General features: G+C 39.9%; 6 protein-coding genes across 6 annotated transcripts in view; 3 read left to right on the top strand and 3 right to left on the bottom strand.

Annotated features, from left to right (window-relative positions):
* Positions 1 to 213, bottom strand: part of LOC128735715 (uncharacterized) — a 2,848-nt gene extending 2,635 nt beyond the window's left edge. The window contains exon 1 of the mRNA XM_053830200.1: positions 1 to 213. This exon is cut by the window's left edge and continues 310 nt beyond it. Coding sequence (XP_053686175.1) covers positions 1 to 213 — 213 coding nt within the window.
* A 508-nt stretch (positions 214 to 721) lies between these two features.
* On the bottom strand, positions 722 to 1,519 carry LOC128735714 (uncharacterized). Its single transcript, XM_053830199.1, has one exon. The coding sequence runs from the start codon at positions 1,517 to 1,519 to the stop codon at positions 722 to 724; it is 798 nt and encodes a 265-aa protein (XP_053686174.1).
* A 1,561-nt stretch (positions 1,520 to 3,080) lies between these two features.
* LOC128735713 (phenoloxidase-activating factor 2-like) lies at positions 3,081 to 4,403 on the top strand. The gene is made up of 5 exons (XM_053830197.1): positions 3,081 to 3,146; positions 3,224 to 3,306; positions 3,370 to 3,539; positions 3,652 to 3,806; positions 3,876 to 4,403. The coding sequence occupies exons 1-5, from the start codon at positions 3,081 to 3,083 to the stop codon at positions 4,401 to 4,403; spliced, it is 1,002 nt and encodes a 333-aa protein (XP_053686172.1).
* Positions 4,404 to 23,981: 19,578 nt separating this feature from the next.
* On the top strand, positions 23,982 to 27,161 carry LOC128735712 (phenoloxidase-activating factor 2-like). The gene is made up of 5 exons (XM_053830196.1): positions 23,982 to 24,042; positions 24,420 to 24,586; positions 25,882 to 26,015; positions 26,141 to 26,306; positions 26,370 to 27,161. Exons 2-5 carry the CDS (start codon positions 24,428 to 24,430, stop codon positions 27,159 to 27,161), a joined length of 1,251 nt encoding a protein of 416 aa, XP_053686171.1. The 5' UTR covers positions 23,982 to 24,042; positions 24,420 to 24,427.
* Positions 27,162 to 33,597: 6,436 nt separating this feature from the next.
* LOC128734168 (uncharacterized) lies at positions 33,598 to 142,414 on the top strand. Its single transcript, XM_053828212.1, has 7 exons — positions 33,598 to 34,690; positions 92,018 to 92,460; positions 103,681 to 103,870; positions 129,228 to 129,429; positions 137,895 to 138,262; positions 138,328 to 138,838; positions 138,909 to 142,414. The coding sequence occupies exons 1-7, from the start codon at positions 34,679 to 34,681 to the stop codon at positions 141,977 to 141,979; spliced, it is 4,797 nt and encodes a 1,598-aa protein (XP_053684187.1). The 5' UTR covers positions 33,598 to 34,678; the 3' UTR covers positions 141,980 to 142,414.
* LOC128734169 (uncharacterized) lies at positions 129,510 to 130,246 on the bottom strand. Its single transcript, XM_053828213.1, has 2 exons — positions 129,930 to 130,246; positions 129,510 to 129,761 (listed from the first exon to the last, which is right to left on the bottom strand). Exons 1-2 carry the CDS (start codon positions 130,220 to 130,222, stop codon positions 129,719 to 129,721), a joined length of 336 nt encoding a protein of 111 aa, XP_053684188.1. The 5' UTR covers positions 130,223 to 130,246; the 3' UTR covers positions 129,510 to 129,718.
* Positions 142,415 to 144,179: the final 1,765 nt, after the last annotated feature.

Raw genomic sequence — 144,179 nt, 5'->3', positions numbered from 1 at the left:
TAGGCGGGTAGTATTATCGATCAGCTTGTTTCTCCGAAGATCCGCGAGCAGACCGAAGTGTTTGAGAAAATCGGCCCCGATGATCGGTGATTTCACGTCTGCAATCACAAATACCCACACGAACGATCTTCGTAGACCAAGATCAATCGTAAGGCGCTTAGTGCCGTATGTTTGTATTCGGGTACCATTCGCGGCGAACAGTTGATGTGCCATAGATACCAGAATCACAGATTTTTTCACACGCATAAATTTGGGACCCACCAATTATGTCAGTTCCTGTGAGCTCTGGTTCTACCAATGTGTCAATGATAATTAAAATACTTCATAAGCTATGTATATTACAGAAAAAATATACTATAAAAATTAAATATTGCGGAGGAAATGATAGGGTCCCAAATTTATGCGTGTGAAAAAATCTGTGAAAATGGCATCTATGGCATGTGACGACGTCGGTGAGAGGCGCTCTCTTGCCGAGGGTGGTATGACGGAGACGTCTGCGCCGGTGTCGATGAGGTATCGATTAGATGACTTCAGATCGTGTATATGGATTCGTTGAACGTTTGCGGGTTGGTTCAGGCTGCTGCTGGTTTTCCGGTGAAGTGGAGGTTCGCTATTTGTTGCGGGGTAGTTGCTGCTGTGGTGGTTTAGTTTTGTCTCGGTCGAGCGTACACCTCGACATTTCCGTCGAAAAAAATACACTTAACGTTCTGGTTGTCTCCTTTTACTTTCTCACACTTTTGTGCTTGTGCACCGTAGCGATAGTGGAACCAACAGATCCAGCGACGGGTGTCTTGCTGCGTGCTGGAGTTCCATCTCGGCGACTTAATGAGCGAGTACGAGGACGGCTATGGTGTCGGTCTCGTCCATGGAAGCTTCCAGATAGAGCTTCATCCAGACGGCGTGATAGAGCTTCAATGCGTTGCTCGAGAGATGAAATGGAAAACGTTTCGTTGCACTGTAGAGTAGAGATCTGTTCGCGGGGAGCTTCCAAAATTTTGTCTGCTACGTTTGCTTGTTCATCCAAGCTAGCAGTGGGCATAGCGGCAATGATAGAACGAGTGGTATCAGGAAGGGCACGTAACCAAAGGTTGGAGAGCACGTTGTCTGTGCAGCCTGCGCCACCCAAGCGGCGCATCTCTGACAAAAGGACACTTGGTTTTTGATCTCCTAAAGACAGCCCAGAAAGTAAGCTGGTTAGTCGTTGAGTTTCCGACGGTCGTAAGTGAGCAATTAAGACGTTTTTGAGGGTATCATATTTATCATTTGTATTCGCTTCATTGCACTTTGATATCACTGTATGCACGAATTTGGCACGTGAACCGAGGGCGACGATCACTGCGTTAAACTTGAACTTATCATTTTTGATCCCGTTGACATTGAATGCCGCTTCAAGGCAGATGAACCATGTTTCGATATCGTCTGGATCGAAATCAGGGAAGTTTATCTTCGCAACGATCGTCGGTTCTATAACGACACTTTCTTTTTTAACCGTTTCACTGCTGACTTCACCGGTAGCCATTGTGTTTTACACGAGGTTCGAGATGAGACGCGTGATCGCGGTTTTCAAAAATTTCGCGTTAGCGGTACGGTCTTTTGACGAAATTAACGTGTTTCGAATGCTTCTCGCGTGCGGGGTTACCAGTTATGGGGTATTTGCCTCGCGGTTGGGAAAGTTCTTTCGGACTGAATAAAAGGCTAGACCGTCGGGTTTGGCTATCAGATAAGAACTAAACTGTATTTACATAGTTACATTGTTATTGGATCAAGAGATGGTTTTAGATTGGTGTGCGTTACGCCACAGCACTTTAAGTTCCTTGAGAATGAAGGAAATGTCGATAATATACAAAATAAATAGAAGTGGTTCCAAAGGAGACCAGGGGGCACCAGAAGTGACTTGGACAAGGTTTTTCCGTTGAATTTAATTATTTTTAGCGATTAGTTAAATACGATTCAAGCTATTCCAAAAACGCTGGTTTAATATCAATTTTTTGCAATTCGAAAAGCAGTATTGGTATGTCAAAGCGATCAAATGCTTTGTAAAATTCCGCATAAAGTGCTTTTACTTGGATGCCATTATTCATTGCTTTCAATGGATGAATTCCATCCGTGGTTTATGAATTCTCGTAAATTTGTCGTAGTCGAGCGACCTTTGAAGAATCCGTATTGCATTTCTATAATGCTGTTTTTAAGTTAGTATTTTCATTGACAATTGCTTCCTCAAGTTTTGGAATGCAAGAAATTATAGCAATTCCATAGTAATTATGCATGTCAGATTTCCGGTGCGAATAAAATATAAGCACTAGAAATAAACATTTCCATATTTTTGGAAAGATTCCGGATTCCAGCCAAAACTAACAAGCAGTGAACTCCCTTACCAGATTTTTTAATGAATACTGAAGGGATGCCGTCCGGTGCAGGACTTTTGAGGCATCTAAATTTGTTAAAGCCTGTAAAATATCTTGAGCATAAAATCGGTTGACGACAATTTCTGTTGAGGATTATGGTTGAAATGCAAAATAGTCGCGATAGCGATCTTCTTCAGAAATTGTATAGATTTCTTGAAAAAAATTTGCAAAAAGATTATAAATCTTTTTCGAGCTATCCCCAATATTTTCAATAAGATGCGTTATGGATAGAAAATTGTGAGATTTTAATTTATGAAGTTTTTAGGACTGGGCCTAATTTCAAATTCAATTTTTGAATTGTACTTTTCAAATGCATTGCTTTTGTTCGAGAATTTTCAGATACTCATTCTGGCTGTTATAAAATATAATAAAATTGTGTCATCCTTCATCCTAAATTGGACTGGTAGTTTTTAAAAATCTGCAGGATTAACTAGAACAAATCCGAGAACTCACACTTACTTAGAACGTCTTATAAATACTTTCAACTAAATTCGCATGGATTAACCAACCCAATGATTGCGGAACGATGGGAAACTGGTTTCTGGATTCAATTTATATGCAACCAAATTGAGCTAATAAGGAATGGGTAGAAGGCAACGGTGATGATAGTTCAGCTTACAGTCTGCAAAAATCTCGCATTTGAAAAGAACGTTTCGAGCACAATCCCGATGAAAAATGTTTAAGGTTCTGATGGTTTTGGTTTTTTGGTGTACCATCTACAAAGTATCCGTCAAAGCGGGGGTATGTTAGTCAGAATTGTGTGTGACTACTTCTAATGCTCGATACATTATTTTTTTTCGTAATTTTCTACGCTGAAGTCCTGCCAAGGAACATGTGTGGCAATTGCTTGCGATAAAAATAAAGTGCTTAGTGGCGATGAATCGCCCGAGTTTAATCTTAGGTAATAAATGAGATAAAAATTACGTTGTGAATTAGAATACTAGGAAGTTTCACCATTTTACAGATTGGAAACAAATGAATGTGGTAATCTTTTCGAAGTATGTTGTCCTACAACAAGCGTTACACATTTGAATCTAGTTTCATCAATGGGTGCTGGCGAACGATGTGGGATCAGAAACGATAATGGTATCGGATTTCACATTACAGGAAACAATCAGGGCGAGTCACAATATGGTATGATATGAAATTCCTAATAGTGTTGCTATTTATGGAAGCAAAAAAATCGTTCATGTAGCGGAATTTCCCTGGACACTGATGTTATTTACCAAACTCGTTGTAATTGAAGAACCGAAAGACGTATACGAAGGTTCTGCATCACTGATTTCATCTTCAGCGGCATTGACTGCTGCCCATATTGTTAAGAAAGCTCAAGGTGATGAGCTTTTCGTACGTGCCGGTGAATGGGATTTAAATGGAGATAATGAACTGTTACCCATACAGGTTTGAACTCTTTTTATTTTTGTGAAACTTCACCCACGTATGATTTTAATTTTTTCCCTTCTTTTTCAGAATCGTCAAGTGGTTAAAACGATAGTTCATGAAAAATACAACGAGCAGCATCATAATAATATTGCCCTACTTATTCTTAAGGAACCGTTCGACTTAGACAAACATGTTCGACCAATTTGTCTGCCATCGCCTACGATTTCCTACAATCGCCAATCGTGTCTAACTGGTGGCTGGGGTGACGCCCAATTTAACGATAAAACCATGGTACACATTTTGAAGAAGGTTCAGGTGCCATTGATGGAACGCGATCAATGTGAGGTTGCCTTCAGAACAACACGACTGGGATCGAATTTCCACTTAGATCAGAGTTATGTATGCGCTGGTGGAGAGGAAAACGTTGATGTTTGTACCGGTGATGGGGGCGCTCCATTAATTTGTCCGGATTCCAATGGAATTTATTATCAGATTGGTATAGTTGCTTGGGGAATTGGCTGCGGAGAACAGGGCATTCCAGGGGCTTACACAAATGTGGCTTTTTTCAGTGATTGGATTGAAGGTCATCTGAAGTCAGTGAAAATTTTTGAATAGATAATAACAGACAGATGTTTCTAATTCTATTATATAGTTTATAGTAAATTAGTGACTGTGCGAAAAGTTGAACACAGACCGTGAATTTTTGTCAAAAAAAAATTAAATGAATTTCAAGGCCTTGTTCTGCTCTGCTGGGTTTGGAATTTCCTGAAGAATCGCTAAAAAAAATTTTCGGACCGAAAAGGATATTGAAGAATCTACAGTATTGGTTTCACGGATGCTACGGATCGATTATTAATTGACGTGAATTAAAACCGGTTCGTAACCGGTCGATCTCACAGTTTAGATTTTATTCCAGACAAAAATACATCAAATCCGACTTTATTGTGTATTTCGCTCGAATATAGATATACTATCTGACCCTATATAAAATTATTTAAATAAAGCAACTGCATTTCATTATACAACTTGTTTGATGTGTTTTGCCTTTCTACTATATGAAAATATAGTATAAAGATATAGAAATCACTCGGAAAACCGAAAATCGAAAGAACGCCCAGCGGAACGAGTGTTAAGTACCATTCGACTCAGTTTCGAAAACTGAGCATTTTCTGTGTGTGTGTGTGTGTGTGTGTGTGTGTGTGTGTGTGTGTGTGTGTGTGTGTGTGTGTGTGTGTGTGTGTGTGTGTGTGTGTGTGTGTGTGTGTGTGTGTGTGTGTGTGTGTGTGTGTGTGTGTGTGTGTGTGTGTGTGTGTGTAACGCTTTCAATCTCACTCACTTTTCTCGGAGATGGCTGGACCGATTTTGATGATCTTAGTGTCAAATGAAAGGTATAGTTGTCCCATTGTTCGCTATTGAATTTCATTTTGATCGGACTTTTAGTTCAAAAGTTATGTATAAAAATACGAAAAATATGGGACTTCATAATCTCCTAGGTTCCTTAATCGATTTGAACAAAATTGATTACAAATGAAAGAGTAGCCTTTCAAAACCTTAACTTATAAATTTCATGACGAGTGGAGTTGTGGTTTGAAAGTTACATAAAGAAATCTGAAAAAAATGTATTGAAAACATATTTTTGTTACATATAAACACTAATTCAATAAGAAAGATTCTACAATTTGTTATTATTTGAAAATTACTCTTGAGATCTATCAAATGAAACCGAGTTGTTGAAAATCGGACGATTTATTCAAACTTAATCATTTAAGTACCTTATATTAAACCGTTCAAAACGTGTAAAACCAAAATATCAAGGGTCGACTGTAATCGGTGTATGTGTGTATGTCTGTATATATGACACATTCCGCCGTGACGTTACAACGTTTTGACTTTTCTTTGCACAGTATTTATGTTTTAGCTGGGAAAATCGTTGAGAAACCCCCAAATATTATTATATATTTGGAAAGAGCATAAAATTTCCTATTGAAAGTGAACAAATTAATAGCATTTGCTTTGCCCAGATTGTTTTGGAAAGCAAATATGTAGCGTGACGTTACAACGCGCCAGAAATACGTCTTCTGTCAAAAAACATGAAAATTCTGCTCTCTTTCAAATTTTATCTAAAGATTTTCTTCTATGATTTGATAAGAGATGAATACTGAACAACTTGCCGTTTTCAGAATTCTGATAGTTAGTGAAGTTAATTTTTAAACAGCTTTTACTTTTCGTGACGTTACAACGCTCTGCTTTGCACAGAGAGGGTCGTAGCTCCGTTGTAACGTCACGAAAAATCTGTTCATTTAATATTCGTTAATTATCGCTGTTGCTGCCCTCTGTACATAAGGGATAATCCAAAAATGTGTTGTTAATTTGTCTTTCACTATTTCGCCTACGTAATTGTGGGGTTGTTCACAAACTACGTCGCGCAGTGGGAGGGATGCTAAGAAAGTAAGACATAAGTAATAGCATCGAAACCTTAAGACATAGCATAATAGTTGCTTCAGAAAAGTTTCTTCATTTAAAAAGCACTTTCTAGTGGTGAAAAAATATTCGGACATTAGGGTGTCTTCAAGCAGATACAAAAAATATTTTCTCTATTTTATGTCAGAAATGATAGCTGTCTACAAAACATTTGTATAAAAGCTAATTTTAAGAAACTTTGTTGAATGCTGAAGATTTATATTTCGTACATGAAAAAAGTCTTAGAGCCAAACTCTTAGGGACACCCTTAAAAATAGTTTTTTTTTTTCTTCGATCTAGCTCTTTAATAACGCTTCGTATGGCTTGCCAATGTTCTAATAAATTGGTAACCTAATTAAATTGCACATTTTTGTCGAAAATAGTAGGCTCTATCTTTTTCCCTTTAGAAGCTATTACTGGCTTTTTTATTTTTACATGTACTCTTTAATGTACTGTATCTCAGAGAACAGCAGCTATATGCAGCTAATCTCACTTGTTTTTGTGAGTCAATTTATGCTGTATTCCACCATATACAATATAGGACAGAACACTGAGGAATATCTAAAAAAAAGGTATTATGAAGGCAACCGTAGGTGAACATGTCGAAATGAAAGAAACAAGGGATAGCTCCTAAAGGGAAAAAGATAGAGCTCTAGTATCTTCGACAAAAATGTGCAATTAAATTTGATTACCAATATATTAGAACATCTAAAAGGTGTACGAAGCGTTATTAAAGAGCTAGATCGAAACCCCTGTTTTTGAGGGTGTCCCTAAGAGTTTGGCTCTATAACTTTTTTCATGTAAGAAATAGAAATTTTCAGTATTCAATGAAGTTTCTTGAAATTAGTTTTTCTTCAAATGTTCTGTAGACAGCTATCTGACTTAAAATAGAAAAAATATTTTTTGTATCTGCTTGAAGACACCCTAATGTCCGAATATTTTTTCACCACTAGCAAGTGCTTTTTAAAGGAAGAACCTTTTCTGATGCAAATTTTATGCAGTGCCTTAAGGTTTCGATGTTATTACTTATGTCTCACTTGTTTTGAATCCGTCCGGCTGACCGCCGTGACGTTACAACGCGAGCTTCAATCAGTTGTAACTTAGGTTCTACTTTACTTATCAGCATTCATATGTATGTATGTATGTATGTATGTATGTATGTATGTATGTATGTATGTATGTATGTATGTATGTATGTATGTATGTATGTATGTATGTATGTATGTATGTATGTATGTATGTATGTATGTATGTATGTATGTATGTATGTATGTATGTATGTATGTATGTATGTATGTATGTATGTATGTATGTATGTATGTATGTATGTATGTATGTATGTATGTATGTATGTATGTATGTATGTATGTATGTATGTATGTATGTATGTATGTATGTATGTATGTATGTATGTATGTATGTATGTATGTATATATATATATATATATATATATATATATACTAGCTGACCCGACAAACTTCGTATTGCCACAAATTAACCTGTGTTGTACATAAATCATGAATCTCGGATGATCTTTGGCACTATCTCGAGTTTTGCAAGCCCCCCAGTGGGCGGCGCTTCCGACGGCGGGTCACCGGCAACACTCGCGACCGTCTCGTCCTGAATGATCTAGTGTTACTATAGATAGTTTTTGTGGTCTTGTTATTGATCAATGTTTTATGGAAGAGTCTCGAATTTCTCGAGTTGGATTAGTTTTTGAGTTTCGCAAAAATTTCTGTTTTATTTGTATGAGAGTCCATATTCCCCTACCACAGGGGTGAGAGGTCTCTAACTATCATAAAATAAATTCAAGACTCAAAAATCTCCTACATGCTAAATTTGGTTCCATTTGCTTGATTAGTACTCAAATTATAAGGAAATTTGTATTTCATTTGTATGGGAGCCCACCCTCTTAAAAGGGAAAGGGGTCGTAATACACCACAGAAAAAAAATTCTGCCATCTAAAACTCTCACATGCCAAATTTGGTTCCATTTGCTTGATTAGTTCTAAAGTTATGAGCAAATTTGTATTTCGTTTGAATGGGAGCCCCCCCCCCTCCTAAAAAGGTAAGAAGTCCTAATTCATCATGGGAAAAATGGTTGCCTCCAAAAACACCCACATGCCAAATATGGTTCCATTTGCTTGATTAGTTCTCGAATTATGAGGAAATTTGTATTTCATTTGTGTAGAAGCCCCCCCTCTTGAAGTGTGGAAGGATCCTAATTCACCGTAGAAAATATTTTTGCCTCCAAAAACCTCCACATGCCGAATTTGGTTCTATTAGCTTGATTAGTTCTCGAGTTATGGGAAAATTTGTATTTCATTTGTATTGGAGCCCCCCTCCCAATGTGGGAAGAGGTCCTAATTCATCACAGAAAAAATTCTTGCCTCCAAAAACACCTACACGCCAAATTTGGTTCCATTTGCTGGATTAGTTCTCGAGTTATGAGGAAATTTGTATTTCGTTTGTATAGGACCCCCCCTCCTAAAGTGGGGAGGGGTCCCAATTCATCATTGAAAAAAAATTGTCTCCAAAAACACACACATGCCAAATTTGGTTCAATTCGCTTGATTAGTTCTCGAGTTATGAGTAAATTTGTATTTCATTTGTACAGGAGCCCCTCCTCTTAAAGTGGGGAGGGGTCCTAATTCACCATAGAAAATTTTCTTGCTCTCGAAAACCTTCACATGCCAAATTTGGTTGCATTTGCTTGATTAGTTCTCGAGTTATGAGGAAATTTGTATGGAAGCCCCCCCCTCTTAAAGGGGAGAGGAGTTATAATTCGTCTTATAAAGAGAGGAGGGGTCTCAATTCACCATAGAATAAATTCTTGTCACCAAAAAAAAACACCCATATGCCAAATGTTGTTCTATTTGCTTGATTAGTTCTCGAGTTAGGAGGAAATTTGTATTTCATTTGTACAGGAGCCCCCCCTCTTAGAGTGGGGAGGGGTCCTAATTCACCGTAGAAAATTTTCTTGCCCTCGAAAACCTTCACATGCCAAATTTGGTTCCATTTGCTTGATTAGTTCTCGAGTTATGAGGAAATTTGTATGGAAGCCCCCCCTCTTAAAGGGGAGAGGAGTTACAATTCCCCTTATAAAGAGGGAGGGGTCTCAATTTACCACAGAATAAATTCTTGTCACCGAAAACACCCACATGCCAAATTTGGTTCTATTTGCTTGATTAGTTCTCGAGTTATGGGGAAATTTGTATTTCATTTGTATAGGAGCCCCCCCTCCTAAAGTGGGGAGAGGTTCTTGTTCATCATAGAAAAAATTCTTGCCTCCAAAAACACCTACATGCCAAATTTGGTTCCATTTGCTGGATTAGCTCTCGAGTTATAAGGAAATTTGTATTTCGTTTGTATAGGAGCCCCCCCCCCCATCTTAAAGTGGGGAGGGGTCCCAATGCATCATAGAAAAAAATTTTGTCTCCAAAAACACACACATGCCAAATTTGGTTCCATTTGCTTGATTAGTTCTCGAGTTAGGAGGAAATTGGTATTTCATTTGTACAGGAGCCCCCCCTCTTTAAGTGAGGAGGGGTCCTAATTCAACATAGAAAACTTTCTTGCCCTCGAAAACCTTCACATGCCAAATTTGGTTCCATTTGCTTGATTAGTTCTCGAGTTATGAGGAAATTTGTATGGAAACCTCCCCTCTTAAAGGGGAGAGGAGTTATAATTCCCCTTATAAAGAGGGGAGGGGTCTCAAATTACCCTAGAATACTTTCTTGTCACCGAAAACACCCACATGCCAAATTTGGTTCTATTTGCTTGATTAGTTCTCGAGTTATGCAGAAATTTGTGTTTCATTTGTATGGGAGCCCCCCCTCTTAGTGGGGGGAGGGGTCTCTAACCATCACTAAAACCTTTCCTGGCCCCAAAAATCTCTACATGCAAATTTTCACGCCGATTGGTTCAGTAGTTTTTGATTCTATAACGAACACAGGACAGACAGACAGACAGACAGACAGACAGACAGACAGACAGACAGACAGACAGACAGACAGACAGACAGACAGACAGACAGACAGACAGACAGACAGACAGACAGACAGACAGACAGACAGACAGACAGACAGACAGACAGACAGACAGACAGACAGACAGACAGACAGACAGACAGACAGACAGACAGACAGACAGACAGACAGACAGACAGACAGACAGACAGACAGACAGACAGACAGACAGACAGACAGACAGACAGACAGACAGACAGACAGACAGACAGACAGACAGACAGACAGACAGACAGACAGACAGACAGACAGACAGACAGACAGACAGACAGACAGACAGACAGACAGACAGACAGACAGACAGACAGACAGACAGACAGACAGACAGACAGACAGACAGACAGACAGACAGACAGACAGACAGACAGACAGACAGACAGACAGACAGACAGACAGACAGACAGACAGACAGACAGACAGACAGACAGACAGACAGACAGACAGACAGACAGACAGACAGACAGACAGACAGACAGACAGACAGACAGACAGACAGACAGACAGACAGACAGACAGACAGACAGACAGACAGACAGACAGACAGACAGACAGACAGACAGACAGACAGACAGACAGACAGACAGACAGACAGACAGACAGACAGACAGACAGACAGACAGACAGACAGACAGACAGACAGACAGACAGACAGACAGACAGACAGACAGACAGACAGACAGACAGACAGACAGACAGACAGACAGACAGACAGACAGACAGACAGACAGACAGACAGACAGACAGACAGACAGACAGACAGACAGACAGACAGACAGACAGACAGACAGACAGACAGACAGACAGACAGACAGACAGACAGACAGACAGACAGACAGACAGACAGACAGACAGACAGACAGACAGACAGACAGACAGACAGACAGACAGACAGACAGACAGACAGACAGACAGACAGACAGACAGACAGACAGACAGACAGACAGACAGACAGACAGACAGACAGACAGACAGACAGACAGACAGACAGACAGACAGACAGACAGACAGACAGACAGACAGACAGACAGACAGACAGACAGACAGACAGACAGACAGACAGACAGACAGACAGACAGACAGACAGACAGACAGACAGACAGACAGACAGACAGACAGACAGACAGACAGACAGACAGACAGACAGACAGACAGACAGACAGACAGACAGACAGACAGACAGACAGACAGACAGACAGACAGACAGACAGACAGACAGACAGACAGACAGACAGACAGACAGACAGACAGACAGACAGACAGACAGACAGACAGACAGACAGACAGACAGACAGACAGACAGACAGACAGACAGACAGACAGACAGACAGACAGACAGACAGACAGACAGACAGACAGACAGACAGACAGACAGACAGACAGACAGACAGACAGACAGACAGACAGACAGACAGACAGACAGACAGACAGACAGACAGACAGACAGACAGACAGACAGACAGACAGACAGACAGACAGACAGACAGACAGACAGACAGACAGACAGACAGACAGACAGACAGACAGACAGACAGACAGACAGACAGACAGACAGACAGACAGACAGACAGACAGACAGACAGACAGACAGACAGACAGACAGACAGACAGACAGACAGACAGACAGACAGACAGACAGACAGACAGACAGACAGACAGACAGACAGACAGACAGACAGACAGACAGACAGACAGACAGACAGACAGACAGACAGACAGACAGACAGACAGACAGACAGACAGACAGACAGACAGACAGACAGACAGACAGACAGACAGACAGACAGACAGACAGACAGACAGACAGACAGACAGACAGACAGACAGACAGACAGACAGACAGACAGACAGACAGACAGACAGACAGACAGACAGACAGACAGACAGACAGACAGACAGACAGACAGACAGACAGACAGACAGACAGACAGACAGACAGACAGACAGACAGACAGACAGACAGACAGACAGACAGACAGACAGACAGACAGACAGACAGACAGACAGACAGACAGACAGACAGACAGACAGACAGACAGACAGACAGACAGACAGACAGACAGACAGACAGACAGACAGACAGACAGACAGACAGACAGACAGACAGACAGACAGACAGACAGACAGACAGACAGACAGACAGACAGACAGACAGACAGACAGACAGACAGACAGACAGACAGACAGACAGACAGACAGACAGACAGACAGACAGACAGACAGACAGACAGACAGACAGACAGACAGACAGACAGACAGACAGACAGACAGACAGACAGACAGACAGACAGACAGACAGACAGACAGACAGACAGACAGACAGACAGACAGACAGACAGACAGACAGACAGACAGACAGACAGACAGACAGACAGACAGACAGACAGACAGACAGACAGACAGACAGACAGACAGACAGACAGACAGACAGACAGACAGACAGACAGACAGACAGACAGACAGACAGACAGACAGACAGACAGACAGACAGACAGACAGACAGACAGACAGACAGACAGACAGACAGACAGACAGACAGACAGACAGACAGACAGACAGACAGACAGACAGACAGACAGACAGACAGACAGACAGACAGACAGACAGACAGACAGACAGACAGACAGACAGACAGACAGACAGACAGACAGACAGACAGACAGACAGACAGACAGACAGACAGACAGACAGACAGACAGACAGACAGACAGACAGACAGACAGACAGACAGACAGACAGACAGACAGACAGACAGACAGACAGACAGACAGACAGACAGACAGACAGACAGACAGACAGACAGACAGACAGACAGACAGAAATCCTTCTTCATAGGTATAGATATATATATATATATGTATATGTCTGTATGTATGTATGTATGAATGTATGTATGTATGTATGTATGCTTATATGTGTCCATGTATTTGCAATTTTGGAACTTTGCAAATATGAAATGTCAAGAAAAGTGAGAAATATTTCATTCGTCATTTTATTCACTCGCTGTTACTCGCAATCGGACTAGACAAGCAGAAGCAAAGAAAAGCAGTTGATTTAAGCATATAGGAAACACCACTATTCCTATATGCTTAAATCAACTGCTTTTAGGGTTGAAAATGTTTATGAGTAGATTTTCCCAAATAAATTTATACAAATTTCAAACAAATTTTGCGCATGTGGGACCAACTATCGAAAAAGGCAAGCGCTGAAAAACGATAATGTTTCCCAACCTCAAGCATGCTTATGGCGTTGCTTTTACACTATTTCTTTTATCTCCTCTAGTTTCCTTAACCCTCTAACAGGCAACAACGTAAAAACGATGAGATCAAGTTCATGAAAATACATACAAAAGAAGCTCGAGTTTTGTGCAAAACTAATTATCTGAAGAAGTGCCAGCTAAGGAAAAGCCCAATTTCTCTGTTTCGTTTTTTATATCTAATGCTCTACCCAGTTATGTTTTCATCTAATGTATATTACATAATTGTAGTCAAGCATTTAAATCACTTATAGAAAAATTTTGAGGTCAATCTTTTTGTTCTAGATATCTTTTTTTCCAAACGTGAAAAAGGAAATATTCGCGCAATAATTATTTTTGTAATTATGTAGAATTCTTGTTTTTGATAGATGATAATTTTTGAGCGCATGGTCAGAAAGCTGTGATGAAAATTTCAAGTTATTTGTACACACAGTTTTCATATGAACATTACAAACATGACGCTTACAAATATTTCACACCCTAGGAAAGAAAATATAATTATTGCACGCAGTACGTTCTTGTGAATTTTACTATTAAAAGGATTTTGAGGACTAAGGAACTGATGTTTAAAAATAGAGTCAACTGAATTATAGATGTTCCTGAGAAAATAAAAAATAACAATTGTTGCAGTAGAAAGGCTAGGTCACACCGCTAGGTGGATTAATTCGGGTTTTTTTATTTCGAATGGAAACTCTAAAAATGACATTGTTTTATTTACTATGACTATTTTTTGGAAAATTGCGCCAGTGAATCGATCCAAAATTCCTATCTGTACACCTAAATCAGAACTGTAAAAGGGTCGGATCTAAAACGACAGCCAGCCATTTAATTTTTAATTTTTGATAGGTAGCCGCTGATATTCATTGAGTACATTATCAAAGTGGGTCAGAACGTAAACAACTACAACAACGGTAGAGACAAAAGTGTTTCAGAGTAGAAACTAGATCGAAATTGGGTTGCTGACGCGACTGTTTAAGTGATCTGCTACAAAAATTATGTATAAAATGGGTTATGTTTTGCAGTAACGTGATTCCTTAACGGTAATTCATGTGAGTGATTGTTGTATGAACGTCATGTCCATGCTGATGATAACATAGAATCATTTTCCATTTGTTGGTGTTACCTAACTTTACCGATAAAACTTTGTTAAGAAAACAAACATTATGCAAGGGGGGCTCTGTAGCCGCAAGGTTACCGAGTCTGCTTTGACAAGCGAATGTTCATGGGTCGAATCTTAGTAGAATCAGGCCATTCGGTGTCAAAGTGACTTTAGCATGGGTTTATTCTCAGGCTCCTCACCACCCTTACTTCATGCTGAATTCTATGTTATCCCAATATAGCCTATTGACAGTGCAAAAATGAGACCCTTATTTGCGTCAGGACTATAATTGGGGACAGCGCTGTCATGTGGAACGAGGTGAGTAAAGTAGAGAAAAGCATAGAGAAGGAAGGGTACTCAATTACATACAAGCACGCATGAAATTCAATAAGCATATCGCTCACTCAATAGGGCTTTTGCTACACACACATGCAAGACATCTGTTGGGCACACATTGCAAATTTTCCTATTCGATGCAGCAAAAACGTGCTGGATAAAATTATCGTTTTTTCTAAAATTATTCATCATTTTAAAGCAACTAATAGTCAAAGTAACCGACAAATGCTCCTTGAAATATATGCTGACTTTTGGTAACTTGGGTTTAGGTGCATTCGCGTTAATTCAGTGTCCCAAATATACTGTTTTTTGAAGCAGTATACGGCATAGGCCAAGTTGAAAGTAACGGAATATAAAATTGGTTTTAGCATAAATTGGTTTAGCATAATAATTCTTAGCCGAAAGCAACTGCTGGTTATTGATATTTATTTAGTTTTATCCCGCTAACATAGGTCATAGTTACATTTTTGATCATTGCTACCGCGTCTTAGCTTATTTGTTGAAAATAATTTTTTTATTTAGAAAACAGATATATTACCTTGCCATATGTATGAAGCAATTTGTAATTTCTGTTTTAAATAAAGAAAATAAATCATTTAAAAAATTTTGCTCTTCCCAGCCCGTATGTTTTATATGGAGCTGTCACTTTTGCCTGCCCAACAGATCTCCAATACATATGCACTCTGCAAACACCCTATAGCGATTATAGCAAGAATAAATGCAGTGCGGGTTATACAGCAAACACGCGGACGATATCACAATTGTTTAAATGATACTGGTCGCAGTGATGAGTCCATACAGGAAAAAAACATTATGCCAAATCACAATTTCAGTGAATTTTAAGCAACTTGAACATTTTTATCGGAAATATGGTTACAGTTTATGTAGAGTATTTTGGTATGGTATGTCGTTCTATGACTCTGTTGCAGTAAATGTTTCAATCAAGTTTCCTTTCAGGGAGACTGACAGAAAATGGAAAATGAAATCTTCTTTTTTTGTACTTCAGGCTTCGATTCTAAAGACTTTTTAGTATTTACCGCACTTCCCACGAAACGGAACTCCGCAGTTTAAAAGTGCGACTGGCACAGAATTGCGATAAAAGTGCTACATACCGAAATCGGTATAGTAAGAAAGAAAAAGAGAAACAACGGTAGTGGTGCTATATTGTTTCGTCATATTTTAGTGGTTCCTTACCATATTTGCAGAGTTCTGTCGATTCTTCCCGGTGACCCCATTAGTCTTCAGCTGTCCAATTTTTTGCCGGATCGGATTTTCCTCGAGATCGAATACCCAGACGCTACTAACGCTTGTGGGTCCTCCCAGGACTACTCCCTCTCTGCCTGTTTCCATTATATCGCTATTGAGGTGTTCATCAAAGAAATGCTTCCACATCTTAGACTTCGATGTGTAGTCCTTACGAGGCTGGTTCAATTTTTGATAGAAGTTTTGCCCGGATTTGTGATTAGCCCAGATTCTTCACGACCGCTCCTCCACACGCTAATGATTAACACGTTCGGAATTCGCCGATATTTGGCTTATCCTGGCGCGCTGTCCCTCAGGATTTGACCTGCAATATAATGTTCCGCCAACTAACTCGGGCCATGGCTATGCGTGCCCAATTTCTCGACTGTTCCATACTTTCCAGGTCATGCTCCACTTGGTCTAACCATCGAGTACGTTGCGCACATCTGTGTCTGGTACCAACCGGATTAGAGGCAAAAACCATTTTTGCGGGGCTGTTGTCCGCCATTTTCACATCCTGTCCCGCCCATTGTACTCTTCCAGCTTTAGCAACTTTCTGGATACTGGGTTCACCGAAGAAATACACTGTTCTCACATACACCGCTAAGATTGCGCTAAACATATGACGTTCAAAAACGGTCAGTGCTTTCAAGTCCCCGTCGACCACGTTTCGTGTCCGTAGCGGACTACCGGTCTTATTAGCATTTTGTATATGGTACATTTGGTATGGAGGTGAAGCTTACCAGACCTTCGGGTCTTGTGGAGTCCGTAGTAGGCACGACTTCCGCAAGAATACGTCAGCGAATTTCTCTGCTGCATTTATTATCCGACGTCATCAACGACCCGTACACATATAAATTCGTCCACCACGTCGAACTCTTCCCCGTCCATTACCACAGTATTGTCTGTGCGAGCTGAATCGCGCTCGGTTCCTCCTGCTAACAGGTACTTGGTTTTAGACTACTTCAATTTGATATACTGCTTAGCAACCGCTAGGAACGTCCGTTCGAGTTCCGACAATGTCCACGTCGTTAACGAAGCAGATATTTTGACTTGATTTATTGCAGATCGTGCCCTGCATATTAAAACCCGCATTTTTCACAACACCTTCTTGAGCGTTGATGAACAGGAGACAGAAAATACCATCGCTTTGTCGAAGTCACCTGCGAGTTTCAAACGGGCTTGATAACGCGCCTTGGGCTTGATCGTGGCCTTTATTAGTCCTGTCAGGTACCCGGGAAAGTCGTTTTCGTCCATAATTTTCCATAATTCATCCATAATTCAAGTGATTCTCCAGATGCCATATATGTAGCTCCATAGTAATGGATTTTTCTTATGCGTAAACGTAACTGAAGTTTTTGACTGAAGTTTTTGGAGCGCTTAGTAGAATACGAAACCTGGAATTAAATAAAAAGAAAACTAATCCAATTTAATTCTACTATGTATATTTATTCTTGACAGATACGTATTTCGCCTATGACTTGCAGGCTTCCTCAGTGTATGTTTTTATTTAATCCCACGTAAAAGTAACCAAAAACATTTTGATACACTAAAGGTACCACTAAGAAAAAATCCAAAAACCGTTGTAGTTGAATGCATTCCGCTAAAGTTCGTACAACAAGAAGTAATTTTAAATCATCATCATAAATAAGTTGACAACTATATCGGGATACTGAAGCAGATATCATTGAAATATAAGGAAAATATTAGCGGTCCAAGATTGCTCCTCTGAGGTAGACTGGACAAGCTAACGAAGCTGTATGACTCAATGCTTCCTAATTTGACACTGAGTGAACGATCCACTAGGTAAGACTTTAACTAATCAGTCAATTAAATTGAAGCTGCAAAACGTTCAATTTTAGCTAATAAAAATCGGTGTAAATAGTGACCACCACTTTCCATGTTTCTAATGCAGTAGAATGTAAACTGAGGAAAGTTTGTCATTTTTGGTCTACCAGGGTAGAAATCAAAATAAAAAATCATGCTAATGCTTGCTTCAAATAGTATTGGAACAAAAACAATTGCATGTATTTCAATTATTTATTATTGAATTCAAGATCTTTTCTTACACAAATGTAGCATTTTCTTCATACTTTTAAGAAAAAATACGGATTAAATTATTCGTCACGGTTTCGAAGGAATTCTCCAACTTTTCCTGCAATATAGCTCATTAGGCGACGCCCACTTTTTTCGTCTATCGTTTTGGCTATGTTATTCCACCAGGTCTTCATCTGATTGATGTCTTTAACAAATTTTCTCTTTGCCTTGAGTATCTTCTTCATGATTGCTCAGTATTTCTCAAAAGGGCGGAACTGGGGGCAATTGGGTGGGTTAAGGTGTTTCGGAACAAACTGGACCCCTTTCGCTGCACACCATTCTTGAACGACTTTGCTGTAATGACAGCTTGCCAAATCTGGCCAAAACATCACGGGATGGTGGTGGGATCGAATGAACGGCAAAATTCGTTTTTGGGGACACTCTTTTTGGTACAGTTCCGACGTCATTGTCTTATTTGTAACGAAAACTTTCGTTTTTCTGCCACAGCTGCAAATGCCCTGCCAAACCATAAATTTTCGTACAAATTTGTCGGCAAAAACAAATTTAAATTTGAATCATCAGAAGACACCCGTCCAATTTGATTAGCACCCGGTCGTATAGCTTTCGAGCACAAATAAATCACAGATAAAGCACAGATTTTGGCCACACTATTCTGTTTTATGGTTCGGTTTGGCTGTTTGCTCACGGTACTATGGGCAGCACCGAATTTTCTGGCCAAATCACGGTCCGACAGATTGGGATTCCTCTTGACGGTCTTCAAAATCTTACTACGCAGTTTCCGGTCAACAGTTTCACTCCGATGATTAGCTTGAGGCTTCCGAATCGTCGTCAATGTTTCCTTGTACCATTTGATAACGCGCCATACAGTATTTCCATACAGTATTTCTGGGCAATTTCAGCTGTTTAGTTAGCCTAGATGTAGACCACAATGGATTTTCCAAATAACTGTGCACATTTTTTCCCTTCTTTCGGCTTCTATGTTGTTTGTTTACAAAATACAGTCGGTTTGCGGAATGTCAAAAATACATAGGTGAAGCTAACAAAATTTCCGACACGTGGGCGCCAAGAACTTCCAGATCCGTCCACCAAGAGAGCCACAATATGAGCAAAAGTTTGTTCCAATTCTAAATGAAGCAAGCTTTACTTTGCTTTGATTTATCACATTTCTGGGAACGTTACGAACAGCATTTCTCAGCCGAGGATAGTGCCTATTGGAGAACAGTGAGATTGAATGACACCGTCACTTTTCCCTCCTAATTTTAATAGGTATCATGTTTCTTAAGACTAATATTCTCTTATTCAGGAAGCTTGATCAAAATAAAAAAAAATCTTCATGTGGTTAGCTTTTGGTGCATTCCATGGTACAGGACTAGAACATGGGCGTAGCGACGGGGGAGGGGGTTTGGGGGTTCAAACCCCCCCCCCCCCCAGGAGAAAATTTGTTATACACTTTCAAGCTTGAAATTTCACAGCCAGCTGTTGTTTAAAGTACAGGAAAATGTACGGGGCTGATTGTACGATCTCCGTCGGCGTCGTGAACTTAGAGCCGTAGTGGTTTGTGCTGTTTTAAGCCCCATTTAATGCGACCTTGGGTTACTCGTCGCCCATTTTCCAGGTATCTCTGAAGTCGCAGTTTTTTACTTAAAAAATAAAAAATGTCGCTTTAGACCTGGACGAGCCATCTCGCACGTTGAGTCGCTATGTGCCGGTGTCGGTGGGGTTGTTGTATAGAACCCTTTTCCTTACGACGTGACTGGTTCACTGTACTTTACTGACTTTCGCCAAATGTACGTTGGTAATCTTTCCGAGCAGTGTATGTTACCCTTGATTCATACACCTCCGCTACTCTTCGCTTTCAGCTTGTACTTCGTCAAATGTCGTCCGCAAAGGCGCGTAAGTCTTCCGTGAGCATGGTCTGTCGGTCTAATAGGGGGTTTGTGCATTGTCAGGTTCCTAAGGTGGCTTATGCCTCTTAATCGCAGCGTTTGGCGAAGCTCAAAGTAGGCCCGTTGTCCTGCTTGAATATGCCACTGGATCTCCTTATTTGTGTTGTTATCCGCGGCTACCAGCGATCCCACATACATGAGCTCATCTACGACTTCTGGTTCGTCACCGTCAACGATTACTGTCCGCGAAAAAAGCACGTTCGTCTCATTTGGTCCGCATTCAATCAGACCAGACTAAACCGCAAAATTTAAAAGAATGAGTTAATGACGAATTAAAGAATTTTCTGAGCTACATTTTACTCTAATAAGACTACATAAATGTTGCAAACAGACAGTGTTATGAGATGATTTCGAACAATTGATAGCTACAAACCATACAGAACAGCAAATTTTGAACGCGTTTTTCTCGAAATAAGATTTTTGTCACTTGGCTCGGGCTGACTTAACACCGACCATTTGAGCTATTATCATTCATGTATTTGGTCTACGACGCGTTGATTTAAAGCCCAATCCTGCTAGGTTCCGCCTTCAGTCTAGCACAGATGGTCGGTGTTAAGTCAGACCGAACCAAGTGACAAAAATTTGATTTCGTGAAAAACGAAGTCAAAGTTTGCTGCTGCTGTGTAGTTTAAAGCTATCGATCGTTCGAAACCATTTCATATCTCTGGCTGTTTGCAACATTTGTTTGATCTTATTAGAGTAAAATGTAGCTTACGAAATTCTTAATCGTTTGCTGTCATTAACTTATTATTTTAAATTTTGCGACTTGGTCCGGTCTGATTTAACACCGACCAGATGGCCTTCGTCGTGGCAAAGTTTCTGTCACCTGCTTAGCCACCTGGCAAAGTCATCTGCTTAGCCAAGAAGTTTGCTACATTTACTGAGAATCAAACCTCTCTTTTTGAAATCTGATCGTCGGATCACCTTACGAGCGATGTCGAGAATCATACAGCATAAGTTGAAAACTTTATGTTTTCGGCAGGACAGTCATACGGCAAAGCAAAACGACACTTATTTATTCTATGCCCGACGTTTCGATGTATTTAACATCTTTCTCAAGGAGTTCTACAACATAAAATAACATAGTTAACATAATTTCTAAGATATAACAATAGAACGTCATACAGAACCACGTATCGTATTTTGTCTGGTGGCTTCTGTAGAAGGTTTGAACTAGTCACATTGATAAGTAATACTAGCATTAACCGAGCTTAAAATATAATAATGTTGAATACAAAATTATTATTAAATCGATTTGTGCCTAATGCATCGAACAAATTCAAAACTCACTGTATTCGAACGAAATTCTTGCGGATCGTTTTAACATACACCCTGGCTGAATCGGTACACTATTTGGTTATGGCTATTGTGATGGTTGAATATTCTGTGTAAAGGGGCGTTGTGTATTGATGCTGTTGCTTGTTATTGCGTGTGTGCGTGTTGAGTGAGAAGTTTGTTTTGCTATGTTAGTTTTGATAGTGTGTAAGATTGCAGCGTATGTGGAGCTAAGGCAGTCAACATCTGATCGCTTGTTAACTGTATGATCGGTGTTTGTTATGTGACAAACTTCCAAAATCGGCAGTGCTGTTTGGCGACGATGTTGATCAACTACTTTCGTTTCGTCTAGCGCAAAACGGTGCTGAGTGTCTATGCAGTGCGCAAGCAAAGCAGTTTTTTCTCTCATGTTGTTTAGTTCGTGAGTTACAGTTGGATTACTTCGGTTTGTTACATCGATCAGCGCTTCCATCTGTTTGATGTTCGATCGATGATTACTGATGCGTTTTTTTAGTTGATTTGAAGTTAATCCGACATAGCTGGCTTGACAATCCCCACAATAGCCATAACCAAATAGTGTACCGATTCAGCCAGGGTGTATGTTAAAACGATCCGCAAGAATTTCGTTCGAATACAGTGAGTTTTGAATTTGTTCGATGCATTAGGCACAAATCGATTTAATAATAATTTTGTATTCAACATTATTATATTTTAAGCTCGGTTAATGCTAGTATTACTTATCAATGTGACTAGTTCAAACCTTCTACAGAAGCCACCAGACAAAATACGATACGTGGTTCTGTATGACGTTCTATTGTTATATCTTAGAAATTATGTTAACTATGTTATTTTATGTTGTAGAACTCCTTGAGAAAGATGTTAAATACATCGAAACGTCGGGCATAGAATAAATAAGTGTCGTTTTGCTTTGCCGTATGACTGTCCTGCCGAAAACATAAAGTTTGGAATCATAAACAGTCGATAGCTCCACTTCGATAACAGCATAAGTTGTTCTTCAGCACACTCGCTGCGTCTTGAAGAGACTCAGTTCTATGGATTTTAACAGCCGAGATTCGAACATACAACGTACCTCAATGCCGGCTGGGAAGCCATAACTTTAACTCTGTTATTTCAATTTGATTTTTTGTCTGATGAGCAAAGCAAAGCCGTGGGATTAAACGTCCTTTCTAAGACTTGATCCCTCTTCATCGACAGACTTCGCAGTCGGCTACTACAGTACAGGACAGTTACCGGGCTAGTACAAAAATCCTACTGACTCTATCTAGCAGCACCGCCTAGCCGAGATTCGAACATGCGACGACTGGTTTGTTAGACCAGCATCGTACCTCGAAACCAACTAGGCGGCATTTGTCTGATGCAGAACACTCAATTTCAACCAGAATAGTTTTTAACTGAAAATAATACTCCATTTCCTGAATAAGCTGCTTACAGTTAGGCTATGTCAGATTTGTCTTGGTAAACCCCCCCCCCCCCCCCAAGGAACTTTTCTGGCTACGCCCATGGACTAGAATAAAATACTATTTTACTAAAAAAAACATTTCCAAATTATATATGGGCGCTGTGAGAAATGAAAAAAACATGTAAATACAATTTCAAAACGGTATATTTCAGAGCATTTTATTTAAATTTTTTGACACATAAAGTATAACGATATTTACTATGGTCTGTCAGTCTTATGGACAAATTAAAAACTAAAGAATAAAAAGTTATTAGGTATTTGAAAAATTTCTTGTTTTCACGTTTTTTTTTTGTTTTTCAGACGCTCATTGCAATGTTTCTATTAAATTATATTTTTCCTTCCGTGAGTAGGGGAAAGTATTTTTCAGTTCACTTTGTTAGATTTTTGCTTTAAATATATGCACGTTTTGTTGACGTGCATAAACTTTAAAATCAAAACCTGTTTTATAAAAATAAAACAAACGGTAAATCGTCATAAAATTACAAAGTAAACTATTGTCTCAGTCATTTGGGATTAACCTTCTGTCTGACAACAAGTAAATTGCATTTGTCCTTCGACTGGCGTCCGGCGGTGTAGCTGTAAAAATATCAATCTAAAAGATGCGAAGGCATTCACCGCTTAGCTCTCTTCTTTCGAATTGACCGAAGATTATTCTTCATCTTCACCTGCCTCGATGCCGAATACACCGAGCGATCGCGTCGGGGAGTTCCCGGCGTTTTGTTGAAAAACCGGTCGACGCCTTCAGCTGATTTGTTTTTGTTGTCGGGCTTTTCCTTTACACTGTTTCCCGCTTGTATGTATGGGGCAACGTGTGGGCGTCCATGGGTGGCGCTTGCAAATTCAATGACATTTTGATTGGAGTCAACCAACGATGACATTGCTAGGGTGTACCGTTTTGACTGATCCTAGCTTATCATTCTATAGCGTAATTTACGGTCTATCCACTACGTACATAAGTCGATGATCGTCTACTTCGTTGAGCTGCTCTCTCTCTCGCAGTCAGTACGCGATCAACTCTGGAAAAGTGAAGTTTGGAAGTCGCTTTCAGAGCATTTGTCTCTGGTCATTAGAGTTCTTGTAAGTTTTTGTTCTTGACAAAAAACAAACTTGTTTGTTTAGTATTTCTGTGTAACGCCTTGGTCTGTGGAATTACTTTAACTTTTTTTTCTACTTGGCTGGAATATGTTTGCTTATGATTATGGGAATTTCTTACCAGAATAAATTGGTTCTGATTAAATCTTCTTTTTGTTAATTCTGCCAAGCATGCCCTCTAGCTACACTAGGTCAGCAGACAATCTTTCAAAAGATTAGTCCATAAAGTTAGACGGCTCACGTAATTTAAGCTTTTCGAAGTGCTGAAGTAATGCAGTCGAGCAAGTTATTGTTTTGTGCGCCGAACCGTTCAAGGACACTCGGTTATGCTAGCTCTAATTCGTGTTTTGCCGTTTTTGCAGCAGTTAACATGAAGAGGTTTGCACTGGCTCTGGTAGCGATCGCCATCGGAGCGGTAACAGCCCAGCAACCGATCGATAAAATCTATTTTCCCGAAAATGAAACGTCGATTCTGGATTTCGCAAACAGGGCCAGTATCAACGACGTGGTCACACCGGACCCATTTGGGGTAAGTAACTCGAGATAGTCTTAAGTAAGCAGGCATGACTCGACACTTTTGGTGTCGATTTGTACTCCTCTTTGGTATGACACAGATATCAGAAACAAGTGTTGCTCATGAAAGTCAAACAGCGCTTAGTCTTTTTGCCATACGTAAATGGAGCGTTACATTTAACTTATATTCCTGTTGCTTATGAATGCTTATAATATTTAAATATTTAAAGTAAATCAATTTAGATGCAATTACGGTGTGAAGTATGCATTTAATTTCAGTTCCAGAAACCTTGCGGTCGACGTCGCCATAAAGTTCACATAGCTGTCAATGACAACTATTTGAACCTTAACAGCATTTTCTAATTGCAAACAAACACTGCACTGTGTAGTGATGATGTGTAACGACTCCTCACGATTATAAAGCATTTTTTACAAAATATTTTGTACTTACACTTGTTAATTTAGTTGCATTTTCATTCCACATCGTTTCTCTTTACAGTATTGTAATTTTGTAATTACAAACATAGAAATTTTGTACTTAACAACATTTTTTGCCATGTACCTGTATCGAAAAGTATCTACGCTATACAAAAACGTGCTAATTTTGTGCAGTTCTGCATAGAAAATATAGTTATATATATCTTTTCTGTTGGAAAAAGTCAGGGTGCTTTGTCAATGAAAAGAGTGTCAACTTAGCACCAAACAGGAGTAGTAAAGTACCATGTGGATCTCTACGGTGTAGCTGGACTGTGCCGTAAATATATTTGATAGAAAAATATGTAGTTTAGCAATTTTATAGATAATGATTAGTTTTATAAATGCTCCATACACAACATTTTCAAATTTTGCTTGGTCTAGGTTGTACAGTTAAATAAGTAAAATCGGTGCACAAAGTGCAGAACAGCGCTGTTTTACAATCAGAGAATTCCATCGACAAAATGACATTTTGTGTCTGTTTAGATATAATTGATAATTTAATATTAAATAACAATTTCCGTATGGCGAGGAAAAAGATGTTATAAAAATGATAAGGAAATATAATCAATACAATTCTGGAAGGGGAACAAATAAACAAAGCTAGGAAGAATTACCTAAAAATGCGAAAATTTTAAGACAAAACTAAGAATAATTTTGATATTTCTTCACAACTATTGAATTAAGTAGTTATCAATATAGTTATGACTCACAAAGAAATTAAAACGAATTTTGTAATGATCAAGGCTACTAGTTTTGCGCAAATTTTTAAATATTGCAACATCAAAGTAATTATTTCTACTATTCTCGGTACACATCTGATCGGAACCTGTTCAGCCCAACTCACCGACACTGTCACCAATGACGTTCATCACAGCTCAAGGCGATCAATGCACCTGTGTACCGTATTTTATGTGCAAACCGGAAGCCGAATTCGTCGAGCAGAACAAGTTTAATGAAATTGATGTCAAGTAAGTGTGAAGATCCACTCTATTTTTAGGCTGTGAATTGTTGTCGACAGCTATTGAAATAACATTCACTCAGAAAGAAAATCAATGAAAATGATGTACTGACTCTTATGTTATTAAATTCACAGTTTTAATCCCGAAACCTGTCAAGATGTGCTGGATGTATGCTGTCGCGCACAAGATTCTCTGGTTGTACCGATGAACAACACTCCCGGAACCGTATCATCCCGTCGACCAACCGGATGTGGTTTGCGAAACATTGGCGGAATTGATTTCACACTGACTGGGAATTTCGTTAGTACTCAATATTAATTCAGCACGCAACAGTCATTTAATTTGCATTATACTTATTTTTAGAACAACGAAGCGGGCTTCGGTGAATTTCCATGGACGGTGGCGATTATCAACACTGCGGATGGGTCGAGTCATTGTGGTGGTTCTTTGATACATCCCAATCTTGTTCTAACGGGTGCCCACTGTGTTCAGGGAAACCGAAGAGGAAGCTTGAAAATTCGTGCCGGTGAATGGGACACCCAGACTACCAAGGAAAGGCTACCGTATCAGGAGCGTTTGGTGACGCGTGTTAACAGTCATCCTGACTTTAATCCACGATCGTTGGCCTCAGATATCGCAATTCTGGAACTAGAAAGTCCTATAACTCTGGCAGATCATATCAATGTTGTATGTTTGCCACCGAATAATTACGACACGCGCCGGTCAGACTGTTTTGCTAGTGGCTGGGGAAAAAATCAGTTCGGTAAAGCCGGTCGATATAGTGTGATCATGAAAAAGGTTCCTCTTCCATTGATCGAATCATCTACCTGTGAACGTCAGCTGCAGAGAACTCGCTTGACGAGTCGATTTAGACTGCATCAAACTTTCATCTGTGCTGGTGGTGAATCTGGAGTTGACACCTGCGAGGGAGACGGTGGCGCTCCTTTGGTTTGCCCCGTAGGATCTGGCAACGAGAACCGATACGTTCAAATTGGTGCGGTCGCTTGGGGCATCGGATGTCATGATAAAGTACCGGCTGTGTACACGAACGTTATGAGATTTAGATCGTGGATTGATAACGTCGTACGAACATTGGGATTCGATATTACGGTATACGACTCAGTGCAATCACAATTTTCGGATTTGTTTGGGTAAAGATTTAGATATTAAAATAAAAGCTGTCCAGTTTCTTATTTGCGATTTATTTCTTATATTCTTATAATGCGATATCATGTCGCTTTCGAAAGCTCTGAAAGAATTCTTTCTAGATGGTATATAATCTTGAAATGAAAGATTTGAAATAATATTATACTAGTTCAAATTTTAGACGTCTAGACCTAAAGGGTGTCCCACATCAAATTGCACCACGGAAGAAACGCTGTAGAAAATTACCCATTGGGTATTCTCTCTTGAAATTCTGAGTATAAGTTGTTTAGAGTGTTTTGTTTACACTCTATTTTTATCGCGGTCAGTTTTTCGAAAATTGGAAAAAATGGCGTCACTCGAAAAGCAACGTCACGAATTTATTTTGCGCAAGCACCTGGAAAATCCTCAACTCTCTCATCATGAACGATGAGACTTACGTCAAGGCGAACTTCCGGAAGCTTGCGGGGCTACTGTACTTCACCGCCCAGTACAAGTTTGATGTTCCGGAGGAAGTAAGGATGCAGAAACATTCAAAGTTTGCCAAGAAATACATGATTTGGCCAAAAAATACATCATGTGGCAAATGGAGTGCACCGTTCGTGACTACCGGGATTGTAAACCGGCAGATCTACCTCAAGGAATGTTGACAGAATCATCTGCCTTCTCTGTCAAAGCAACACTAGGGCCCTACGATCTTCTGGCCGGATCTACCTTCGTGCCAATATTCCAAGGATGTGTTGGAGTGGTACGAATTTGGTACCCAAAGACATGAACGCCTCCAACGCACCGGAACTAAGACTCATCGAAAAATACTAGGCTATTAGGAAGCAAACACTACCGAAGCATCCCAAGGAGGTCAAGTCTGAGGAAGACATGGAGAAAAAGTGGATTTCCGCAAAGATAAAGCTGCAGCTAGGTTGTACAAAACTTTTTGATTTGAGTTAAGCGTAAGGTGCGAGCATACGGTTATGGTATTGAAGTTGAATGAAACAAATATGCCAAAAGCTTACTAATGGGTTATATTTTGTTGTGTGAAAGTTTGAAAAGGATCGGTCAATTAGGTAATTTTCTACAGCGTTTCTTCCGTGGTGCAATTTGATGTGGGACACCCTTTATAAGCATACTAGCTGACCCGACAAACTTCGTATTGCCACAAATTAAACTGTGTTGTACATAAATCGTGAATCTCGGATTACCTTTGTCACAATCTCGAGTTTTGCAAGTTTCTAGGGAGTTCATGGGTGTTTGAATATACAAATTTTTCTCACAGTAAAGTAGAAAACAACTCCCCCCATTGCTTAGCTTGATAAAATAAAGCAGATAGCATTTAAATATTCGCCATCATTACAAACCATTTCGCCGAATACCATTTTGAGGAACACCAATTCTCGGTTGACCATGATGCGGGATATAGAGTTTCGCAGAATACCATTTCGCGAAAAACTTTACGCGGGATGTACCATTTCACGGAAAATCTTTTCGTAGAAAGTACCATTTCGCAGGGGTGACCCAACTGAAGGAAAGTAATAGAGGTTAGTAGATCTAGCAAAATAAATAAAGCTAGATGGAGGTGATCATTACGGGGGGCTGCCCCCCGCAGTGTCCGGCGCTTCCGACGGCACGTCGCCGGCAACACTCGCGGCCTGTGGCCGTCTCACGCTGAATTATCTAATGTTACTATTGATAGTTTTTGGTGGTCTTGTTATTGATTAATGTTTTATGAAAGAGTCTAAAATTTCTCGAATTCTATTAGTTTTTGAGTTACGCAAACATTTCTGTTTTATTTGTATGATAGTGAGGGGTCTCAAACCATCTTAAAAGAATCCTGCCTCCAAAACCCCCCACATGCCAAATTTGGTTCCATTTGCTTGATTACTTTTCGACTTATGAGGAAACTTGTATTTCATTTGTATGGGAGCCCCCCCCCCCTCCTAAAAAGGGAGAAGGGTCCTAATTCATCATAGAAAAAATTCATGCCTCCAACAACACCCACATGCCAAATATGGTTCCATTTGATGAATTAGTTCTCGAGTTATGAGGAAATTTGTATTTCATTTGTATAGGAGCCCCTCCTCCTGAAGCGGGGAGAGGCTTCAATTCACCATAGAAAACATTATTGTCTCCAAAAACACCCACATGTCATATTTTGTTCCATTTACTTGATTAGTTCTCGAGTTATGAGGAAATTTGAATTTCATGTGTATGGAAGCCCCCCTCTTGAAAAGGAGAGGGTTCATTATTCCCTTCCTAAAGAGGGGAAGGGTCTCAATTCACCATGAAAAAAATTGCCTACAAAAACACCCACATGCTAAATTTGGTTCCATTTGCTTGATTAATTCTCGAGTTATGCAGAAATTTGTGTTTCATTTGTATGGGAGCCTCCCCTTTTAGTGAGAGGAGGGGTCTCTAACCATCATAAGAACCTTCCCTGGCCCCAAAAACTCCTATATGCAAATTTTCACGCCGATCGGTTCAGTAGTTTTTGATTCTATAAGGAACATTCGGGCAGACAGCAGAAATCCATGTTATAGGTATAGATTTGTATGGGAGCCCCCCCTCTTAGTGGGGAGAGGGATCTCTAACCATCATAAGGACCTTTCCTGGCACCAAAAACCCCTACATGCAAATTTTCACGCCGATCGGTTCAGTAGTTTTCGATTCTATAAGGAACATAGGGACAGACAGACAGACAGAAATCTTTTTTTATAGGTCGTATAGATTCAGTCTGTACGATTTTTGTCGAAGACGATGTTAAATAAAATAAGATAAAAAAATAAAATAAAATAAATAAAGAATGGTCGTAACTTTGAAGATCTCGTATTCGCGTATATTTTTGTAGAAGGAAGCATAGTTCTCGGTGGTAAGGATTTCGTGATATAAACGTCACAAATCTGAACAAATTCGATTTTTCCGGTTTATATTTACTAAAACCCCTCCTTGTAAAAGGTCCCACCGCCAAATCGCCATTCATAATTTTATCATTTAGTCCATTAAATTATCTCATTCTGAAACATCTAAAAATATGGAAAACCGTCAAGTTTTCACTGAGTTACAGCAGTGTGAGTTTTGGGGTCAAATTAACCCTAATGTACGGACAACGTAAGTTTTTCAATAAAATTGTCGCAAAACGTAAGTTTTCGAAATTCATTGATCAAATAACTTCTATAATAAAAGATCTCCGGTAGATACACCTAGTCGCGAAAGAAGTAGATTAATTCATTGATTTTTTATATAATATAATAAAATTTATAGCTTCTCAAACTGGTGTGGGGCAAAATTGACCCCAATGTACAGACAAAGGGTTAACTAACTATAGCTATTCCTAACAAAAGCTCGGAAGCAATCTGAAATGTTTATGCGAATCGCTTTAATAAGATAGCATTTGTTTCTGGAGGTGAGTGATAGTTCCGCTAATGGGCGCTATGCGGAAAATCTGACTCGTTTTTGCATAAATTTACCAGTAGTTCTGGAAATGACACATCCAACATAAAGTGATAACGCTAAAAACTGAGGAAAGGGAATTAACCGTTATGTGTGCGACAAAAAAAACACCTTTAGCAGGGCGACAAGGGTACCCGGGTACCCAAAATTGATATTGTCATAACATCAAAAATTTTAAACCGATTTTGATGAAATAAGTGTCATTTGATTCGTTAATTTATCTAGTTTTGAATTATTTGGCCGTTTGGCCATTAAAAGACATACGGGGCTCAAAATTCCGGAATTCCGACAGAGTGTCCGCTGTGAGGTAGAGAACTGATTGTATTGCAGGAAAATCAGTCATGCGGATATAAAAACTCTAAAAATTCATACAATGAACTATTTCATATAACGAGATGAATCAGGTTGGCCATTCCGGAGTAGGTTCCTGTGGGGTCATGGGTGGCCAGTCTAGGATTGGAGGTAAAACCTAGCAATATGGGTATCAAAGCTCTTGGAATTAGTTCGGTAGGTGATATTTTTTACATTTCGATGTATTTTGATTGGTTATTTCAAAAATGGTTTCTCGGGATGATACCGCAAGATTCAAGATAATGTTTAGCATTATCAGAACAGTTCAAAACGTAGAACCATCCGTTATACATTTGGAACCAGTTCCAAAATTATTAATCAGTACTAAACTGGCCATATCAGTTCAAAACATCTAAAAGATCCGCTAAACCAATCCTAATATTGGATTAGGCACCCAACTGGCCATCTGTAACCCTACAGGAACCCAATTCTGGAATGGCCAATGCGATTTAAAATCACCAATTTATATAATAAGATGAAAAAAGGGTCCACAATGTCAAGTTCAAAGCTAATAGCTTTGCTGAAAGCTGATATTCTTTCAAAATAAGCGGCTTCCCACGTTTTACCGGACATTGCTCCGGAATTACCGATTTTCGGGAACTACATGTCATTTTATGGCCAAATGCTTTATCCAATCAAAACTAGATAAATGTACGAATCAAATGCCACTGGTTTCATCCAAATCGGTTCAAATTAGCCAAAGTTATGAACATAGCAAATCATGGGTACCCGGGTACCCTTGTCGCCCTCCTACGTAATAAAAAAAATTCAAGTGCCTCTCATTCCTAATCCCCTTTATGGATATGCACCGAAAAACCCTTAATTACTTAAGATCAACGAGTTTTACGATGTCGCAAAATTTCAATGACGTATGTTTTAAATTAAATGGGTTATAACAATTTTAAAACTGAAAAGGTACCCGGGTACCCTGTTGCACACATAACGGTTAACGGGAAATGATCAGTTATTCACTTTTCGTCGGAAAGGCCAATTTTGGCAGCAGGTTCTGGGTACAGAACAGGGGTTCTGTATTTAAAAATGTATTTCTAATCTGAACACAGCGAATATCTTTTCATGAACAGAATTTTTGTTTCAAACAAAAAAAACTGCTTTTGAAATGTGCAAAATCAATGACGACTCATTTCACATTAAAAAAATGTTATTCAATATTAAAATTGCATTGCATTGCTGACACTATCGTTTGTCTTTTATCAAGGTTACCGAAGTTTTGTCGGTAGGTTTGGCCACTGCAAGCATTATTTTGATCTATTGTGGTACCGAAGTTACACGGTAAAATGCAAATTTAAATACCGTTAGGGCAGTATTCTTTGCTAAATGAAATACAAAATAACTGTTATTTTTATATCAATATCGAATCGAATGTCTTTTAGTCTGTGGTATTACCGAGACAGTAGGAAAATTTTATAGCATTTTTTCATTATTCGCCGGGTGCAGAAGCATGCAAAAGAAATCATAAACTAACGCTACATCTTGATTGTTTTGACTCGTGTTCTGAAAACAAAACAAAAGTGATAAGTGTCAAATGAGCTTTCATATCACTCGGCTTGTGGTGGGTCTGCGTTCGAAGCTGTAGTAGTGGCACGAAGCTCTGCAGTAGTAGTTGTAGAAACAGTGATGCCAAATATGAATAAACTTTAAACTAAGGCTTTTAATTCTTATCCACACTCTTAAATGATTCTACCTGTAAATAGGTCGGATTTAGTTAAGGCTAGGTTGAAACTACTCAAAATGCCCTTAAAGTGTACAAACTCAAACTTTGGGTAAAAATTTCAACCAATTTTGGCTACTTGCTACCGATAATTGAATTATTCTCTATGACAAATAACGCAATTTTAAGTTCCTTCTACCAATTTTTTGGTTGAAAAACTACTCAAAATCTGAGTTTGTACACTTTAAGGGCATTTTGAGTAGTTTCAACCTAACTTTAACTAAATCCGACCAATTTACAGGTAGAATCATTTAAGAGTGCAGGTTATTCAGCCATCGAAACGTTGGCTACGTTTAAATAATTTTATTGTATTGATTTTATTTCTTTATTTACATTAAATTGGACACGAAATTTTCACCACTAGTCAACAACTAATTCTCGCTTAAGTTTTCAGAAGGTCTCATAATCAACACTTTTGCATGCATTATGCGACCTTTTGAAAACATAAGCCACAATTTAACTAAAACCAGTGTTTAAGAAAACCTTTTTTTAGCGAAAATGGTTAAATTATAATGTTAATGCTTAAGTGCTGAATTAGATAAAATTTTACGAATGTATGTTTTATTGGTTACTAAATAAAAATAAGTAAGTAGTTTAGTCTTCGCTTTAGTAAAACTGGCAGTCTGTTTTTTGTGTCATAACTTGTGAGTTTTCAATACTTAATGTCATACGCGAACGCGAGTTCGGTTGCGGCACTAATGATTACTTAATGATCGTCAAAAGTTTTGCACCCATGCGATGTTCATTCGATGTTTCTAGGAACACTATCGGAGGCCCAGTTGATCTGGCATCGCTTGTACGGCCTGGGTTGGGCAGCGACGAGCTTTTCTCTCTGAAAGCTCCCGTTTTTCATGATGTTGCGCTCGTCGTTATTTTGCTTTCCGTTCCGTTCATCAGTCTGCGAGAGACCGTTGAGCGGTAAAGGTGTATTTTTTCTGCTTTGTGAGGATCGTTTTCATTTTCATTAGAACGCACGAAAGGGCAAAAAACAACAAAATAATAATTGCTTGCATTATTTCGCTCTCTGTCTGACTGTGTGCCGCTTTACTCTCTTGCTCGCGCGTGCTGCCTCTGGTCTGCATTGCATCGTCAAAGGGTGGTCGGTCGGTCAGAAGTAGTGAAAAAAAACACCGCATTTGGTTTGAGAAGGGGAGGTGAAAACTTGGTTTATCCGTCACAAACAAGCGGTGAAGGTGGTTTTTCGGGAAGAAGAAAACGAAGAAGGTTATTAAGCTAGTGTAGCCTCATCAGTGGCCGTCGCCTTCATTTGGATAAAGAGCGCGAGTGCGAGGTTCGACGAGCCGCGCCTGGAAATGAAATGAATGGGACCATGGACCACTGAGATAGAGCAAATGCCGATTTTCGACTTGCATGGTGTTAGTTATGTTATTGTGTACACATGAGCAGCCGGGCGGGCTATATGGAAATGAGTTTGACACGGCGTGTGGAGCAATAGCATAGCGAGTGAGCCGATACGATAAGTCGAATACAAAGCGCGCTATATATGCACATCATAAGCTTATGCTCGATCTATTACCATTGCGATTAATTAAAGTGTTAGTTTACTGCGAAAGAAGTGACGAAGGCAGGCAAAGCTGCAAGCACATGTTATTTTTACAATGCTAGATTGATTCGATCTCAGTACGCTGCACGATAATCGAACTAGCAGTACCTAATAGTAGTTTGACGAGTTATGCTGAGTGTGAAGCAGGAATGAAAAAAGTATATTTAAATTTATGTTGCTTGCAGTAATCTGCGATCCGGCGGAGGATCGGCTCTATAAAAAGTGTTTAGTGCTATAGCTCTTGCGTGCAGTATAGGTGGATTGCAAAGTGTAGTGCAAGCAGTAAAATAAATCAGCAAAGAGCTAGACGGCGACAATAGGAAGAGTTGTAATGCGTGGGATTTCTTGCTCTTCTCGCCCCGTTGTTCTTGGATTATTATTCATTTCTTCGCTGTCACCGTTTTAAAAAGAACATACAGTCGAGCGCAGACGGATACAATCATGGATATTAAGGTAAGTTGTTTAATAAAAGTTTTCGGTTGGTAAGAGATAAGGAAAAAGTTTTTCTAAAAATATTCGCTAACTAGATTTCATTTTAACGATTAAAATTCATTGTTTCAATTTAAAAAATTAAAACGATTATCGGATTACAAGAAAAGCTTTTTGATTTCTCATATTACGTTTATTATTCTTGGCACAACAGTGGGTTTAAAACCCCTTTCTTCCATCCTCTTTCGCTATGACCATAGCACAGCTAATATGTGTTTGGTATATGTATTGTATTTGTGACTTTGTCCTGCTGGTTGTCCTGGAAAAAGTCGAAGAATAGCAAAAAAATCAATACATCTGCAACTTTGCGGGCTTATTTTTAATATCAACGTAAATCGCCTAGCATTGGTAAGGTTAGGTATGGTAAAAATCTCTGATAAAAATACAAAATGTTTTCTGGCGATGTGATTTCGTGTTTTTATTGCGTTAACTCACGTCAACGGTTATGTTGAACATTTTAATGACAAACTTTAATCTGCCACGAATCGAATTTATTTAAAAATCTTTATTAATTTTTGTATTTTATGAAGAACTCGCTGAATGTTCGATCTTACCCGAGGTTCGTTTGTCTTGCCGTCACTTGTATATCTGTTATTATAGTTCCCATCATGCAAATGACAAAACCAATTTACCTCATTTGAACATTCCCTCTATCACTCCCTTTCTTTTCAAATCCTCCTGTTGGCTCCTAGCTGGTTGGACATCTACTATCGTCTCCCTCACCTGGTTGGGGACCATTTCCTTTTGTTATGCATGACAAGTTTATTAAAGAGTCCTCTAGGCGTTCTGAAAGGGCGGTGCATACAAGTACACATACAAACATATATCATTTTTATGTATTTTGGAGATTTGGGTAACATTTTAGGCCTTTTATAAAAAGCCATTTTCATTTTGTGTCCCAGTCATATGTTTTCATTTGAAAAATTCTCATAATGCCAAAAAAAACCTTTTTTCAAAACCTCATTTGGTCGTCCCTTCCCCACATGCCGGCTTCCCCATTTGTGTAACAACCACCTAAATATTGTTTTCTCTCCGGAAATCCCTAAAATGAAAGCGTAACAAACCTTTTTTCTGGATTCGACTGCCCCCATAACACGGGTTGCCCCCCTAATGGTCCATCTCTCTATGATCATCCCTTATTTGCAGCATTTATATCCCTTCACTCCACGTAGTGTCCGCTTTGGTCCCACGGCATCCGAAAATTGGCTATAATGGCAGACAAATAAAACCTGTTATCCTTATGTTGACCTCCCTTCCCTGTGGGTGACCCGTTACTCTTTTCAGATTGTTCCCCCCCTTTTGCCTTAACCACCAGTACAACTGCTCTTGGCCCAAATGGAAGACAAACGCGGCCCTTTTTACTTATTTGGACCCCCTGTTCCTTCTTGGATACTTATGAACAGCCAAATTTGGTGGAGAACGGTTCAGATATTCCGGAGTTATAGTGGACCATTTTTTTTAGACAAAAGAAGAACGAATTCAAAATCTTTCCTATCAATAACATTTTTTTAGACGCGTGCTAAGTTAACTTAGAGTTAAGCATGTAAATCAAAATACAAAAGATGGAGATTTTGTCGTAATGAATGTTCTATAATTTTTATGAAGTTATAACTTGTGCATGAAACAAAAAAAGTTAGTTTGCAGTTTTTGACGAAGCTAGAGCCATGCAAGCTCAGCATAAGTTTATATGTATAAGGCAATTACAAATATTTTTTAAAGTTTTTGTCCTTCAGATGCTGAGCAACCGAAGGGGGGAGAGGGGGGGGGGGGCTAAAAAAATAAAGATTTTTTTGACCACGCAAAAAAATGAGATTTTTAGCAATTTTTACTTGAAATTTAATCGTGAACCCCGAATCTAAGGCTTGTTCGCGACAAAATTTGGACACCCCTAAACACACACTTCGGAAATACTTTAACAATGAGTGAAATATTTTGCAGAGAGGTAGACGTATGTCTGTTCTTTCTGAAAATATAACACTTGTTTATATTACAAGCGCTCAGCGTAAAATGGCGTCGAAAGAAGAGCAGGTGCGAAAAGCAATTGTGTACGGTCGCAATGAAAATCCGGATCTCTCGTTAAGAAAACTTGCCAAAAAGCTTGGATTTCCTCCAAGCACTGTTCACAGTGTTTTAAAATCGTTCGATACTCGCTTGACAACAGCTAGGAAGAAGGAAAGTGGAACAAAAACGGATCTGAGGAACCACCCCAAGGATGCGAAGGTAAAACAAATGTTACGGAGGAGACCAGATCTTTCTGTACGTACCATTGCTCGTAAAATAAAAATATCGCCAACATTCCTGCACACTTCTAAGCAACGACAAGGCATGAAGTCTTTCAAGGTGAGGACTGTGCCAAACCGTAATGATGAGCAAAATACGACGAAGAAAACACGCGCTCGTAAGCTTTATCGCGAATATTTAACGAAGTTTACTTTTTCTTGCTTCCGTGCCACCGTAAGAGCACCACATCGGCATTGGACATTGGCATCGTCCTGATGATAGGCTTAGAATGCCTGAAACCGGTCGATGCGTAGGTAAAAATAATATCTATTAATTTTGTTTTGTCCTTAAATGTTGTAAGAGCAATACGTGTTTGTGTCTTATCCATCAATTTTGGTATTAACGAAGTTTCCATGCGTTATAATGGACGATGAAACGTATGTCCTAGAACAGTGGTGCCCAGGCATAGGCGTGGTGCGGGCCAAATTAGATCGCCCCATGAGTCCGCGGGCCGCAATGACCTCTGGTCATTTCTATGAATAACAAAATATTACATAGGCGGCAGCAAAAGCTGATTTTTAGGAATCACCACAAGATTTAGTCTGCTTTTGGAGTCCATATTGTACTGAAGGAGGCGAATCCACCTAACTGTCCAGAGTTACGCCCTATCGAGAGGTATTGGGCTTTTTTTTCCTGAATGGACTCATCACTGCGACCAGTAACGTTTGATTTATTGTGATATCGCCCGGGTGTTTGCTGGATAACCCGCACTGCATTTTTTTTGCTATAATCGCTATTGATTGAGCGATATGCTTATTGAATTTTTTATGCGTGCTTGCGTGTAATTGGGTACCCTGCCTTCAATGCTGTTCTCTATTTTACCCACCTCGTTCCACATGACAGCGCGCAGTCCCCAATTATAGCTATCCCTGGCGTGGCAAAACCAGTGCATTTTACTGTAAGGGTCTTATTTTTATACTGTCAATAGGCCATATAGGGATAATATAGAATTCAGCATGAAGGAAGGGTGATGAGGGGTCTGAGAATAAACCCATGCTAAAGTCACTTTGACACCGAATGGCCTGATTCTACTAAGATTCGAACCCATGACTATTCGCTTGTCAAAGCAGACTCGGTAACCTTGCGGTTACAGAGCCCCCGTATTGGGCTTTGGTGAAGAGAGAGCTGTCCCAGCATAAACAACAAGCAACAACTTTAGATAAATATCGAAAATCTTAGACAAACGCAGCTAAATTGGTTGCCAACAAGTCTGCACTGACCCTCATGGCAAAGGTAAACTCCAAAGTTCGCCAATTTTTCATGCAGGCCAAATAAGTAGTGTTAATTTGTTTGATAATTATTAACGATCTGTTTAGCGTACAGACAATTGATTTTATAAAAGAAATTGACCTAAATCCCACAAATTATTTTTTTGCCCCCGACTTTTTCAAGCCAATTTGAAAGGGGGGTGACAAAAACTTTAAAAATAATTTGCAATGGCATTATATAAAAAATACTAAAATTAACTTCCATTTAGTTGGAACCATATCGTTTTCTGATTATTTTTAAACTTGACCCTCCCATTTTTAGTATCACGGTGAAACAGTTAAAAATGCCAATGTATGTTAACATTGTCGTAACTATGATATTGTACTATTTACTTTGATTCCGTATTCAATATAGGCATATACTTTTATAAACTTTTCTGCGACGATTTCGACAAAAACTACCGATGTATCCCTCGGTTCTGACCTATCAGCCCAATTAACGTCTTTCACTAAATGGGCTAAAAGCCTAGTGCAATTAGCGAAAGTTCGTACAACACATCGTAATTATAGTAAGTAACCTGAGTCTAGACAGCTCTGATTGTTACTCATTCATTACTTGATGAATTAACAAGATTTTCGCATACATCGATCATTAATCGAAACTTGATTGCGATACATAATGAAATTAACTTCCGCAAAGTCGCTGGGCACTAGATCATGTTTTGATTTGATTTAACATTTTCTCGCAAATTCAATATAACGATAACAAAAAGCTCATCAAAATTACGCGTTCTAGTTCGTTTAACAGGCATGGTACATATAAAACTTCACTGTTCCGTAAATTTACTGTTTCATACAAAAATCACGCAAATAATGTATCAAAGTGACCGGCCATCATGATCCGGGACTCCGATATTCTGGAGAGTCGAATATATTATTGTAAATTACCACATACCGTTAGTCTACGTGCTCGGTAAAACTCAACAACTTTGCTACCACTCGAATTTAAAACTGCTTAATTGTCACGGTTTTGGAAAAAGGATGTTGTCAAAGGTTTTGCAACGAACGAGGCCTGAAAGCAAGCGATGCCGATCCCTTACATTCAAATACTCAGAGCCTGAACACCACTGACGAACACTGAGGGTAATAATTGGTTTCCAAAATGATTAGATAAATGATTGACCACTGCGAAACAGTATCAAATTTTTGGCGATTTTTATGAAGATGAAGAGAATCACACATTACTATTTGCATCACACTACCTGACAGATAAAATCAGGCACAGTGAAACCAATGAAGCATTTCTTGAAGCATATAGTGTCTAATTTGATAAGCATTTCCTTTTAATATTTTTTGAAACGATGGTTCTACAATTGATGAAGGGACGGTAGGGGAAAGTAATGAATTTTTTTTGGGAAAAGAGGGGAAAGAGTGGAAAAAGGAGGGAAGGGGGGGTAATAGGTAACTACGCTTAACAAGTTGTCATTGTGACTCATATTTTTTGTCCAATGCTGGAAGGTGCATGGGTCGAACCAAGCTATAATCATAGATTATAACCGGATTTGAACCCACAACACCCGCCAGGGCGTGTGGCTCGCTGGTATCCGTGTACCTTTGAACCATAGAGGCGCTGGACAAAAGGAGACTGCGCAACCCCGCTTATTAATGTAGCGACGTATCTGGTTTTTGGGTTATTTTTAGACACACAAATTGTGCCTCTTCCTCCGTCAACTGTAGAAACCACCGACCGAGACCGACGTCTCTATGGTTCAAAGGTACACGGATACCAGCGAGCCACACCCCCTGGCGGGTGTTGTGGGTTCAAATCCGGTTATAATTAAAGAAGTTCAAAAACAGACACTGAGAAAGCCTGTGTACGTATCTGTCAAGAATAAAATATACATAGTATAATTAAATTGGATAAGTTTTCTTTTTATTTAATTTCCAGGTTACTGTTAATAAATCAATAAATTAGTTTAGTAATAATTTATGGGGGACCCTACTCTGGAAGACCGAAAAATAATGGATCTTCGCGAATATTTTTGTATGTTGGAATCAAAGTTAACTGTTGGAATGTTTTGGTTATTTTTTGAAGTATATTTGAAAATGTATTTTGTATCTCTTGGATGCCAAAATTCTGATTATTGCACGAAACGGCTTGCATCAGTGATACCCGTTGTTATTAGAGAACCAGGATTAGCTGGGGAAATTTCTACGCAAAATTTCAATCTTTGGCCTGGATAACTAAAAAGGCGGTGTAGCGGTTAGCATCCACACCTCTTACGCCGAGGACCCGGATTTAAGTCCCAACCCCTCAGAAGTCACGAATGACCCAAGCAGTTAAAGTGACTGTAATATAAAAACCCCGATTTAATCCACCTAGTGATGAAAGCAACCTTTGTTATACCATCTTATATGTCATTTGATATGGGCATTTCCAGCTCAAACATTATTTTTGATTTGTATTTGAATTTGTAATTTTTATAAAACTGACAGAGTCTAGATTCTATACGCATCACTTTGAACTAAATTCTTATATAAACTGTTTCTTAGGCCCAGCCGTTCTCAAGTTATTCAGATGTGAAATCTAAAAATTACCTATTAGAGTCAACTCATTCATGCATGCAATCGACCTTCATGGATTTGAACGGAAATTTTGTCAGATTGTTCATTTTAGGTCAGAAAGCAAAAATCTTAAATTTGGTACCGATTGATACCCCCCACGATTAGTGGTAGTACCGTTCTGATTCAAACTTCGAATACATAAGCTATGCAGAAACTTTCTTCGAAGAAAAATGTTCGAACACATCTTTACTCTACCCTCAAATATGGTTTAATAGCATGAAAATTTATTTATTTTCATGGAAAAATTTTAAAAATGAGGATAAAATGTTAATTTACATTGAAAAACACTAAAAAATTGAAGTTCGGTTTTGATTCAAACTTCGAACACTTTCATGGTCGACATTCAAAGCTCGAATATTTCAGTCTCAGACATCGAGCACTTGTATTACTTTGATAAATATTGATGTTTTTAGTGTCATTCAACTTATATAAGTGAAATTTTATGTTTTTTCTAACCACTGTCTTTTTAAATCCACCTAACAGTGTGATTAAATTTTTTTATGCAATAATTAGTTGCCATCCATAATTCTGTAGGCAATTGCTAATATTTTCGAACTCCATGTACCACATCTAAACCAAGTTTACTTTGTACAGCTTTACAATGCAGACAATTCGATTTTCCGAAGGAAAACCCTGATATTATTCGAGACTCACTGCTCAAAACGTGATTCAAACTTCGAACACTTTAATTTATCTAATATCTTTGAAATAAAGCATGAAATGTTGTATTTCAATTATGATTTAGTACATACATATCTTGGACTTATCTAATAATCGCGAAGTAGGAAGGTAAACGTTATGAAATTGGTAAAATAATGCAAACGAAAAAACAGCTACTTTTGCACGAAACGCTAAGAGTATGCGAACCAAGTTCAAATCTGAGTTCTCACTTTTTCCAGCGCCTACTCATTTCTTACAAGGAGTCCTACAGCTCAATGTCATACCTCACCGGATAGAGGACATTCCAACAAACACGGTGGTTGACGAACATTTTATTCTGAAGTGTTCGAAGTTTGAGACTGTTCTAAGTTTGAATCAGAACGGTACCTCCTTTTAAAAAGGAAAGACCCGTTTTGTTAAACCTTTTTATTATCATTTACTACATGGATTTACATGGACTACATGGACTACATTATTTACATGGAAATATTAGGAAGTATGAATAAAAGAGTTAGAGCAAACTCTCCCATAAGATTTACACGGGAAAAGTAGAGCAAACTGTTTTATTCATACGGCCTATTAGGTTTAGAAAGATAATATTATTACATTTCAACTCCAATCGAAAATAGTTGAGTAAAATTTCTTTTTTTAGCATTTTAAGCTGAAAATGATTATATAGAAATCGACACGTCTTCGGAACTTAATTCAACTGTTTGTTAACGCTGTGCTAGTTATCATCCACATGCATCCTAGCGATGAACAATCTTCAGAGTGTATTTTAACCTACTAAATAACTTTGTAGAACATTTGAAAGTAATGAAAACATCTTGCGCAAAATTTTTGATCAGAATTGATTTTAGAGTGGTTTCTTTAAACAAATCATTAAATTTCGCAACCAGTAAGAGATAGATAGTTACTATATGCAGCAAAGTTGCTTATTTTAGTGTGGTCTACAATTTTTGTGAAGACGCTATTTTTTGGACGCGTTTAAGAAACAAAAATTTGTGTCACCCTATCGCGGATTCGGCGGATTCACGGTCACCCTAAAAGTGTAAGAACATAAAAACCCGCTATATTTTATTAATTAACTGCTCCAAAGAAACACCCGTTGAAAAATTACACATGTTTACTATATTATTCTGTTTTTGAGGTTTGGTCCCTTTAAAGGTTTGGTCATTAAAGTTTTCTTGAATAAATTTCATCAATCATTTTTAAATATCTTTTGACCAGTAGAACCAATCCTTATGAAATTTGGCAGATACATTTGCAGTATGCATTTGCATTATTACTTGTTACGTGTCTGTCAGTAGATGTGGTATGAACAGACTAACACAGCGAACTTGTATGCATAGTTAACAGACAGTTGAATTATGTTCCAAAGACGTGTCGATATCAATCTAAAATGATAAATAAGATGGTATAACAAACGTTCCTTCCTCCTTTAGGTACATTAAATCGGGTTGTTATTATGACAGCGTATAAGAATGCTACATATGCTAATATATCTGCTATTCTTGTTTTATGTCGAACTGCTCAAGTTTGCAGGTAGCGAAAATATATGAACCAACTCTTTTCCCAGTTGTTCTGTTCAGGTAACATTAACTAAGAATTAAAATATATCCAATTATATACAAGATAATTCTCAAATATCAACCTCAATCGACTCTACTCTGCCATCAGGCATGCAGCAGGTAAGCAAAAAGCCGTGGGCAGTTGAAGCAATGTTGTCTAACATACTGAAGTAATGACAAATCATCCGAAGATCGACCGGAGAAGAAAAACCTGTTCAAGTTCAAGGCTTAGCGAATGCGAACAGCTCCTCGAGCGGCCCTTATGGATGTTCATCCGAGCATGGATGGTGGAAATCAAATACATATACTAACGATAGCATACACGAATACGGGCGATCTTTTAACCCATTAAGAAGCTCTCGAATAAAACATGGGGCACGATAAAAAAGTGACCCTCGATAAAACAGGACATTACCCACGCGAATATCATAGCGATGATTTGTATAACATATCGGTACGATAATCTGTACGACTGGGGCATTCCCCAGTGAAATGCATAACACGTCAGAGGCCTATTTAAAAACACGGAGGAAAATTTCCCTAATCAGTAGAGACAAGATTGAAATCGATGGTGTCTAAGCTCCCCACACATGTACCTTCGATGCACGGAGCGGCCAGGACGGTCCGCTAGGCCAGGGGAAATGAACCGCTGCTGTGGAAGCAAGAAAAAGGGGAACAAGAAAAGCAAAAACGCAAATACGAAATTTCAGCTCTTCGACAAAGAAACGAGAAACACGTTCAACCGTAATGAAATATGTACGGGGAGCGGAGGCAAGCATGTGCGAGCAGTTTCAACCGCACGCGAGAGTGGCTCTATTTGTTTGTAACATTTTAACCGAGAACGAACATGCGATGCGGATAATGTCGGGTTGATTGTGCGATGACAGTTACAGTGCGACGTAGTTTGTAACAGCGCAAATAGAGAATCGAAAATAAAATCTATCCATTCTGAAGTTCGAACAAACGCTTCGAGTTTGTTACAACTAAATACGATATTTTTTCGGTCATAAATATTAGACCTCCATTAATAACACCCTAATAAAGTTCGTTCGAATCAAACCAACCGAAGCCAGCATACAGAGGCAAGTGAGAGCAAGAGCGAGCGAGATGGAGCGAACGTATGATGGACCTACGTGTATGTAGACATTTTTAGCACCAGTAGAGAGTTATGGGTTCGATAAGAGCAAACCGCTCGGTTCCGAGTAGCTTGCAATTTGCTTCAATTTTATTATATGTATGTACGTACTAATGAAACCAATTTTGCTCATTAACGTACCAATAGTGTTCTAAACTAATTTATTTAATTTCAAGAAAATTCTCTAATTAGACAATTTAGGTGACACCATCTTAAAATGAAAGTCCAAGTATAAAACTATACATTAAAACAAGAATGCTATTGTTATTCACATTTTATATAAGAATGTCAAAGTAAAAATCCCATTTATATGTCTTATATAAGGCCTCATGAGAATGAATTGCAACCACGTCTATTTATTCAGGTCACGTACCGCTAGAAACTTACGGGAATGATTGTTCTGAACAATGAAAACCATCCTAATTACAACATTGACCACTGAACAATCCCAAATTTCCCAAATTTCTTTGATTATGGTAAAGTCCCAATTAAATCAATTATATTAAAATTAATACCATTGTATTTGTACAGCGTTGAAAATTTATGTCTGCGGTATTTGTATGTGTACGTGTACACAGATTCTTCAATCAGATGATCAATGAATTTAAAAAAAAACAGGTACATAAACGTTCAGTCTAATTGAATCGTATAAAACCTTTCTTTTAATCGAACTAAGATTATAGCACTTTTTTTTCTTACTGGTATGCTTCAATCCCAGACCACCTGTGCGTTTTACGACCTTTGCCAGACCGATACGCTGAATTGAGAAATATTAAACAGAGTTAAAAACATGTCATGAAAGACGCATTACGCATCAATAAACGTAACAATTCGTTCACTACAAGCAAAAAACATGTAAAGAAAAAAAAAGAACAATGTCATGAACTGCACACACTCGCCCGTCGAGCGGGTGCAAATATTTTCCAGCAAAACGGAGCCCCGTTGATTCTATAAAAATTATTTCATAGTGATAAAATTTTACGACATCGCATCAATAATGATTTAACGGAACACAACCAATTAGATAAATCCCTCACGAAAGTGAAAAACGCTACTGACTGAAACTCTCGTATACGAACCGATACCCGCCCCTTTCGTCCTTCCCGGTGCACCCACCGGCCCCGGCAGCGCACCGTGCGTTGTTTGTACAGCGCAAGTCTCTCCGAAAGTGATGTGGATACGATTTCAAGTGGTATTTTTCAACCAGCAAGCTTACGTTTGCTACGCATTTGGGTAGCAAGAAAATGCGATCATTTTATGCTATTGCGCGCCAGGTAAAACGCATTTAATGGCACTGTTAGGGCGATTGATCGAGTTACCTTGATGGTATCGTAAAACGTACATGTATGGTTTCTTAGGCAGGCAGCACACATTGATTCTAAACAGCAAGATGTCGACCATGAGATCGTCGGACAGAACAAAACCACTCGGAACGGAATATAATTAAGTTCGCTGGAAAACATTGTTACCGACAGTCTATCGGCAGGCTATGTTAATCCGAGAGCGATAGATTCTTTTTTATGGGCATTCTTTTTTTTGTTTGAGTCGAAACATATGTCAGTGCGAAGGGAAGTGACTCATTGCCACAGACATCGGCCCTGTGGCACTGAATATTAATCAAAAATGCATAATTGGCAAAAATTACTACTCATAGTATTGCTTTGAGTTGACAATAAATTATCGGTCCTCTGAATGACTGTGCATTTCCGTAGACGAATGGAAATATTCAAATTGTTTTGAGATTTTTAAAAATTTAAATTGCAGTGAGCTTTTGGAAAAAGCAACCGATCGAATTCACGTAACAGCCAATCGAACCTTTTGTTATGTCAGTCTATGTTATGTTGAACTATTTCAGTGTTGTTGGTGTTGTGAACACATTTTTTCTTTCGTTCAAGTATTTAAAGATGCCCAATTTGCTTGACATTTTACATTATGGCTTTGATATAACAGCATTCTGAGCACGTGTTCAAAAGTTTTTAGTCATTATTTAAATAGGAAGAGTCAATAAAATTGCGTCGGAACTTATCTCGTAAATTTTGCTATTGCAATTCTCAATAAAAAACAGAACACAACACATGGAAAGGTTTTATGATTTGACTACAAACAGTTTACTTCCTTCATTTGAGGCAATGTTTATCATATTAGGTATTGTATTGGTTGGTTCCATTGTTTTCGTTGTTTTCATTGTTCAGCTATTTGACAATAATTTGGTTTTTATAACCAGCAGAACTTATATTGTGAAAATCAAGTTTGCCTAAAGTATCTAAAGTAAACAATATCTGCTGTCTAAATTGGTTAATATTTCTCCAAACTTTTAGCAAATTGCTTGAAAAATAGGTGACTAAACGAGACCTTATTTTCCGGGGATTACACTGCAGAGAATTGGTGAAATAAAGCCTGGCTTAGAATAACCTATAGTTCGGAAGTGGAGTGTCGCAAAAACCTATAAATGACTGGAAATGAGGTCGTTGTTTGATAATTGTGCAAAATTTTGCAATGGATTTGGAATGGTCAATTTGGAGGGTACATTTCTTTTAGCACGAAATTGACATTATTAGCTGCATACCACTCTGGCACCACTTTAGAGTAGTGACAGCTAGCTAAATTAGGCCAGAATATAGTGTTATCTTTATGTTAACGAGTGAATCACAAAGTTCGTTTTTTAAGTCATTTTTTCATGTATACACTTGATTTCATTGTTGAGGAAGTGATGAAAGGCTCAGTCTTTAGTCCACAGGTGCATATCCCTTGCCAGATCATGCCCTTCTTTACGAATTAATCAGCAAACACGAATTTATACTTGCCTGTCACCAGTGGCGACTCGTCCGCATGTTCAACCTGTTCATAGGACAGGCAACAAAATTCAGCCCGACAAAATTGTTTTCATCACTGCCATGTCGTGGTTCATGATTTCGTTTGCACCGACGTATATGCAATACGAATTTAGTTTAGTTACGAAGCTGATGAACAAAATGTCCAACACGACGTTTGAACGTTGCTTTAGGGATTAGCACCAGGAACAATGTATTGGTACGAAGGGGATTTGGAAATAGAGCGCGGTTTGCATGCATTATTTGCAAAATTTTGTGGTGTTGTGGTGTTCTGCAAAGTTATATGCCTATTTTTGTGACCCGAATGACTCTAGAGTTAAAGGGTCATAAATGTAAAAAATATGCCTGTTTGCCACCGTTCGCAGTCATCACAGTAAGGTGGTTATTCTTGAATTGGTTCAATAGGTAAATTTAACGGAAAGCTTTCGGTTTGAAGCTAAAATTCAGAGACAAGTTTGCTGGTAAATTAAACCGTCGTATGTTTGTTTGATGCTTAAAATATAGTACTGATTTGTATTTTTCGTTGGTTGAACAGGTAAGCTAAACCCCCACGAGTCGCCACTGTCTGTCACATCGCCACACCCAACTGCAATGTGAAATTTTTGACCGGGAAGTGGCTTGAAATCCATTTTCACGTAGGGTTTATTTCTAATTCCCGTCGTAGTAAGTAAAGTTACTCTAATTTTAATTATTTCATGGATGGATTTAATGAATTCTACAAAAGTTCTTGGGCTGATTTTACTCAAACACACTGCCTTCCCATCCGTGCACTTTGAATTCACTAAAAGCGGTTATCAAAGCACTTTATTGAAATTACGCAACTGACTTTATTTCTTACATTCGTTGAATCGTTTTTCAATCCGTCCATCAAAATTTTTCATTGTCCGAACTAAAAATTACAACCATAGGCCGTATGAATAAAAGAGTTGGAGCAAAATTTACTTTTAATGTTCCTATACGATTTAAACGGGAAAAGCAAAGTAAACTGATTTATTCATACGGCCTAATGTTTGTGAAATTAGCGCGCATGTATTTGTGTAGGACGGCATGACAAATGTTATTCTGCAAAAATTTCTGCTGGTCATACAAGTTTTCCCGGCTGCAGAATAACGACAATGCGTTGCGTTGAGTTGAGTCAATGTCATTTTATAAATGACGGAAATTGAAACGATTAGTCGACATTTTCTTCTTCGTCGCATGAAAAAACGTAGGAAGTTTGGCTGGTAAGAATTTTTTTAATGAAAAAAAAAAGCATTTAAATAGATCTTAGCTCACTTTGACTGATCGCGTATGATAGTCAACAAACTAAAATATCGGGGAATAACTAATTTTTCATTGTGTGTCATAGAAAACGCTGATATTTTTAATAATTTGTGTTGGATAGGACGGGAATAGGCAATTACGACGAAGCAGCAACCACAGAACAGAAGTGGAAGTTCGAACAATCGTTCGAGCAACACCTGGCATCTACGCTCTGGTCTAAAACTCTACCAATAAGTAAGAACTTTGACGAGTTTTTGTTTTGAGTGCACTTGTCATTCAAAATCTCGTCTAAACGAAATTCCTCAACTCGTCTAAATATTTCAGCTTTACTTCGCACATAGGAGTATTTGATGCAAAATGTTGGCCATAAGTTCAAAATGGAAAATGCATGATTTTATCAAAATATCGTATCTATTATCACAATAGGGCCTACTAGTCACGTTAGTATTGTTCTATGCAGGATTGATTGATTTTTTTTTTCACAGAATATGCTGTTATTTTGGATAGCAGTTTTCAAGAAGTATCCTATCGTTCGTAGGTATATAAACCTGAAAATCTGAATGAAATATTATTTGTTTAACATAAGTGAGCATTTTCTCTGTAAAGAAGGATATTTTTAAATAATTTTATCTAGCTTTTTACGAGCCGTATTGGTGAACCGTATAATCTGTGTTAGTGTGTTCGTAATATTTGGACAGTATTTTTGACATTTCGTAATTACATCGCACGTTTTCTTTGCGCACGTTCACGGTAAAATTAACGGAACGTTCGGAAAGAAAACGTGCCATGTATTTAGGAAATGTCAAAAATGCTATCCAAATATTACGAACGCCGTCCGCCGTTATGGCATGTAAAAAGCTGGATATGCATTTATATATCCATCAGCTTCTTCGAGCCATAATGGCGACTGTCATTCGACTCAGTTCGACAAGAACAAAATATATTTGTCATTATGTTTACGTATATATGTATGCACGCATGTACATATGCATATACAAGCATAGGCGTCACACACATAAAACAATTTGATGTCACATACACAAACCAGTTAGCACCGCCTAGTTAGCTTCGAGGTACGATGCTGGTCTAACAAGCCAGTCGTCGTATGTTCGAATCTCGGCTACACTGAGAAAACTTTTATGTGCCAAACAGTTATCATTTATGTGCAAGCGATAAATTAGCACATACTATTCATACGCGTATAATTTTTATGTGTATTTCTGGGAGGATTATGTTTATATGTGGCTCATGATAATCATATGGAATTTCATATTGTTGATTGCAAGGAAGATCAATGTCTAATCAATAAGTGCGCAATCGCTCTTAAAAGTGCTATTTTGGCTTAAATCGCTTCGGTCTCTTAGGTGCACTTATTGCTTGGAATGTAACGAAAAAATGCGCCGAAGATACCAAAACGATTTAATGCAGGATCGCACTTTTATGAGCGATTTCGCACTTTGGAGGGTACAATTTTCCTTGCAATCAGCAATATGGAAATTTACTATTAGTTATGTGCAGAATATTTTGAGTTTAGGTGGGGCTTGCTAGTTAGAGTCAGTAGGATCGTTGCACTGGCCACGTAATTTTCCTGTATTCTAACATCCGGCTGCAAAGTCTGTCGATAAAGAAGGGTAATGCCTAAAGACGGTATAAACCCATGACGTTGGCTTTTTACACAAACCAATTTCGATTCAATGGATTCGACCGCAATAAATTTTATGGAAAGCTCTAAGGTAACAAGTTTATATATTTTTGGATAGAGCTAAGTGTAAATTCGACTATCTGAAGAACCTTAAGCGAAACTGAAATAAACTTTTTCTCACCGAATAAGTCAACAAGAATAACATCACAGAACAGAAGTGGAAGTCCGAACGATTCGGCGATCAAAACTGGTAACAAATAGCGTTTTTGTTTTTTTAACCTGGGTTTATTCCAACCGACCACTAAATAAACAAACATTTTCGCGAGCATAAACAAATGTTTTCGGGTTGTCAGTGTATTGCTTATTGCGAGGTTCAAACTGTGAAAAAACTCAGTGTGAACCCGTCGTCTAAAAAGTGCAACCCAGAGCGAACCAACCTGAGTGAAAAAACAAACGTTTTGACAGCCGTTCGATTGGAACTAGAGCGAACCTAGATTGGACCTAAACAAAAACAAAAACGGTAAAAGTCTTTTTTGTTTTTATTTTTCTTTGGGAAGGTTTTCGTATAGAAGCGAATAACAGCAATATAAGCAGAACGCTCGCTGCCAATCGCATAGCAGCTTTCACATGCTTTTGTGTGCATTCGTATACGTTCGTGTGTTTTTGTGGAAAAAAGTGACTCGCTACCGCCAGGTTCGCTAGTATCTGTAGAAATCTGTAGCATGTACGTGTTTGGATTTTTACTTCCATTTCTGTTCTGTGATAACATATTAACCTCTCTAAGGTCTTTTCTATTTTCATAATGTCTATAGATAATGGCCATATGTCTTATGGCCCCGGAGTTATAACGGAGTTCTTTGGGGGACCGCGACATGGCTTTTTTAGATAGTTGCCAAATATTTAAAATTTGTTTGAAATCTGTTGATTTTTGTAAATGTATCATCGATTGTGGACATATAAGTTACTTTGCCGCAGTTACGAGCCATGGCGCGCACGGTCCGGATCCGGGGGGACACTATGAATCCGGAACCGGTTCCCATAAAGGGACATTTCAGCATCAGTAAAGTATGTCGTATCGCATATCAAAAAACATCAGCATTCGATAAAACAGCGATCGGCGATCAGTTCATGTCTCAAGAGAAAAATTTGTGCGCTGCCGTCCGAATACTTTTTTGGCTGATTGTTACGTGTCAAAGCGCAAATCGCGAAAGCAAATTTCTCAAAACTGTATTTCCAAAGTCGATGAGCATGATTTCTCGAAAAAACCTACACTGATCCACTTGAAACTTTTAAACAAGTTATATTTTCGTTTTGTTGATTTAATACAAGTTTTCTGGAAATATTTTCTAGAGATTAATCGAAGAGTAAAATTATTTTTTTTGGTCTGTTACCGTAACATGTATACAAATTTCCACTTTAATCAGTTAAAAGGTTTAGTCCTCTCAACTGTGTAAGGTATAACCTCTTAACCTTCAATGCATTAGAAAAAAGATTTGAGATTGCTCTCATTCTCATTTTAATTCGAATTTCGTTTTGTATTTTGAAATAATTCATTGCTGCAAGCATCAATTGATGTACCGCAAACCTCTAATCACATCAGCTTGATGAAATAAGACTAATAGAAGTAATGAAGATATTTTGGACCAACATGGCCACTTCACCGGAAAAACATCTAGTACCTGATTCGCGACACATTGTTTAAATTTTAGGATAATTCATCTTACGGCACATCAAATCATATCATCTTAATAAAATGAGACTATTGAAAGTATAATAAAGACATTTTGAAAGCAAATGACCACATCACTATCGGATCTGGAACATCCGGTACCTGGTTCAGGGAAATTCTTTGGATTTTGGGATAATGCATCATGAGGCACATCAAATCATATCGCTTTGATCAAAAGACATTGATGGAAGTACAATGGAGACATTTTGGAACCAAATAGCCGTAACCGGGTTTGGGTTCAATTGATGATTTTAGGGTATATAAGCGATTTAACTTATAATGAACCGGTTAACGGGGTAGTTCTGGTTATATTGGGGCGGTTTAAAACAAAATCCTATGGCACTGAAAACTACAATACATATATCAAACTAATAATGCGTTTTAGAAGCAACCATTACCATTGGAATAAAAACCATCTTATGTGTTGAAGGCATATCTGGTATCATAGCTTCTAAGGTATTACACATCTTTGTCCCGAATAATCCCATATGTGCTAAATCATAATCCACCCATTTAGCTTCGGGGTAAGATGCTAACCTAACAAGCCAGTCGTCGTATATTCGAATCTCGGCTAGGAGGTGCTGCTATAGAGTGAGTAGGATCGTTGCACTAGCCCCGTAATTATCCTGTACTCTAATAACCGGCTGCGAAGTCTGTCTGTCTGCCCAAGTACCGGGAAGTTCCATTAGTGTTATTTTGCTAAGCCAATGTGATTTGATGTGCCGCAAAATGAATTATCTCAAAATACAAAAATGTCCCCGGAGACAGGTGGTTGATGTTCCGGAGCCGACGCAGAAGCGGCCATTAGTACAAAATACTCCGATATTTACCTTGGGTGTCAGTTTTGGGTCATACCTTTCAAGGGAGGCAAAGAAAACGAAGTTCGGATTGAAAATGGATGAAAAAGAGCAAGCTCAAAATTTGGGTCCTTTTTGATGATGGTTTCGTTTAGATGGACCGATAATACTAATTAATTGGGGAGTCAAACGACATGCATTGTACAACGGGAGCAAATCATTTGAATTTATAAGAAGCAATAAATTGAAATAACTTACAGAAGATAACTATACAAAAACTTTTTAAATTAAAACTATCGTAAAAAAAAAGAATTCATAACTACATATTTCATCACTTTACCCACTGTCCAGGCAGATTAGACTAGACACAGGGGGATTAAAATACCCAACTTTTGTTTTTGTTTTGGTTTCACTGAGCGAACTGACAGATTCAGTTGGTTCGACTAGTTGAATTTCATAACGGAGACAACAGCTAATAATAGTAAAATTGTAATAAAAATACAGTGTTTAATTGCTTCCTGTTTAATACTTCCAACCAGCAAGTGGGAGCAAAACCAAAACTGATAAATGCTATACGGACAATATGTAGAATTTGACAGCCTCACCAGTCCCTAGTGGCGAGACTGGAGCATTTAGACGAGTTGGCAAGGATGCCAGAAAGAAAAGTGGTATGAATTTTCAAAATGTATCATCGAGACGAGAATCGAAATCAACATGCGGCTTGTGATCTTAAACAAATTTTATATTGCGAATTGCATCAAAACGTGAAATGCAAGAGACTTGCAGACATGTTACAAGTAAAAGCCCCGCAACGAGCTGTCAATTACATATGTCAATTTATTGGGATTGACACTCGCAATAAGTTGACATAAATATTTGACAACTCGCCGCTGGAATTTTACGTGCAAACTGTTTTCAAGATTTTTGCATTTCACGTTTTTAATGCAATTTGCAATATAAGAATTGTTGATGTGCGACTGTATTGGTGGTTTGTATGCATCGGGAAACACTTTGCAATGAAAAATAACTCCAGATGCAAACAAATCGCGTATACGTATACGCGGCGATGTGTGCGTAATATTCTTGTCAGCAATCTCTATGCTAAACTTCCAACGATATGCGTAACCGGTGTAACGTATAAAATGGGATTAAAATCAAAAGTCGCGTAGGTATAGATTTTGATTTTTATTATTGATCACCTGCGGTTAGCGGCAACTACATTAGCATGTTTGAGAGATGAAAAAACACCTATGCTAGTTTTGATCACACGGTGGCAACTTTGACGTTTTCGAACAAAATAGGTGAAGCCAACACATCTGGATCACTGGATCACTTTTATGCTAGTGCGCGGCTAGTTTGCGTGTAAAAAAACGATTAATACGATATTTCCGCAGCAGCAAACTTAACTTTTGTAGCGGCGTCATTTGTTTCTCGCCCGAAAAGTGAAGTTTTATGTTAGACGAATGTAAATTATTGTTACCAATGCACTGTTTTTGAGATTCCTAGAAAATTCTTCACTTCTATATAACTAAATTGATACATGCATGATTGAGTTTTTGTTGGTTTGGTCGCGTGAGCATAAAGATTATTAACACCTTTTTGCCATTTCCGTACAGGAATTCCATAGAATAGTTCTGGCAACTTTGCTTTGGGTCAGCTAGTCTAAACTTGGAAAACAGTATAGTAAATTTTCCGTGTAAAAAGCCACTTTCCACCGCCAGGTTCGCTAGTATCTGTAAAAGGTTAGAGTTACGAGTTTTGATTTTAACTTCCACTTCTGTTCTGTGCAGCAACCCTAGCTTTCGCCGACCATCAAAAAACATCCCTGGAATTTCGTCAAAACTTGCCCGTACAAACGCCTAGCACGCCGCTTGGCTACGAAATTTTGCTTCAAGTGGCACTGTAGGACCTATTGCCTTCCGAGCCTTTTTTCGAGCGAAGATATTCCGCGTAATTGATAATTGGCATCGAACGTTCCACCCATATTACGGATGGAGATATTAGACTTAAGGCACTTCAATATATTTCTCCTCAGCTCTTGATCCCCAGTTTTCTTGAAAGTTCCTTGCGCGTTTCCGCACCTAGATTTTCCTTATAATCCTTCAGAATTTTACATACTGTTGCTATTGGCATTTTTAGCACTTTAGCCAACTTTGGTCCAGATAACACTGGATTTTCCAGGTGTTTGTGCAAGATTTTTTACATCGTCCGAGTTCCATTCTGTACTGCTCCGCAATGTGGTGCAATATTTGCACGAAACTTGCCCCACTTGTTTTTTATAAATATGTAGACAAAGTTAGGACAAATGGTTCCAGCTTCTAAAGGGTGCCCACCGTAAAATTGCAAAACTTTCCAATTGCTCTAACCTTGGAATCGTTTGGTAAAATTAACGGGAAACTAGCAGTCATTAACTTTTCGTCGGAAAACCCAATTTCGGAAGCAGTTTTTCCACCCAAAAGCGGGATTCTGTTTATAAAAATGTAAATACTGCATTCTTCTTGCCAATCTGAACACAGCGAATATATTTTCATAAACAGAATTTTTGTTTCAAATAAAAAACTGCTTTTGAAATTGGCAGAATCGATGACGACTAATTTCACCTTAATTCAAATTTTGGATGGAGAAAGTTCAAAGTGCATTGTTTACACTGTGTGGGTTTTTTTTTTATCAGGTGCGCAAAGGTCTGAGAAATGGCGTCGAAAAAACGGCTCATTCGCGAAAAATTTTTGCACAAGTGCATCGAAAATAAGAATCTATCACTTTGTGCCATCGATAAAAAGTTGGGAATCCTGAATTTTACGCTTTCTTGTGTCATAAAACGGTTCGGAAAACGTCTGACGTGTAGGATGTGGAGAAAAAAGTCGTCTGTATACTGTAGAGGATCACACCCGCGTAGTTGAAGCCTTCGACGGGAAATCAAATTCCTCCGTCCGTGGTGTGGCAAAAAACTGAATTTGAGCAAAAGTTTCGTGGCCAAAACTCGAACAGGATCACGTACGTTCCGTAGGCCCTAATAGCGTCTCCAAAAGCGACTTCTTCTTCTGAAGTCTCGCAGCTATCCTGCGATGTTCTGGCCGGATTTGGCTTCATGCCATTACACAAAAGACCTGCTGGAGTGGTATAAGACAAATGATTTCGATCATAACGCCCCAAATACACCGACGCCACGGCCAATAGAGAAATACTGGACTATTAACCTTTACGTCCCCGACATAAAAAATAAAGGTACTTTCAGTTACACTTTTGGCTCTATCTCCACTGATTTTCAATCGATTTTTATGCAACTAGTCTTAAAAGCACCAAATTAGATTGGCCTTTAATGAAAAAATATGCTGGTAAATTATGGTTCCATTTTTCTGGAGATATTCCAGATCGGTGGGTTTTTTGACGTCATAAGTAACAGATGAAATAAAATTAGAAATCTGTTTTTTTTCCTTGTTGGGGACCTTGGACCACTGCGACCAGTTCTTTGATCTATTGTGGTGTGTCCTCTTTTGCTGTATGCCTTTACTTATGAACAGCTAGTATGTTGTTTAGTAATTGTTATTTTAATTGAAGGTATCATCCCAACACGGTAATATGTTGAGAATAAATTGTATTACTTACTGAGGAGAACTAGCCCATATTTCCGAAGGCTCCAACAGTCCTTTATCAAGAAATTTGCGTTTTTTATTGAATAATGCCGTGCATTCGCACAGTATATGATGAGCACTTTCACACTCTACATTGCAGAAACGACATCTATCATCATTAAGCTTTCCTATTACCTTCAGATGATATTTGCTTGGACAATGACCAGTAACCACTCCGCTAAAAGTACTCAAATCTTTTTTTGAAAGATTCAATAGCTTTTGCGTGATTGAGGCATTTGGCTTAATAAACCGTTTTGCATGACGAGCTGATAGAGTATTATTCCAGTTCAATTTGACCTGATTCTCTTCCCATTTTTTCAGTTCCATCTTGCACGTACTATTGGATACCGCACTGAAAGGTTCCGGACCTATAAATTCCATTTCAGATCCAGATCTGGCTAACTCGTCTGCTCTTTCATTACCTTCTATACCACAGTGCCCGGGAACCCAAAAGAGGTTTACCCTGTTGTGTGTAGATAGCCGTTGAAGCAGTTTTACACAGTCCCAGACTAATTTGGAAGTGCAAGCAACGGATTAGAAATCTGTTTAATTGACAGCGCAAAAGTTATCCATTTTATTTGTAGTCACTAATAAGGCTTATACAAATTTGAAGAAAAGTTTATGTCGCCCCCCCCCTTCAAAAATTTTCGAAATTTGAAGGGGCAAAAAAATAAAGTGTAATATTATTATGTTGCATTCTTTAGTGATAAGCAGATTTTTTACAGTTCAACGAGTTTATATCTGTAAATTACCCAATATGTACAAAGTTGAAGTAATTATCCGGTTAGTCTCGATCAACTTTCCTTCACCAACTAAGCTTTCTGATTCCTTACAGGTCACAGGCGACTATTGTGCTTAACCTTTAAATCCCGACGCCGAAAATTGGGGTGCTTGAAAATAGACGTTTGGCTCCATTTACTTTAATTTTTATTCCATTTGAATTCAACTTCTTTTAAAAGAACCGAATTAGATTGAGGCATCAACAAACTAAACAATATATTAGTGAAATTTGGTACCGCTTTTGACGGAGAGATTCCGAATTGCAGTTGGGTTATTTTTGGCTGTCATAGGTTACAACAAATTAGACACTCCGGAATATCACGTTTCAGTGCTTTCGGGGCTCCAATTTGTCGTTTTATTCCGTAGTATCCAAGAACTTACCCTAATTTTGGATGTTAGGGACGTAAAACTTACATTTTTACCTTGTAATACAATATTTTACCATGAATTGGATGCATGCAGAAAGGATGTCACTGAATTGTTCGAAATTTTTCTGACTATTGTCATGTTGTCATTATCATTGGGATCAATGGTGGCCCCGACCATAACATCAAATCAACTCATGTCAAGTTATATTGCTTTTTTACTGAGCTTTATCTTCTTCTGGTTTAAAAATGGAGTAATAGTATGGATTATGGAAATGTGCGAAACTGGAATTAAATTGGAATAATATTTTCATTGCTGGGCAGTCGTAACGGTTTCTCTCCAAACATTTCAATGATTCGCAAAATCCTGGAACTTTCGAAGAAAGATCTAATCATTTATACTGGTCTTATAACAGGACATTGTCCGAACCGCTTTCATCCGAAGCATAAAAAAAGACTCGAGACACCTGTTATGCCGATGTCTGGCAATTTTTAATTAAAGATCTAGGTTCTTCGACAGAGGGCTGTTAAAACCCCTGATATTTGGAGAACAACTTCCACCACAGTAGTGAACTTCATCAGAAGTGCATCACTGCATCCGAAGTGCAGCAATGACAATCGCTTCTGATAGTGTGGCGTTTGCATCTTTAATATACCAAGATAAAAACGTTATTGTTGAAAACCAGCAGAAATGGACATTTGACTAAGAGCTTGATCAAGAAACAAGCGGTTTCAAACGTGAATAGTGTAGGAGCTTTTTTTTCTCAAAAAATGTCAGTAGCACAGCACATGCAAAAAAAGCAAGGCTATGGGTATAAACCTCCTTAAGAACTAGACCTTTCTTTTATCGACAGACTTACCAGCACAGCACATTGGTTCCAAATAAAAAAAGTTGTCTTGTAGGGAACTAAATTTGTCATTTTTACAAGGTAATTAGATCTCGATACTATTTCGTGGTTACCGAGTTCTGAACTAGTAAGTGACACGGATTTGTATTATTCTAAAATACAAGGTAACTAACGGATTGACACTCAAGTTCAAAGCAAAATTCAAATGCAGGTCAAGTTACACGCGTGCGGCTCTTTAAGGTGATGCTGTAGCATTCCATTATTATCAAGCTGATTTATCTCTACCGTAATGCTTACTATATGTGCTTGAATTGAAAAATTTAAAGGTTGGCTCGGTTTGAACTCAAATTTAAGTACTGTAAAAAATTTTTGAATTAAATTTGTATTAATATGGAAAAATAAACACTGGTTTCTTTTCGTTTGTTTGGTTATTGAAGGTTCAATGTTATTATTTTTTTCTTGCCCCCCCCCTTGAACAATATTTCCAGACCAGGACATATACTTTTTTCCAAATTTGTATAAGCCTAATGACTTTTACACTATCCTGTAGAGCGCTGGCTTACGCCTCACACTCCGGAACATCCGTTGTCGGTTCTACCGGAACTTAAAAGTGGTCATTTAGTATTCTCTTCGAAAGTATGGCAAATGGGGTATCCAGGATTTTTGAACACTTGTACTTGTACTGGTACTTGTAGCTTTGAACCATAGAGGCTCTATGGTTCAAAGGTACAAGTACCAGCGAACCACATGCCCTGGCGGGTGTTGTGGGTTCGAATCCGGTTATAATCTCAGATTATAGCTTGGTTCGACCCATGCACCTTCCAGCATTGGACAAAAGGTAGGAGTCAAAATGACTACTTGTCAAGTCAAGCATAGCTACCAATACCCCCCCCCCCCCTCCCCCCTTCCTTTCCGCTCTTCCCCTTCTTCACCAAAAATTTTCATTTCTTTCCCCTACCGTCCCTTCATCAATTGTAGAACCATCGTTTCTAAAAAGAATAACGGTTGTTAGAGATCTAGACATACTCTTAGACATTTAAATGACTTTTAGGGATCATTACTCCCATATCATTGAACAGGTGAATAGGAATTTGGGATTTATTATCAGAGTTGCCAAAGGATTTACTGATCCATACTGTTTACGTGCATTGTATTTAGCCCTTGTTCGTTCCATACTGGAAGCTTCAGCTGCAGTTTGGAGGCCATACACAGCTGTGTGGTTAAACAGGATTGAAACAAATCAATCACGATTCGGTATGCACTGAGAAGTTTACCTTGGCGAAACCCAATAGAATTACCGCAATATATTGAACGCTGCCGCTTGCTAGACATGGATAGCTTGGCTAAACGAAGAGACATTTGCGATGTGTGAAGTTTTCAATAAATGTTACGTTTACTTTGATTTTTCCATGACCAGTGTTCTGTTGGGGTTCTGTTGGATAACAAGCTCACGTTCAACCAACATTATACTACTATCATCTTCGCAGTAACTTGAGTTCATCACTTCCCGAGACTTCACAGATCCCTATTGCTTGAAGGCGTTGTACTGCGCGTCGGTACGCCCAATACTTGAGAATCCCTGTACCATCTGGAATCCTCACAATCTGTGCTGGAAAGCTAGAATAGAACGCGTTCGATGAAGGTTTGTTCGTATCGCCCTGAGATATCTACCCTGGCGTCTAACTAACAATTTTTCCCGCTACGTAGACCGATCCCAGCTTTTGAATTATGCGACATTAGAGAGTTCTCGAAGGATTCAACAAGCAACTTTTGTGACCAAACTCCTTAACAATAAAATGCCCTGGCCCGATGCCCCGACTCTGCTGTCCCGCTGCTGATTGTCGAGTTTCAGCAACATTAACCATTTGAATTCCTCCATGATTCCAGATTCGATTTTCCATTTTAAGGTCCGTTTTATGTCAAATTCAATATCACAGTTGAAATCCGATTACAAGTCTAATTTCAAGTTTCAATTTTAGGTCCCAGTTTAGGTTCAATTTCAAAGTCTAATTTAAATACAATTGAAGTCCAATTTTATGCTTAATTTTAATTAAAATTTCAAATTCATTATTAAATCCAAATTCATTAAGACATTTTTAATTCCAATTTCAAGTTTAATATCAAGTCAAATTCAATTTTAATTTCAGCTTGGATCTCTAATCCAATTTGAACCTAATTTTGAATTAAATATCATGTTCAATTTTGAGTCTAATTTGAAATAGAACGTCAAGTGCAAGTTTAAGTTCAAATTCAAATTTAAATCCGAATTTTCATCTAAAGTTAATGGGGCGCGTTTCCCGTCTTCTATACAAAATTTAATATTAAAAGATATTTATGTTGTAACTTACGGCAAGTAAATTAATTGCGCAAAAAAGATCCGCCATCTTACACGATTAGGTACTTTATAATGTTCGGTCCAAAACTGTACAATAGTTAGTTTCCCGAACGAAAATTAACTCGAACATTTGCATTTACGTTCTATCATAATCTGAAGTCGCCATTTTTTTACGTTCACTCCTAGATATATATATGAACAAATGAGAGTTGCTAGCAGTTGCTAGCAAATGATAACAAGGATTAAAAAATCGTCCTTGTATTTTACCAGCAAGTACAACCATTATTCGCATTCAATTTGGAGTGTGATAATTTATGTAAATCAATATCGGCTAGAAAATGCAAACCTTGAAAGAAAACATATTTTACCTTCTCATTCCGCAGTAATTATCCTGGAGTAAAAAGCCATGCAATGATCAGTAGTAGGTACAAATATATTTATGCTTTTCCTCTGCGTGTGTCTTTTTTTCCTTTCTGTCGTTGAAGCCACTCTTATAAAGCTGTCAGCTACATATCCCTTACGTAGACTAAACCATAGATAGGATAGCGGGCAGAACTGGTGCCACCACCTATAAAACGAATGAAACTGTGAGGGTGAACCAACAACTTTTCCGTGGCTACCGGAATGTTTCTACATAGAAAACCATTATGCTGTCGCTATTTCCGGTGGTGTTCACTGTCGTTCCTGAACGAACGACGGGAATGGTTTTCTGGTGTTTCTTGTTCAGTGCTTAAAGCTGAGCGAACTGAGCTCGATTCGCCGAGGGCAAAAATGTTAGCGAAAGAAGATCAAAATTTTATTTGAACCATTTTCTTTCATGTTTCAGTACGGTACTGCTTGCTATCAACTGCTGGGTCGCGAAAGCGAATGAATGAAAGAAAATTCCCATTTCCTGTTTCGCTTATTTTGCATAAATTCTAAACAAATAGGTGAGAGACAATGAATTGCAAACTTCTAACTTATAGCTTGCAGCAGAAAAAATTAGTCCTCAACTCACTTGTAGTGGACTTACTCTAAACAAGCCTCCGGGGCGGGGGCGATAGAACCTACAGTACAAATATATTTTAGTCTATCTAGTGAATGCTTCTTGAAGCACGACTAAGGAACATGAAGTACGTTAAAAATGTACTTTGGTGTTTTGTGCATGCTTCACCGTCAGAGATTCACGTTTTGGAAAATGCCATTTTAAGACCGGAAAAACATCCCAATCTAATCCCATCTAATGGCCACTCACGTTCTTTATCAAAAGAAAATATTTGTCCTGCCGTATACATATAAGTAATAGTCTTTTATTGTTATACTCTCTCAAAGTAAACTGCAAAAATAAAAATTCGAAAATTTCATATCCTCTTCCAACCAAATTTACACCAATTAGCGTTTACGATAGAAATGGAGAAATTCTTTTCCATCTGTTTTGACCTGTTTTATTGTTATTTGATGCCTCCGTGCCAACATACAAACTGTAGGATTGACGGTAAATAATACTATCTACCGACCGTTCATTGCTGATTACGGTGATAGTGCTTATCAGAGTAGAAACCAACAGAGGCATACGGTCTGTTTAGCTCATCGGAACGGAGAGTATGCAAAGTAGATACACGGTTGGTTATCAAACTTATAACGAGAAATAAGCAAGTGCACTGGCAGACAAAAAAAAAAATTTAAATCCATCATAAACGCAAATCGGTCGCTACAAGCGAACGGAGGAGCGCTGTTACCATACTTGATGGTTCGTATTAGTTGATTAAATGGAAGGTAATCACATTGTTCATGTAAGATATTCTGTAGCATTATAGTTAACGTCATTCAGCGTGAAAGATTATTGGGGTAATTGAGCAATATTGTTTTCACGCAACTCAAGTTTACAAAAGGCGTTTTGAAATATAAGTAAAGAAATAAAGAAACGATTGTTCTGTACAGTTTAACTGCTACAAAGCGCAAAATATTCTCACAGAATTAGAGTGGAATATTCTATGGTAGGGCACGGGAGGATATTTTCAGCCCATTAAGCGATGGCATCTATTTTTTCGGCCTATGACCTAGTTCTACTGGAAGCACAGGGGGTTTTGACGTCCTTTGAATAAAAAATAGTAGATTACTTACAGTCTTGAAAAAATAGTTATAACATATTAAAATTGTATGTCGTCAAAGTATGTTTATTGGCGAAAGAAAAGGCAAATAGACTGAATTTAGAAACTTGCTGAAAATACCCTCCCGTACCCTATCAAGTGTTTCGCACAATTGTTTACAGCTTCACACAATTGTTTACAGCTTCACACAATTCCTGAAAACGCCTTCGAGAAAATGATCAGGACAGAGATCTAATATTCTTCCGACGGTTTAATGCTTTGTTTATGCAGATTCTTGGCAATAAAAACTATTTAATTCCAATTCCCTCGGTTAATGACGCGAAAATTAAGGTAAATTATTTTTATTTGGTTAATATTCGTTAAATTTATACCTATAAAGAAGGATTTCTGTCTGTCTGTCTGTATGTTCCTTATAGAATCGAAAACTACTGAACCAACCGGCATGAAAATATGCATGTAGGGGTTTTTTGGGGCCAGGAAAGGTTTTAGTGATGGTTAGAAACCCCTCCCCCCACTAAGAGGGGGGGCTCCCATACAAATGAAACACAAATTTCTGCATAACTCGACAACTAATCAAGCAAATAGAACAAAATTTGGCATGTGGGTGTTTCCGGTGACAAGAATTTATTCTATGGTAAATTGAGACCCCTCCCCTCTTTATAAGGGGAATTATAACTCCTCTCCTCTTGAAAAGGGGGGGCTTCCATACAAATTTGCTCATAACTCGAGAACTAGTCAAGCAAATGGAACCAAATTTGGCATGTGAAGGTTTTCGAGAGCAAGAAAATTTTCTATGTTGAATTAGGACCCCTCCCCACTTTAAGAGGGGGGGCTCCTGTACCAAAGAAACACAATTTTCCTCATAACTCGAGAACTAATCAAGCAAATGGAACCAAATTTGACACGTGGGTGTTTTTGGAGACAAAAATTTTATTTCTATGATGAACTGGGACCCTTCCTCACTTTAGGAGGGGGGGCTCCTATACAAATGAAATACAAATTTCCTCATAACTCGAGAGCTAATCAAGCAAATGAAACCAAATTTGGCATGTGAAAGTTCTCGAGGGCAAGAATATTTTCTATGGTGAATTAGGACCCCTCCCAACTTTAAGAGGGGGGGCTCCTATACAAACGAAATACAAATTTCCTCATAACTCGAGAACTAATCAAGCAAATGGAACCAAATTTGGCACGTGGGTGTTTTTGGAGACAAAATTTTTTTCTATGATGAATTGGGACCCCTACCCACTTTAGGAGGGGGGGCTCCTATACAAATGAAATAGAAATTTCCTCATAACTCGAGAACTAATCAAGCAAATAGAACCAAATTTGGCATGTGGAGGTTTCTGGAGGCAAAAATATTTTCTATGGTGAATTAGGACCCCTCCCAACTTTAAGAGGGGGTGCTTCTACACAAATAAAATACAAATTTCCTCATAATTCGAGAACTAATCAAGCAAATGGAAACATATTTGGCATGTGGGTGTTTTTGGAGGCAACCATTTTTTCTATGATGAATTAGGGCCCCTTACCTTTTTAAGAGGGGGGGCTCTCATACAAACGAAATACAAATTTCCTCATAACTCTAGAACTAATCAAGCAAATGGAACCAAATTTATCATGTGGGTGTTTTTGAAGGCAAGAATATTTTCTATGGTATATTTTCTATGGATTTCCCCACTTCAAGAGGGGGGGGCTCCTATACAAATGAAAAACAAATTTCCTCATAACTCGAGAACTAATCAAGCAAATGGAACCAAATTTGACATGTAAGTGGTTTTGGACGCAAGATTTTTTTTCTATGGTGAATTGAGACCCCTCTCTTCTTTAGAAAGCGAGTTATGGCCCATCTCCCCTTTAAGAGGGTGGGCTTCAATACAAATGAAATGCAAATTTCCTTATAACTTGAGAACTAATCAAGCAAATGGAACCAAATTTGGCATGTGGGAAATTTTGGAGTCTTGAATTCATTTTACGATAGTTAGAGACCCCTCACCCCTGTATATATGGATATGGACTCTCATACAAATAAAACAGAAATTTTTGCGAAACTCAAAAACTAATCGAACTCGAGAAATTCGAGACTCCTCCATAAAACATTAGTCAATACAAGACCACAAAAACTATCTATAATAATACTAGATCATTCAGGACGAGACGGTCGCGAGTGTTGCCGGTGACCCGCCGTCGGAAGCGCCGTCCACTGGGAGGCTTGCAAAACTCGAGATTGTGACAAAGATCATCCGAGATTCATGATTTATGTACAACACAGGTTAATTTGTGGCAATACGAAGTTTGTCGGGTCAGCTAGTTCCTTATAAAAACATCTTTGCCCTAATGGAAAAAGATTATATTTAATCCAGCGGAAATCAGATGTATCAAGTTTTACTTTAAATAAAGTTTAATTCATTTGATCACAATACCAAGAAACAACCATGTTCTTGACAGAGTGTGTTTTTTCTTTCTTTAAAGTGGTATTTTTTATGTTCTCATCATCAGCACAAATCAGCTTATCTAGTTTCGTCGGAAAACTAAGTTTTAGCTGTATCTGCCACAGCTCATTATGCTTGATTGAGTCGAACACCACCTTAAAATTCACAAACAGATGATGAGTCTGACAGTTGTATTCTCGGAGTTGTCTAGTAACTAACATAGGGCAAACATCTGATTCGTCGTGAAGCGACTCACGAAAACCAGCTTGGTCTTATTCTACAGAATAGGATACGGGAAAGCACCTTATAGGTAGAATTGAGCAATGTAGTTAGTTTTTACACTCGAGTCGATGTCTTGTTTTAAAAAATATACAACAATATACAACTAATCTGCTAAAATGGCCGCCAAAACCTGGAGAAAATGGAAAAAAGGGATCTTGTAAACGACAATTAAGCAAAAATCTGTCCAAAATTTTGAACACTCCTTCATCTGAACAGTTTCCCAAAACAACGAAGATATATACAGGATAGTTATGCACAGTGTTACAAGTATAAATTTCAACCAATCATCATTTTATATGGACTTGATTGGAAAGATTCAGTATTAGCGGCTGTGCATTGCGTTAATTGCCTAGGGTACGAGAGGGTATCTTCAGCCCATTAAGCGGTATCCTGGACAATATTCAGGAATTACGTTGAAACTATATTTAACGTATGCATTGAAAAAATTGACTTTTTTCGGATGGTGATAAAACAAACTAAGGGAGCTGATTGAGTTTGATGAAATTCTCGTGGAAGGTAATTTTATTAGCCGAAACTTCCACCATGGCGGACGAAAACATGCGTGTAGGCATGTTTTTGAGTTCTTTCTTCGTTTTATTTATCAGCTCCTTCTCAGCTTTCGCGACAAAATTGCTGGAGTAGATCTTACGCTTCAGAAATTCTCGCTGGGACGCAGCTGGGGGACGTTGGGCGGGTTCGCCGACTTCGATATTCAGCTGCTCCATCTCCTCCAACGATCGCTTCGAGTATACCAGATCCGGCTTAAACATCGCATCTTCGCCTTGATTGGTATTTCTTGACGAACGACGCAACTTCCGGCAGGCACTTCGTGCTATAAATTTCCCCGTTATCGGCCAGTCCGGAGCGAAAGAAGAGCGTCTGTCAGCCACAGTAGCACCTTCTTGGGAAACTTGGTATGTGACATGAACTTCACCTCGGAACTCACTTCCTTCGTGGGGGAAGTAAAATGCGAAGTGCCCTGCTAGTCGTAGCCATCCAGAGTGAGATAGGTCTCGACGTTCATCACCACTGCCACGTCGCGATTCGCCGGGAAAATCGTCTTGACCATCTTATTCAGCCGCTGCCGCTGCGTCGTTGCCTGCAGCTCCGGGACTTCCGCTTCTTGACATGTATGTCCTTGTTCGCCAGGTACTTTTTCACTGTTTGGCCGGTTGCACCGACCTCCCGGTCAAGCGCACACAGCAATGTAGCCGCTTTTCCGTCGGTCTTACTCTTCAGCATTATTTGTAGTTTCTTGTTGCTCAGGGTCGTCTGTCGTCCGGAACCGGGCTCTCTTTCGATGATCTGATTGTTGTCCAAAAGTGCCACGATAAGGGCATATCCGGCGGTCACAAAGTACCGCACGATGTCCGCTTTCAACGCGGCAGGGTGCCGTTCTTTGAACGCGCACACTTCTGAACGGAGTAGCTTCGCTGTTTGCGCCTCTAACCTTGGGTTTGAGTTCAACTGATAGAGTTGTGGAATTTTTTTTGAAAGGAAATTTATCAAACTCAATTAGCTGTCCTAGTCTTTTTTATCACCATTCGAAAAAAGTTCATTTTTTATTGCATACCATAATTGCCACAACTAGAGCCGTCTAGTTAGCTTCGAGGTGTAATGGTCTAACAAACCAGTTGTCGTATGTTTGAATCTCGGCTAGGCAGTACTTGCTAGACAGAGTCTGTAGGATCATTGCACTGGCCTCGTTATTCCCCTGTACTCTATCAGCCGGCTGCGAAGTCTGTCGATAAAGAAGTTAATGTCTAAAGACGGTATAAACACAAGGCTTTGCTTTTAATTATCATAATTACCATAAGTCAAATAGAAGAGAACAAATCCATCTGCTATATATGGGGTATCGGAGAGTATTTTCAGCTCATTAGGCGGTAGCCCGAACAATATTCAGGAATTGCGTTGAAATTATTTTTATTCGACACAAGATTTTTATACCAATTGATAGAATAACATTTACTGAATATCTGAGTTTGAGTTATAGTCACGAGAAATGATGAAGTTGCGCGACAATTTTAGGCTCATTGACAATAAAACTGATTTTTGGCATACTGATGGCGCTTATTAAAGGCTTTTCGCCTACCAAAAAGCAGTTATATCTATTTGAAGAAACCTGTGAAATTTCAATGAGCAAAGAGTACCACCCAAATGCCTATTCGTTGGAATGCTGTACTTCAATAAAAGATCAAAAAAGTGTTAGAAGGCTTATACTGCCGTGAATCGCATATCAGTCCCATATGGAAATTCATCAATCGGAGAAAACAGTGATGAAAGCTATGCTCATGTTTATCAAGATAAGAAAAATATCGCATGACATATCGTTATTAACTTGACTCAAGAATATGTATTACAATGTTTTTAATACTTTGGTAGTACTATACAATAAAATTATAATATTTTTGTATAAAAAAACAACAATGGGACTGATATGCCTTTATTTTGCATGACAGACTGCAAAATAATTGCATATCAGTCCCGCTATGACCTAGAAACCGGGTTACGGTGTAACTGTCAAAGTCAGTGGCGACTCGTGGGGGTTTAGCTTACCTGTTCAACCAGCGAAAAATACAAATTAATACGCAACTTTTTTTATTATCGCATTTCTATATTTTAATCATGAAACAAACATTAGGGGTTTTCACCGTAGCGCTTGCCATGTTGCGTAAACGGTGTATTTCGTGTATATACTGCCGCAATTCGCATTGCAGTTCCAGTTTCTATGGAGATGGAACTGTTATGCGAGTAGCGGCAGCATAAGTATGCAATACTCCGTATTCGCAACATAGCAAGCGCTACGTGAATATCCCTATTTATTTAAATAGCAACGGAATATGACGGTTTACTTTACCAGCAAACTGGTCTCTGAATTTTAATTACAAACCGAAAACTTTTGGTTCAATTTACCTATTGAACGAAATTCAAGAATTACCACCTTACTGCGATGCGCGCACATCACACGCACCACAAGCAATATGCGTAAGTTGTTCAATGCTAAAAATGAACGAGTTAATGAGAAAATTTTGCGAATAATGCATGCCAAATCGCCAACCGCGCTCTATTTTCAAATCCCCTTCGTACCAACACATTATTCCTGGTGCTAATCTTTAAAGTAACGTTCAAACGTCATGTTGAACGTTTTGTTCATTAGCTTCCTAACTAAATAAAATATGGAATCAAAGCGCGTGCCATAGGGATATGTGGTAGTAAGTTGTTCAATGCTGAAGATGAACGAGACAATAAAGCGCCCGCGCTTTCGAGTAAAAGCTGTGTCACATTCTCTTTTTATCTCCTTCGTACCAACACATTGTTCCTGGTGCTAATTCAGTATCAAGAATCAATACCAGAGGAATAATGCGTTGGTATGCTTGTGCATTGAGATCTCGAAAGTCGAAAGAAACGTTCAAATGTCATGTTGAACTGTTTGCTCATCAGCTTCGTAACTAAACTAAATTCGTATTGCATTGCACATGCGTCGGTGCAAACAAAATTTGGTCGGGCTGAATTTTGCTTGCCTGTCCTATGAACAGGTTGAACATGCGGACGAGTCGCCACTGGTCAAAGTTGATTGTTTCGCTTAAAGTGATGTTTATTTAAAAGTTTTAATAACTCCAGAAAAATGTCCTCGTTAAGTTTTCTTAGAGCGTGTTATGCTTACGATGATAGTTCCGATGAAGATTGTGTTGGTTTTGACTCGAATGATTTTGAACGGTTTTCATGTCGCGAAACAATAATTGAAAAGTTTTGGTCATCAGTTTCAGCCGGTGAAATTGAGAAAACTGGTGCAAGTGTTGTAGCAGAAGAAAATGTCGACGAATCTTTGGGATTGGATTACGATTCGGATGACAGCTTTTTTAAAAACAAACATGTCCAGACATCGTCAAAATCAACCAGAAAGCGTACTAGAAAAGAAATTAAGAAGTTAGATAAAGCGAAAAAACGGCGTCTTGCTCATTATGCTATAAGACGAAACTAAAAAAACAATTTTGGATTGAATTATCAGAACAAAACCAGTGAACGCATATTTGATGAACGATCTGTGATGTTTGCTAACATTTTATCTATAATAAGAGTAAATATGAGTAAATAAAGTACGTAAGAGTTGATAAAATTGTGTTATCATTCATTTGAGCTTTAAAGTATGGGATATATTATATCTTCTTCCTGCGGCCACCGCTGTGGGACTGATATGCGATTACTTTTAAGATGGGACAAACTGACCTGATGTTTTTTTAAATATTTTTTGAAATGAAACTAGCTATTTTTTTCTTACAACCTAAAGAACAATGATAACTAATACTGTTTAGCGATTAAACTCAAAATTACAAAAAATACATATGGGACTGATATGCGATTCACGGCAGTATATGTCAAGTATTGCCTACATACCGGCTCATTGAAGATAACTAGTTTTGCAGTAACAACAGCTTGCTTCTGGCACTAGTAGTAGTAGTAGTAGGGGATAGCCACCATCACTTCAAGGACTTGCCAATGTGGGTGGGTAAAATTACAGTAGATCCAAATTTGATTATCAAATGAATTTCACACTAATGCTGTTACAGAAGGGCCAAAACGGATTGGGCGGACCCACAAGCAGAGGCACTTGCGCGCATTCCGGGGTTATAAGAGTCACCTTCCAGCATTAGGATCCTTCCATGTAATAATAATTTTCGCTGTACCAACTTTAACCCACGTGATGATTTGTTTGTTTTAAACTGAGAAGTGCCATATTTGCTTCTGACCTTAAGGATTCAGGTTGGCAATCCACTCCATCATCCAGTCTTCCACATTTATGATATCAATAATAATACTGTTAATAATATGATATTAAGATGAAATGTGGTATATATGGGTAAAATTAGAACAATCTCACCAGCAGTCCTTCGTATGGAATAGTGTCTTTTGAGGTTCCATAAGTGCTTCTAATAGTAAATTCAATTTTTCATTCCGGTATCCATGTGCAGTATTAAAACTCGTTTGGACCAAAGTTTTTACTATATAGCAGGAAATACTTCATAAGCTAAAACGAAAAAAATATTTAAAATAACTTATTAGGCTTACCTATTAGATAGGCCGTGTGGCTCCGCCGCCTGCCCAAAATCGCGGTTTTAAGATCAGGCAGCCGGGAACCAACCAGCATCGCACCTCCTAGCTTGGCTACTCAATAGAGCATTGCCAGGTATGACCACGTGGAGGCGCTAGGTAGGGGCTTGGGATGGTTAGAGCTATATTGGACGCTCCTGATTTGCCTTCCCCATTTCATACCCACAACAGCTTGCTTCTGGCACTAGTGTACATCAAATCGTCCATATACACTAGCCCAAAAACTAGCTATATTAATATGATACAAGAGCTCCAGGCTCATCTGCATCGCACATTTGTAGTGTTAAATAGAGCACCTCATTTTTTGTAGGCTGAAATTAACGACAAAATGCTGCAAATTGCTAGTGAAAGAACATTGACATATATTTTCATATCAAAGGGGAATTTTGGTGTTCCTCCGTGATAAAAAGAAGTAGGAGTGTTCTGTGATATCGTGTTAACAGTTCTTTAATTTCTAGAATATGTATACGTGACCATAACTGTGTGTTTTCCAAATCATCATCGAGAGCGAATTGACGTAAGCGATTGCTTCTATTTTTTCGGCCTGATTATGTGCTGGTGGAGAAACAGTGGTTTTGATGTTTATTGAATAAAAATTAACAAATTACTTACATTTTTATGAAAATAGTTATAACACATTGAAGTCTATGATTGCTACATAATAAAATATTGACATTTACAAATCATGCAGCCGATAAAAGACATTGAAACAGAAATAAGATATAATGTAATTCGATTTTTTATATAGATGTCACGCATTGCACTAAAATCAGGTTTCACGTTTTATGTACTCGCGCCCTTTCTGATATTAACAATTCAGCAAAAAGTATTTTCAGTAACATTAACCAGGCAATCAATAAGCATTACCATAGAGGCAATAAATCAAATGTTTATTGGCATTCCTGCCATTTCTACGGCGCGTTACCGTTTATTAGCTTTTGAACTGCATTACTGTTGTAAATTGGCATTCAAAATTCTATTCGACTTATTGTTTTCATTAATCAGCTGCAAATAAATATTTTCAGTCCTACCAAAAGAGGTTTTGCAGCGCAGCAGCCAAAGTAGTCATTAGTAGCCTTCAAGGCGACTTAAATGCTTATTGGCTTGTATTTGAATTGCTTTGGTACTGCTCTTTGGTTACCTGTGTAACTATTTTGGACCACGGAGTAATCAAATGGATACCGTAAAAGCACACCATATATCCTGTTAGTACCATTTAACAAATTTAAATGAATGTAACCAGAACTGCAAACACTAATCAGCCAACGAATGCGGAGCAGAGTCGCACTTGTGGCACTGGCAGTGCACGTGATGGGCAGCTATTTATAAATAATTAAGTATAATACTCGAAAGGTGGTCGCCATAGATTACGTAACATTCCAATCAGTTGTTCTATTTTTCACTTCTTAACGATACGGGAAGTTTCATTGCTATCAAATATGTTACATAATTAGTCATCAATCCAATAAAAAAAGACCGATAAAACTGAACCGTTGCAAGCAAACAAATACACAATCGATTCGATAAGACCTATTTTTCTTGCAATGCAATCGAGAAGCGACGTCGAAAAAAAAGTGATTGTCACCGCTTTAGAAAAAGCACATAGCTTTTGCAGTTCGTAGAAATCAACCGTAAACATTCCCGCCTGATAAAGGTCAGCTGTGCTGTTTGTGTGTGGAAAAACAACAACGAATAGTAAGAACAAATTTCGCAAACAAACGTCGCGTTGTCGGTCGGGTGCAAATCTGCGATGAGAACGTTTCGTTTATTTTTTTCATTGTTTGCTTGCAAGAGGGACACAAGCAACATTACCGTCGGTTGTAAAGTAATATTTTTTTCTTCTTCCTTTCACTTTGATGAAATCGAATTGCTCCTCGTGCTGTTAGATATTTTGCTGCAAATAGAATCATGCTTAACGATTCCGAGGAGGAGGTACATTTGAGGACAGCACTGTAGCACGAAGGCGGTTACGCCGTTTTTGTGCTGACAGATTTGCCAACTAATCGAAGACGGCAGTGCAAAGTGCCACGAAGATGATAAAATGGCGTACATTTTTTCCGGCACGCTAACAACGACGGCCAGCAGGGGCGATGCTGATGCCACGTTTTCACGCACGTACAGATTTTATATTTTAAAGAATGAATGACCAGTGCTGCGACACAATGTGTTACATTTTTGCTTCTAAACTGCAGTGTAATAATCGCGGAAAGATTTGCAATAAAAATTACCACCTTAACCGCTGGTTGAAACTATTGGGTTGTTCAGTATGCACCTTCCTAAAGAGAATGTAATTCCTTGCCTTTCCTAGGTCGAAATATTGATTTTTGTCTGTCCACCAAAGCACGTACACGTGAAGTAATAAATTGTCCGGTTTTCGTTCGCAGTTCAATCAGTAATCGTAACGACAAGTATACAAAGTGATGTGCATCAAATAAAAATAATGTAACAATCTGCTATTGGAATATGATTAAAATTTTACTTTGGAACTCTCGGATCTGTAGCGCACATAAATCATAAACATTCACAAACCAAATTTCTAAACGCCTGCGGGAACCCGAAAAACACCAACGGTGCATGCAGTTGAAATAGAAATCATAAACACATCGCACTCGGCAAGCAAAGCAAAGCATAATATAATTTCAATGAGATTAGAAATTCATTTACTGGCCTGGATTGGTTGGCTTCCTCTTTACCTCTTCTTCTTCTCATTCGTTAGCATGTTTCGATTAAACAATCCAAGACTTGTACGTGATTTATTTTCGCCTCGAATAGAACGGTTACCGTGACAACCCAGCGAGTTGAAGTAAATGACGTGATACGACTCGACTCGTAGTCCAATAAACCACAGGATTGCCTCGTAATACCTGGGTGCATACTAAGACTTTAGTGTCGAAAAATTTGTTTTTGCGTGAAAATAAATGAAAATTTAAATGACAAATGTAACCTGAGTGTGATTCCACGGTCGGAGTGTCCAGTGTTTCTGCGACTCGATTCGTTCGAAGCCGTGCCAAAGTTAAGGAAAATAATTAAGAACCGACCGCTAACAAGCAAGGTCAACTGGCATCAGTTTTATGAGCACGAAAATCAATGTAGCATACAATATATGCATGATGATGATGATGATGCAGGTGCTGGTCTAAAACCCCGTGTCGCCACGTTCGAGGACATAAATTTGTATGCGTGTGAGTCCGCTGCTCTGCTACTGCAGCAGAACTGGTACTGGTAGGTAGCTACTCGGTACCTACCAGAGAGACGCATGAGTAAAACTTTTCCCTAGACTTGAGGAATGTGTTTTCCACACGGATATGATTATCGATTTAAAAAGGGCATTCAGCACATGATCGCACTACTTGGTTGTGCATTGATGGTTTTAATGATCTAATCATTCGTTGAACTTTCTGAAAAAAATAAAGTTATACGGGAGTGATGGAGTCTATCACTTCGTTCAATAAAGTAGTAATAAAATAATACAGTTTCATTCATTTTTATTATGCCCGTAGATACTATTTACATTACGGTACAAAAAAAGTTTGATAATATTTATATATTAGAGAATAGCCCAATAGACGTTGTAAACGTCTTTATGGAGGTATTCGATTGTTAGAAGTCTGCATAGATAGATATGTACAAAGGTCGTAAATTCAATCGCAGAACTGTCGATAATGATGAATCAAATCATTCTAAGCATTCTCTCACATAAGAGACTCTACCGTACACATTTCCTTCCTGGATCTTTGAAGTCAATTTATTCGTAATATAATCACCATCGCAGGTCAATATAACTGCCTACCGCTTAATGACTTGCGCTATTCCATCTTTAATAATTAGAAAACTATTTTATTTTAGCGCTTTAGTAGAGTAGTATCAAACAGGAGTAGGGAAGAATAATACAAAATATTCGTTTCAGAAAATCTTGTTCAGGAATTTATTGCATTAATGTTTAATACCTGCGTAGAAAACTGTTTCTTCTTGACCCATGTTAAAGTAATTGCAAACACCATTGTGCAATTTCCGTGCAATTCTTACTTTCATGACGAACGTATCTAGCCGTGCACCCCGTGCAGATAAATTGGGGAACAAAGAAAAGTAAATCAGATTACATTATCCGTAATCGTAAAAAAATTTAAAACAAACTTGTTTATACCGTTCAGCATAATTCCACATGAATGTAATCCGGCGAAAGGCAACGCGAGCGTACTCATCGGTAGTAATCTTATCTGGAAGCCTATCGCGCGATGATAACGACGATTTATTTATTTGTTTTATTATATTAACCCAGTCGTAGACAAATATCAATTCATACATTGTTGTGTTGAGTAGTACGAATTTGTATTAATTATTATTAATGCGAATAGGTACTCACTTACTTACTTAATTGACCTAACGTCTTACGACAAGCAGGCTTCATTCTCGGTTTTTTGCTCAGTAGATGCTCATTTGACTACAGCGCCTCAACTAAACAGAATTCGAAAAAGTAGTGTAAAGGGCAATTGTAGATCTAATTATTATCTACATTATTGTTGAAGAAAGTATAGTTCTATCTTTCGTATTTACGGCAATTTCTCCATCTGTTTCGGTTCATGGCAACTGACCTCCAGTTCCGCGGGCACCCAGTGCTCGCCAGATCTCGCTCCACCTAGTCTTGCCACCTCGCTCGCTGTGCTCCTCTTCGCCTTGTTCCTACCGGATTTGATGCGAGAACCATTTTTGCAGGATAGTTCTCCGGCATTCTAGCAACATGTCCTGCCCAACGTATCCGTCCAGCTTTAACCACTTTCTGAATACTTGGTTCGCCGCAGAGACGCGCGAGCTCGTGGTTCATTCTTCGTCTCCATACACCGTTCTCTTGCACTCCGCCAAAGATGGTTCTTAACACCCGCCGTTCGAAAACTCCGAGTGCTCGTAGGTCCTCTTCTAGCAGTGTCCACGTTTCGTGCCCGTAGAGGACAACCGGTCTAATTAGCGTTTTGTACAGTGTGCACTTTGTACGGGGATCAAATTGTTCGACCTCAAGTGTTTGTGGAGTCCGTAGTAGGCCCGACTTCCGCTGATACTACGTCTTTTAATCTCACGGCTGGTATTGTTGTCCTCTGTTGCCAGTGAGCCAAGGTATACGAACTCGTCGACTACCTTGAACTTATCCTCGTCGATTACCACGGTACTGCCCAAGTGGGCCCTGTCGCGCTCGGTCACGTCCGCCAGCATATACTTCGTTTTAGACGCATTTATCTTCAGTCCAATCTTCTCTGCTTCGCGTTTTAGTCTGGTATACTGATCTTCCACCGCCTCAAATGTTCTGCCGGCAGCATCCACGTCGTCAGAAAAACAGATAAATTGACTGGATTCATTGAAAATCGTGCCCCGCATTTCGATCGCCGCTCGTCTAATAACACCTTCAAGCACAATGTTGAATACCAGGCAGGAAAGACCATCACCTTGTCGAAGTCCCCTGCGAGATTCGAATGGGTCCGACAATCCACCCGAGATTCTCACACAGCACTGGATCCCATCCATCATAGCCATGATAAGTCTAGTAAGCTTACTAGGAAAGCCGTTTTCGTCCAAAATTTTCCAGAGCTCTTGTTGGTTTACGCTATCATATGCGGCTTTGAAATCGATGAACAGGTGGTGCGTGGGGACTCGGAATTCGCGGCACTTCTGGAGGATCTACCGCAAGGTGAAGATTTAGTCTGTTGTAGACCGACCCTCCATGAAGCCGGCCTGGTAACTTCCCACAAATCTATTGACTATTGGCGATAGTCGATGGAAGATGACTTGGGACAGCACTTTGTAAGCGGCATTCGGGATCGTGATCGCTCGGTAGTTCTCACAATCCAGCTTATCACCTTTTTTGTAGATAGGGCAGATAACCCCGTCTTTCCACTCCTCCGGTAGTCGTTGCGTATCCCAAATCTTGACAATCAGTTGATGCAGACAGCCGGCCAACTTGTCCGAGCCCATTTCAATAAGTTCCGCTCCAATGCCATCCTTTCCCGCTGCTTTGTTGTTCTTCAGCCGCTGGATGGCTTCTTTAACTTCCCTTATCGATAGGTGTACACAACAATTTACTGTTAAAAAGACAAGCTATAATTGTTTTAGAGCTCGACGAATACGATCTTTTAGAACGGTTCAAAATTGATTCAAGTCAAACACGCTATAACACCGATTAAAAACGCAAGATATGCTACTGAGAGACTCAAGGTAGAATAGATGTTTAGGAGTTGTAGAATATCGGAACAATCGATGTACGATGCTAAGATGCTGGAGATAAAAGTAGCTTTGATAGAGTTGGTAAAGTTTGGTTAGAGACTTTATAATCAAATGTTACAACTGACTACTGACTACTTTTTTGTCGGCGACAATCCGCTTATCGAATTCATGCCGAATTCCAAAGACATCTCCACGATTTTCGATCTTGTGCTGCCATTTCCCAGCCGCCGCTAACGCCCGCTGCTCTAGCATCCATGTCAACAGGCCTCTGTCGAGTTCTCTGCTATACACTGTTTTCGCTGGTCTCTCATCTGGTATCCTTGTTACGTGGTCAGCCCATTGTAACCTGCCGGGTTTTAGTCGCTTCGCAATATCCGCATTTTTGACTGAAGCTTTTGGAGCGTCATAGTTTTCTTTTTATTTAATTTCCAGGATCCGCATCTTTGTATATTTGGTATATTTCATGATCTATGCGCTTGCGCCAGACTCCTTCGTCTAATATGCCACCAAGAAGGATCTTACGTTCAAAAACGCCAAGAACTCGTCCGTCGCTCTCTTTCAACTTCCGCGCTTCGTGGCTGTAGAGTGCCACTGGGAGAATTGGCGTCTTATAGAGCGCGAGTTTTGTACGGTGTTGCAGGCTACGGGGCCTCAGCTGGCTCCGTAATCCGTAGAAGGCTCTGCTGGCAGCCGCTAACCGCCTTTTTACTTCACGGCTCACATCGTTGTCACATACCACTAACATACCAAGGTAAACAAATTCGTCGACCACTTCAAAAGTATCTCCATCTATCACTACCGCAGTTGCAACACCCTAAGGGATACCACGCTCTTTATCAGCAGAAACATTCCATCAAGCAGACTGGCAACTATGCCAAAAGTCTAGAGACAGTAACAGCAATGCCCTCTGCCGAGTTAAAGTTGAACTACCAGATACTAGCAGGTGCATATTAGAATATGGATATGAAAAAACACGTAAGCAATGCATTGTCTCGTTCGCACACATCTTTTCCCACTAATACATGTACACACAGCTTCAACTTTTGTCGGGAGGGGTGCGCTCTGCTTCTGTTACTTGTCATTTGTATGGGCTCGAGCCAGAGATGCCTGTCTTCTTGATGGAATGTTTTTTTCTATCAGCCACCATATAGTTTGATTTGGTAGAATTAATGGGAAACCCTACCCTCGCATCTTCCTCCCTAAGATGTGTGTACGCTTCTCCCACAGCTCTACAGTTAACACCGATGATGTCGATGTCGTCCACAAATCCAAGGAGCATATGGGATTTCGTGATGATGCAATTCGAATAGCAGCTTTCAATGCATTGTTGAACAACAAATTCGATATTGCGTCATCTTGTTTCAAACCATTTAACGTCACAAACGAGTCAAATGTCTCGTCCGCTATCCTGACGCTTAATATTGAACCATCATATTAGCCTAATCAGCTTTGTTGGAAAACCATGTTTAAACATAATCTGCAACAGCTCATTTCGTTTAACTGAATCATACGCCGCCTTAAAGTCTAATGATGAGTCTGCAAGTTGAATTCCCGGAATATATTGAAGATTTCTCGCAAGGTGAACATTTTGTCCGTCGTGGAGCGAACCTCTCGAAAATTGCACTGGTATTCACCAACAAAGGTTTCCTGCGACGGCCTCAGTTTGACAAACGGGATGCGAGAGAGAATTTTGTATGCAGAATTGAGAAGAGTAATACATCGGTAATTGCTGTATTCGAGTCGATGGCCTATTTTAAATAGGGCATATGAAACCTTCCAACCTGTCCGTAAGTAGTTCCTCCTCAGTCCATCCACCTTTAGTATAACCTGATGGATTGCATACTACAATCGTTCCTTTCCAGCTGCTTTGCTGTTTTTTAGCTCTCTCGCTACTTTTCCAACCTGGTCCAAAGTTGAGGATTATCCAAAGTTGGTGGGTCCACAGCTTGTCCATCATTCTCAATCGTTAGGCTATTTCTGTTGACCGCTCCAGGGTCTGTTGACCGGTTCCCGATCGTATTAAAGAAGACTCTCGTATCGTGTCTCTCGAAGCAATTCTCCGTTTTCACAAGAACGCGATCCCAGTGCTGGCGTTTCTTATGACGGCAGAGTCTCTGGCATCTCGGTATCTCTCTGCTCTGAAGTGTCACAGTTGCAGCCAATATGTGACTTCTGGCTCGATTTCTCTCATTAGTCACTCGTTGGCACTTTGCATTAAACCACTCACTGGCAGTGGCTGCATCAGTAGTACCTAACACTGTACACTGTTTCACACTGGAGTACTGATCGCGTCGTGGTTGTGCCTCCGCTGTTCGTTCAGGTTCTTTCCAAGTAGTTCACCGATCCGCTTCCGAGAGTCCTTTGCAGTAACTCCTTCCGCTGATAACCGCCGAATGTTCAGTCGTTTCTTCTTCGTTGGTTTCGATTTGAGTACATTGGACAACCGAGTGCTGATACTACGAGATAGTGGTCCGAGTCGACGTATGGTTTCAGGAAGGACTGCGACATCAGAGATTTATATGATGTGATATTGCCTAAATTAGCAATGAAACAACGAATAAATGGCATGGTTCTGTAAAGAAGAAGAATATGGCATTCTTCTTGGATCTGTCTATTAAATTATCTCAAGGTTTGCTAATAATTCAACGTTTTTTTAAACTTTCGGGCCCGTTGGCGAACGAGGGGTCCACTGCTTTGAGGTATTCAAAGTGCTATGCCTATTGTTTAGCTATTTTCAACCAATCAAGTGCAATAGTTCTAATATTTGAAGACCTCGTATCAATAGTGACCGCGTTTCAGCGAGGATTACTCATATTTCATACAATTCACGTTTCTCTTTTTTGGTACATCTTTCTCTACTGTGAATATATAATTTTTTTTAGATTATAGTCACTTTAACACTTCTATGTCATTCGTGACTTCTGAGGCGTTGGGATTTGAACCCGGGACCTCGGCGGGAGAGGCGTGGATGCTAACCAAGACACCGGTACTGACCCCCCCCCCCCCCCTGTGAATATATAATGTTTTCCATAATTATTCTCATAAAATGAGATATTAAAACTACTTTCACTATGTTGTCTACCTGCGCCTTTTACAAAAAGGCTCAGCGTTAGCAGGCTTAGCATTTCAATCTCGTATGCTGCACTACTATCGTAAATTTTTCTACTTCTTTTATAATTAGTATTTCACAAACACAATTTTCATTCAGTCACAAACACAATTGTCATGTGGCGTAACGGGTGAGGTTGCCTCCAGACGGCCTTCGGTCTCCCATACTCACATTTTATTTTTAATTTTTTTGCTCTGAGTAGCGTAACTGTTTGTTTCGTTTGGCATTTTAATACTGTGGTATAGACTCACTCTACTTACGTGTGTACATGCAGTTTTATTAGTCAAATGTAAAAAGTCAATTGAATTATATCGAATATATTTCCCGCCAACCTGCAATAAAATTTATAACGATGATAATGGTGATCCAGTTTAGTTGTTCTGGAGCTGATAGCAGGGTACTAGTATCATAACGCCTGTATTATTCTCACTTGAAGGCTGCTCAGACCATTTTGAAATGGTTGTAATGACTTTTCATTTGGCGTTCATTCAATTTAATTTAATTTAATTTATTTGCAAAGATCAAATGTCGTAGATGTATTTGTTTTATAGAAATTCTTCTCCACAGTGGATAACGATACTGTATTTCAGTGCAAAACAGATTTTTATTCAACAGTTAATTCCACGAGTGCTGTTAAAGTGCAGTAAGTAGCACTAAAAATGTCAATTATTCTGTGATTGCCGGGAAATGAATGCAACCGGTCGTAATCTATCTTATCAGTTTCTACAACACTCCATTTTTCACAGTCAGTATTATTTTATTTTATTTAACCATTGACTATGAAGTTCGGTTAAATTATACGATGTAAAGTTACCTGACTTTCACTCGTGAAACTTAACCGCGCCGCGGTGTGGACTTTAACGTCAACGACATCTCAAGGCAAATTACAACACAACGATGAAGATTAACCGGGAATTTTGTGCAAATAATTCTTCTCACAAAGGGTACGAAGAAATTCTTTCAATTCGTAAAATCTATAAATGCTAAAAGACTTTATTTCCCTTAGATTCCTTTCTTTCTGTTTTCAATGGGAAAACCCCTAGTTAAATGTTTTGTTCGATGCGTTGTGCAGCTCCGCCGATATAATAACACACAAACGAGGATAAAAGCGAAATGAACCAATTTCGTTTCCATCATCGTGCACGGTTGGCTCGGGAAGCAGCAAGATTTTTATCAGAAACAACAAGTTGGCCGTGATGCCGTCGTCGGTCGGCCGGCACAGGAGATGTACTGGTTCTGGTAGAGAGAGGTGGGGAATTTGCTCGAATAGCTATGCAATACCGATGATCGAACCTACGGCAAAAACAAGGAGGAGAAAGGGTGGTCAACGGAGAGCAAGCACAGAGAGAGTGAGAGAGAGGAAGAATGAAACATGCCCTAGGTTCGATCGAAAAGCAAGCCCTGGAGATGCTGGCCTCTTGCTTGCGGGATGAGTTTTGAAAATAAAGTACTGTGGAGATTCGACCGAACTTTGTCCCGAGTTGCGGAAGGTTTTGGTTTGGTTTAATGTCGACTTGTTGTCAGTAAAAGGGAAATAATTTAATTTATTTTTAATCAAAGATTAATCTTTATGGTCTGCCATATCTAAGAATTAAAAATCGAAGTTTTCACTTTTTGTTGATTCAGTGTTTCGGAATTCATAATTCAATTTTCGACCATAAGCGTCTTGAAATCCCGTTAAATCCGTGGTGAAATAACAATTTCAGCGATTTAGCACCTCAGCAAAGTCGGAAGCGTATCACGTTGTTGGTGTTGCTGGCCATAGACCGTGCAGGCCAAAGCGGGACAGAATGAGGAATTCAGCGAGAGTGAAGCATATTTGCTCCGCGCTTGCTTGTTTCGGACGCCTGCCAGGTTGTCTTATTATGGGCAAACAGGGCACGACGGAGAATGACGCGCTCAATCTGATGTGAACGTTGTTTTTGATCGTTCGGATGTTTATTGAATAATGGAACGATTCCTTAATGCTACGATAATTACTCGGTGTGCAGTACAAGAATTAGTTGAACGATGCTTATGTATGCCAAGTGAATTGCTGCACTCAAGTGTGCCCAATTCGATTGCAATTTTGCTACTCTTCCATTCATGTGTTGATTTCTGGATTTTTTTAGATTTTACTAACAAATAGAAGCGTTTTATAGCCTGATATTAAATTAGGGTTTAATGATTTTTTTTTAAATATTAGCAGTAACTTTAAAGTTATGGACGTGCTTTTTTAACTTGGTACTAGGTATCACCGTTGAATCGTTGAAAATAGTCATCTTTTTTTTCATTTTGTCTCTACAACCTTGGCCACTCTAAATACAAACGCCGACAGTCAGTGGTAGTGGTATGCGCTTCTCACACTGAAGGAGTAGAAAGATAATTGTAATATGAATAAGGCTGCAATTGAAAAGAAGAAGCAGCAGTGGATGTCTGTCTGGTTATGTGCAGATTAATCGAAAACGGTAAAAGTTATCCAGTTTACTATAAGCATTGCTAAGCAAGTAATAAATCTAGATTTTATTGTTTAATAATGATGACGATAATAAAATCTTATGGATTTTCCTGGAACATTTTACCGTTTTTACACTATTAGAGTCATTATTTTACGTCCAAGGGGTCTGCATGCTAACATAAAAGTAAAATAAATGTTTGTTTGTTATTTCAACTCATTTATCTTTTATGTACGAGGCAATTGATTTATTTAATAATCGTTATTATTGATACTTATAAGAAATATTTTTAATGAGTTGAAATAAACCACTATGAAGAAGAAATATGCTTCATTTGTCTGCAGGGGTTGAGTTGATTTGAATACTTTTTGGTAACATTTCTTGAAAAGTGGGTAAAGTTACCCAAGCAACAATGTGAGTTTTATTGTACTTTTACGGAGGGTCTCATGACCAATTTTGGTCTTAAATGCCATCATTAGAGTGTAATAAAACTCAAATTGTTACTTGTACCACTGGATCTCCTTACTAGTATTGTTATCCGCGATCACCAACGATCCCAAACACACGAGCTCATCTACCACTTCTAGTTCGCCACCGTCAATGGTTACCGTCCGTGGAAGGCATGTTTGTTTCCTTTGAACCTCTTCCTTTTATGTATTTGGTCTTCGATTCGATACATTTATTCTTACCCCAATCCTCCTAGACTCCGCTATTAGGCTGGCCTAGAATGCGTCTGTCGTCGCAAAGTTCCTGGCTATGATATCAAAGTAATCGAAAATCGAATGTCTTAAAAAGCATCTACTGCCTTTCCTCAATTAACACGCAGTGCAACCCTTGTTCTGTCCAGATTTAGCCAGTTGCCGGTACGTGAAAGTTTCCTGTACTCGGAATTCGACAAACGCAAGTCGGTTTCAATTTGATCTAGCCATTCAGTAAGTTGGGCCCCTCTATTCCTGGGGCCGATGGGGTTCTTGAAGAGAACGGATTTCACTGCACAGACGTCCGGTATCCTTGTCACGTGGCCGGACCACCGTAGTCTCCCAACTTTCGCCAAGTGTACGATGAAAACCTCTCCAAGTAGTACCTGCAACTCATGGTTCATACACCTTCGCCACTCTCCGCTTTCAGTTTTTACTCCGCCAAAAATGTTGCGGACACTTCGTTCCAATTCGGCAAGTGCACGTAAAATCTGACTAGTAGTAAATCTGGGCACCCCTCGTGCGTTATCGGCACGCCTCTTGGTCCATTTGATCCATTTGATATTAGTTTGTTTACATAAGGCCATTGCAAATTATTTTCAAAGTTTTTGTCCCCCCGCCCTTCAAAATTGTCTTGAAAAATCGGGGGGCAAAAATAATTTGTAGGATACGAGTTAATTTTTTTTATAAAATCAATTATATGTGGGCTCTACAGCCTGAAAAACTCGAAAAATGAGTGTACGAGTTGAGTTAACGCTTCTAGCACGAAACAGACATGGAAATTCAAACAATGGAATTTCCGAAAATCGGCCAAAAACTTTTTCTCTCGTTTTTGTCTTTTTTCGTAGATTTTTGCATAGAAAATAATAACGTATATATTAAAAGTAAGAATAGATTTGGTTTTCACGTTTAAACTTTAAGTACAAATGCTTAAAACTTATGTTTTTTTTGCTCGATTAAAAAATTCTCTTTGTTTTTTTGTGTACCCCCCCCCCCCCCCCCCCCCTACCCCTTCAGTGCTCAAACACCGGAAGGACAAAAACTTTATAAATTATTTGTAATGACCTAATTATAAAGAACAACTGGTGCAAGATTCGTCAAAATATTCCACCACGTTGCGAAGCAGTACAGAATGGAACTCTAAATTGGCTAAAATGCCAAAAATGCCCAAATCAACACTGTGTAATGTTCTGAAGGTGCACCTTGGCAACCCTGGTCCGCCAGTTGGATACAAGGTATCGCTTTTCGGGAATTCGACGACGCTTGATCGAATCCAGCGGTTTAGCTGCCTCCCATCAGCATTGCTCCACCTGTTACTCCGGCAGTTAGACCACGAGGAAACTCTGTTGTCGGCACCTTATCCGATACTCCGATAGCGCCGGTCTTGAACCCCTTTGGAGCTTTCGACTCCAGGTCCAGTACAAAATCCTGCAATATAACAAATATAGATGCTGAAACGCAGATGATACCGGGAAACACCGAGTTCAGTATTATGAAAGCCATTAATCTCCCCCTTCCCCGCCGTAGTCGCGATATTCCCGCCTGCGTACATTAGTCGTCCCAGTCCTGCGTGTGGGTGTATATCAAGTATATCACGCTGAACCCCTATTTCACTGCTGATGCAGTTTACGTTTCCAGTTCTTCAACAACCGGTTCGCCGATCCCGGAAGTCCTGCCAACTGATTGCTTCCGGGCCGATGCTTCCACCAGTCTTAGTCAACCGTTCATTTCAACACACGCCGGCTTCCCGGGACGCACTGTTGTTGGCACCGTGGACGTCCCCGATCTCCCTGCCGCAGTTGAGCCATTCCAGCCAACGACCAGGTCCTGCGTGCGGGTGCAGTGAACGGGGATCCCCTGCCAGGCAAGTTCGAAATTATTGTTTCTTTCTCCACTGGTGATCCGTACTCTGTTTCCAGTCCTTTGCCTCCCAACTAACCTCCCGGAACATATTAACTACTACAGGCCGGACTCGATTATCCGGGGATTCGATTAACCGGGGATTCGATTATCCGGGGATTCGATTATCCGGGTTTTTAGACTCGATTATCCGGGTGAAAAAAAAAAATTTTTTTCACTGATTTATTTTAAACCCAAATGTTATAATTTTCAGGCTACATGATGGTTCTAACTGGACAAGCATTGATTAACCTCCCTAAAGCTACAAAATTCCTTTCTTATATCCCTTTTATCGGCGAAAAAACACAAAAATGAATCCTACGATAATGAAATCAGTTTTTTTACTTAAAAATCATCATCACCATCAACATTATTGAAAAACATAACATACAAAAAATAATATTGTACCAAAAAAATCATCAGTGGAAAAACTCGTAAGAAAGGATTTTTCTGACTTTTGGGAAGATAGATCAATAATAAATAAAACATTTCTGATACCTAAAAGTCAAAAAACTTGACATACCAAAAAAATTTTGTACCAAAAATGATGATTCGATTATCCGGGTAATTCGAATATCCGGGCTGAAAATAAAAATGAGCACCCGGATAATCGAGTCCGGGCTGTACTACCAAAATGTGGGCGGTATGAACGCGAGCACCGTCGACTATTTGCTCGCATACGCCGTTAATCCTTACAAGATAATCCTACTGACCGAAACCTGGTGCACCGCATGCTGCTGAACTACGTCCAATGATAAATGATTACATTCTCCACGAAATTAATCCCTCTCGCCTTCGACTACATGCTATCAGACGTGCGTTTACGCAGCGAAAACTGTGTCAAAAACTTGGGAATACTGCGTGACTCTAAGTCTGTTTTCAAACAGCATATCGCATTTATTGTAGACCAGGCCTGCAGGAACCTGGGATTTATCATACGGATCGAACAGAATTTCTACGACATCTATTGTCTCAAAGCTCGCTACTGCGTTCTTGTCCGTACCAGTCTTGAATACTGTGGTCCAGTGTGGAGTCCTTATTACCAAAATGTAGTTGACCAAATAGAGTCGGTGCAACGCTGATTCATCCGTTTCGCTCTTCGGAGATTTCCCTGGAACGACTCTTTCCAGCTGCCCTGCCATGAACAACGCTACAGACTCATTGATCTTGACCGCTAGAATCAGTGCTGTTAATATTCATCAGCATAACGTTCAAACTTCTAGATTATCAGTCTGCCTTGCATTGAAAATCTGCTTGCTTTGATCAAACGTACATAATAACTATATACAGCAAGCATGAACTTCATGCAGGGGAATATAGAATATCAGCGCCCTGTGATATTGTAACAAACTGATATTCACGTTTGAGCAGTGAAAATCAACAAAAAAAAATTATGTTGTTATTTAGCATCTATTGCGTTCAGCTGTTGGCCATAAGATTTTTCTTTTCATTTACTGCATTTAAAAATGTTTTTTTCCTGAAGTGAATATCATCTTCTGGGTTTGAAAATCACTTTCTCCTGTTCTATTTTCACGATATATTGAACTTGTATACTATGATGAAAATCACTGTGCAGTTGTACATACGAAACTCAGAGGCATAAAAAACAATGTATGCTAAGAAAAAAGATTTTCTGTTTTGTTTGAAATTCGGTGATAATTAAAGGCCCTGGCTAGAATACTTGTAGCGATGTCATCAGACCAATAGCTGTCGCGAGAGTAGATTGCCCATGTATACTCGCGAACCCTAACATACACGCTCAAAGTTGTGCTCTAGCGAGTAATGGTCCTCTTTTGCGCGTACCGCATCGGCTAAGGAACTACAGCAGCTTTAGCACAATCACCGGTAAACCTAGATGTGAAGAAACCTAGGTGACAAAGAACTTTTAGGAAAACAGGAACTAGGGAGCGAGAGCTGAGGACGAATATGTTGAGGTGCCTTAAGTCTAATCTTGGCATCCCCATCCGGGATATGGATATTAGGCACGATTTCAACTTACTATCAAACCACGTGAAATATCTTCGCTCAAGAAGGCCATAGGTCTTGAGTGCCGGTAGACATCCGAATCGGCACTCAAAGCACAATTTGGTAGCCAGGTAGCATGCTAGGCATGTGTACGATCCACTTTTGACGAAATTTAACGGATGTATTTTGATTGTCGATGAAGCTTACGTGAAAATGGATTTTAGGTTACAACTGGGCGTGGTGATGTGCCAGGCAAGTATAAGTTCGTGTTTGCTGATGAATTCGCAAAGAAGGTCATGGTATGGCAAGGAATATGTTTTTTTAACGAGTAGGGAAATCTGCTATCAGACACCTGAGAAGACAACTCAGGGAGTGGGGTTTGGTATCCCGATCCCCCCTACTGGGGCGTGAGGATCCAGACCCACTAAAACCCTACTCGAGTCTCCAGCCTCAATCCCCCCTGGCACCACCTTATCGGTATTACTTCAGGGAGGGGCTATTGTGCTTAACGCACACTCTTAGATAGCTACTGGACTATGGTAGTTAGGCTGTTTATTCGCCGTTGATCGGCTTTCCAGCGGTTTTGTAGCTCAAGTAAGATCTGGGTAGCAGCCGCATTGACCGCTCCCCAGACGTCCGAGCTAGAACACATCCTTTGGACTAAGTTATCCGGAGTAGTATCCTGTCCGCTCACTGCCATCATTTTGCTTTTCACGCCCGCGAAACGAGGGCATATGAAGAAAGCATGTTCTGCAGTTTCCTCAACTTCCACGCATTCGGGGCACGCGGGAGACTCCGCATGCCCAAACTTGTGCAGATACTGTCTAAAACAACCATGCCCTTTCAGAATTTGTGTCAGGTGGAAGTTGACTTCGCTGTGGCGCATGTTGACCCACCCGGATAGTTCCGGGATAAGTCGATGTGTCCATCGGCCTTTTGTGGAATTAGACCATGCCCGCTGCCATGTGGTCATCGAGGTCGATCTTGTGGTACTCCGTATGCCTCTAGTTCCACGTTGGTTGAAGCACTCTACGTCCTCGCTGATGATGATACCAATAGGCATCATACCCGCTAAGACGCAGATTGTGTCATGTGAAACTATGCGATACGCACTCACCACTCTTAAGCACATGAGACGATAGGTGCTTTCCAGCTTGGCTAGATAGCTTTTGGTACCTAACGCCGATGACCACACCGGCCTGCCATACCTGAGTATGGACTGGACCACGTCCTTCGCCATCGCTTGCTATATAGCCATATACCGCAGAGCTATTAGACATCATACGAGACAATGCCGAAATAGCTGTGGAAGCCGTCTTGCAGGCATAGTCAACGTGGCTCCCGAACTTGAGCTTGTCGTCGACCATGACTCCCAGGAGTTTTAAGGACCGCGTTGACGAAATAGTGCAGTCCCCGACGCTTTGCCTTGCCTTGCTTTAACACGGACTTTGAAATATGAAAATAATCTTTTCATGGGGTGATATGATTATCATGAGGCCATTATAAATATTTTATAAAGTTTTTGTCCTCCCGAAGTTGGGCCACTGAAGGCGGAGGGGGTCGAAAAAAAACAAAGAAATTTTTTTAATCGAGCAAAAAAAAATACAGTTGGATTTCGAATTTGGCATGCCACGATTTTGGCAACAAAAGTATTCGTTTTTGGCAACACGAGATATTTCACTTCCAAAAATATGCTTAAATATCAATCAATTTCCGCATACATGCTTTAAAAGACGAAAAAAATTATGCCCTCAGTATGTTCATGAAAAAAAGTTATGTGGTTTCGAACAATAATATTTTTATTGCCGTAGGACTACGTCTTACCGCAGGGTGCCAATAACTTATTTACAGCGGACGGATAGCTCTTGTCGAACTTTCTAAACATAAAATGGTTGCAATCGTTGATTAATGATATTTAGTCAATTTCTAAAACATTTACATTAATTTTTTTCATATCGAAAAAGAGTCTCGATTTTGGCAACATAGCTCCATTTCTGTTTCGTGCTAGAGGCGTTACCTCAACTCGTACACCTATTTTTCGAGATTTTTAGGCTGTAGAACCCACATACAATTGATTTTATAAAAAAAATAAACTCATTTCCTACAAATTATTTTTTTGCCCCCCGATTTTTCAAGCCAATTTCCAAGGGGGATGGGGAGGGGGGGGGGGGGGGTTGAAAAACTTAAAAAATAATTTGCATGGCCTAATTAACAATTATCGTATAAAATTCTTGAATATTAAATGAAAAATATTAAAAGTTCTCTCTTCAATTAAATTCTGTTGGTTTAACTCCATTCATAAATTCATTATTTTCGATGTCATAATTTCATTTTCATCATCCCGATTTTTTCTGTAGGTATAGTGCATAAAAACGTAGATACATGAAATATTTTTATCCTTCTTTGATTCTGAAACTTTGCAAAACCTATTTATTTCATAATCCTTGCAACAATTGACGCGAATAAATAGATGCTCATAATCATAATAAGATGGAAAGTTAAAAAATACAGGCTGCGTGAAAAAAAATCCGCGGTCCCTACTGTTGCTGCTATCGCCTGTGTTGTTGGCTGGCACACCAAGGTTCACTGGAGCGCAAGAATTACTGCGTCAAGTTGTTTTTTTTTCATCTTTCTGATCTTTCCGGCGCGTCTCTCGTCGTCTCGCAGGTCGCAGCCAGCGCGCAGGCAGATCGCAATCGAACCGGACGGACGGACGGACGGTCGGTCGGTTCCTCGTGTGTTCGACTACGCGACTGGCTCGACGACGACGCTCGTCGTGACGGCGAACGGTGATGACGTGGCAGCTTCGACAGAGGGGTGTAACACGAGCGAGCAGAAGCAGTTTTTAAATGCATTCGCTTTTGCCTTGAGTGTATCACATGGTTCCGCGAAGTCGTTTATGCTACGCTCGGATGTTACGTAATGATTGCAATTAGTGGCCTGTTGAATAAATCTAAGTTTTAATAAAGCTAAGAATTTTAGCTATGAAAACGGCGCCAAAAGTCAGTTTACCTGTAAATTTATTTAAGTCGTCGTCATTAGCGATGCGCTGGAATTTAAATAGTAAACTTAGTTTTGAACTCAAATCAGTTCAGGTAGACTCAGCATTTTGAAGCATAATTTAATGTATGCAGTTTAAAATAAAGACAAGTGGGGGTAAATTGCTCCTAAATATACCACCTAAAAGGTGTCTGCACCACGGGAGGTTGTCAAGCCTGTATTGATTTCAGTGTGTGGGCGGTAATTTATGTTTTCGTCGAAACCTGAATATAAATTGTGAACATGGATGCGTTGTAACTTTTACAAAACTAATCGTTCAGCAATATTGAGTTTGTAATTACAACTGAAAAACATATGTTTTTTCATGTGTTATTAGACCCTACATCCCTTTTTAGGCATATGAACTATGACACCAAGTTTAATATTTTTGTCGACTGCTTGGAAGTCGTCACGTGTTACCTGCGAATTTTAGCAAACCTCTGTTAGAGAGCGGTAGCCAGAATATTGTTCTAAATTTAACTGAATTGTCTTCAAAGATACATAAAAGTCAGCTGAATTATTACTAGTTAACGTTGAATGAGGAATTTTGCAATGATCTTGATTGAGTCTCTAACAAACATTCCCCTTCTATGATCGTTTATAGCGGGGCTAATTCTTGATTTTTTCATCGTGGTATTTTTACCATTTTTAATTAAGCATAGTAAATGAAGAAAGTGATTAATTGATTATTGTAATAAGGCCTATTCAGAGAATTTTTGACGTAAAACTAAGCTTACTTATTGTTCCGTAATGAAAAATGTCATATTCACGGTGGCTCTCTTAATAAGTTTGGGGAGAGCGAAAAGTTATCCGCAAGTCGCTGTCCCGCAGAAACTATTTTACGCCTTTCTATTACCCCGTATGTCGTTAGTTGAATATCAAACCGAGCGGTGAAGCTTCACTGCTTCAGGCATTCGAATATTTACTCATGAATCATGATACCAGAAGAACGATGATCCTCCGACGGAACCTATTTTAGCGTTGCTGGCTTTTTTTCTTTTCTGCTACGTTGCTACCAAAGGAGAACCGGCACAGTGAAGATAATGCCGAGAAGAAATGTGAACGATTTTTTTATCATCTTAACTGTGTATGTTTCAGGAACGGATGTGCCTTTTTACAGTCCTTGTTGTTTCCGAATGCAATTTATGCTCAAATTTTGTACAAATAAATTTATTAATTTTCCTTTTCTCACAAAAAAATTGTAAATGGTTAAAAACTCATGACAAAGTGCTTGTATAGTTTGTTCGATTCAGGTAATGTGAAACCGTTAGATGCTTCATGCCCACATAGGGTAAGTACACCATAAACCGCCACTCCTAACTTTTTCCCAAAAAAAATCCAAAATTAACGGATAATATGCGAGGGCGGCGAAAGTCACCGGGCGATTGATAGCATCGTTACCCTGGTTTGGTTCCGTTTCTTCAGTACCCTTCTGGCAGACGCTTTAGTTACTGCCGGTGTGATTCCGCTTTTGTTAGGGATCTAAATAGCCGTGTGCTTCACGCCACAAGTTTGAGTCGTCTAGTCTAAAGCGCCACCAAGCAGGGCAGCTCAGCATAGCACCACGAAACATGGAAACATGACGTTAGTTCCTTGGTGCCTCCAGTTTGTGATTTCTCCCCAACTCAGCTCGCTATGTATATCCTAGCAAGATTATGTACGCAAAAGGCAAAATATATAGTCGCTTTAGCAAGGGTAGACTGAGAACTGTTGATGGCTTAAATCGCATTTGAGGTTTATACGTATTTTGGAACAACCCCACCGCTGCTAGGATCGACCGGTCCCCTGAAGTAGCTATTGGGATGGAATACAAATTTTATCCTTGCTTTTGCTGCCTTTTCCACTGAAAGGAAAATGGAGTTTCATCCACGGAATAGTTTTTGCCAGAATGTGTTTGCATAAACTGTGCTGTTATTCAAGGGAATGCAAAGCAATAATCTTTTTTCCGGTACTGAACCAACCAAGTTCGAGGTTGAAGTGGTATTCAATATAGTATAATTGGCCGGCTTCGTGATACAGCTGGTCTTGTTTTATTGAGACAGTTTCGCACAGTGCAAACTGGTCCTGTGAGTAAAGTTTCGCAAAGCTCAAAGCCACCGGAAAGAGTGATAATCATTAAACAACAAAGGTCGCATCCAACTCACGATAATAATATTAATAATATTAAAATATAAACTTATTTAGAAAATATTTAAAGAATATCTACGGAATCAATTTCTAACTCGTTACGTTGAAGTAATTATTACTTACTAAGTCGTCGAAAAAATCGTTATGGTCAACTGAAAATATATTATGGATTTTTCTTTCCTCTATTTTTAGGTCGTCGGTGGAGCGTGTGGCTATCACGGCCCGTACACCTTCTACAAGGGTGTTAAAATCGCATTCGGTACTTCCGAGTCCGGTACCTCGCCGGCAGTCACGGGCGAATCCTGCTCTTCGGCGCCGTCCTGTGCATCGTCGTTAGCGCCATCTGCCGCAACGCCGCTATCATCTGCGCCGGGAACCGTGCAATCGGTGGAACCATTTAGCCAAATACAGAGCACTGCCAGTTCGAATGGCAGGAATAGTTGTGTTAGTGGTGATAGTAGTATTAGTAGTAGCAGCAGCAGCAGCAACAACAACAAAGTGCAAACCAGCGCCAGTTCCAAACCGAAACCGACGCAACGAAAATGTGTCAGTGAAAATAGCAGCAGCAACAGCAGTAGCAGCGGCAGTACAACCGGTGTAAATAATTTATGTAATGCCACGGCAACGGAAAAAGAGTACGTATCGAAACGCGGAATAAACAATTTTAGATATTATACCGGGAAAAGGGAAATTTGTGGAAAAGTCATTTGAAAGATTTTGAGTGCTTCACAACCGATCTAGATGAAAACATTGTTTTTATTATTGTTCAAATTCATTGTTCGCTAATAGTCGTGCACACTTGCAAGGAATTTATTTTCGAATTTAACGGTGCTTACTCTTGTTTGAGGATAATTGGAACTTAACTTATGTAACGATCAATTACGTAACAGGCCACGACAAACTTAGATATACTGTGCACAAGTAAAGCATCTCACTCTAGCACTGGCATTTCAGCTTGCACTGGCACTGGCTCCTAAAGCCGTGAAATTCTGTGCACAAGTGTCGAAGGTAAAAATTAACATTAAAGACAACTATTTAGAAAACTCCAGTATGTCATCTATTGTACGATTTAACGTATGAAATATGAAAACTTGTAAAAATGTAACAAACTGGTTAATAGTTTTCCAATTGCCTTGACCCGATAGGAAAAATGAATTATGTTTATAGAATTCAGCTTCCTTCCCATGGCTGCCGTAGCTTTTGGCTGTGCTTCTTGTCAGCTTGTTTTTTTAATACGATTTTGAAGACTGTACCGGACAGATTTATATCTCAGGAACCAAGCATCTTTTTTTATTAAAATTGTCATTTTTAGTTGGGCGTAGATTGTCTCTGCCGTCCCTAGGTATCTAGTGATATTGTCGAGATCGTCTGCGAAGGCTAGGAGTTGGCTACTTTTGATATATATTGTTCCTTTCGTTTCGATGCTCGCTCGCTGGATCACACCTTCAATAGCGATATTAAATAACATACAGGACAGTTCATCCTCTTATTGCAGTCCTTTGCGTGATTCGAAAGGAACAGAGAGTGTCCACGAACCGCGCACATAGCATACCATTTACTTCGCGCTAGCTTTTATCAGCCGCGTCGATTTATCCGGAAAACCGCTCTCGTACATTATCTGCAGTTAGTGTTCGCTCTCAAATCCACAAAATTTGATGTGTGATCATGTTGTATCCCGACATTTCTGGAGGATTTGACAGAGTGTGTAAATTTAATCTGTAGTAGCAAGGGGTTCTCATAAAGCCCGCCTGATACTGTCCTACTAATTAATTTACTATTGAAGATATATAGATGACGTAACGGAATCTGCGAGAGCACCTTGATGCAGCATTGATCAGCATGATGCCGTGAAAATTACAGCAATTGTGCCGATCGCCCTTTTTATAGATGTGACAAGTGTCACCTTTTATCCTGACCTTCTCCGGTAGTTTCTCTTCCCCCTAAATCCTTGAAACTTCCCAGCGAAGCTCCGTTGCTAGTAATTCTTTGCCATTTTTGTAGAGTTCTACCGGGAGTCGGTCCGTTACGGCGGCTTTGACCGATCCTTCATGGGATCTTTTCGAATTCGGAAGCCGGCACGCTGTTATCGTTTCCGTCTCCTTCTGTTTTATCGCCATTGAGATTCCCATCGAAGAATTGTTTCCACCTGTCAACCCCCACGTGCTCGCTTGTGACCAGGTTTCCCTCCTCATCCCTACACATATCAGGGTTCGGTGTGTATCCTTTACGTCTCATTAGCCCGAAATACTTGCTCTAGCTCTTCATGATCTTTGTCCTGCTTTTGGCGCTTTTTCCCTCTCAGGATCGTGGTTTACTCATTCTACGCTCGTCGATACTTGGACAAATTCTCCCTTGTGGCAATGCTTCGATAGTTTTTCCAGGCTCTGTTTTTGGCATTCCCCGTCAAACCAATCATTTCGTGCACTCGAGGTTTCTTCAATTAGTATTATGGTTGCGGCCTCATTGACGGTCCAGCGTATCCTGTACCATCCTTCACTGTGGAAGGTCTATTCACTCTCGAAATGCCGAATTGCCGAATATTTAATCGAGGAGGGTGGCTTTGTCGTGAAGTATAAACCGGCGATAGTTTTGATGGAAAATAAAGAAGAGTATCCCACATCAAATTGCATCACGGAAAAAAACTCAAGGTAAACAGCCCTAAGGCCTGTACGAAAGGGTGACGTAGTACTATATGAGATCATTAAATCAAAGACTAATGTAAACTGCATATTTGTATGGGATCCCCCCCTCTTAAAGAAGGCAGGGGTCCTACTGCACTATAGAAAAAGGATTACCTACGAATGGCCGAAACACAAATGGATGAATCACGAATGACCGAAACACAAATGGCCAAAATTACAAATGGCATAATATATCTAATGACCGAATCACAAAAGGCCGAGCGTAATATTCGGCCGCCAGTATTCATGGCCTTCAACCTGCAAAAACGTGGGGTACTTGCTGTCCTTACTCGCTTTCGCTCGTTTGGACTTAATTAAGGGATAATTCCTACTAGTCAGAAACCTAGGATGCACCTAAATAGAAGTGGTTTCTGCAGAGGGGCTGCCCCCACCGCAGTGGCCGTCGCTTCCGACGGCGGGTACGTACTATCAATCATCTGTGCTCTATAGTAAATAGTTGTGTTGCTTATTTTGTTTTTTGTTTGATTAAGCACGCTATATAACGCAGTGGCACCAGTCATCTCTGAAACTCAGCACGGCTTCATGAGGAACCGGTCAACTACCACTAATCTGATGTGCTACGTTACTACTTTATCCAGAGAAGTCGAAGCTAGACGACAAGTGGACTCGGTATACATCGACTTTGCAAAAGCTTTTGATACTGTTCCACACATTCTGGTTATCGCCAAGTTGAAGCAAATGGGTCTACCGGATTGGATTACAGAATGGCTCAGCTCATATCTGACGGACCGCACGGCATACGTGGTAGTGAATTCTGCTCGCTCTCGAACGTTTTTCATTCCCTCCGGCGTACCCCAAGGAAGCGTACTGGGGCCACTGCTGTTCAACATTTTCGTAAACGAACTGGGTACATCTATGTCATCTCCTGTACTTTCATTCGCCGATGATTTGAAAATTTTTCGAACAATACTGTCGGTTTCGGACTGCGTGGCACTGCAAGAGGACTTAAACAAACTATTAATTTGGTGCGACAGCAATGGCATGTGCGTCAACTACAAGAAATGCAAAATAGTAACATTCACTCGAAGCAATAATGCTATATACCATCAATACTCATTGGGGTTAGACATTGTAGATCGTGTTTATTCAATATGCGACTTAGGCGTCACAAATGACTCGAAAGTCAGATTCAACGAGCACATCGGAATTATCACCGCGAAGGCATTCACCACACTAGGATTCATTCGTCGTCATGCTTCCAGCTTTAGTGACATATACGCACTCAAAACGTTGTATTGCGCGTTGGTGCGTAGCATCTTGGAGTACGCGTCTGTCGTTTGGTGCCCGCATCAGGTAACGCAAACCCTTGTAATCGAACGAGTACAGAAAAAATTCTTACGTTTTGCTCGCGCAATTTGCCCTGGAACGATCCGCTCAATCTTCCTCATTATCAAGCTCGGTGTCAGCTGATCAAACTCGATCTACTATCGGGTAGGCATACCAATTAACAAAGAATGTTCGTTTTTGACCTAATGCAGGGAAAAATTGACTGTCCAGCATTATTAGAACAGGTGCCAATCAACGTACCTCCTCGTCGGTTTCGCGATACGCAGTTACTTGCAATACCTTTCCACCGGACGCATTTTGGCCAGAACAACGCTTTAAACTCATGTCTTCAAGCCTTCAACGCTGTTGGTGAAATTTTCGACTCCGACATGCCAAAATCACTTTTTAAAAAACGAATCAGTGAAATTACACCGTAAAACATAGTTTATAAGCATATTCAGTCTGTACGATTTTTTTTTATCGAGGGCGGTGTTAAATAAAATAAAAAAAAATAAAGTTATTTGTTAACTACTTGCCAATTCATGCTTGTTATTGAATAGTTATTTATGCATTCCGAAAAAATTCGGCCTTTTGTGATTCGGCCATTCGTGATTCGGCCTTTCGTGATTCGGTCTTCTGTGATTGCTGTTGAAATTCGGCCATTTGAATTTCAGCCATTCGTGATTCGGCCATTTGTGTTTCGGTCATTCAGTACCAGCTCAGGAAATTTGTATTTCATTTGTATGGGAATCACCCTCTTAGAAGGGGAAGGGGTCTCAGTATACCATAGAAAAAAATCTTGTTTTCAAATCCCCATATGCCAAATTTGTTTCCATTTGCTTGATTAGCTCAAGATATATTGAAATTTGTTTCATTTGAATGGGAGCCCCCCGCCCCTCTTAAAGGGGGAGGGGTTAGAAATTGCCATAGAAAAAAGTCATGCCTCCAAAAACTCCCACATGCAAAATTCGGTTCCATTTCCTTGATTAAAGGGTGTCCCACATCAAATTGCACCACGGAAAAAACGCTGTAGAAAATTACCCATTGGGTATTTTCTCCAGAAAATTTGAGTAGAAGTAGTTTAGAGTGTATTGTTTACACTTTCTTTTTATAACGCGGTCAGTTTTTTGAAAATTGGAAAAAATGGCGTCACCAGAAAAGCAACGTCGCGAATTTATTTTGCGCAAGCTCCTGGAAAATCTGTAACTCTCTCATCATGAATGATGAGATTTACGTCAAGGCGGAATTCCGGCAGCTTTCGGGGCTACTGTACTTCACCGCCCAGTACAAGTTTGATGTTTCAGAGGAAGCAAGGATGCAGAAACTTTCATAGTTTTGGCCAAGAAATACATGATTTGGCCAAGAAATACATCATGTAGCAAAGGGAGTGCGCCGTTCGTGATTACCGGGACTGTAAACGGGCAGATCTACCTCAACGAATATCTACAGAAGCATTTGCTTCCTCTGTCGAAGCAACACGACGGCCCTACGATCTTCTGGTCGGATCTACCTTCGTGCCAACATTCAAAGGATGCATTGGAGTGGTACAAAATCAATGGATTCACTTGTGTACCCAAGGACATGAACGTCTCCAACGCACCGGAACTAAGGTCCACCGAAAATACCAGGCTATTATGAAGCAGGCACTAAGGAAGCATCCCAAAGAGGTCAAGTCCGAGGAAGTCATGAAGAAAAAGTGGAGTTCCGTACAGATGAAGCTACAGTCAGGTTGTACAAAACTTTTTGAGTGGAGTTAAGCATAAGGTGCGAACAGACGGTTATGGTATTGCAGAATGAAACAATTATGCCAAAAGCTTACTAATGGGCTACACACTTAAAAAATAAAATTTTGAAATTTTTGCCGAAATCTCAACAGCCGAACGTTTGGTAAAAATGTCGATGGTGTATATCGACGTTTACGGATCTTTAGTGACGTTTGGCGACATAAAAAATTTTACCGAGCTCGGGGGTTTTATTTAAGTGTGTATATTTTGTTGTGTGAAAGTTTGGAAATGATCGGTCAATTAGGTAATTTTCTACAGCGCTCCTTCAGTGGTGCAATTTGATGTGGTACACCCTTTATTTCTCGCACGAAATATGAGGAAATTTATATTTCATTTGTATGGGAGCCCCCCCCCCTCCTCTTACGGGGGGAGGGGTCTATAACTACGATAAGAACCTTACCCGGCCCCAAAATCCTGATCTCCTGCAATGCTACGACACCGAACGTTCGGAGTTCTAACTGATAGAGCAGCATCCGGTCCACGAAATTTCGCCATCTGCAGTTCCACGTAACAAGCATCCATCTCATATCGTCGCCTTTGTCCATGTCAAATGTTCCGAGTCGAATTTTCTTAGAATTTTGAGATTTGGTTTGCTAGGTTGCCTTACTACTGTGTTACCTGACTCACTGCGAATATGCGTTGTATTCGCGGGATCGTGTTGGTTCGAAAAGTTTCGAAAAATATCGCCCTTGTATCGAAAATATCGTTAATTTTGATCACTAAAAATAACATACTTAAACGTTATATTTCATGTGCCAGTAGTACGCAATAATTGTATTGTGAAACTGAATTGTTATTTATGCAACTTTTTACAAATTAAATGCAATAACAAAAGCACAACTTATAAAAAGTCGTTTGTTATCGATATTAACTGCACATGCGTTATCAACGAATAAAACGTATGGTTACGTTTTATTTCAATAATACGCATATTCGCAGTGAGTCAGGTAAAACAGTAGGGCCAAACTACCGAGTGTCATGATGGGGCTGCCATCTTAAACCTCAATTACATTAAGCGAGTTTGCTGGCTGCAAGTTAGCTGGTTTGCGATTTGATGGTAAACTATCAGCCAGCAAACGCGTCTAATGTAATTTTGGTTTTAGTTCTAGTGCTGAGACAGCACATTTCTGAATTTAGCCGCCCGCGCCAGATCAGGCGCTGTCGTAAGCCGCTCCTAACCTAGAGTATAACCGCGCATTTGATAGAGGAATCGCCAAGTTACCAGGAACCGCCCATGACATGGAAGCAGACGCTTAACCCATTAAGCCCCAGACTTTTCCCAGCAGGGATAGAAAGTTGAAACTTTCAGGAAAATTCTCTTTTAGGTCAACTAAGAAAAAACCACTGACATGTATTTTTAATTTTTACCCTGTGTCCTGCAACGCTACGTTGCGAAAACGCAACGCTGAGCATTAAGGGTATACCGTTTTTGCATACCTGCATTATCTATACCTATAAAGAAGGATTTCTGTCTGTCTGTCTGTCTCTGTCTGTCTGTCCTTTGTTCCTTATAGAATCGAAAACTACTGAACCAATCGGCGTGAAAATTTGCATGTAGAGGTTTTTGGGGCCAGGAAAGGTTTTAGTGATGGTTAGAGACCCCTCCCCCCACTAAGAGGGGGGGCTCCCATACAAATGAAACAAATTTCTGCATAACTCGAGAACTAATCAAGCAAATAGAACCAAATTTGGCATGTGGGTGTTTTCGGTGACAAGAATTTATTCTAGGGTAATTTGAGACCCCTCCCCTCTTTATAAGGGGAATTATAACTCCTCTTCCCTTTAAGAGGGGGGGCTTCCATACAAATTTCCTCATAATTCGAGAACTAATCAAGCAAATGGAACCAAATTTGGCATGTTGAGGTTTTCGAGGGCAAGAAAATTTTCTATGTTGAATTAGGTCCCCTCCTCACTTTAAGAGGGGGGGCTCCTGTACAAATGAAATACCAATTTCCTCATAACTCGAGAACTAATCAAGCAAATGGAACCAAATTTGGCATGTGTGTGTTTTTGGAGACAATTTTTTTTTCTATGATGAATTGGGACCCCTCCCCACTTTAGGAGGGGGGGCTCCTATACAAACGAAATACAAATTTCCTCATAACTCGAGAGCTAATCCAGCAAATGGAACCAAATTTGGCATGTAGGTGTTTTTGGAGGCAAGAATTTTTTCTATGATGAATAAGAACCTCTCCCCACTTTAGGAGGGGGGGCTCCTATACAAATGAAATACAAATTTCCTCATAACTCGAGAACTAATCAAGCAAATAGAACCAAATTTGGCATGTGGGTGTTTTCGGTGACAAGAATTTATTCTATGGTAAATTGAGACCCCTCTCTCTTTATAAGGGGAATTATAACTCCTCTCCACTTTAAGAGGGGGGGCTTCCATACAAAGTTCCTCATAACTCGAGAACTAATCAAGCAAATGGAACCAAATTTGGCATGTGAAGGTTTTCGAGGGCAAGAAAATTTTCTGTGGTGAATTAGGACCCCTTCCCACTTTAAGAGGAGGGGCTCCTGTACAAATGAAATACAAATTTCCTCATAACTCGAGAACTAATCAAGCGAATTGAACCAAATTTGGCATGTGTGTGTTTTTGGAGACAAATTTTTTTTCAATGATGAATTGGGACCCCTCCCCACTTTATGAGGGGGGGTCCTATAAAACGAAATACAAATTTCCTCATAACTCGAGAGCTAATCAAGCAAATGGAACCAAATTTGGCGTGTAGGTGTTTTTGGAGGCAAGAATTTTTTCTGTGATGAATTAGGACCTCTTCCCACTTTAGGAGGGGGGGGGGGGCTCCTATACAAATGAAATACAAATTTCCCCATAACTCGAAAACTAATCAAGCAAATAGAACCAAATTTGGCATGTGGAGGTTTTTGGAGGGAAAAATATTTTCTATGGTGAATTCGGATCCCTCCACACTTCAAGACGGGGGGCTTCTACACAAATGAAATACAAATTTCCTCATAATTCGAGAACTAATCAAGTAAATGGAACCATATTTGGCATGTGAGAGTTTTAGATGGCAGAATTTTTTGCTGTGGTGTATTACGACCCCTTCCCCTTTTAAGAGGGTGGGCTCCCATACAAATGAAATACAGATTTTCTCATAATTTGAGTACTAATCAAGCAAATGGAACCAAATTTAGCATGTAGGAGATTTTTGAGTCTTGAATTTATTTTACGATAGTTAGAGACCTCTCACCCCTGTGGTAGGGGGATATGGACTCTCATACAAATAAAACAGAAATTTTTGCGAAACTCAAAAACTAATCCAACTCGAGAAATTCGAGACTCTTCCATAAAACGTTAATCAATAACAAGACCACAAAAACTATCTATAGTAACACTAGATCATTCAGGACGAGCCGGTCGCGAGTGTTGCCGGTGACCCGCCGTCGGAAGCGCCGCACACTGGGGGGCTTGCAAAACTCGAGATTGTGACAAAGATCATCCGAGATTCATGATTTATGTACAACACAGGTTAATTTGTGGCAATACGAAGTTTGTCGGGTCAGCTAGTTATGCATATAAATGCTTCATACTTTTTTACCGTCAAATCAAATTTAGATTTTTTTTTTTGTGATTTTGAGTATTAATAAAGATTAAATGAACTGCTTAGAGTATTACATGTTATGTTTTATGATAGATATCAAAACATTTGCGTTGGAGACCATCTTTGCACTAGACGCATAGTAAATGCCTACCAACACGTTCCGGAAAGATTGTAACATTAAATTTGGGTCCATGGAACTGTCGTTGCCATCACTCAATTCCTCCAGATATTCCGGAGGCAAAGGTACTTTAACAATTTTATTACGCTCTTATCACAACGGCTTCTCCATCTGCCATCAGTGTTTGAAGCAGCGAATTCTATGTTATGTAAACTTTTATAATGTTTCCGGGATATTTTAAATAAGCGAAAGATAAGATTTACATTCATTTGTTTACTAAAAAGCAACGACATCAAATGAAACACCGCAGCGAACGAACGAAAACAAACATTCCCGTTGCAAATTTTGAATATTGTTACTTCCTAGCGTTGCGTTTTCGCAACGCAATGCTTCAAACCTATCTGAAAATTATAAAAATAATCAAAATTATGAAACAAAGTTTTTTTTGGCACGCAACCGATTCTTACTAACACTGATTGATAGGTCAGGCGTTAATAGAGGTAAAATCGAGTTTTATGAGCATTTTTCCTTAACTGTCTGAAAAATAGCAAAACCTGTTGTTTTGTCACAGCTGTAATTATGTTACATGTAACATCTGACCTTTGAGCAAAAACATGTCGATTAGATTTTTTTCCAATCTTTCTTTGTTTCTCAGGGTCCAAGTTGATATCTTCAACCAGGTCTTCTCTAGAAACGAATGAAAGTGCGTTGCGTTTTCGCAACGCTGGGAGGAAATGGGTTAAGGGTGACAAGACTATTCTTCGTTGCTATACTCAGCGTTCGCGTTCGAGCCTCCTTTCTTGTTGCCTTATGATTTTAGTTTTCAGAGGGGTTGGTTACCAAACATAATCCTTACTTGTCCAAGATTTGGTGTTACTGTTCAACGTATTTTGATTCAAATTGCCGGGCACAAGTTTTCTTATGAAAATGTATGGGATGTCATATCAGTCCGTCGGAAAGCATGCAATTTTTAGTAAAAAATAAAGCAAACATGTTAAAAATTTAATTTTTATTAGACTAATCTCAAGTTTTTAGTCTTGACTTTGAAATGCGGTCATACATATATATTAATATTTTTTGAAACGATGGTTCTACAATTGATGAAGGGACGGTAGGGGAAAGAAATGAAAATTTTTGGCGAAGGAGGGGAAGAGCGGAAAGGAAGGGGGGGGGGGATATTGGTAGCTACGCTTGACAAGTAGTCATTTTGACTCCTACCTTTTGTACAATGCTGAAAGGTGCATGAGTCGAACCAAGCTATAATCTGAGATTATAACCGGATTCGAACCCACAACACCCGCTAGGGCATGTGGTTCGCTGGTACTTGTACCTTTGAACCATAGAGGCGCTGGACAAAAGCTTGGTTCGACTCATGCACCTTCCAGCATTGGACAAAAGGTAGGAGTCAAAATGACTACTTGTCAAGTGTTGCTACCAATATCCCTCCCCCTCCTTTCCGCTCTTCCCCTCCTTCACCAAAAATTTTCATTTCTTTCCCCTACCGTCCCTTCATCAATTGTAGAACCATCGTTTCAAATTAATTTTTATTACAATAGATTATACTAGCTGATTGCCCAATCTTACTCAGACACCTTTGTCTCTGAGCCCCTTGTACTTCTGTTATGGTACCAAAAATTCTTTTTCATCATTTGAGTGTGTCTGTAAATCTGACTTTTCGGTAATGCCTACAAAGCGTTTTCTACGTTTTTGAGCCTGCAAGAGAAACGCAACCTTTTATCCATTTGAACCTTTCTCTCTCCTTGTAGGAGACCGCCCCCTTTTATCAACTTTCCTGCGCTGATTCGTTTATATCAAAGAACGTGTGTGCCAAGTTTAATAAAAAACCATCCAGGTGTTTCGGAGTTATGGTGGAATATACACTCATACCCACGTACCCCCGCCCCCCCCCCCCTCTTTCGCTCACTCCCAGTCAGCTCACCCTTCTGTCATTTCGCTGTTCATCGAAGCAGTTGCAATGAACGGTTTATCAGATCATTTACCATTTTGTATTATTTTGACTTGCTGAAAAAAAATATACGGCTGCACTGGTGCTGAGCGCTAGAGGTAAACCACAGTAAGTAGCCATAAAAATGGACTAAATATAAAGGATTGCGTGGATTGGTTTCTGACTGCGTCTATGTATAAGTACTTTCTGGGCGATTATTTACACAATGAGCGTTGTTATGTCCTCGAACAGCCATGACAGCAAATGTATTTTTTGTGTACAAATTTTCAAATCAATGGTAAAAATCAGGTTACTTTCTAGAAATTACTTATTTGTTGCACTTTATGAGGTCCAACCATATACTGTAAATCAATTTATATGCTCTTTTCAAATAATTCAAATCATGTTTTTTAAGATTTTTTTTTTTGAGCATACAGCAAGTCATCACATTGTCTCCTTTGTCTTCTACAGTGTCCTGCGACCGATGGTGTTGGCACTGGGCGACTGCTTCCCGGTACGGCCGTGGTCCGATTCACCAATTGAGTGCCTCGCGGAACTGCGAATGGTTTGGCGGGATCGAAACGAGCAGTGCCTGCTGATAGCCCTGCGGTTATACTTTCTGCCGGAGAACACACCGTTAGGGCGAAACGTTCACGGAGAGGTGAGTGTTTGTCAGACGTTATTGAATGATTTACTAACTACATAATCTACCGTTTGGTAAAAAACCTGTATTTTTTCGCAAAGCTTTCCAGAAAATATTTGCCACAAGCAATTTTCCGTTTGATGAGTTGATTACTTTCATTCGAACAGTTCTATGATTGTGTTTTATGGATAGCTCTCTCTTGTTAGTTTCAGTGAAAGCATTCACCGCTAATAACCATCAGGAAGATAAAATGTATTTCAATTGGAAAAATTCATAAACAAACTGAATGCAACTAAATTGCTATTATAATTGGTCTTCTCATATCTTATTGTGCTAGAGATGAAGGAATTTAAAATTTAAAATCTCTTTAATCAATAAAAAAAATCTTATTGTACGGAAAATTACATTTATTTCCTAGAGCAGAGCTATACCAGCTTATCAACTTGTTACTTATTTACGCTTGATGTATAGAATTATAAGTAACATAGGTACTCTTTTTATCGTTTAAAGCTGATAACCAATCGGCGGTACTTAGATCGCATGATATAATATTAAGTGAACGTAAAATGAAAAGTGTTTGAATATAAACGCTGCTGCTAATGAAGTGTTCCGTGTCCTATGCATCGTAGAAATCAATACTTATTGTGGAACACGTACTACATTCAGGTTCAAATGAATTTATTTGTGTTAGTTTGATACACCAAGTAATGCTTCTGAAAATTTATTCCTCGTATAACTCCTCATTTCCTTTTGATCCTCATATGGTTGAAAGTGAGAAAATTGATATTAGACTAACTTGCTTATTCACGTACATATGTTCAAATATTCTGCGTCACAAAATAATGCAGACATTTCATGCTTTAAAATATTAGAATTTATTTATTTTTCGAAGAAGCCACGAAACATCACGATGAAATCGTCATGGATTTGAATTCACACATAATTTATTGAAAATGTAAAAATACCGATGAACATTAATATGAAACGAGGTGTATATAAACGTCAATAATGTGCATACTCGTTTCCGAATATCCCGTGACATTCCGAAAATATTCACTCGTTGGGTAAACCCAACATGAACGTAAAATGTGTATTTCCCCATCCATATTCACAGTGATTTCCAACACAGTAGACAACGGAATGTCAAACACTAGTTCACGTTCATTTTCACGGAAACTATCAAGCTTCATGGTTGAACGACCGTCTTGTAGATTTGCCTTGGAAACGAAATCCATAGATGTTGCGTTCTCGAGCATATTTTCAACCGGTGGCGGTGGTCTGTTTCAAAGCATCGTTCTCATTATGATATGCGCAGTACAGCAGTTCACCTTGCAGTAAGAAAGAAGCCCGCGTCAAAATATTTAGCTCAGGCTCAGGCAGGCCCCCCTCATCAGTGTTACCAGGTCGATTGCCCATTTTCCCGCTGCCCAGAGCTTGATTTCCCGCTGAAATCCCGCTGGCCAGGATCAATTTCCCGCTAGAAATCCCGCTGAATCAAAAGTCGTATTATTCTTTCGTTTCTGGTGCAATATTTCAGTAAGGCTTGCATTTGAAATTAGGATGATCTGCTGAAATTGAGAGGTTGCAATTGAATGAACATTATGCAAATTTACTGCATTCATGTTGACGAAGTTTTGGGATTCAGGAAACAGAAAACGAAATATTCTGTTATCCCTTATATAATGACAGTTTACTGCGAAATTTCGCAAGAATTATAAGATTAAGGAGTCTAAGAACACAGGCGAAAATTTCGAAAGAAGCTTTTAGCACAAATTCTTTTTCTGTGTCTAGCTATGATAAAAATCATGCAAAATTTCAGCAACGCTGGCAAATGGTTATGGTTTTTGGTGACAAAAGAAGATATGTTTCAATCTTTAGAAGCACCCAAAAATCAAAAATATCTGTAAAGCGCATCGGCTCTTTGTTCTCGCCTTTATTTTGTTTTAGCACCGATTTGTTTTGGTTTTGTTATCATACAAACCAAATTATGGGCCCTATTCTGTAAGTCACGTCGAGTGTCACTTTGCTCGAATAGTCGACTTTTGCTATTATGTAAGTCACACGCGACCCAATTTTGTCGAGTAACACGACTAAGTCCATCGCCAAAAAGCTAGTGACTAAACGGTTAGCAAATGACGCCAGAGTTAGCTTTGTTTTGATCGTGCATTGAGCCGCTATGTTACCCGTTCTTCTTGCACTCGACACACGACAGTGACTGAGTCGAGCCGAGTTGCTCGACGTGACTTACAGAATAGGGCCCTATGATGTATATAGATACATAAGTGTTGTTTTGTTTCCAATTCATGAATCAGTTGGATTTTGCCATCCATTGGCAACGCATTAGTGCAAAACGGATTTGTTTGGTGGTCTTCTTTTTCAGTAAGTTCTAATGAATATTTGTCAGAACTATCCCATTCTAGGTAAAAACCACGGAATTTTATAATCAACAGAATATACTGAACCATCTGCCAATGCATGAGCAGACATTAGAATGTCACTAAACGAAGTGTTTTGCTGTCAACCTCTCTTTCAGCACTCTTTTTGCCTATCAAATATCGCTAAATCGAGATCCCGCTAAAATCCCGCTGAGTTATTTAAGAAAACCGCTAGATTCCCGCTAGCCGCTGTTTGGTTATTAAGTCCCGCTGTCCAACTTGAAATCCCGCTAAATCTAGCGGGAAAACCGCTGATCTGGCAACGCTGCCCCTCATCAGTGTCACTTTGACTGTCCCTCATGACGGACGAGCTTGATACCATTTTCACCGTTACTAATGCCACCCCGAATTGTGGCCATATCCGCTAACAACAATGATTGCCGTCGCGCCACCACTTTTCGATCCATGCTGCCTCGTAATACCAACAATAGCAATAATAATGGCATGAAAAATAACGGAGGCAAAAAGTTTATAAACAAGAAGGAAGTTGGAGAGCGACATCGTAAATAAATTTCCACACGAGCTCAGGCTTCGTGATGGTGTGTGTGCACTTAGACGTATCATTATCCCGAGCTGAAAAGCATACCAACTGTGTGCCTCGATCGGAACGAGCTGTAAACAACATGTGCTGAATTGATTCCATCGGCCAGTCTTACCAGTCGGGTCGCACAAATAACAAGGTTGAGAAAAAACGCGTTTGCACGATTCTTCCGACTCCCTGCGTCTATCCGTATGTATTGTTCAAGATTCAGTGCTTACTGCTTTGCAAGTAAAATCTGTGGAAGAAGCAATTGCACATGACACAGGTCTGATTCATTTTATTATGTTTTTTTTTGCTATCAGTTCTTAGCAGTTATTGTTACCTACTGCCCGATAAGTTATAGGCCATTGATTTAATTTCATTTTATTACGTAGTTTGAAGCACTTTCCGAATTCAACATGTTTTTGATTAGAATTAATTGTTGTAAAGGTAGGCGGAGCGAAACGGTCTGACGATGCGATAGTTGATGCGATGCGATATTATCGATTTTGACGAATTTCTTCATAATGTTGGTATATTAGTTAAACAAATAAGATTTACTCTTGTAAAATTATTTTGAACCACACTCAGGCACACACACAAATAGAAAAACCTGTGATGCCTGTTTTGATTTCGATAAGTCTTAAACGTTTTTGAATAGAAAATCATACCCATAAAAGTTGGATGCCTTCGGTAATCGTATGAAAAAAAGAATTAAATCGAGAGAATTATTGATCGGCGTGATAGCATGATTATAAAGCTTCGAAAAATGGTTTACCATTTACTTTCCCAACAAAGAAGCATACTAGCACACATATAAAATATATCGCGTTAATGTTCTGCTAATTATTAGAATTATGACATCTTGCATTTTCAAAAAGGTGTAATGAAAGGCAAGAAACGCTTTCCTTCTTTCGTTACAAGCGTAGTAAGTGTTGCATCAATGTAGTTCTTCAGCTATTTTCTCATTCCGCTCTTGCGTGGCTCCCGCCCACATTAAGATGGCAGCCCCATCAGCGGGATAAGGACCTTAGGTTAACAGCCTACTGTACCAGAACATACAAAAAGTTACCGAAAATGAAAGAAGAAATCTCTCCGGATTATTGGCAACGACCTTTAGCATGAAAACACGGACACGAATCGGAACATGGAATATACTGACCCTTGCCCAGCAGGGCAAGCTGGCTCAACTTGCAAGGGAAGCTAGCCGCTTGAAGCTTGAAATCCTGGGGCTGAGCGAGGTCCGATGGCCGGGTACTGGCGAACACAGGACATCATCCGGGCAAGTCTTGTTCTACTCTGGCATACGAGGTGAAAATGCTACTCGAGAAAGAGGAGTTGGATTCCTACTGAGCCCAGGGGCACATGCGGCCCTGATGAAGTGGGAACCGATAAGTGAGCGAATAATCATTGCCAGATTCAGAACACGGGTTAGGAACCTTACGGCAATCCAGTGCTATGCGCCAACAGATGCTGCCGACCTGCAGGAGAAAGAGAGTTTTTACAGCCAACTGAACAGCGTGGTTGAGAAAATCCCGAAGGGGGACATCCAAATTCACATGGGCGACTTCAACGCGAAGATTGGCTCAAACAACGCGGATCTTGAACGCGTCATGGGACGCCATGGCCTAGGAGAGATGAGCGAAAACGGGGAGCTGTTTACAGAATTCTGTGGTAATAACGACATGGTCATTGGTGGATCGCTCTTCCCCCATAGACCAGTACATAAAGTCACGTGGGTTTCCCGCGACGGCCGAACAGAAAACCAAATCGACCACATCTGCATCAGCCGGAAATGGAGAAGGAGCCTTCTTGATGTACGCAACAAACGCAGCGCTGACATTGCATCCGATCATCATCTTGTTATCGCTGAGATGCGTCTGCGCGTCGCACGTGTCCAACGACGGGAGGAGAAAGTTGGGTGCCGCTACGATGTCCGCCGATTGGAGAATCCTGAGGTGAAACGAGCCTTTGTTGAACAACTTGAACCTCGAACCTCGGAGTTGCCAGCGCGAGCGCGGACCAGATCGGCTAAGACAGCTGCCCGTCAACGATACGCCGAACTGGAGAGGGCTGTTAAACGTGCTTGTAGGCGGGACAAGAGAGCCTGGACTAACTCCCTAGCCGAACAAGGACAAACCGCCGCCGCCAATGGTGATATCCGTTTGTTGTACGATATTTCTCGCCGCCTTAGTGGTGCCAGGATGAATACAAAGATGCCGCTAAAGGACAGAGCTGGTCAGCTATTGACTGACCGTACAGAACAGCTTAAGCGATGGACTGAACATTTTGAACAACTCTTCCGAGTTTCAAATGTCAGAGACCAACAAAACCAGCAGCGTACGACGCCTACAGTTCGTTGAATAAATCGCGTGAACTCGGAGGCGCCATCGCTGGATGAAATTGTAGTAGCCATCAAGAGTATGAAATCCAATAGAGCGCCAGGGATAGATCGTATTTCAGCCGAAATGCTCAAAGCTGACCCATCTTTGTCAGCCCAGATGATGCATCAGCTTTTCAGCAATATTTGGGAAACCGCAACTTTTCCGGTGGACTGGATGCAAGGCATATTGGTCAAAGTCCCTAAGAAAGGAGACCTAACGGAATGCGGTAACTGGCGTGGCATCACGTTGCTCTGTATTACTCTCAAAGTACTCTGTAAGGTAATCCTCAACCGGATCCAGGAGAAGATCGACGCTACCCTCCGGCGGCAGCAAGCTGGATTCCGTGCTGGCCGATCATGTGTAAAGCATATCACAACGCTCCGCATTAGAGTGTCCCAAAATAGCACTATGTCAAAAAACCCGGGGGCTCACCCCTCCAATGATAGCTTAGGGTGTCACAACAAAACTTTTATATGACGTCAACTTTGGTTGACGCGATTTAGGGGTCGCACATTTGAGTTTTATGAAAAATGGCATTTTTCAGGAGTAGATTCAAAAAAATATTTTTAGAAATGTTAAAGTAGGTGAAACAAGGTACCCTACTATTTTTTCACAATCATTGAGATCTGATACATTCATAAAAAAGTTATGGTGGCGTGTCTGGAGTCATATTTGGTTACAAAAATTTATTGAATTCGGCAAAAATTTAAAATTTTCGAAATTCCATTTAAATAAACGTCAAAACAGGGTATCGAACGGTGTCTCAGAGTAATGAGGCTACACTGTATTGATAGGAAATTTTATGACGAACAACTTTGCCGAAGAAAGTATGGACGTATGTTCAAATCTCGATGAGGTATCCACGTTTTTCTGAAGGTGGAACAAAACATATTTTCGCAATTTTTAAATTTTAGCAGTTCCACGTGAAAAAGGTAAATGATAAAACTTGAACTATTTATTCTAATCGTCACTTACGTTTTTGATAAGAGGAAATATGCACCTTTCAAAGAATTTGACACCATTTAGACTCAAGAATCACTTTTTAAAAGGGCTTATTTATTTTTTAGGTATTATGTTTGAAAAATCGTATCTCCCGAAACTGGGTTTGCTCCAAAATGATGCCTAAGCGTGAGTTGTTGAAAATTGAGTTTTAGAAATGAAAAAATAAACACTGAAAAAAACTCCACTATGTTCTAAAGTCAGGAATAAATGTAAAATTAAGATATACAGGAAATGATAACTTCGAAGTTTTTTTTTGGAGAAATAGTGGTGATTTGATGCATTTTGAGACTTTTTCTGAAATGCTGTAATATTTATCAAAGGATTTTGTAGAACAACGGCTTTTATGAATATTTTGTAACCTGAGATTATTATTATATTTCTTATTATTATTCTTATATTTCTCTTTATGCATATATGTAATTTTAATTTGAAGAACAACTTCTTATGCACCGTGTTCAAAATAATAATTAGCTTCTAAATGCAGCCGTATTTAAGATATTTAAAAAAAAGTTTAATATATTTTATTTTATTTTAAACTTTCCCTTTTCATATGTTATCCGTGTTATATTATCAAGCTATGAAATTGTTAGCAACTAGAATAAGTATTACCCTTCAATTTATCCGCATTCATCTTGCTTATTGCACCATCTACTGATTGTACAAAAATGGTTAAAAAAATTTCAGTGTTTATTTATTCAGGTTTAAAAATCAATTTTCTACAACTCTCGCTTAGGCATAATTTTGGAGCAACCCTAGTTTCGGGAGATACGATTTTTCAAACATAGTACCTAATAAAATAAATACGTCCTTTTTAAAAGTGATTCTTGAGTCTAAATGGTGTTAAATTCTGTGGAAGGTGCACATTTTTTTCATTCCATCAAACACGTAAATAACGTTTAGAATAAATAGTTCAAGTTTTATCATTTACCTTTTTCACGTGGAACTGCTAAGATTTAAAAATTGCGAAAATATGTTTCGATCCACCTTCAGAAAAACTTGGATACCTCGTCGAGATTTGAACATACGTCCATACTTTCTTCGGCAAAGTTGTTCGTCATAAAATTTCCTATCAATACAGTGTAGCCTCATTACTTTGAGACACCGTTCGATACCCTGTTTTGACGTTTATTTAAATGGAATTTCGAAAATTTTAAATTTTTGCCGAATTCAATAAATTTTTGTAACCAAATATGACTCCAGACACGCCACCATAACTTTTTTATGAATGTATCAGATCTCAATGATTGTGAAAAAAATAGTAGGGTACCTTGTTTTACCTACTGTAATATTGCTAAAAATATTTTTTTGAATCTACTCCTGAAAAATGCCATTTTTTCATAAAACTCCAATGTGCGACCCCTTAATCGCGTCAACCAATGTTGACGTCATATAAAAGTTTTGTTGTGACACCCTAAGCTATCATTTGAGGGGTGAGCCCCCGGGTTTTCTGACATAGTGCTATTTTGGGACACTCTACTCCGCATTATATTGGAGCAGATCAACGAATTCCAGGACTCTCTTCTGCTGGTGTTCGTTGACTTCGAAAAGGCGTTCGACCGACTCAATCACGAAAACATCTGGGGCGCACTTAGGCGTAGAGGAGTTCCAGATAAGCTAGTCCATCTCATCGAGGCTCAGTACGAGGCGTTCTCGTGCAAGGTTTTGCACGACGGCGTCTTGTCCGACCCCATAAGGGTTACTGCTGGCGTGAGACAGGGCTGCATTTTATCGCCGCTTCTGTTTCTCATCGTTATGGATGAGATATTAGTTGGAGCAATTGACAGTAGACCAAATCGAGGATTGCCTTGGAATCCTCTAACGATGGAGCAGCTAAATGACCTCGACCTAGCCGACGACATTGTCTTGATCGCACAACGCCGAAACGACATGCAGAGCAAGTTAGATGACCTCTCCGAGAGCTCCCAAGCAGCAGGTCTCACAGTCAATGTAGCGAAAACTAAGTCTATGGTAGTGAACACTGACAATGCCACCAACTTCACAGTAGCGGGACAACAAGTTGAGCAGGTAGACGCCTTTCAATATCTTGGTAGCCAAACAACGTCCGATGGTGGGGGGCTCCGTAGCCGCAAGGTTACCGAGTCTGCTTTGACAAGCGAGTGGTCGTGGGTTCGAATCTTAGTAGAATCAAGCCATTCGATGTCAAGTGACTTTAGCATGGGTTTATTCTCAGGCCCCTCCATTTACCCTTCCTTCGTGCTGAATTCTATATTTATCCTCTAAAGCCTCTTGACAGTGCAAATGTCCCTCCTATAGTTAAGTGTACTGGTCAGAGGTACGAATGAGTCCTCGCCAGGGACGGCTATAGTATGGGATAGTGCTGGCAGCGAGGATTAAGTGGGTAAAGTAGATCAAGCTTTGAAGGAAGGGTAAAACCCCAATACACGCAAGCACGCATACAATTTAAAATAAGCATATCGCTCACTCAATAGCGATTATAGCAAAAAGAAATGCAGTGCAGGTCATACAGCAAACACCCGGGCGATATTACAATAGATCAACTATACTGGTCGCAGTAATGAGTCCACACATGGAAAAAAAACGCCCGATGGTGGTACCAAGACTGATATAGCCACACGGATCAGGAAGGCCAGGGGTGCCTTTGCAGGTCTGCGAAACATTTGGCGCTCAAACCAGATCACTCTACGTACGAAAACCCGAATCTTTAATTCAAACGTTAAATTCGTACTGCTGTATGCCTGCGAAACGTGGTGCGTCTCAGCGGAGACAACGCAAAAACTGCAGGTATTCATTAACCGGTGCCTGCGATACATTATTCGTGCCTGGTGGCCTGATAATTGGATATTCAATGAGGAACTCCATCGTCGGTGTCATCAACGGCCGATAGCCACAGAAATTCGTGAACGTAGGTGGAAGTGGATCGGACACACCTTGAGGAAAGGAGCGAACGAGGTATGCAGAGCAGCACTCGACTGGAATCCACAAGGACAGCGTAGAAGAGGCAGACCCAGAGGCTCATGGCGACGGAGCTTAGCCAACGAGACAGGCCGTAGACGAGAACCTGTCCTGGCGACAGGTAAAAGCCATGGCGGGTAACCGTCAGCAGTGGAGATCTCTGATTTCATCCCTTTGTTCTGCCGGACCGGCGGACATGGACACATAAGTAAGTAAGTAAGCTCTAGCGATACTTACTTTTTTCTACCATCCCCTTTGTCTATTGAAAAGTCTAACGTTAAAAAAAATCAAATGCCCGACTTAATCATCATCACCAATACCATAATCAGAACGTACATTGTGACGTACAGTGCATTGTAAATAGCAAGTGCCGGTACACTTACGGCGTCCCGGTTAGAAAACCAGTTAGATTAAACTTTTCATTCAGTGGTTGACTACAATAGCCGACCCAATAAACATTTTTGTTGAACAGTAGCTTATTCAACCATTGAATAGTTAATTACCGGGTAACACGTCTTGTTCCGCTCTAAGGTTACTATAAAACACCTTTTCATCTTGCTTTCGGGTTCAAAAACAGTTCAGAATTTCCGTTTAGTATTTAGTTTTAGCACGCAAACAAAATTTCATCAAAGCAAGTGTTTTATAGAAAGAAAGTTATTATTAATCGGTTTTCCCTGACACAGGAAGCAACTAAAATAATTTTACTAGAAATTGAGATTGACTAACGGAATATATTTGTTTTATTAAAACAACCAGTTTTCGAAGATTGCAAAATTTCAGTGGCTCGTTGATTTTATATACCTACTAGCTGACCCGACAAACTTCGTATTGCCACAAATTAACCTGTGTTGTACATAAATCATGAATCTCGGATGATCTTTATCACTTCTCGAGTTTTGCAAGTCCCCCAGTGGGCGGCGCTTCCGACGGCGGGTCACCGGCAACACTCGCGACCGGCTCGTCCTGAATGATCTAGTGTTACTATAGATAGTTTTTGTGGTCTTGTTATTGATTAATGTTTTATGGAAGAGTCTCGAATTTCTCGAGTTGGATTAGTTTTTGAGTTTCGCCAAAATTTCTGTTTTATTTGTATGAGAGTCCATATCCCCCTACCACAGGGGTGAGAGGTCTCTAACTATCATAAAATAAATTCAAGACTCAAAAATCTCCTACATGCTAAATTTGGTTCCATTTGCTTGATTAGTACTCAAATTATAAGGAAATTTGTATTTCATTTGTATGGAAGCCCACCCTCTTAAAAGGGAAAGGGGTCGTAATACACCAAAGAAAAAAATTCTGCCATCTAAAACTCTCACATGCCAAATTTGGTTCCATTTACTTGATTAGTTCTAAAGTTATGAGCAAATTTGTATTTCGTTTGAATGGGAGACCCCCCCCCTCCTAAAAAGGTAAGAAGTCCTAATTCATCATGGGAAAAATGGTTGCCTCCAAAAACACCCACATGCCAAATGTTGTTCTATTTGCTTGATTAGTTCTCGAGTTAGGAGGAAATTTGTATTTCATTTGTACAGGAGCCCCCCCTCTTAGAGTGGGGAGGGGTCCTAATTCACCGTAGAAAATTTTCTTGCCCTCGAAAACCTTCACATGCCAAAGTTGGTTCCATTTGCTTGATTAGTTCTCGAGTTATGGGGAAATTTGTATTTCATTTGTATTGGAGCCCCCCCTCCTAATGTGGGAAGAGGTCCTAATTCATCACAGAAAAAATTCTTGCCTCCAAAAACACCTACATGCCAAATTTGGTTTCATTTGCTGGATTAGTTCTCGAGTTATGAGGAAATTTGTATCTCGTTTGTACAGGACCCCCCCTCCTAAAGTGGGGAGGGGTCCCAATTCATCATTGAAAAAAAAATTGTCTCCAAAAACACACACATGCCAAATTTGGTTCAATTCGCTTGATTAGTTCTCGAGTTATGAGGAAATTTGTATTTCATTTGTACAGGAGCCCCTCCTCTTAAAGTGGGGAGGGGTCCTAATTCACCATAGAAAATTTTCTTGCTCTCGAAAACCTTCACATGCCAAATTTGGTTGCATTTGCTTGATTAGTTCTCGAGTTATGAGGAAATTTGTATGGAAGTCCCCCCTCTTAAAGGGGAGAGGAGTTATAATTCCTCTTATAAAGAGGGGAGGGGTCTCAATTCACCATAGAATAAATTCTTGTCACCAAAAAAAACACCCACATGCCAAATGTTGTTCTATTTGCTTAATTAGTTCTCGAGTTAGGAGGAAATTTGTATTTCATTTGTACAGGAGCCCCCCTCTTAGAGTGGGGAGGGGTCCTAATTCACCGTAGAAAATTTTCTTGCCCTCGAAAACCTTCACATGCCAAAGTTGGTTCCATTTGCTTGATTAGTTCTCGAGTTATGAGGAAATTTGTATGGCAGCCCCCCCTCTTAAAGGAGAGAGGAGTTACAATTCCTCTTATAAAGAGGGAGGGGTCTCAATTTACCATAGAATAAATTCTTGTCACCGAAAACACCCACATGCCAAATTTGGTTCTATTTGCTTGATTAGTTCTCGAGTTATGAGGAAATTTGTATTTCATTTGTATAGGAGCCCCCCTCCTAAAGTGGGGAGAGGTTCTTATTCATCATAGAAAACATTCTTGCCTCCAAAAACACCTACATGCCAAATTTGGTTCCATTTGCTGGATTAGCTCTCGAGTTATAAGGAAATTTGTATTTCGTTTGTATAGGAGCCCCCCCCCTCTTAAAGTGGGGAGGGGTCCCAATTCATAATAGAAAAAAATTTTGTCTTCAAAAACACACACATGCCAAATTTGGTTCCATTTGCTTGATTAGTTCTCGAGTTATGAGGAAATTGGTATTTAATTTGTACAGGAGCCCCCCCCTTTTAAAGTGAGGAGGGGTCCTAATTCAACATAGAAAATTTTCTTGCCCTCGAAAACCTTCACATGCCAAATTTGGTTCCATTTGCTTGATTAGTTCTCGAGTTATGAGGAAATTGGTATGGAAACCCCCCCTCTTAAAGGGGAGAGGAGTTGTAATTCCCCTTATAAAGAGGGGAGGGGTCTCAAATTACCCTAGAATAAATTCTTGTCACCGAAAACACCCACATGCCAAATTTGGTTCTATTTGCTTAATTAGTTCTCGAATTATGCAGAAATTTGTGTTTCATTTGTATGGGAGCCCCCCCTCTTAGTGGGGGGAGGGGTCTCTAACCATCACTAAAACCTTTCCTGGCCCTAAAAACCTCTACATGCAAATTTTCACGCCGATTGGTTCAGTAGTTTTTGATTCTATAAGGAACACAAAACAGACAGACAGACAGACAGACAGACAGACAGACAGACAGACAGAAATCCTTCTTTATAGGTATAGATTATATCAATATGCATGATAAATTTTAATGCGCATATGCTACAAACGTTAAATCGCCATAAACCAAATCGATCAGAATGATGTGAAAGTAAAACTTTAACTTCTCTGCTCACAGATGTATTTTCAAGTTGACAAAGCTGGCGAACTGATTTTGCTTTTACCAGAGCCAAAAGTGAAAAGCTTAATTAAATTATGGCAGCGGCTGTCAAGGAACGTGCTGCCTGAGCGAAAGATGCTGATAGCTGTCAAGCAGCGGCTGCTTGAACTTGTAACCCGGTTCTTATTGAGGTTATGAAAACATTTTTAGGAGTGGGCCACTTGGTCAGAAGTTAGTTTTATAGCGAACATCAGAAAGTTCTAGTGGAGTTCATAGTTTTATTAGCGGTTTTGCGAAATTGGTCATGAAAACCACTATAAGAATGTAATAAAACTTAGAATTATTCCTTGCGTAGTCTTCTGTAGAGCACTTGTCATATAAGTTGCTAACTACGGGACTTCAGCTGGCTATGTAATCCGTAGAAAACTCGATTCCCACCTGCAATTCGTCATTTTACTTCGTGGCTTACATAGTTATCAGACGTCACATGCGTACCAGGGTATATGAATTCCTCCACTGCTTCACATCGTGTCCCATCCTGCTTCACCTCGCTGCCAGCACCATTTGGACTCCTACGTTTTCTGTCAGCAACCATGTGCTTCGTTGTGGCGGTGGTCATGGTAAATCCCAATCTCGCTGGTTCCCGCTAAAACGGCCTAAAGGCCGCCTCCACTGCTTTTCGGTTGATTCCGATGATATCGACGTCATTCGCAAAACTAAGAATCAATTGAGGTTTCGTGACGATAGTCTCGTTCCTTTCCTCATTTGCTCTTTGTATTGCACCTTTAAAGGCCCTTGTTTATCCAACGTCGCGAAAACGGTCCAGCGTCGCACGAATCCGTTTAACTAGTTTCGTCGGAAAACTATGTTCTAGCATTATCTGACACAATTCATTTCGTTTGACTGGATCATACGTTGCTTTGAAGTCCACGAACAGATGACGAGTCAGCAAGTTTTGCTACCGGAATGTAGTCCAGTGCTACCGGTCTAGTAACTGACGCAGGGTAAACATCTGATCCGTCGTGCAGCAACCTCATGAAAACCAGCTTGGTACCCGCAAACGAAGAACTGCGCTAACGATCTCAGTCTACAGAACAGCATCCGGAAGAGCACCTTGTTCTAGTACTAAAGCCTAACAATAGAATTGAGAAATGGGGTTAGTCCCGGCGTAGTGGTTAGCATTCACGCCGAGGACTCGGGCTCAAATCCCAACCCCGCAGAAGTCACGAATGACCCAAAACTGGTTAAAGTGACTATAATCTAAACAAAAAAAAAGAACTGAGAAATGTAATTCCTCGATAGTTTTTACACTCGAGTTGAGAGTCCTTTTTTAAAAATAGGGCAAATGAGGACATACAACCACTCCTCCGGCATTTTTTCATACTCCCAGTTTCTGACAATGATCCGATGGATTGCTTCGTACTGGCGCTCGCTCACTACATTTAGAAGTTCAGGCAGAATACCGTCCCTCCCAGCAGACTTCTTTGCTTACAGATCGTTTCTTTGCTTACAGATCTATTAACCTCCCCTTTGTTGGTGGCTCCGCAGCTGTGCCATCGTTCACAATTCTTGTTCTATTCCTGCTGATCTCCGCGTTCACTTCTCCATTTAACAGCGTCTGGAAGTGCTGCTTTCACCTGGGTTAATACCGACGTTTTATCAGTAATCAGGCGTCTAGCGCTATCATAGCACAATTTTTGCACCTTACCGTGTTTTTAGAAACTCCATGTGTCGTTTTTAACGAATCGCTCCTCTTTGCCGGCGAGTACGTGCTCTTCGTCCCTGCGGTTTTTTAGACGGTGGGTTCAACACTAGACGTAAAAAAGCCTAATAGAAGCCCTTAACATAAATGTTTACTAAATTCCTAGGAAAAGCACTCATAATAAAGTGAAATAATTTAACAGAAAATAAATATAATTGAGGAGTTCCTATTTATTGAAATGCAATGTTTATTCACCGTGATTTTCAAAGTATGAATACAAAATCCAATATACCAATCTGGACGTTGAAGTAAGCAAGTGTAAAAATTTGTAACATTAGAAAGCTAATAAACTTCGAAATGTGAAAAACGACGCCGTAAAAAATAGTGCAAACTATTGAATGAAGTGAAATATGCCTCTTGGCATTGGGCATGTTGATAAGATAGATATAAAAATAATTATGTTATAATACACCTAGTTTTGTCCAAGAGCTCTGAATGCTATTTGGTTTCATACAAAGCCGAACGGTTTATTGATGGTGTTTGTAATTATAAAACACTTCTATGAAATATTTCAGAATAGCAATAATAAACAAACATCAAAGTGATTTATTGATTTGCAGGCCGATTTTATGGCGGAGCGGAGAGTCGCGATTTTTAAAAGTAGAAAGTTTCCGACTTTATTGGCTTTGAAAATAACCCTAGAGCATATCGATTAAGTCGTAACGATGCTTCGAAACGGATTTTTCATCATCATTCACTAGTTACCGCCGGGCGGCCTAATTTTCCTCATTCCGAAACATTCTCTCGCTATCAGTGGCCACGAGCCCATAACCTTCTGTTACTGAGCTGCTGATGGCTTCACAGCCAGGTGCATCTTGAAACCATTGAAACTCTCACTTTCATGCAGCGGCGGCAGATGTAGGCAGTTAAAATTTTTGTAGCCCAAGCCGGAGGCGACCCGCTATGCTCTCTTGTATCGTTGCGGCTCCAACTTCTCTTCGGTGCGTCCCCCCGCGAAAACGGGTGGAGGGTGTTGCGCCATAGTTATTTATCAACCTGCACGGAGGCTCTAGCGGAGCTACGCCGCTACAAGACCAGCGAACCCACTTGGTACTTGAAGCTTCACTTTATCGGTTTTCTTCCGTTCGAAGGCAGTGCCGCATTTAGTGAAGTGAGAGTGTATTAAACATTGTTATTGGTATAATTTGTTTTATTAGTTTTTCGTATGCTTTATTACAGAGTTATAATCAATTGTGAAATACTTTGGGTAAATTCGGCTGAAAGTAAATAAATTTTGCTTACTTGAATAAATTCTCCTCAATCCATTCCTGATCGTATTACTTTCAGTGCTTACGTATGCGTGTAGATGAACATCAAGAAGCCATTATGTATTGAAAGTTGAGTTGTTTCGATTACCCAGCTGTGAATACGGCCATCCAGTGCCGTGCTAAACGCTTAGAAGTGATGAAATTGAGTTGTTCATTTTGATAAGTCTAATTTTATCGAATCGAACCAAAACTGCCTGTTGATAATTAAATTAGTTTTTATCATACAACAAGCAAACTTCGTTCGTTTTGCTTGCTTCCGATTCTTGGATGCTTTCGCAAATCTGTATTTTGGCACAGTCAGCTCACATGCGCTGAAAAGAAACTATACAGTCAATCTCAACATTAAGCGCACGCCCGAACAAAGAATTGTTGGGCTACCAGTAAGAGACGAATGAATTATGGTACGAAGCAATCATGAAAATTGTTTAACAATTTTGTAACGTCAATTGTTTATAAAAATAACGTTTCGAAGGCAACAAAATTGATTGTACACTTTTTGATTTCTGGCACCCCAATGATATTTACTCAGTTTTAAAGAATATTTATTTATATCATATTTGGCAGATGTGAGATTGATTAATCAGATAGTAAATTAGTGATAGCGTAAACCAGAATATTAAAATAAATTCTCTCGGGTGCTTGTTTAATTTTGAGACTGACTGTGAAAATGTACGATCGAATTTTTGCCAACGAACACCGAAAGCTCGTTTATAATAAATGCAGCAAAACGAACGAAAAAAAAACAGCAAGAAACTATGTTCCTTCCCCTTTTACGAAAAGGATTTCAATGCCGAGCTTTGAACCTGCGCTTACTACGTAGCAAAACCAGCAAAACGAATGAATCCAGAAGTTGGAAAATTGGATAATCATCGTAACGACGGCGACGGTTCGGTGAAGTCTGTCATCGGCCGGATAGCTTGTTGTGAAACCATATTCTGCTGCGCTGTGCTGTGGCTGGTGGGTACTTTCAATGCGAGACCGTCGTAAAGATGTATTTGAATGTGATGTATGTATTTGGATTGTTTTTAAATCGTTTGTGCTCCAACTCACACACGCCCACATCTATCTCTATGACAAACCAAGAAAGTGATAAGATGGGGATTAGGAAATGAAGCATTGCGCTATAAGTTAATGCGAAACGCGCAGCTAGTGCATACAAATATTTGCTTTCATGGTTTGTAAATATTAGCACTAAATACTTTATTTCTAAAATATTTATAACGTCAAATTCAATATTTTCAATAATGATTGTAATTTCGTTTTCATGATGATTTTGGTAATTATGCAGAAAGTTGATGAAAAGTCATTGTTCATAGTGTTACAACTAGATGACCGTTAATGAAAGAATTGCAGCTAACATTTCATGGAATAAACGTAAAAGCATTGCAACTTGTTTTATCTAAATAAAATTTTAACGCTCATATAACGTAGGTAAACATATGCTGAGCATAAACCTCACCCCGAGGGGAGCATAGTGAGGTCATCCGTAATGCGATGTTTTTTATGCTCGTTTACCAAGTTAGAGAAGCAGAACGATGTTGCGAAGCACGCACTGTAAATATCGAAAAAATATCGACTGTAGAGCGTGCAGCACAGATACCAACCTCTCTCAGTTAATTCGGTTTATGTCTTCGCTATCGCTCGCTTTAGGTTTTCTTTGATTGCCACCTAGAGTCGCTACTAGTACGTTTCGTTACAAACGGGGTGGGTTGAACGGATGATTTTATCATTTTTTTCGTATTGCAACAAATTGCCCAATTAATATTATTGTCATTTTTTGCTTACTTTTCGTCATTTTTATCTACTTTTGTTTTGTTTTGTTACCGTTTTGTTGAGCCACCGAATCGATTTTAATGCTTTTGGTGCAAGACGAATTTTTAGTGAAAATATTCAACTGAAGTTTTTCATGATAACAAAACCATTAAAAATTCGCGAAATCTCATGGTTTTCGAATTTTCAAGACGCGCAGACCAGATTTTTCAAATTTTTATGGAAAGCTGGGAATATTTTTTAGATTCAGAAATCGTTAGCTTTTGAGTAGAGGAGGGCCAATTTATCAATATGCAAGAAATCGTCCGCTTATTTTTGTTAATATTTTCAGAAATCATGCACAGGAAAACTTCGATATAACGTACCCTCGATACAACGTCACTCGATATAACGTACAATTTACCTCGATGGAACGAACATATTTTCAAGTGTTGCAAATCGGTTCAGAAACTGTATTTAAAGTTTCATTCACAATAATTCAAATACCCTGTCCATCTAACAGATTCACAATCGCCATCTAGTGCCTCGGTAAAGGTTCTTAAGTTCTAATCAGAGCATTTCACAACACAGTGGTGCCGAGTTGCAAAACCGCGGATATTAACTGTTACGTAAAATTGCGTAATTTTTCAAGGGCGTAATTCTTCGGAGAAGTTTATTATTAAAATACAGCACATCTATTACACAACTAGTGTGACCGCGAATCTACATATTAGGGTGATACTAACTTTTGTTTTTTTAAATGCGTCAAAGAAATATTTTGTCTTCGAAAAAGTTGTAGAACACACTAAAATCAGCAACTTTGCTGAATAAAGTAACTATCTATCTCTTACTGTTTACGAAATATAATGATTTCGTTGAAAAGAGTAAGTTTACAGTTCCCCTGTATCTAGTAGTTTATTAAGCGGCCATTGTTGGAAGCGCAGTGTAATGAGCGCGTTAACACATTTAAAACCTAGCGGACGCGCTATTCGCTGGCTAAAAAGATAGCAATTAGCTGATTAGCGGTGTCCACCTATGCTTTTGAGTAAGATTACGTCTTACGACAAGGTAGAGTCATTTAAAAAAAATCTGTCCACGAACAGTGGTCCGGTTTTGAACGTTAATAGTTCAGTGATTTTTTGATCTATATTCAATATTTTTACACCGATTGATTAGTAAATTTTCTACGCATTCATCCGAACGGAAAGAAAGATCCTATTTAGCAAGTAAATTATTGGAATAAGCAGAAATACCAAGCACTGGCAACCAATCAATCACATGCAAGCACGCTTTTGCTTCCCAGGACCGTGAGGGCATATTTCAAAGATTTTCTTTTTGATCGAAACTAGACCGATGTGATGTCCTAAAAGTATTTTTTTTTTGTTAAAGCGTACACTGAGAATATAATTTCGTATTGTTTTTTTTTTTTTTGAAAAAACATGCGTAAAACTATATTCGTAGCTGGTACATATAATTTCATACCATTTAAAAACTTTCGTAGGTTTATTGCCTACCGCAAATGTTGTTATTACGAATGGTTCGTAATTTTCCGAGAGCGCATTTGTAGCTATCTTGCATCAAGACCCATTTGATGCACGGTTGTTTTCTGGCATCATTATCGACGAAAACGGGATGCGAAGATTGTATGAAGAGAAAATAGACTTGTGCAATTCCTTCTTGGTATGCAGTAGCTGTGGTTCTGTGGTTTGCGGCGCCGTCGGCTGTTCGTAAAGAAGTGTGACAAACGAGCTCAGTTCGATTCCCGATAAAATCAGCTTTTTTCAGAGATAATAAAGACATCGCTATTTTTCGATAGGTATCGGTAATGTAGCATACGGATACCTATCGGAAAATAGTGAAATCTAGTATTATTTTTATCGATAGCCTTTTCGTGCATTCGTAAAATCTACGAACCATTTTGTAAAATGCAATAATTCGTACGAATATAGCTTTGTTACTATGTACAAAACATTCAGGATTGATTTTACGAATCTACTTCGTGGTAGAAAAACAACGAAAGAATTCGTATAGCAAACGCTCGTTTTCGTACTATAAACCAAGTTTTATTATCAGTGTAAAAACACCCTATTTTCTTCGACCGATTATCGTTTGAACATTTAACCTAAACCAATTTAATGTCCTGAAAGTGAACCGTTATGAAAGAGTAAGCGTCCACGCCCTAATTTTTCCTGATTGCATCCATATACTATACTGTAAAAATTCATTCTAAACTGATGTCTTGGACGAAACCAGGGCTGATAGGACATTCGTTAATGTGCATGTCGCAAACATTCTCAAAACGAAGAAGAATTAGCGATTGTCTATCCGAAAATAGAGTTTGGGCATTTCATTTGCTGCTTTGCTTCAGTTAGTTGCTTGCAATTCGTTACATAGTTTCAACTAAATTGCTGTCAGGTATGAAAATAACTGAAAAGTAGAGCAATTAAAAGAAATAGTAAGGTGCGGAGGATGTTTGTTAATTAATGATATTTTAACCGGCATTATTCTAACTGGCGGCTGGTGAACGGCTGGGTAATGTGTAACATCGGTACCTCGCACACCTGCAGCGTCTTACCCAGCAACTCCTATTCCTCGTTTCCTCGTTACACTTTGCGTCAAACCACTCACTGAAAGTGGCTGCAGCAGTACCTCCAAACACTTCTCGCGCGGAAGTATTGATCGCGTCGAAGATGTGCCCCCGCTGTTCGTTCAGGTTCTCTTCAAGTTGTTCACCAATCCGCTCATCAGTCTTCCGAGAGTACTCTGCAGCAACTCCTTCCTCTGATAACTGCCGAATGTTCAGTCGTATGTTCCTCGTTGGTTTCGATTTGAATACATAGGACAACCAGGCACGGATCTTACTTACTACGAGATAGTGGTCCGAGTCGGCGTTTGGTCCCCGAAAGGATCGCACGTCTGCGACACATGTGTACGCACGTTGGTGTACACGGTGGTGGTTTATCAGGCCGTAGTTAAGAATTTGCCCTTAATCCTCAACACGCATAGACGGTCATTAATGGGCCTCCACCTAATGACAATCTGCCGTCTTGGGTATAGCTGGCGAGACACAGCGTTTCATAAGTCAGCCGCCGGCCGGTCCGGATCAGTCGCTGTTGTATGCCATCCCTAACCAGGGATACAGCCGCATACCTGGTACGAAAACGGCGATTTACCGTGCTGTGGGATCATCATCGTGAGCCACTCCTAACCTGGAGGCTGGCGCTCACGGCAGGCATGGCTGTTCCTCTTGCCAACACTCAGCGGAAGCATAAGTGCCTGCTACTAGTGGAGATCGGCCCATCAACCAAACCCGGTGGAAACTAATGTCGTGTGCCGACAGGGTAGGACTGTGACACGCCTGAGCAGAGAGAGATATACCGAGATGCCAGAGCTGCCGAAAAGAGTCTTCACACCGTCGTAAAAAACACCAGCACTGGGACCGCGTTCTTGCGGAGACGGAGAATTGCTTCGAGAGGCACGATACGAGAAGCTTCTTCAATACGATCAACGGAATCAGGAACCGGACTGTGCCAACTCCTGTGAAGATGACAAGGAGAGGAACCTGATTACCGAAAAGTTGGGGGTGGCTAGGCGTTGGAAACCACATTTCGATGCATTGTTGAATGGTGAACAAGATGGAGCGGTTAACAGGAATAGGATAACCGTCGAACTTTTGAAAGTCGGGAGCGAACGGCTGAACGATATGGACTGAGGAGAAATTACCTATGGACTGGTTGGAAGGTCTCATACACTGAAAGTGACTATTTACAAAAAGGCTATCGAATCAAATGCAGCAGTTATCGAGGAGAGTCGTCAATTCTGCATACGAAATCCTCTCTCGCATCCTGTTTCTCAGACTGAGGCCGTTGCAGGAAACCTTTGTTGGCGAAAACCAGTGCGGTTTTCAAGAGGAGCGCTCCACAACGACCCAAATGTTCATCTTGCAACAGATCCTCGATAGGTACCGGGAACTCAACTTGCAGACTCGCCACTCGCCATTTATTTCTAGACTTCAAGGCGACTTACGATTCAGTTAAACAGTTTTCCAACAAAACTGATTTGGCTGATTCATGCTACCCTTGATGGTTCAAAATCAAGCGTCAGGATAGCGAGTGAGACATCGCACTCGTTTGTGACGTTAGATGGTTTGAAGCAAGGTGATGGACTATCGAATTTTCTGTTCAACATTGCATTGGAAGGTGCTATTTGAAAGGCAGGCGTGCAAAGAAGCGGTGCCAGCATCACGAAAAGCTCATACATATGTTTCTAGGGTTTGTGGACGACATCGATATCATCGGTATTAACTGTAGGAGGAAGCTGCGATGATAGGGCTCACCATAAATTCTATCAAAACAAAGAATGTGGTGGCTAGTAGAGAGCGTTTGCCATAATCCATATATTAAACGTTTCCTAGATGATTCAGGGCGATTTGCCGGTGGCCCACTGTCGGAAGTAGAGATGCCAATACCGGGCGGTATTTCGAAAACCGGTTTTTCGGTATTGATAAATTCAATACCGGTAAAACCGGTAAAAAACCGGTAAAGTGAACACATGAAAAATTAATTTAAAAAATTCAAAAACTGTATGATTTCAATAATTTAATTTCTTTTGATATAACTAGTTGACAAGTTTATTTAAAAAAAATCTGCTACCGCAAAGAGTGTTGTTTATCAAGTCATCTCTTAAAGAACAACAAATTTTACTGAATAAGTTTCCGGATTCAAAGAATCTTCAATCGGCGTCCATCGGAAAAGACGTACAGACCGAGCGTTAAATTATCTATATGGTAGGAAAACCGTGTTCAAGCGCTTAGGACATTTAAGTTAAAGTACTATTGAAAGTCCAGTTGATTTGGTTCCTCTGTCTGTTCGGCTTTTGAATTTATTACATTAACTTTGATGTTAGTAAAGCATCACAGAACTTCGCTTACCTTATCAAAACATGCTTGATGTCTTGATAAATATTGCAGCCATTTGTTATTAAAACACTAAGGGTGCAGTTAATTATAAAACGAATAAAGTTAAATATAGCCAGGGATGGTTCGATCACTTTGACTCAATTTTGATTCATTTGACAGTAGCGTCCTAACCGAGCAAAATTTGACAAATTGATGTATGGGACATTTGTAGATAATAACTAGATCTACAATTTTGCTGAATAAAGTGTTGCTGTATCTTTTATAGTTACGGTGCTACAATGCTAGTACATCATTAGTAACTAAATGAACGTTCATTTAGTTACTAAAGAGGTACTAGCATTGTAGCGCCGTAACTACAAAAGTTGCAGCAACACTTTATTTAGCAAAATTGTAGATCTAGTTATTATCTACAAATGTCCCATCCGTCAATTTGTCAAATTTTGCTCGGCTGAGACGGTAGTGTCAAATGAATCAAAATTGAGTCAAAGTGATCGAACCATCCCTGAAATATACGTACTCTTCGTGAAATTCGACCAAAACAGTGAATAGAACGGTAGTTGTGCGATAGGTGTTCGGAGAGCAGCTCTAGAGTCGTAGAGTTAGTTTAGTAGAGTTTGCAATTTTTCCGGTACAGCAGCCAAAATTCTTCATGAGTTTCTCATCGGTTAAGTTAAGCGCATGCTTGCTTTTAAGATCGGTCAAAGACGTGTGAACTGTAGATTAGAGCTCGTAGAATTGGCGTAGCACTGCTATTCCAATTTGTACTAGTAATCGAAGAAATTCCTCTTCCGAGGTGTGTTCTAACATTTATCAAGAACATTCCGTTTTTTACTGAAAATTTTCACTGAGCTTCACTGTATATCACACAGTTTTATTCGTGACTACGAAACTAAAAGAGATCTTTTAGTCAAGCAAAATAACAAAAAAACAAAAAAAAATATCTTCAACTTCATAGTCGCCGATTGTCGCACAATATTGTTAATTGCATTTTCGTCAAATTGGATACCATAGGTATTCTGAGGTTTCTCCTATGAAAGAATTAAATATAAATCTTAAAACTGAATTCTCCCTATAAAAGCAAAGCCATGGGTTTATACCGTCTTTAGACATTACCCTTCTTTATCGACAGACTTCGCAGCCGGCTGTTAGAGTACAGGAAAATTACAGGGCCAGTGCAACAATCCTACTGACTCTAACTAGCAAGCACCGCCTAGCCGAGATTCGAACATACGACGACTGGCTTGTTAGACCAGCATCGTACCTCGAAGCTAGCTGGGCGATGGAATTCTCCCTATATGCTTAAAATTTTTAACAGCAATGTAGATTTCTGCAGTTGTTATTTGAAAATTGATCATGTAAAAAACAAATACCGAAAATACCGGTTTTTGGTCGTGAGAAAACCGGTATTTCGGTAATGGAAAATAGCACGGTAATACCGGTAAAACCGGTTTCGGTAATACCGGTATAGCATCCCTAGTCGGAAGCACTTATCGCCCATTTTGAGAGTAACTTTTATTAGTCGGGCTGAACTGATATAGGCAAGAGATAACATGAACAACAGATGAATTGTTAGCTATAACAACTCTGCTCAATTAATAAAAGTCCTTATTGAAATCGACGATAAGCTTAGTGCAATTAACGAAATTTGACTGTACTTGTAATTTACCCTATATGGCAATGAATCTCGGTTTACTCGTTCTCAGTTTGAACATGAAAAACTAGCCCGGGTCAACGTTGATTGAAATGATGTTTTACATAAACTTGAAAATGTTCTAAAGGTCTAAAAATTGTTAAAATACTTATATCTTTTTCGTATACAGTTTGATAAAATTTTCAGTGAGATAAATATGCGCTCATTTTGATATGTGACAAAAGGCGTTTAATTTTTTTCTCGAGTTGTTCTGGTATAAACACCACATTTTAATTTAATACTTCCAAAACACATGTGCATTAGAACGTTAGACATACAAACATAAAAAATGCCACTGTTAATATTCGGCAGGGCAGTCTTCGGAGAAATTTATCAAGACTGAAGTTTGATGTTTTCCGACGATTCGACACTTTGTTGGTGTCTTTTTCAAGGGGTAATATCATTTAGTCTTTTGTTTTGTTATTTGGACACCAACAAAGTGTCGAAACGTCGGGAAAATATCAAACTTCAGTCTTGATAAATTTCTCCGAAGACCGCCCTACCGAATATTAACAGTTACAATTGAATCCAGTCGATAAAAAACACAACATAAAAAATGCCAAAATATCACATGTGACAGTTATGCGTCCATTGGCGGCTTAACATTCTGCGGATATAATCAAGAATCAAGATTTGACTGTATTGATTCCTTAGTTTTGATGATAATAAATCTCTTATTTTTGTCCATCACTTTTGAACTAGGTACCGATCTGCACGACTAAAATAATATTTTATATTTATCTACTAAATAATATATAAAACATTTCGAATGCAATCAAGATTACCCACGTTTGCAAGCATTGCCAAGAAAAGCGTCCTTCAAAATTTGACTTTTTAGCTTTTGCTCAATTTTCGAAATTAAGTCAATTGGTTTACATGATGTTACCCTGTAAGGCGTAACTTTAAAAAATACTTTTGAAATGAAACCATAATCCTTTCATTGGCGACTGAGGAAGGCCAAAACTTTGCTGCCATAATCAGTTCCCAACATCTTAACTTATCTGTAAGCATATTTGTCTGCTGCGGATCTGTTTCATTGTACATAGGTACATAATTCGCGTTGACTCACGTATGTATCTGTAGAAAATTAGAAGATAACATTTGTGCAAACATACTTGTTCGCGAGAAAATGACGCCGGACGTGCGAAGCCCGGCACACTAAGTTGTAACTTTAATCATCTATTTAGGAGGACTAGAATTTTGTTACACATAATTACGATTGCCGTTAATGCATCCTACAATATCCACTTTTTTCAGGACGAAGTGCTGGCTATTTCCGACAAGGTGATTCTACGGGCGGATGACCTGCTCACCTGGATTGCACCCGAGCTCCAGTGGAACTGGGGCCTCCGAACCGTGTACAACCAGCACAGCGCTAAAGACTCCATGTGCGCAACCCGCTTTCTCAGCAAAAATTCATCTCTCGATTTCGCCGATGTCGACAAGGAAAAACATTCTGGTGAGTTTTCCTTCTATTTTTGCAATGGACTCTGTTTATAGGTTAAAACAATGAAACGCGTTTGCGGTTTTTTTCGAACCAGTTTTCTTTTTGGTATTCACTTAAAGCGCAGCGTATAGATATTTATGCCAACAGGCAGGCGCGTATTAGACATAATCGTCTCGTAAAACACTTGAGCTTGAAGGAGATTTGATATTGCTTCGGATTAAATGCAGTGTGAACATTGATGCCGCCTCATAGCCGCCCTGTCTGAAAGAGTCATTAGCACCGCGCTTACCACCAGCTCCTCCTAAATTTCGCAGCATACTTTCTCGCGATGGTGGCAGTCTCGGCTGTGGAAACAGCAGCAAAAAGAAAGAAGAAATGAACACCAAAATTAGATGTTTTGGATTAAATATTGATCATTACTATAAATAACACGCTAGTCTTTGGACGTCAAGCTCAAGTGACATAGAGTGTTTGTGGATATCGGTGATGTAATTTGACATGTCGGTACTTACTTTTGCAGTTTTATGATGTTCCGCGGCGAACGACACATGAACCGTGGAATGCACTCGCATCGCTTTCGCACTAGAATATCCTCCTGGATTATAACATTGGTTTCATAGCGATTGTTCATCACTTTATGCTCTCCAACTGAGTCGAAGTACGACCGGTAGATCGGTATCGGCAGTGTGTGTTTAGAGTAGAAAACCGAAGCGTGTCCTTCGCGGGAAATTGCACAGATAACCACTAGCACCAGCAGCAGAAAAGTGCACCACGAGTTAGAACGGGGTCCGCCAATCGAGAGCATGGTTACCGCTTGCTCTCGAGTCGACGACAGTTGAAACGTGAATGTGCGATTTGAGTTCGCGAATCGGCAAAACACAACGCCTAAAGTGATACGCTGAGTAGGACGGTTTAGTGTCTAGCGAAATTAATTTGAGCAAACTGGAAAATTTAATTTCAGTCAGGAAGATTGTACGATTACCTAGGTATGATTTTTCTTGATGGAGTTAGTGGTATGTCCTTTTCCGTTAATTAATAATAATTAACGTTAATTAATTTCAATATTTTTTATACTAATCGAATCGCACATTATGCTTATGTTAGCTTTAAAAGGAAATATAGTTGTTACTCGACTCGATCATTAACATTGCTGGGAAATTATCAAACTGGGAGAATAAATTATTGATGAGCAATATTTAATAATGGTCGCAAAGCGGACATTACGATCTGATGTTTTTCAATGGCATGTAAAAAGAGATGCCATGTTTAATCCCCAAGCGTCGGAAATTCCAACTAACTCTCGAATTTTTTGAACTGGGAAAATAAAGTTTTTAGCATAGTTTTGAGCCGTTTAAGAATTTTACATTGCTGATGAATCTCTTGGCACACAACTATGATAAGATATTTTTTTAGTCTTTTCAAATTTAATTCAAATCCAATTTAAACTATATGCAAATCTAACCCCAATCCAATTCAAATCTATCCCAGATCGAATCCACTTCCAAATTCAATCCAAATCCAATCTAAATCCAATCAAAATCCAATCCCAATCCTATTCAAATTATTTTCAAATCCCATCCAATCCACCATTCAATACCAAACCAAATACTACGGAAATCCATTCTAATCTAAATTCAATTCAACTCAAATCCCAATCCAACCCAAATCCAAATCCCATCAAAATTCAATTCCAATCCAATTTAAATCCTATCCAAATCCAATGTAAATCCAACCTAAATCTATATCCAATCCAAATCCAATTCAGATGCAAATCTATCCCAAATCAAACCCATATCTAGTACTAATCCAATTCAAATCAATTTCAAATCCAATCCACATCAAATTTAATCCCAATCCAAATACACCGGAAATCCAATTCAATTTCAATCCAAATACAATCTTAGATTATTAAATAACATAGATAGGTGACTCTTCGCAGTTTCAGTCGTCAGTAAAGTGGATCCTGACGGTAAGAGGGGTTACTAACCTGTCACAGTGTTCGTAAAGCGTTCTCATAGGCACACGTTCGACTATGTAATCTGTCACTGACACTTGTGTAAAATGAGAACGCGATACAAATACTATGATAATCTAGTAACCCCTGTCGCCAGTAGAGAGTGCTGATGACATACTTTTTACTCATGTATAAGGAAATCAAATACTGGTCTATCTAGTTCCTTTAATAATTTAAGATATAATGCAAATCTTATTTGAATCCAATCCAAATTTAATGCAAAACTAATCCCAACACAATCCAAATCTATACAGGATTGAATCCAAATCCCATCAAAATTCAGTTTCAATCCAATCCAAATTCAACCCAAATCCAATCCAAATTCAAAGGTTCATGCCCCCATTATACAAAAAAGAGATTAAGGGGACATAAACGACTAAATTTTTTGAAAAAGTCATAAATTTTTTATTACAGATTTTAGTTCTGCAGTCTTTTCCGCTTATGTTGATACTAATTTTGTTATAGGCTGGTAAACGGCTTGGTAATGCGTACCATCGGTGCCTTGTGCACTGGGCATAAAATAGACCCCACAGTAGTTCACAGCCTCTTACCTAGCAACTCCTACCTCCTCATAGTACCAGCCGGGATACGAGCAACTTCGGTGGAGATCGGGTAACCAACCCCGGTGGAAACCAAGGTCGTATGCTGACAAGGAAGAAGGGCTCCTTCGAGCTACGTTGGTCCTCCGGCGATACTGTGGGGTTGGTTGCGGGCTTTGCAAGCCTGAACCACTAAAAAAACCAAAGCAATGGACTCCGTAAGTAATAATAATAACTCTAATCGGAACAATCGGCAAAGACCCAGGCGACGTAAACGGACTAACGATTGGAAATTAGGAACATGTAACTGTCGGTCTCTAAATTTCCTCGGAAGTACCCACGTGCTTTCTAAAGAAGTGAAGAGCCGCAAGTTCGACATCGTAGCGCTGCAGGAGGTATGCTGGAAAGGAACGATGGTCATACCATCTACCAGAGCTGCGGCAATACACACGAGCTGGGCACAGCTTTTATAGTGATGGGCGAGATGCAGAAGCGGGTAATCGGGTGGTGGCCGATCAACCCTCGAATGTGCAGATTAAGAATCAAGGGCCGATTCTTCAATATAAGCATAATTAACATGCACAGCCCTCACTTCGGAAGTACCGATGATGACAAAGACGAATTCTACGCGCAGTTAGAGCGTGAATACGACCGCTGCCCAAGACATGATGTCAAAATTATCATCGGGGACTGTAATGCTCAGGTTGGTCAGGAGGAGGAATTCAAACCGGTGATTGGACGGTTCAGCGCCCACCCGCAAACGAACGAAAACGGCCTAAGACTTGTCGACTTCGTCGCCTCCAAGAACATGGCCATACATAGTACCTTCTTCCAGCATAACCTCTACCATCGGTACACCTGGAGATCACTCAACCAGACAGAATCTCAAATCGACCACGTTCTGATAGATGGTCGGCACTTTTCAGACATTATAGACGTCAGAACCTATCCGGGCGCTAACATTGATTCGGATCACTACCTACTGATGGTAAGGATACGTTAAAAACTATCTGTTGTGAACAACATACGATACCGCCGCCCGCCACGGTATAATCTAGCGCGACTGAAGCAACCGGAGGTCGCCGAAAACTACGCGTTATCTATCGAAACTGCGCTGCCGGAAGAGGGTGAGCTGGAAGAAGCCCCTCTTGAGGACTGTTGGAATACCGTGAAAACAGCCATTAACAGCGTAGCGGAGAACGTCCTAGGCAGTGTGGCACCGAATCGACGTAACGAATGGTTTGACGAGGAATGCCAGCAGATATTGGCTGAGAATAACGCAGCGCGGGTACAAATGCTGCGTAGAGCTACCCGTCAGAATGTGGAGCGATACAAACAGAAGCGGAGGCAGCAAACCCGATTCTTCAAGGAGAAGAAGCGCAACCAAGAGGAGAAAGAGTGCGAAGAATTCGAACAGCTGTACCGCTTTCACGACACACGGAAGTTCTATCAAAGACTCAACGGATCTCGCAAAGGCTTCGTGCCGTGGGCCGAAATGTGCAGAGATAAAGAAGGAGGTATCTTAACTGACGACCGTGCGGTGATCGAAAGGAGGAAGCAGCACTACGATGAACACCTGAATGGCGTGCAGGCGGAAGACCATGATAGCGGAGGAAGTGACCACATTGATTCAGCAAGCGACGAAGATGTGCCACCCCCATCGACAAGGGAAGTTAAAGAAGCCATCCAGCGGCTGAAGAACAACAAAGCAGCGGGAAAGGATGGAATTGAAGCGGAACTTATTAAAATGGGCCCGAACAAGTTGGCCGGCTGTCTGCATCAACTGATTGTCAAGATTTGGGATACGGAACGACTACCGGAGGAGTGGAAAGACGGGGTTATCTGCCCTATCTACAAGAAAGGCGATAAGCTGGATTGTGAGAACTACCGAGCAATCACTATCCTGAATGCCGCCTTCAAAGTACTGTCCCAAATCCTCTTTGATCGACTATCGCCAATAGCCAATAGATTTGTGGGAAGTTACCAGGCCGGCTTCATGGAGGGTCGGTCTACAACGGACCAACGGTCTTCACCCTGCGGCAGATCCTCCAGAAGTGCCGCGAATTCCGAGTCCCCACGCACCACCTGTTCATCGATTTCAAAGCCGCATATGATAGCGTAAACCGAGAAGAGCTATGGAAAATTTTGGACGAAAACGGCTTTCCGGGTAAGCTAACTAGACTTATCATGGTTACGATGGATGGGATCCAGTGCTGTGTGAGAATCTCGGGTGGATTGTCGGACCCATTCGAATCTCGCAGGGGACTTCGACAAGGTGATGGTCTTTCCTGCCTGGTATTCAACATTGCGCTTGAAGATGTTATAAGACGAGCGGCGATCGAAATGCGGGGCACGATTTTCAATAAATCCATTCAATTTATCTGTTTTTCTGACGACGTGGATGCTGCCGGCAGAAAATTTGAGGCGATGGAAGATCAGTACACCAGACTAAAACGCGAAGCAGAGAAGATTGGACTGAAGATAAATACGTCTAAAACGAAGTATATGCTGGCGGGCGGGACCGAGAGCGACAGGGCTCGCTTGGGCAGTACCGTGGTAATCGACGGGGATGAGTTCGAGGTAGTCGACGAGTTCGTATACCTTGGCTCACTGGCAACAGAGGACAACAATGCCAGTCGTGAGATTAAAAGACGTATTATCAGCGGAAGTCGGGCCTACTACGGACTCCACAAACACTTGCGGTCGAACAATTTGAGCCCCCGTACAAAGTGCACACTGTACAAAACGCTAATTAGACCGGTTCTCCTCTACGGGCACGAAACGTGGACACTGCTAGAAGAGGACATACGAGCACTCGGAGTTTTCGAACGGCGGGTGCTAAGAACCATCTTTGGCGGAGTGCAAGAGAACGGTGTATGGAGGCGAAGAATGAACCACGAGCTCGCGCGTCTCTACGGCGAACCAAGTATTCAGAAAGTGGTTAAAGCTGGACGGATACGTTGGGCAGGACATGTTGCTAGAATGCCGGACAACTATCCTGCAAAAATGGTTTTCGCTTTCGATTTTAAAACTGTATGTACCTTTTTCTCAGAAACTACACAACTTATCGCAACAGACTTTTTCTTTGTAATAGAGTTTCTTCTGGATTCGACTACCACATTCCACGTTCTAGAATTAAAGTAAATATTTTAAGTATACTTAAGCATTATTAGGACCATCTGGGTCTGTTGATTGGTAACAAATAAACAACAATAAACAATAAACATACCTAATTATACCGATAGACACCAAAATATCAAAAATGGCAACATGTGACTTGGGACAGTTATACTTCCACTAGCGGTATGAAAGTTTCGTATGCTAGTGCTTTTGAAAGAGGCAAAATTATCACGCACGGTCATCGCTTGCCACGAAAATTCACGTTTTACGAAAACACTGAACCAGAAGAAGCTGCGGAGCCAGAGGATGACACCAATGATGACTTGGACCGGAAGAAATTCTTCGTCGATCGTCATGGATCAACAAGTCTCCCCCTTCGGCTCTCTCAAATCAAATCTGCTATATTCTGGCCGCTGATGATGTACCATAAGCTTTGGAAGCGACGCTGTATTATCCGGACGAACTGGATTGGCAAGCTGCGATGAAGGAGGAACTGGAGCCCCTTTATGTAGATGGCAGCTTGCCTAATAGCCCAGGGCTATATGCAGAAGTACGAGGAGGAGGCCTTAAAGGTTATTATGTTGCGCGTCTTAGCAGAATCTCGAATACGAGTCAAGTTAGGAAGGTTTTCTGTCTTATTCTACTAAAAATTATGCACCACAATGTTCACCTTAAGGATAATTACAAAATTTCACTATACTATAATTACACTATAAGTATAACATAGCCAAACCAGCCATCCACTCACGTAAACAATCCGCAGATACGTATTTCGACTGTTACATACAACCTTCTCCAGGAAAACCTTCCTAACTTGACGAGGAGGATGCCGAGGAGACCTCCTTTGCCTCCGTGATCAAGCAACCCACCTTCAGACCTTTGTTAGCGATAGCATCTTAACGTAACCTGATTTTTCGATAGCCAGATTAAGACCGCATATCTTAACGTGAATTTGACTGATGAGTTGAGCTGTATATGAAATAACCGCCTGGCTGCATATTGAAGGATGAAGAACGGCTAGTGCGTAGGCTTCACCGTGCATCCATTGCCTTAAACAATCAGCCAGGTGCTGGAACCAGCGTCGATGAACGGAGAGTGCAATGCTTCGCGTAACTTGTACGGACTTGACAGTATCGCTAAAATGCGCATCTATTATATTACATTGTTTTGCGGTGGCTATGTCTTATAAGATATCCGGAAAGCTTAATCGGTCTCGAGCATAATTCGTGTATAAAGCTGTTCTTGATCGACTGTTTCATACGCTGCCTTGAAGTTGACAAAAATGTAATATTTGGGCACATCTATTGTATTGATTTTGCTCTTTGATTCTGGCCCGCCCGGAACTGGCTCATGTATCTCCTGGCTAACAAATATAGACGCCAGAATAGACAGTATTTCGTAGACGGCTTCGATTGGCGTAATGTCATGATACTTTACAGCAATACAGCAATACAATATGTCGGCCTGTTGTTATTGTTATTGGAACAGATGACTCTCTCTCCGTTTACTTTACCGGCAGTTTTTTGTCCTCCCAGATCTTGCAAATATAACGGTCCACCAATTTCGAAGATGTTTTTCAGCAATTTAAAAACGTGGCAGTTCTCCATTTCTTCAATCTAATTAACTTCAATTAAGTTTTCTGCCTGGTCTATGAAACAGATTAATCGGCACTGATTATTACATGTGAAAATCTAAATATAAAAGGTAAATTAAAATGTTTTATATTAATTTCTTTTATGCCGTCTCTATCATGTTGAAATTACCTTTGACACATTAGAAATTAATATTTTTTTGAAACGATGGTTCTACAATTAATGAAGCGACGGTAAGGGAAAGTAATGAAAGATTTTTCGGGAATGGAGGGGAAAGAGTGGAAAGCAAAGGGGGGGGGGGGGGGGGGGGTAATAGATAGCTACGCTTAACAAGTGTTGTAACTCCTACCTTTTGTCCAATGCTGGAAGGTGCCCTCCATTCCAAAAAAAACTCCTTCATTACTTTCCCTTACCGTCCCTTCATCAATTGTAGAACCATCGTTTCAAAAATATATTAATATATGCCTGACCGCATTTCAAGGTCATGACTAAAATCACGAAGTTTGGTCAACATTTGAAATTGAACAGGAATGAATCTCTCTTCTTTTTTCTGAAATTACTTAATTTGGCCTTTGTTAAATTGTTACACTGCCGGTGGAAGCATAACTGTCCCATGTTTCATTTGGTCATTTTCGACATCTTGTTGTTTCGACAGTTTTTCAACATTATCTCAAAGAAGGACAAATAATAACATCAAAACTAAATAATTTTAGAAAAATCAGTTTTTCAACTTTAAGTGCGATTTTCTCATTTTCGTGTTTTGTAACATGGGACAGATATGCTTCCAGTGGCAGTACACTGTTATCAAAAATTATTCTTCACTTTAATATCCATCATCATCCATTTATCCGTAATAGTATGAAGTTTTTTCTTCCGAAATCATTGTTGTTGCACGATATGTTTCGAAAATGCCATAAAATTCATCTAAAACTAACAAGAAACGAAAAATGAATGTAAAATAAATTGTTTTCGCATTCTCTCTGTTGCATTTCGCCGACGTCATTTGCCGGCTTTCCGAACGACTCGCTGTGGCAGAACATTCCCTGAAAAAACAAACAGAAATTCGATATTTAAAATAAACTCGAACCCGATGCATCAGCAGAAAACCGAACTGCGATGATCACACAAACAGTTTAGCTTAAAGACAGACAAGCAGTAAAAGTTAATGACTCAATTCGTCTTACCCATTACCACCCTCCGTTATCGTTGCAGCCGAGAATGCCGCTTCCAAGGTTGCAGTGCTGAGCTTTTCCCGCTACTGTCGCTACCGGGCCGTACTGAAACGTCTGGAGGGTGTCGACGATGACTGGTTACGGAACACACTGGTGGAGACGCTCAGTGGCTTTGTGGCCACGACGGCCAACATGCGGGTCATGTTTTGCAAGGACACCTTCGACTATCCGGAGCTGGAGACGCACGAGCTGCTGTGTAATCATTTGGCTCCGAAGCTGAAGGGTAGACCCCGTGGCAAGCGAAAGAAAACCCTGTCCGACTCGTCTACGCAGCCCATCAAAAAGGAAGGATTATCCGAGGAGAGCGAATCCAACGATTCGGATGTTTCGGATTATTCCTATAGCAAGGTAAATGTTTGCTTTCGCATATTTGTAAATATTTTTGACGTGACGCATTATTTTTCTGTTTGTAGGTATCACCCTCGAAGAAGGTCGATCTGCAAGCAACGCCACGCTATAATCCACGACCAGCCCGGGCAGCACAGGGTAAACCGGTGCTCGCGGATCCGATCGCTGTACCAGTCGTGCCTTTGCCTGTGCCGATACAGCCAACCAAAGCAGGACGTGGAAAGCCCCCCAAAGCTACCAAATCGACGAGAGGGCGAAAGCCGAAGGTTGGTCGTAAACCGAAAGTGGCTAAATTACTGCTGGAGAAAGACACCGGTGGTGCGCAGGAAAGTAATCTCGAAGACGATGAAGAAGACACCAGCACAGATCTGCCAGGAAGAACTGAACCTAGCATCCGTGATGTGCAGGAAGATGTTGGACGTGATAATGAAGACGAGGACGAAAAGGAAAATAACTTATTCCGACTTCATGAAGGAATGGCCGCCGACGAACGGGACTTTTTGCAACGGTTGCAGCAATTTTTGGACGCGAAAGCGTTGGCCTACGCTAATAGTCAGGCGATAACATTGCGTAATGGTAAAATATCTAAATTGTCTAATTTATTACTTCAGTATCTTTGATTAATCTTTTTTGTTTTTGATTTTAGTGAAACTGTATCTTATATACACTCGTGTCCTCAACATGGGTGGTTACAGTGAGATTAGTACTAAGGAAAAATGGAACCAGATACTGAGCGGGACCGGTGGCGAAAATGGCCTTATGAATAGACGAAAGTATGAGAAGATACTTTTGCCATATGAAAAACACCAGCGAGAAATCGCAGAGGCTGTGAAGAAGGAGATCGAAGAGCAAGAGGAGGCTACGCATGAAAGTCAGATTTCACCGACACCGCACGAGTACGAAGTCAAGGAGAGTATTGGAGAGGTGAAAGTGGAAAAGGTAGAAACGTTGGAACAGGAAACAGCGGTGACAATAGAACCGAAGGAAGACAAAGAGAATAAAGAAGCGGTTTGTCAAGCAGCAGAAGAGGTACTGGTAAAAATAGAACCGGAAACCAAGGCAGCTGTGGATTTCACTAAAGAAGAATCGAGCGAAGTACAAAGTAAAGTCCGAGGAAAGGCTCTTTCTCCGCTGTTGGAAAATAATAACAGTAATAGCAGTACGGTGACCGGCAGCCCTACTGGGGTTCATTTGGGAATGTCACCCGTATCTGTTCCGTTGACGGTAATTGTTCGGCCAAACATTGATGAAAAAGATCCGCAATCTTCGCAGATTCAGATAAATCAACCGCACACAACCATTACGGTTCATCAGACTACTATTCACCCTCAGGGCAATCAGCCACCAAATAGTCAACAAATCAGTGGACAAAGTCCACAGCATATAACGAATCAAATTCAAATCACAAATCAAATCCAAATTCAACAGATTACAGTGCAATCGAGCGACAAAAACTCTAACGTTGGACCAAATGAAAGTCCTCAGTTCAAATATAGCTTTAAACAAGATAAATCAGGTCAAGAAATCAATATCGAATCTCCAGCTTCAGCTGATAGTTCCAAAGCGTCGAACTACGAGAACAACATAAGTGCAACATTATTCCCATTGAATCGATCGGCGAATACGGATCCCGATCTGACCATAAAAGAAGTATCGGTTTGTCCAACAAGTGGAACAGTTTCGATTAGTACTTCCAGTACAAATCCACCTAGTGCGGTGAATGCACCGTCAAAAACAACTTCATTGCGACACGTTCGAATGAAAGCCGATCGTAAAGCATCAACGAGCACGTCCAGTAGTTCACCAGCACCTGCCAATGTTGGTAAAAAACAATTTGATCAAGAAAACATTTCCCTGTTTAACAGTGGAACAGGACTTTTTGGAAATCAAAGTCTTACTACGATTACTCCTATCGCTTCTAGTTTGCTTGGCAGTGCCGCTGGAACGGCGGCCATTGCTGGTTTGGCAGCCGTTATGAGTGGAAACCCTGCTGGTTCAGGGACAACAGGCAATGCAAATTCTCCACGAATAAACATCCCAACTCCAACCGAAGTGATTGACCTCGTAGATAGCGATAACGACGATGAAAGCGATTCATCAATACCGACCAAGAATTCCATCCCGAGCAACACTGCCAAACAGGTTGGATTGTCGATTCGACCGATTCCCTCTTTGCTGCCTCCGATGAAGAAACGTAAGCTTGATATTCTTCGCGAAGGTGGACTCGAAGTGACACCAATATCCAACGGGGCAAGCATTTTCTCTGCCATCACACAGCACAGTCCAAAGTCGAGTCCCAATCCTATGCGCATCAACATCACGGCAGAGGTTACTCCCCAGCGGGGCGTTAAGACGGCGGGTGAAGACAACCGCCCGCGGGAACGGAAATGCATACCCACACCAATCGAATGTCAAACGCAGGGTATGTACGCTAAGACTGGTCAAATTTTCGGCAATCCGAAGGAAATTCCAACCATTCCTATTGTTCCATCACGATCAATTCCTGCCAGTGCAACAAATGTAGTTGCAATGGATCTACTAGATTTAACCGGTGGCACTGCCACCGGAGTGGAAAATTTATCCGCCAAAACACCAGCTGGTCTGGATTTTTTGCCTTCAACATCACGTCAGCGAACTTCGTCCAATATTAGCGCTAATCGTACTCCACGGACGGCACCAAGTCTGCAAATTACGCTGGTTCCATCTTCAAATCAAAGTTCTCTACCAGTTACACAACCACCAGCAGCCAGTCCACAGCAGCAAAATGCTCCGAATATCAGAAAGAAACAATTCGAAATTGTGCCATTGCCAGCAACAGCCGGCACTCCACCCGCTGTTGTTCACCCGAAGGTACCTAGTCCGAAGATCTCGCTTGGACCCTCATCGTCTGGTTCATCGGCTTCAAGCTCCAATGGAACCAATTCAAATCCGAACTCGCTACTTGAAACAGGACTCTTATTGGCTAACCTTCAAAAAGCAAACCCTCTTCTGGTGGCCAGTATACTATCCTCTTCTGGTTTAGCGAAAGCATCCATTCCGGGACTAACACAACTGCTGGGAACCCTTGCCGAGCAACCGCCAGTGCCACCAAAGAAAACTCAGCGCCGTCGATCTAACCCTCAGACTCAACAAGCTGCCCCACTAATTCAGCCACAGCCTGCAATCGTACAACAAACCAATCAGCAACCCATCTCCCTGCAGTTTCCTTCTCCAGCAAAACAAATACCGTCTCCACAGCATCCTCCCCCAGCTGATTCACCTTCCGCGCACCCGCTAAGTCAACAGATAAAACTCCTACAGCAGGTTCAACTGCAGCAGCAGCAAAAATTGCTCCTCGAACAGCAACAGAAACAAGCCGCACTCGAGCAGCAACAGAAAGCTCAAGCGCTGGCATTGGAACAGAAGCGGATTCAGGAACAAAAGCAGAAGCAGCTACAGATGCTTCAACAAATTCAACAACAGCAGTCTGCCGCATCGAACGCGACCAATACCCGGGTGCACTTGCCACCGACTCAACCGCCATCCTCTTCACCGGCCCAGTCAGCATCTTCATCACCGGCCGGGTCGAGCTTTCCATTCGATCCGATCTATCTGTCAGCCATCTACTCCAATCCCAGCCTATATTTGCAAACGTTGAGTCCGGAGCAGTTGCTACAGTTCTACAAAAATTTACCCAATATGGCCGCTTCCGTGATGCCACCCAGCAGTAAAAGCTAGCTGCACTAAGCGACTGCCAGCAAAGTTTGTTTTCTAGTAAAAATGAAAACATACGTATCGTTTGTACCTATATTGTTAGGATAATGACGTGCAAAAGTGGCAGAATCGGAAAATCCAACGGTTCGTTATTCGGTTGATCAAACGCGCGGAAATAGAAATATGGAATCATTGAGTGGAAGTCAGAACAAAGTAGTTCAAGGTTTGATTTTAGTACTTTTAGTACTTTTAGTAGGTATATAAGACCAACTATAACGAAATTATTGATTAGTTTTTAGTTATTCAGATAAGTGACAAATATTAGTCTGTAATATGTTTTTTTTCTTTTCTACCGAACAACGGAGAGTACATTGTTTTAGTTTTATATCTGGTTATAATCGATTTAAGAACAAGAACACACCTAGTATACTAAATGTATGGATATTGGAAGCAAATGAATTGGTCTAGCTATTGATGTTTTGTATCATTCGAAGCGTTGTGTTTCTTAATGTTTGAAAGAAATGTACAATTCCAATGTAACGATGACAGAAACGATTAAATGATTTATATATATTTTGTTCATTGCAGTGGCGACTCGTCCGCATGTTCAACCTGTTCATAGGACAGGCAAACAAAATTCAGCCCGACAAAATTTCGTTTGCACCGATACATATACAATGCAATACGAATTTAGTTTAGTTACGAACCTGATGAGCAAACGTTCAACACGACATTTGAACGTTTCTTTAGAGATCTTAATGCACAAGCATACCAACACATTATTCCTGATATTGATTCTTAATACTGAATTAGTACCAGGAACAATGTGTTGGTACGAAGGAGGTAAAAAGAGAATGTGACACAGCTTTTACTCGAAAGCGCGGGCGCTTTATTGTCTCGTTCACCTTCAGCATTGAACAACTCGAATTGAAATCCTCGGGCTGAGCCAGGTCCGCTGGCCGAGTACTGGCGAACACAAGACATCATCCGGGCAAGTCTTGTTCTATTCTTGAATGCGAGATGAAAATGTTACTCGATAAAGAGGAGTCCCACTTAGAGCTGTGCGAGTTCAAGATCGTTCTTAGTACTCGTCGTTCGAAAACTTCGAGCACTCGCAGGTCCTCCTCGAGCATTGTCCATGTTTCAAGCCCGTAGAGAACAACTGGTCTAATATACGTCTTGTACAGGGTGCACTTTGTACGGGGACTTAATCTGCTCGACCGCAATTGCTTGTGGAGCCCATAGTAAGCACGACTTCCGCTGATAATACACCTCCGAATCTCACGGCTGGTATCATTGTCCTCCGTTACCAGTGAGCCAAGGTAGACAAATTCATCGACTACCTCAAACTCATCGCCGTCGATCAATATACTACTGCCCAAGCGGTGTCGTTCGGCCTCGGTTCCGCTGGTCAGCATGTACTTTGTTTTAGACGTATTTACCTTTAACCCAATCTTTTCTGCTTCGCGCTTTAGTCTGGTGTACTGTTCAGCCACCGCCACAAATGTTCTGCCGATAATATCTATGTCATCGGCAAAGCAGACGAATTGACTAGATTTGTTGAATATCGTGCCCCGCGTGTTGATATCCGCTCGGTTCATAACACCTTGTAGCGCTATGTTGAACAGAAGGCATGAAAGACCATCACCTTGACGAAGCCCTCTGTGTGATTCAAATGAACTTGACAATCCACCCGAAATCCGAACACAGCACTGTGTAGCATCCATCGTAGATTTAATCAGTTTGATGAGCTTCCTGGGGAAGCTGTTCTCATCTATGATTTTGCACAGCTCTTTCCGGTCGATGGTATCATATGCGGCTTTGAAGTCAACGAATAAATGATGCGTGGGAACTCTGTATTCACGGCCCTTTTGGAGGATTTGCCGCAGTGTAAATATATGATCCGTTGTAGACCGACCTTCGACGAAGCCGGCTTGATAAGTTCCCACAAATCTATTCGCAATTGGTGATAGACGGCGGAAAATGATTTGGGACAGCACTTTATAGGCGGCGTTGAGAACGGTGATCGCTTGATAGTTCTCACAGTCCAACTTGTCACCTTTTTTATAGATCGGGTATATAACCCTATCTTTTTACTCCTCCGGTAGCTGTTCCGTATCCCAAATTCTAACAATTAGTCGGTGTAGACAAACGGCCAGTTTTTCTGATCCCATTTTAATAAGCTTCGCTCCGAGTCCATCTTTTCCAGCTGACTTGATGTTCT

This window comes from Sabethes cyaneus, chromosome 2 (assembly GCF_943734655.1).
Source record: "Sabethes cyaneus chromosome 2, idSabCyanKW18_F2, whole genome shotgun sequence".
Lineage (NCBI taxonomy): Eukaryota > Metazoa > Arthropoda > Insecta > Diptera > Culicidae > Sabethes > Sabethes cyaneus.
This window is presented reverse-complemented; position numbering and strand designations above follow the sequence as displayed.

Excerpts from the sequence above, each read along its gene's own strand:
- LOC128735712 (XM_053830196.1), top strand. The coding sequence starts at position 24,428 with ATGAAGAGGTTTGCACTGGCTCTGGTAGCGATCGCCATCGGAGCGGTA. Across the intron at positions 26,016-26,140 it reads TTTAATGAAATTGATGTCAA|TTTTAATCCCGAAACCTGTC; the intron begins GTAAGTGTGAAG and ends TTAAATTCACAG. Across the intron at positions 26,307-26,369 it reads TCACACTGACTGGGAATTTC|AACAACGAAGCGGGCTTCGG; the intron begins GTTAGTACTCAA and ends ACTTATTTTTAG.
- LOC128734168 (XM_053828212.1), top strand. Across the intron at positions 103,871-129,227 it reads GGCGAAACGTTCACGGAGAG|GACGAAGTGCTGGCTATTTC; the intron begins GTGAGTGTTTGT and ends CACTTTTTTCAG. Across the intron at positions 138,263-138,327 it reads CGGATTATTCCTATAGCAAG|GTATCACCCTCGAAGAAGGT; the intron begins GTAAATGTTTGC and ends TTCTGTTTGTAG.
- LOC128734169 (XM_053828213.1), bottom strand. The coding sequence starts at position 130,222 with ATGCTCTCGATTGGCGGACCCCGTTCTAACTCGTGGTGCACTTTTCTG. Across the intron at positions 129,762-129,929 it reads AACATCATAAAACTGCAAAA|CCGAGACTGCCACCATCGCG; the intron begins GTAAGTACCGAC and ends CTGTTTCCACAG.
- LOC128735713 (XM_053830197.1), top strand. The coding sequence starts at position 3,081 with ATGTTTAAGGTTCTGATGGTTTTGGTTTTTTGGTGTACCATCTACAAA. Across the intron at positions 3,147-3,223 it reads AAGTATCCGTCAAAGCGGGG|TCCTGCCAAGGAACATGTGT; the intron begins GTATGTTAGTCA and ends TCTACGCTGAAG. Across the intron at positions 3,540-3,651 it reads TCAGGGCGAGTCACAATATG|AACCGAAAGACGTATACGAA; the intron begins GTATGATATGAA and ends TTGTAATTGAAG.
- LOC128735714 (XM_053830199.1), bottom strand. The coding sequence starts at position 1,519 with ATGGCTACCGGTGAAGTCAGCAGTGAAACGGTTAAAAAAGAAAGTGTC.